Source organism: Magallana gigas, chromosome 2 (genome assembly GCF_963853765.1).
Source record: "Magallana gigas chromosome 2, xbMagGiga1.1, whole genome shotgun sequence".
Lineage (NCBI taxonomy): Eukaryota > Metazoa > Mollusca > Bivalvia > Ostreida > Ostreidae > Magallana > Magallana gigas.
This window is the reverse complement of record NC_088854.1, coordinates 24,138,941-24,260,836: the sequence shown is the minus strand read 5'-3', so window position 1 is coordinate 24,260,836 and position 121,896 is coordinate 24,138,941. Positions and strand designations below refer to the sequence as shown.

Sequence of the window (121,896 nt, the reverse complement as noted above, 5' to 3'; positions counted from 1 at the left end):
AGTAAGTGATGCCTCATACTAGGTGGGGGACTCCGAGACCCAGGACTCGGAGACTCAAATCCTACATCCAGACTCTTTGATTGGCAGTTTTGACGGTTTTGTTACTTTATTTAGGAATAAACTATTAATCTTAATTTTGAACACTAAATGTTCACTCATGATCGTCGTAAATGGGCCGAACTAGTCAGAATTGTCCATCATAAGAAAAAAACCTTATATATACCCATGTAAAATGAGGTTGAACAGATTCCGCTTAGATAGATTCTGAGACTCTTGATTTGGGCTGCTTTTAATTGTTGTAACTATACGATCACGCTTAATAAAACCGCTTGAGAAAGAAATACTGTACTTGTGATCACTAAGTTTGAGCTGACCCTCAATTGGATCCGTAAGACAGAAGGCTTACACAATCCAATTTCTTCGTTGTGCAGCCGAGTAGTAATATTTTGCTACATGGATTACTAAGTAGTTAATTTAAATTTAGACGCACTGTATATCTGCCCAAAATGGATATTCTTGGTTTTGAAACACGTAAAAAATAAGAATACATAAAATCCAGTCGTCGCTAAATTCGTTCAAAGCAACAACAAAAAAACAAATAGATTTTTAAAAAGTATAATTCTCTGTGTAATTATTTGGTATAACAGAAGCTTTTACGTCGATGCTGTTTGGGTTTTTTGTTTGATTTACTTTTGAAGGTATGCTATTTACAGTAACATTAGCGATTGTCTGCACAAAGCCAGGACTTTGCTTTTAGTAAAGCCCTGTAAATAGGGGCGAAATTTAAACGAAGGCAAATAATTCCCTGTACACAGTATGTCTTTAAATTAGGTAAGATATTTCGCGTGACCCGAGGAAGTGGGTGAGTTTGAGGTGTCCGCAGTCCGTGTTCTCTTATGTGCCCTGTTATCAAGAACGTGTTCCATTCAGAAACACGAGCTTTTTCCAAGATCATATAAATGGCACCACGTCATAGGCAACACACACATTCTACAGTCTTATCCATAATGAAGGTCGTCCTTGTCTTGGCTTGTGTTCTTGTGGCAGGTAGAGTTTCTTTTGTTGTTTTAATAGGTTATCATTTGCCTTAGATAACACCATTGTGGAACAATTGGAATCTTTACCGTTTTTCAATTACGTTTTACGTTTAAGATACGTTTTCGAGGAACATCGCTTAGGTTTTGATTTAGCATACTTTTACGGCTTTTTTTCTCTTGTCAATGTAAATTCAAAGGCTATCGGACGAAAAACTGTAAAATAAAAGGTCTTCATTGCTTAGATTGCCAAATTCATTGTACCATTACATATAAAAGATTTTTTTTCCTACATTTTACATCAAATTTAATACAAAAACGAATGAAAGAAAGACAAATTGAACAATTTATAGATGCATTGAACGTCGTCCTCTTCAATTCATGACGTACTATAACAAAAAATTTTAAAGTTTTAAAAATTGATTTAAAATAAATAAAATTATTTTTGATTAAATTCTCTTTTTTTTATCGTACAAAAATTTAAATACATTATATATCTTAGAAGTAAAGTAGTAACAGCAAGACTCAATAAAAATCTGAAGGTTTTGTTCAGGTTGTTGATGTTTTACCCTCAGAAAGATGATGATCGGTAGAGTTTTTTCTTGTAAATGAAATACAAATTTAATTACCAATCTTTACCATTAAAACAAGAAGTGTATCAGAAAAAAGTTTGTACCTTTGTTAACGTTTTCTTTAAATACCATGACAATATGTATAGTTTAAACACAACTTACAAAAACCCTATGTTCCCTTAATTATGAAATAAATTGTTAATTTAAATGTGATAGGTTAATGTTCAATTATTAGATGTTTTTGTTGAGTTTTTGAATGGGAAGTTTCCAATTACATCCTTTCCATCGCAGTATTCATTATACGTGTTTTAAAAGAATTTTATCTAATTCCCATTTTCATATGAACTCGGGTTTCTCTTAGGAAAACCTTTATAAAACATGTAATTCATGTAATTCATGAAAAGGATACATAAAAGATTTTTATAAATATTGTTTTTTTAAATATTTATTTTATTTTCTATTCATATGTGAACATTTTTCTTTTAATATTATCTTGGATAAGTACATCGTTTCGTAATGAATGGCATGATAATTATTCTAGTGTACGCTGAAACCTGCAAAGCTCCAGGTGACTGTTCACAAACTTCCTGCGGCTCAGGAGCCGAACTCCATTGTATCGATGGCCAGTGCACATGTACCACCGCTGCTGGAGGAGATGGTATACAGACTTATCTGCTAACTTTAAAAACGTGTATATAATAAAAATAACAGTAAATGAATATGCCATATCTATTCTTACTTGCAGGAGCATGCGTGAATGCTGATGATTGCCACGGAAGATGCGATCGTTTTGAACGTCATCATTGCATTGATGGACGCTGTCGATGCACACACTTTTTTTAAACATTGTATTCATAATAAATTTACACAAGCTACCTACATTGTAACATTTTTTTTCAATCATTGTTTGTTTATCCCAATTTAACCAATTACATGTATTTGAAAGAACAAAAATAATTGATAAAATGCTTGCAAGTGAATCAGGTATTCCTGGAAGATAAAATCTTATTGTTTCTGATTTTTTAAAATCGTATTTAAAATTGTATTATCTATAATCGCAGATGAAGAGATCTTTTCAATATTGTGCTAGCTAGTAGCATTCAGCAACACGAACTGATGCAAAATCTTTCTTGCCATGTGGATAATGACCAGATAATTGGTAGAGAGCAACATTTACCAGGGCCAAATGAAACCTTCTCTTGATATGTCAAAGTAATGAAAAACATGTGATTTATTATTATTTACGAGTAAATAACTTCTTTTAATTTTTTTAAAAATCAAATTGAGGGATTTTACCATCAACATTCATCATTTAGGCAAATCGCAATACAAATTGTTTTTTGGTTAACAAAGAAAAAAGTTTGAAATCTAGACATAAAAAAGCAGTCTGTGCTTCAATCAATCGGATTCCGTTGCTGATGTTTGTTCCAAACCCCTAAGAACTGCGAACGCTTACGCCCGTTTCCCGCCTAGGTTTTACATCCAAATATTTCGGAATTTCTGTCAGATATTCAAAAACTAAGTTTTCAACTTATTAAAAGTATAATCAAATCCTAATCAATTTATATCAAAATATTTGTAATCAAATTATTTATTTTTAAACAAAAGTTTTGCTAACGCGGGGTCTAAAAAATTTCATTGAAATCGGTCTCTATGAGTGAGGAAAATATTATTTAGCGGCCAATATTTGCATAAAAATTTAATAATAACATATTTACGATAGATATTAAAGTAAAATTTCATTTTAATTCATATCTATTAATTATTTTTTGAAAAATTACAAAGCAAAATTCTTTGTTTGGAATGTATTTCGGTCTGTAGACATATGTCCCCCCCCCCCTCCCCGTGAAACAGCCAACCCTTCGGTAAAAATATGCTAGATAACAATAATTAAAACCCCTCAAGAGGAATTTTTGTTTCACAGGGGGGGGGGAGATTTTTAAAAATATTTCCGTTTTCCATTATTTTCTATTAGAAAATGAGCTATTTTAACCCAAAATACAAAGTTATCTCTCTTTGTTTGACCAAATCATTTATATTTAATGAAAACATACATAAATATTTACATTATTATAAAAAAAATAACTTTAATTAGACAACTTTCAAAAAATGACTTTTAGTTAGGCGGCTAGACAATGCTATCGTTCGCAGTCATTTAAACATATTAAAAAATAATATCGTAGAACATATAACTACTACTACGCCACAATATGACGTAGGGCAAATTATATTAATCAACACGACGTCAAATTTTAGGTAGGAACATTTTCTCTTTATTTTTTTTATTGTAAATGTAGAAAATTTCATTATGAACAATAATTAAAAATTCATATCTAGGCAATACTATTTTAACTTAATTTTGGACCGTTTACGCTTTTTTTTATAAACTTCTTATCGATTTATAAAGCATAAACTCTCCCAAGGTTTGTTATATCATATAACACAGGAATATAATTTAAACTCATTCCTTAAATGAAATTTTTTCTTGTCACAATCCTTTGAAAGTATTAGCAATTTCTCCATTGAATTTTTATCGGACATCAAATTAACAAAAGAAATCGGTATTTACTCCAATGTAGATGCATAAACAGTCCAGAGTTATGACCCTGTCTTTTCAATGAGTAAAAATGAAATAAATTGTCTGCAGTCCGTGTTCTCTTATGTGCTCTGTTATCAAGAACGTGTTCCATTCAGAAACACGAGCTTTTACTAAGATCATATAAATGGCACCACGTCATAGGCAACACACACATTCTACAGTCTTATCCATAATGAAGGTCGTCCTTGTCTTGGCTTGTGTTCTTGTGGCAGGTAGAGTTTCTTTTGTTGTTTTAATAGGTTATCATTTGCCTTAGATAACACCATTGTGGAACAATTGGAATCTTTACCGTTTTTCAATTACGCTTTACGTTTAAGATAAGTTTTCGAGGAACAGCGCTTAGGTTTTGCTTTAGCATCCTTTTACGGCTTTTTTCTCTTGTCAATGTAAATTCAAAGGCTATCGGACGAAAAACTGTAAAATAAAAAGTCTTCATTGCTTAGATTGCCTAATTCATTGTACCATTACATATAAAAGATTTTTTTTCTACATTTTACATCAAATTTAATACAAAAACGAATGAAAGAAAGACAAATTGAACAATTTATAGATGCATTGAACGTCGTCCTCTTCAATTCACGACCTACTTTAACAAAAATTTATAAAGTTTTAAAAATTGATTTAAATAAATAAAATTATTTTTGATTAAATTCTCTTTTTTTTTTGTACTAGAATTTAAATACATTATATATCTTAGAAGTAAAGTAGTAACAGCAAGACTCAATAGAAATATGAAGGTTTTGTTTAGGTTGTTGATGTTTTACCGTCAGAAAGAGGATGATCGGTAGAATTTTTTCTTGTAAATGAAATACAAATTTACTTACCAATCTTTACCATTAAAACAAGAAGTGTATCAGAAAAAAGTTTGTACCTTTGTTAACGTTTTCTTTAAATACCATGACAATATGTATAGTTACATGTAAAACACAACTTACAAAAACCCTATGTTCCTTTAATTATGAAATAAATTGTTAATTAAAATGTGATGGGTTTATGTTCAACTATTAGATGTTTTTGTTGAGTTTTTGAATGGAGAAGTTTCCAATTACATCCTTTCCATCGCATTATTCATTCTACGTGTTTTTAAAGAATTTTATTTAATTCCCATTTTCATATGAACTCGGGTTTCTCTTAGGAAAACCTTTATAAAACATGTAATTCATGAAAAAGATACATAAAAAGTTTTTTATAAATATTGTTTTTTAAATATTTTTTTTTATTTTCTATTCATATGTGAAGATTTTTCTTTTAATACTATCTTGGATAAGTACATTGTTCCGTAATGAATGGCATGATAATTATTCTAGTGTACGCCGAAACCTGCAAAGCTCCAGGTGACTGTTCACAAACTTCCTGCGGCTCAGGAGCCGAACTCCATTGTATCGATGGCCAGTGCACATGTACCACCGCTGCTGGAGGAGATGGTATATAGACTTATCTGCTAACTTTAAAAACGTGTATATAATAAAAAGAACAGTAAATGAATATGCCATATCTATTCTTACTTGCAGGAGCATGCGTGAATGCTAATGATTGCCACGGAAGATGCGATCATTTTTTAAGTCATCATTGCATTGATGGACGCTGTCGATGCACACACTTTTTTTAAACATTGTATTCATAATAAATTTACACAAGCTACCTACATTGTAACATTTTTTTTTCAATCATTGTTTGTTTATCCCAATTTAACCAATTACATATATTTGAAAGAACAAAAATAATTAATAAAATGCTTGCAAGTGAATCAGGTATTCCTGGAAGATAAAATCTTCTTGTTTCTGATTTTTTTAAATCGTATTTAAAATTGTATTATCCATAATCGCAGATGAAGAGATCTTTTAAATATTGTGCTAGCTAGTAGCATTCAGCAACACGAACTGATGCAAACTCTTTCTTGCCATGTGGATAAAGACCAGATAATTGGTAGAGAGCAACATTTACCAGGGCCAAATGAAACCTTCTCTTGATATGTCAAAGTAATGAAAAACATGTGGTTTATTATTATTTACGAGTAAATCACTTCTTTCAATTTTTTTTAAATCAAATCAAGGGATTTTACCATCAACATTCATCATTTAGGCAAATCGCAATACAAATTGTTTTTTGGTTAACAAAGACAAACGTTTGACATCTAGACATCAAAAAAGCAGTCTGTGCTTCAATCAATCGGATTCCGTTGCTGATGTTTGTTCCAAATCCCTTTTAAACATATTAAAAAAATAATATCGTAGAATATATAACTACTACTACGCCACAATATGACATAGGGCAAATCGTATAAATCAACACGACGTCAAATTTTAGTTAGGAACATATTCTCTTTATTTTTTAATTGTAAGTGTAGAAAATTTCATAATGAACAATAATTAGAAAATTATATCTAGGCAATACGAATATAACTTAATTTCGGACCGTTTACGCTTTTTTTTATAAACTTCTTAGCGATTTATAAAGCTTAAAGTCTCCCAAGGTTTGTTATATCATATAACACAGGAATATAATTTAAACTCATTCCTTAAATGAAATTCTTTCTTATCACAATCCCTTGAAAGTATTAGCAATTTCTCCATTGAATTTTTATCGGACATCAAATTAACAAAAGGAATCGGTATTTACTCCATTGTAGACGCATAAACAGTCCAGAGTTATGACCCTTTCTTTTCAATGAGTAAAAATGAAATAAAATGGACAGCTCCTCGTACAATAGAGGATATGTATGATATGAAATTAAGCAAATCGGGCAAGACCCGTTTACGTTTCACATGCGATTGTTCATCGGTATATTCTTATCAGTAAGGGTAAAGATTACAATCAGAAATAACAATCGTTATGGAGGCTCATGGCATTTATAGTCTTGTCGAACTTTCCTGAATGTATGTCACATGAGACGCGTTGCTCAGACAAGTAATATAATGAAAAGTTAACTGAATCCACACCAGGCAAACACAATCATTTTATGATAAGAAAGGCCAACTGGAGTTTTAACACTGTGCCGGTGCAGTACCAGTGCCAGTGTCAAGGTGGCATTTTTCATCCATTCTAGATGCATTTTTGGAAATATCCATATATACCGAATGATAGACCATTGTCTAGAGTGTATACAACCACTTCATAACTACTTTGTTTTTAGCATGTTTCACCTGACAGAAAAGATATTTACCTTTAAAGATTAATATCCCATAAGAAAATGATAATTCTCATAGGAGAAATGATTCTCCGACAGGAAATATTGACAATCCGACAGGATTTTTTTAAAACACCTATAGGAAATTTAATTCCTATAGGAAAATAAGATTTCCTGTAGGAATTTGCTACAGACAGTTAGTTTTCTTACAGGAACTTAAGACTTCCATTGGATTATTTCAAATCCTATCGGAATTGAATATTCCATAGGAAGTTCTTGTATTCTGATAGGAAATTTCAAATAGTACGTGGTTGTAATTATATTCCTGTAGGAATTTAATTTTGAAACGTAATTATATCTCACCTGACAGGAGAAATACAATGATAACAAAGGTGGTTATATACTCTTTAAGCAGTGGTTTATCATATTGCATATTTGATTTTTTATATATATACAGCCTAAACGAGTGCAAAAATACCACGGGAATTGTTATCCAGCTCGGTATTTTAATTTGCGTCTTTAAAACACTAGAGGAAATGCTGGCTAAGTGATATCAGTTTTTGTATGAATATTTATTTCAGTTTAGCAACATTGTGGGTATTCATTATTTTATTGTAGAAAAGAAACTTTTTATGTTATAATAGACACCAGCATCATATGAATAACTCATATGAATTACTACGTCTTTCTTTAGCATTCTTTAGGTTGAATGAAACGATAGTGACCGTGTCCTGATCTTGCTGTAAAAACAAGGTGGTCAAAAATAAATTAAACTGATGCTATCACTTGGTGATATTGTCTGTTCAACTATGTGACAATTTCAAGAATTTCTAAAATACAAGAAGTATGGGTGAGATTCATTCCTTAAGACTTGTTGACATTACGCTAATTAGGAAATATTGAAGCCATCAATAAAACATGCATATTAACGTAATTTCTTCTCGGCAATAGCAATTATTACACCTATTTTACTTTCTTTTAATTGATTATTTAAGAGTAACTAACAGAAAAGTGTGTGTAGATATAAACAAATAAATTCATTCTTTGGCTATTCATGAAATCAGCGACTATTGCAAAAAAAATACATGTACAAAATCAGCTCAACTACGTTTTTTTTGTTTGTTTGGGTTTTTTTTTTTGGGGGGGGGGGGGGTGGGGGGTGTGGGGTGGGTGGTATTGTTTGCAATGATACCTACCTTTTTATGCAAATAGATCCCTCAATGAATTCAGTGTCTTGTGTCTTGTGCATGGTTTATTGTTTATACTAAATGAATCTTACTGAATATTTTGCAATTTTGTAATTCTACACATGTTCAAAATACGTTTAGAACAGGGATTTTAAAATCTTATCTTAGCAAGGGGTACTTAAGTGACATTTTCAAGAATAATGTGGAAGTACCCTGTATTGTTTATGATAATGACGGCTAAAATACATCTTACTGTAAAGTTACTGTAAAGTTTATTCCTTGATTCGACGTTTGTTTATTCAACAATTTATCATATCAATAATTATCTGAAGGCGTTTGTTTTTATAACCATTTAACTTCAATTGTTGACTGACAATTACTTTAAATAAAACAGTACTCTTTTGAGTTGTCTGGAATGAAATGTAGTTCAATTATGTTTAAACATCACAAGAAAAGGCGAGGTTATTTGCTAACTTAATTCAAACCAAATCTATTTATTACATAATTATAAGTTTTAAAATGTTTGAGATACAATTTATGTGACAATAGCATTATTTTATTTGAAAGGGACAAGGTTTCAAAAAAATCAACGATAACTCAACTATTTGTACTCAACTATATCCTTCGATTAATAGACTAGGCATTCCTAGTTAACTATGCATTTCCAATAACAATATCAATTTATTTGATTTATTGCAAAGTAATGTTAAAAGTCATAATTCTAATCCAATGTTTACCTTTATCAAAACACCGAAAAAAATTATAGCATTGAAATTAATGGTGCGCGGGTGGGGATTGTTGTTGTTGTTAGTGGTGTTTGTTTGGTTTATTGGTAGGAGGCGGATCTTAACATTTAAATAATTTCGTACCAACTTTTGATAATGATTTTTCTGCATTTGAATGCCTTCTGTTAGTTCTAATTGTATACCTTCATGACATATCCAAACAATATGTGTTATTTTCTTAATTTTTATACTGAATTGATTGGCAGATTTGTAACACACCGAATATAATATATGTGACTAGCACAGTCTTTAACTTGTTATAGAGCAATGAAAACATAGACAAAGTTTGTTAAAATTTTGTAATACATGTACCATTACCTGTATCTCAAAATATTATTAACTCGTAATTTAATTTTCATTTGTTACATTATAAAATTAATAAATACTTTGATGTACATTTATTGATCATTGAAGAAAGGAAACATATGGAACTAAACATGAACTAAATATTAACCACCTAGATAAGTTTCACATTTCAGACTTGTCAGCTTGTCAATTTGCCGGTTTAATATTGTAGGTCAGACGTAATTTCTCACATTTTGCACGAATTCAAGATACAGCCTACTCCGGATATATTGAAATTCAGGGGACCATGCAAATTATTTCAATATATCCGTATTTCAATATAAGCGAAATTGACTGACGTGAAGCCGCCATTTTTGAAAGTTCAATCCCGATGTAAGCATAGAAAACCAAACCCGAACAAATTATTAGATCATCATTTATCTATTACAATAAACAGATTACATAGAACATTAGTCCTTGAAAGTTTGATTAAAATTATATCCGAAAGTTTTGTAAGTTTCGTTTTGTTGCTATTTTAAACCTCATCATAATCTCGGGTCGCATTATTTTACGTTTTAGAAAAACGTTAGAGAAAAATCACCACACTCAAACGCTTCAAATATTGCTGAACGCTGCTTGTATATCATCGTAAGTGTACACGCGATAATCTCAAAATCCTTAGCTATTTCGAATAAGGCTTTGTTCTTTCATGAATAGCCATAACTAGTTTGTATTTAGCGTCCGGAGATAAGGTATTTCTTTTCCGTGGAGTTTCCATATTACGTCTAGCCTCAATACATCCTTATTCGTAAAAACAAAAAATTAAACAGTGTATAAATTTTACTTTTTAATAAAAGTATAAAAACACACATGAAGAGAATTTATCAATTCACACCTTTGTATCTCAACCGGTCAGTCTGGCATAATTACTGTCACCAACCGTGACGACAGCCGCCAGGGAGTACTTCAATATAACCGTTATAAAAACAACTAATTATCACCTTTGGGGACCGATCAGTTGCTTCAATATAAGCGATATTTCAAAATAACCGATTTCATTATATCCGTGAAATCAATGCAAAGAATATGAGAGGCAAAAACTGGGGATTTATTTCTATTTCAAAATAAGCGGAATTTCAAAATAAGCGAGTTCAATATAAGTTGAGTAAGCTGTATTTATAAATGTGAAATCATAGCTACACCTCATGTATTTTTGATTTGGAAACAGTTCATGATGACTGCACTAAGCTTTATTATCTAAATGTCTCCTGAAACTAGCACGTTTCTTTAGATCTTTGACCTTCCCCTAGGATATAAATAAGATCATGCCTGGTAAAAGAAAAGACAACCAATCTATTCTATCATCATGAAGACTTTATTTATCCTCGCCATCGTTATTGTTGCAGGTATTGTTCAATAATTGTGCATAAAATCATTTATTTAAGCGATATATCTATTATCTTGAAAGGTTCGTTTATTTACTTTATTCAATGCTATATCACTTTATTACCAGCCCATTACTTTATCAATTTTTGCGATATTGGCTTCATCTTCATAATAAGTATTTTAAATTATCTGTGAGAATAATATTGCCCCGTATAGCCCGTCCTATTGTACGTGTTACACATACTACAGGAAGTAGATTTGATTGTAAAAAAAATACGAAAGAATACCTATACACAGCTTGTTTTATAGATTTAAAAGTTTCAAAGTAACAATTATAGAACACACTGTATCTAAGAGTTACAATAGATGAATGCACAGTCATGTGAGTTAGTAATGTGTAGAATTGGACTGTTAAATTGTAGTTTAACTGCATAGTTTCATTACCCGAATAAAATGAAAAGCATTCATTATGACACTATTACCTTATATAATTATATATGCCACATCGCATGCCTAAATAATTAAGATGCATGTCAACATAAATAAGTTGCAGGTTGACGTAAACAATTTGATGTCAAATTATTTTTAAATCATGGCAACATAACTCGGCTATATGAAAACATATTTACCTCGATGTCGACAAAAATAAATTGCATGTCGACATATTATTCTCTCATGCCATCATACTTAATTAGTATCTAGCATGTTGGCAGTCACATGTGGTCAGTATTTGGTAAATAATTTCGATCTGATTGTATCGTATTTTGCAGTTACATGTATACAAAATGTTTCACAGTCGTATATTTTTGAATTGCGAACAATTCACGGTAAATGCACTTTTATTATCTAAAGATTATCTAAAACGAGCATGCTTCTAGTTTAGACCCTTGACCCAGCCCCCTAGAATATAAATAAGTTAAAGTCTGGTAGCAGAGAGATTATATCCTACCATCATGAAGACCGTATTCATTCTCGCCGTCGTTCTTGTTGCAGGTATTGTCCATCCGTATGTGTTCTTACAATCCAAGAGTAGCGATATTCAATAGTTTAAATGGTATTTGATCATTAAAAAATGTTCAGAAAAGATTTTTTATTAAAAACTATTCTCAAGGATTGAGGAATAACGAAAGAATAATCTTTGGACTTCATGAAATGTTACTCAAGGTATATGTAGGTTGAACATGCATATTTATGGTAAATGATAGAGCACTGAATAAGATAGTTGAACTGTAAATTGATTGCGTAGTTTCTCTCCCTAAATCTTATGTAAAAAAAAATTATAGTATAGATGTATATAAATTTTTCTAACTATTTTTTTTAAATTTCACCCATTTCATGCCAAACAGAAGTGACAAACTGTACATTTTTTCTTTTTTTTTTCTTTCAGCATAAAAAAAAACTGTTACGCGGGTAATGTGTTCACGAGTGGAATCTTTACATCTTGACTCCATTGTACAAATCAAAACTTAATATACTTTCAGTGTATGCCGAGACGTGCAGCAGGCTTAGTGACTGTACCACCACTACCTGTTCCGGTGGCGCTGAACTCCACTGTGTAGATAGTCAGTGTACCTGTACTACCGCTGCCGGGGGCACAGGTGGGTCTCTTTTCAGTTCTTTCTGTATAATACTTCTCAACAAAAAAGACTAGCTAAAATGATATGTTGATTCTCATTCATCAGGAGGTTGTACCGACAATGGTGATTGCCATGGCAGATGCCATAATGGAGGAAGACATCACTGCATAAATGGACATTGCAGATGCAGCCACTAAATGTCACACTCTCAAATCATTTAACAATAAAATAATTATTAAAATCATTTCTTGAAAATGCATTGTGATGGTCTCGGTAGAACTTCAAAAATACTATTGTTTAGAAAAGAGTTCTAGTTTTCAATTTGCCCATATCAGTAGTCATGTCAATGCAATTACAAACGCAGAAGCGCAAGCTATATGCAGCATAAAGTAGTTTGTCCGTTAAGCATTCTGATGATTGTCCCTGAAGAAAATATCAACGCGCGTTCTACTAATGTTGTCCCAAATATGGGGTATCACGTGAAAAAACAGTACTCACTGCTTTTAATTCAATAGGACGTACCTCTCTTTTGAACATTGACAATGGGGTATTTAAATAGGCTGATATAAGTCCTCATATGCAATATTTTTTAAATGTGAGCATAGAAATTGAAGTTCAGACATAATTGTCCATATAACTTTCATAAATTCTGAAAAATCATTCAAACTTAATTTCCAAAGGACAATTCAAAATATGGTATATATTTTCAATAGGCTTTGTATACACTGAAACTTGTAGTAGCCCACAATGCCTTGCAACTCATTCACCTGATTGGTTTGTCGATAAAAGTAAACAGATGCCTAATTTAGTATGCAAATTTATGCCGACGTCACAAAATATAGTGGTCTCGACCTGTTTATGTGTGTGTGAGAGAGAGAGAGAGAGAGAGTAATGCTCTTTAGCCCCCCCCCCCCCCCCCCCGACGCCACTGCATTCAATTGAAATATACTAATATAAACATTTTCTAAGTTTAGTATTTATAAAAGACATTGTGATTGAATCCAATATGCAGTTTCAGTCTGAGTCCACGTGCTTCACCTGTCAATCAAATCAGCCCGCGAGCTGCACCACGTGCTTCTTCCTTGATAAAGGAAAACAGTTTCGTTCTATTAGTCTTCGGGTAAAGGAAAAAAAGAAGTTTGTCTAACAATAAAGTATTTAACACTGTTTATGATGTTTAATTTAATGCACGACACTGTGTTTGTGAAGTTTAGTTCGTATACAACGTTATTTAAAAAGAAAACTAATTCTCTCTCTCTCTCTTTTCGGGGGAAGAGACATGTTAAACACCTTTTATAGTTTAAGAAGGCAGTAAAACGAAACAATTATTTATTGTTACTGTTAAATAAATTGTTTGATATTCGGGTAAAATTCCTGGCTGTCACTTGTTGCAAGGAATATCCGCCTGCCTCATACCCGTGTATTCTGTGCGCTCAAGCAAAGAGTGATTTCCTGTCAGTGCGATGGTTTCACACCTTTGTGTAAAACAATTGGGACAAATACAGTTAACTTTGACAGTCATCTAATGTTGGAAAGGGGGGTACAAAAAAACGTTATAATTCGCTACAGATACGACATATGTGTAGTAGTTTCATATTCAACACACATAAAATGATATCAATATCTTTTTATATTTTAAGGGTAAAGTAAAATTTTCATATTTTGCCGTTGATCGTATGGTATACGTACACCGCGTAGCGTGTGCTTGTCACGGACTAGGTTAATTGTCTTGAGTATCGACATGCAGTCTCTCTCTCTCTCTCTCTCTCTCTCTCTCTCTCTCTCTCTCTCTCTCTCTCTCTCTTGTTATTACTGTTAGTAAAATTGTTTAAAAACAAATGAAATTCCTGATGGTCACTCGTTACACGGATTATCCACCTGTCTCATATGTACATGTACCAGTGTATTCTGTGCATTCAAGCGTAGAGTGATTTCCCGTCAATGGTTTCACTCCTTTGTGTTAAACAATTGGGACTAAAGTCAAGTACAATTTACATGTACTTTCCCAGTCATTAAAACGTTGAAGAGGTGGAGGGGGCGGTTACGAAAAACGGTTTTCGCAGCTGATACTACATGTACATTTGTGTTGTAGCTTCATATTGAATTCACATAAAATTATGTCAATATAATTAAGTATTTTAAGGGTTGAGTAAAATTTTCATATCATGCCGTTGACCGTAGGTATACGTTCTCCGTGTAGCATGTGCCTGTCACGGACTAGATTAATTGACTTGAGCATCGAGAGAGTGTCGTAAAACGAGCTACATACTGATATGGATTAAAACATTTTTGTAGTCGGAAATGTTTAAAATCATTAAAAAATCGAAAAATAATGTTTTATAGTTCTAACACTCTCCGTCATGTAGATTACATTATAGAAATGACTAAATATTTTTGAAATAATAGGTATATCAACAGTTACATGAAAATTATTACGGGTGCAGATGATTCTTTAATTAAAATATCTCTAAAATAATTGATAAGGAGTTTTGAAAACGTGCATTTAAAATACGTAATCATTTTAATATGTGAAATGAAAACAATACATCAGACATGGCCAGTATATAATGACTCTCAGTGTTAGGTGGCCGTCTTATTGTCTAATAGCATACAGGTAAAAATCTCCGATCACCTTGTACAACGGTAGGTCACACCGCCGCGGTTTAAACATGGCTGCAGCGAGGACCGCGATGAATTAACCGCGATGGTGTAACGCGGAAAGGATTAAATAACCGCGGGGGGAGCGCGGTCAAATACGGGATCCGCGTTGACGGTACTGTATGTATGGAAAAAGCCTGTGAAATTTAATTTAAAAAGTATTTATTCCATTATCACTTATAAGGAAGAATGTCAAGATTTTATTCTGTAATTATCTGCAAATCTTTTGGACGTGCTCTGACCTTAGCTATAGTATGTCGAGTGAGGTTAATATCGTGCATGCATGGATACATGCTCAAAAACAAGCAGTACAACATACGAGAACAATTTCCTAAAGAAATCGTTGAGAAACGAAAGGCTTTAATGCCTATATTGAGAAAAGCATTGGAGGAAAATAGAAGGGCTGTATTGAAATACGACAAACTATTCATTGACGGCAAACTATACATGGGAGAGACAGGAAACACCATTAACACAGAGGCTGGCAGAGACGATCCCGAGGATGACGAGCCTGCGGACATACTTACAGAGGACGCTGGAAACGGCAGAGGTGAAGCTTAGGGGCAATCGGAGGATGATTTCGTGAAGATAATCAGCTGGAACATAAACGGGGGTTTTGCCAGTAAATTCAGTGATAAAAAATTCCAGTGTTACATTCTCTCATATGACATCGTTCTCCTTACGGAATGTTGGATAGAAAATAATTTCTCAATTGACGTGGAAGGATTTCATAGCTTTGTTTTTCCAAGAATGCGCTCAAAATCAAAACAAGGAGGTGGTTGTGTTATTCTAATTCGTGAAAAACTTAAGCATTATGTATCTTTTCTTGAAAATATGTGTGACACTATAATATGGCTTAAGCTTGATAAATGTCTATTAGATAGTTCTGAAGATTTGTATTTAGCATGTGTGTATATACCACCAAGCAGTTCAACTTTTTACCAAGCTTATGATTGTGATATATTTAGTGAGCTAGAAAACCAAATTGTTAAATATTTGACTTTTGGAAAAGTGATGTTGATTGGTGACACTAATGCAAGAACTGCAAATGCAAATGATTTTATAATGTATGATATACTACATGATGATGTTTTGAGAGATTTAAGTGAAGTTTTATTTTATGGTTTAGACACACGTCTTCAAAGTAGAACTAATCCTGACATGGTCATCAATGATTTGGGTAACAAGTTATTATCATTATGTAAAAGTAGTGGATTAAGAATTTTAAATGGGCGTCATAATTTGGGTATGGATAAAGATTATACATTTGTTGGCCCAAGGGGCATGAGCGTTGTGGATTATGTTATAACTACACCTGATGTATTTTCAAAAATTGATCAGTTCATTGTAGCAAATTTTACTATGTACTCTGACCATGCACCTCTTCATGTCAGACTGAAGTCTAAAATAGAAATTATTAGCAATTCAACTGTGCTTAATGAAAGTGAAAACCAATTGTCTTCGAAATTCGTCTGGAACCAGGACATGATTCATCAAGCCCAGTCAGCTTTAATAGAGAATTCTGATGACCTTGTGGCATGTTTCCAGAATACCCTGTGTGATTCCCAGTCTAGTATTGACGAATCGGTCGATTTGTTTACATCACGCCTGAGTGACCTTATGCGACCCTTTTTCGAAATAAACAAAAGGTATCCAAACCCAGTTCAAAACTCAGGTGGAGCGAGACCTCATTCATGTGTGAAGTCACCTGACAAACCTTGGTTTAATGAAGATCTCCGAAAAGAGTACAGGATATATCGATCAGCACTCACTCGTTTTAATAATACAAAAAGCAGAGTTAACCATTTGAACTTAATCGAAGCTAAGAGGAATTACAAACGTTCAGAAGCAAAACTTAAACGCCAGTATTTACGAAAAGAAGGCAACCTTCTTGATCATCTCCGTAAAGACAACCCAAAAATATTCTACAAACATTTCCGGAAAAGAAAACCTAAACATACATCAATTGAACTGGACCTATTCCGAAAACATTTTGAAGATTTATCTACATTTACTACCGATACAGATAACGATCCCCCGGTGGACACTGGAACTACCGTGTTTGAAGAATTAGACACTGAAATTACTGTAAAAGAAATATCAGATGCTATAGACAATCTCAAAAGAGACAAATCACATGGTCTTGATTATATTTTGAATGAATATTTTATAGAATTCAAGGGTATACTTATGCCATGTTTACATAGTATTTTTAATCGTATATTATCATCCGGTTATTTTCCTACACAATGGTCAGATGCAGTTATTGTTCCTGTTTTTAAAAAGGGTGACCCAGATGACCCCAACAATTACCGAGGCATAAGTCTTATCAGCTGCTTTTGTAAATTGTTTACCTCAATATTGAACCGTAGACTTATATTATAGGCATCTTCCAATAGTATTGTCACAGATGCACAGTTTGGTTTTCAACCTATGTTAGGTACTACAGAAGCAATTTTTGCACTTCATTGCCTGGTTTCACAAGCGCTGCAAACTAAAAAACGGTTTTATTGTTGTTTTGTTGATTATAAGAAGGCCTTTGACTCTATCAATAGGGAGAAACTGTACAGAAAATTAAAGTATTATGGTATACAGGGAAAGTTACTTGAAGTAATTCGTTCAATGTATTCCAGAATTAGAACGTGTGTTAAATCTTCTGGTCATATTTCTAATTTCTTTGAAAATCATGTTGGTCTTTTACAAGGAGAAGTGTTGTCTCCCATGTTGTTTGTATTATATGTTAATGATCTTGAAAATGAATTTATAGGAAAAGGGACTGCCCCCACTGACCTGCAATTGCTAAGTCTTTATCTTCTTATGTATGCTGATGATATGGTATTGTTTTCTGAATCAATTGATGAGCTACAGAGCATGTTGAATATTTTACAGTTCTATACAAATGAATGGAACCTTGATGTAAATGTATCTAAAACTAAAGTGGTTATTTTTAGAAATGGTGGGAATTACCGCACCAACGAGAAATGGCTTTATAATGGTGAAAATTTAGAAATTGTGGACCATTTTGTTTATCTAGGTGTTATGTTCAATTATAACGGTAAATTTTTTACCACTCAAAAACAATTAGCGGCACAAGGTCGCAAAGCCATATTTGCTCTCAAATCAACAATTAATCAGCTTTATTTAAACCATTGTACTTTGTTTTCTGTTTTTGATACCTATGTGTGTAGCATTTTAAATTATGGATGTGAAGTTTGGGGTTCCCACAAGGGACAAGATATTGAAAAGGTCCACCTTGAGTTTTTACGCTTTGTGCTTGGTGTCCGGAAAAATACTAATACAACTATGTTATATTTCGAGACTGGGCGTCTACCCTTATATCTTATTCGTATATATCGAATGTTTAAGTTCTGGTTTAAATTATTACAGACAGAAAATTGTATATTAAGAGCTGCTTATGGCTGGTCATATTGTATTTGTGAAAACGAAAAGCAAAATTATCAAAGCTGGGCAAAATTTATTAAGGACCAATTATATAATCTGGGACTTGGCTACATGTGGAATGGTCAAAATAATTTAAACAGTCGTATTTGTTTACCAATTATTCAGAAAAGACTTAAAGACAACTTTATTCAAACGCTGCATGGCAAGATGCAAATAGAAACAAAATGTTTTATTTACAAGCACTTAGTTGATAATTTTTGCTTACAATACTATTTAGAAAAATCAATACCAAGGTTGTATAAAAAATGTATTTCCAAAATGAGGTTGTCCTCACATAATTTGCTTATTGAAACAGGTCGACATAAAAATATACCAAGAGACAAAAGATTTTGTAAAACTTGTATAACAGACATTGAAGACGAATATCATTTTATACTTGTATGTCCAATGTACTTAGCATTACGATCAAAGCTCATAAAAAAGTATTACTGGTGTAAACCATCCATGTACAAATTAATACAGTTATTAAGTGTTAACAATATTAAAGAATTGTGTAATTTAGGAAAATTCATTTACAAAGCCCTCACACTCAGAATGGTTTGACTATATAAAGTGTCATTTGCTGATTTCAATTGTTATTACTATCAATATATATATAATATATGTGTTATTTCATTCTCCAAATACAAATTATTCTATAGATTTGTAAGGACTGACCGTCCATTATTATTATTATTTATTCATGTATTGTTCACATTTATACATGTAAGTGCTATAAGACGTATGTCTTTGCAATAAAGAAATTGAATTGAATTGACTGTTTAGGTCAACTTAATGTCCATCTCATTGTTGTATTAGTATATGCCGCGTCAGTGCGAGTCGCTGGTAGGTCGCAAACTTTTAAACATGTTCAGGAGTGTTGAGCTATAATATCATTGACTTTTTAATAGGACTAGTACATGGTTACTTTAGTTACTAATACATGTGCATGTATCACTGGTGTATAGCTTAGTGATACTGTTGTACATGTACTTTTGTACACTGGCAGTGGAAAAATTGATATTTATTGCCTTTCGGAGTAATTTATTAACAAATAAATTGCTATAAACAACTTAATAAACTTAACATCGTTTCCCCCCTGATTTTACGCATTCTCTGTCTAATTAATAAGTCGCAATTTCGCTTCCTAAAATAGCTGGGGATTTGTGAAAAGATAATGAACTGTGATCTTAAGACTCATGTTTGGGAAGATTTTGGACTTTTGCAGGTGTGTTTCGATGTGTTATCAGTCTTTACTGCAATAAGCACGGATTAAACGACCTTTTATTTCGCGTTCAAATAGGGAATTGCATAAGGATAATAGTTGGATTTTTTGTTTCATTGTCTTCGGTGAAAAAAAAAGATCAAACACTTGCATTCTTTGAACCAACACTATTTACTAGATTTATCAAGCTATTTAAATGCACAAAAAATCCAATTATCCTATGGTATATATAGCAAACACACTCCGGCAATTTTGTCTTACATAATTTACTTTACATACTTTAAAAATCCTAGTAGGTGAAAATCAAATATGTAATTACTTCAAAGATATAAAAATGATGACCTTTGGATGTTGTCTTCTAAACAACAAAGTACATATACCTTTCACTTAAAATTTGCCCCCCCCCCCCCCCCTCCAAACTCTTAGCATTACTATGTCACCATAACCCCAAGGAATAAAACTGTAAATTAAGTCTATTATAAATGCCTACGAGATAGCTTTTTCATATAAGTTTCATAAACAGTCGCTTAATCCTACATCTAGAATGTTCTTTCTTGAATTTGTAATACCTCATCTCCCCAACTGAACCCCCCCCCCCCCCCAAATCCCGTCTGTGACAAAAAACTTAGTTTAAATTATTTTAGCTTACTCTTAAATATGATATTGGTCATCTTCAAAAAAGGAATCTAATGAATGGGACACAATTTGTAGTAGTACAAAGTCTTCAAATTACAAAGAAATACAGATTATACTTATAGAACTTTAACAAAAGTAACATACTGTTGAACTGTTTCATAATTATTCAGACATACATGAATATACAATGGAGGTTGTTCCCATCAATTTCTTTTCTTAAAAGTTAATATATTAATTCGTAAAGCAAATCATGTTATTAAGTCCATACAAAACACTTTAAGAACGCTTTGACATGTCAAATTGTTAAGAATTTTTCCCGTCCACCATTTACTAACTAAAGGCTGTTCCTTCTTGTAACGTGAATGTTATTTCGGCGATTCCTTTGTGCTTTTTGTTTGCAGTTGTCTTGTCTTATGGGAAGATCGGAGTTTAAAGAAGACGTAAATGCTTACTTATCACCCGATATCTACTCATTTTAAAATTCCTTAACTCTTCGCTCAAAGTTTGCCGCATGCATGTCCGTTTGCTTTCCAGGACGTCTCACCATACACACTAAACGTTAGCAAATTCAAAGTACATGTAAAATGAGATCCTTAATTTGTCCAAACATAGAATCTTACATTAAGGTTCATATTTTACTAATGTGTTGTTATTGTTACATTAGGCGAAAGGTCATAACTTTAAAACGGCTGATGTAAAAGTTTAATTATGCTAATAAAGGCAGTTGTCGAGAAGTCGGAAATTCCAAAATACCAATTTCATTATGAAATGATACACAAGTACATAGATATGTTACCTCTTAATGAAGAAGCGATAACAAAAAATTATATAAGCTATCAAATTCATTTTGAAGTTATACTAAATTTGAATTGTTATTTTTTTTGCCACAGTGTCAGAGAAAAAAATGTTCCGCTATTTTCTTAAGAGTAAGTCACACAAGAATCGTAACGTGTCATTTAGTTTGAATGGTGCTATAATTACTTCTCACATTCATTACTGGTGTCACATAGGTTAAAAATTGACTTACACACGCCCGAAAATTATCGAACCAACAAATCAAGATTCGTAAATAACAACGAAAGTGAAATGAAGCGGGGCTTCTTTGTTTCTTTTCAAATGAATGAAGGCTAACTTCAAAACTTTATGAAATGACAATGCTGTTTTGTCATGTAAACCTAACAAAATGGGTTGTTTAGATGGTAAAGGATAGGTTTTACATAAGAAGGATGAATATTTACAAGAATTTCTGTAACTCCATGGAGTCATGCTGAGAATATATCTCTTTCTTCTTCTGTTCATGTCAACGAAGGAAACTGGTCAAGAGATTGGTACGTTCTAAAGAATTTTTCCATTTGAGCCTATACTTTGTGTTAACACATTAGTTAAGGTAACATCTTATGTATTTAGTTTTCACGCGTAACATTCAATGTCTAATTTTCTTTCGACTGCATAAGGTTTCAATTATTATTATTATAGACCTCGCTTTCGCTTTGAATACGCCATCAGTGATGTCAGCTACTGACTTGTCCAATGCCGTTGACTTTATATATTACATCACTGAACGCCTCACCATCGGACCCAGTAACATCTTGGTGACTGCTGTTACATACTCCAAAACCCCAACTCAGCACTTCAACCTTACTGCATATTCATCAAAAGAAGCGGTGCTATCTGCTTTGGCTACAGTGAAATCTGCAAACAGATCGTTTGAAGAGTCAAATTCAAATGAAGTTCTTGATTTTTTTAGAACAACAGGATTTAGGGATTCCCGAACCACTTCATCGAAACTTGTTGTGCTAATAATGGTGAAAGGACCAACTAGCCGAACACTGACTACATGGGCAGCACAAGATTTGTTCACAGCATATAGTAATACAATAATAACAGTGGGACTGGATTCTTTAACTGACAGTGATAAAAATCTTCTTCTATCTATAGCAAAAGATGATTCAAGGACGTTTTACGTTAGTGACTTCAAGTACAGTTGTCATATTGTTCCAAATATCACAAATTTAATAGGTATGTAAAAGAACACTATAACAGCATCATTCCATGTTTCGTTTCGGTATGCTTAATACAATTTGACATGCATGTATCTATCAAAGAACATTTTAAATTTAATTTAATCAGGTGTGACATTGTTTAGTTTATTAAGCTTAGCACCAATCACAGTCTATGACCTTTAGCAGTTTAGCAAAGGCCCTGATCACCTGTTGTTCTTGCTGGCTAGGTAGTCTTACCTTTATCATTCGCTGCTATTTTAAGTAGATCTATTATAAGTGTTCTAGTATGTGATATAGTTCACAATCTACTATTAATCTAATGCAAATCCAATGATTGCCAATTTACACAGCATGCAGATCCTTACAACACTCTATTATTTATCAATTGCTGTAGTATAATACAGTTCTATAGTTTTATTCTTACTTGTCTTGTGTATCCAGAAAAACGACCGTATTCAAAAATGAAGTTATTTATCGTTTTGTATACATCAAAGTCAATTCATCAAATCATTCATCAATGTAAGGACCTTCATTGAGTTCAACTGGTTATATGTATCGTTACTCAACAACGACATTGGTATTGCTAAATTTTAATGTATATAGTGTTTTTCACGATTCTTGGATAACAATTAGTAATCATGTTAAGATAAGTATAAAGGTCTTGACACTCAACAATCAACATGCAGAGTTTCCGATAAATTGATTTTGAGTGGTTTGAAGACGCGTCTTGATATTTTTTTACTCTTTTAGAAGTTTAAAAGATTAAAAGAACGTTTTGTAACCATGTCTGCATGTCTCAGCGGGCAGTTTCTATCTGATCTAACAAAGGTTTTTTTTTTTTTATACTTTTTTTCCTCTCAGATTCGACAGCAGACACAAGCATAATAGAAGACTGCCCCGACCCTTATGCCATTATAGACACCACGACTCCTGTCTATCCCACAAAAGGTAACCACTCCATATTAGTCTAAGAAACACACCACCAGAGATAATCAAATCTTCTGACATGATGCAATTATTCCAATGTGTTGTTTTCAATACATGTATATCGTTGTAGCAAATTTTATCATTAATCGTGTCCTTAACTTCATATCGACCTAACACTGAAATAAAAAAGCCTGTATTGTTATTGTCTTTCTCTTTGTATTTTAAACTATTTCAATTACTGAGTGCATTCTATTTTAATTGTACATGTTATTGCATTTATTCTTATCTTGATTTAATCAGATATATTGCAGTGGAAAGGGTGTTTTGTCTCCATTTGACAAATATAAAAAAAAGTCTTAGAATTTGCCTTTAATTGCTTTCGATTTTGCAATTTCGTCATTACAAAAAAAAAACCTTTAAACATTAACGTTTACAATTTTAATCTCGCAAAACTGTAAGCTTGCATTTCTTTCAACAGTAATATAATTAATACATGTTATGCATTAATTTTTCTGAATAAAACCTGATTTTAACTTGACTATATGATATTCATTCGTTTAAAAATATTCTTCTCTTTAATGACAAGTGAACAGAAGCCACTTTGTATAATAACTTGTAAAAATTCACTCACTTGTGCATAAAATTACTAATCGAAGTGACGCATTTTATTATAGGCATTTCTAAAGTTCAAATGGCGTCATTTATTTCAATTTACAACTTTGAGGATAAAAATCAAAAGGAAAAATTTATCACGTATAACATGATATGAATTAATGAAAAGTAGGTTATGTTCTCAGTATACGTATACTTCGTGCAATTAAGAAGGAGATTGGCGCTTTGCTCCCTTTCCACCTTCTTAAACATTTTAACTTTACATGATATAATTACAAAACGCATTGCTTTTGGTTTTGTGTAAAACGTACATGTACCATAATGTTGAAGAGAACAATTCAGATTTCATTGTTGAGTTGATCATTGTAATTATTTACTAACCATTGTGATATTTTGTTTCTTTTTAATGTCCTTCTAAATGTTTAGTACATTTTAGAAGCTCATAGTATTTATTTCTTAAGTTTACATATTTGTTTATTAAAAACTGAGAGCATGAAGAATCATGCTGGAGATAATTAACATTAATACATCTAAAAATACATTTAATGGTCAAATGCTGTACAATTTTAAAAATTTGTATATTATAGGAGCAATTTTACAAGTGCTGGTCTAATTTAAATAAATAAGGAATAAGGAATCATTCTTTGAGTATTATGAAGTGATAATTTCGGTCGGGGCGTGATCAAATATATAATCAAATAAAGCCCGAAGGGCTTTATGATAGATTTGATCAAGCCCTGACCGAAATTATCGCCTCATAATATTCAAAGAATGATTCCTTATTACTTATATTTATATAATTTTAAACCATTGTACGATTAGATATTTAAATATAAATAAGCAAACCCCGCTGGCGCCCCAATTTGATGTTATGGGTTTTATAATGCAAAATCGATACGTAGTGTTATCACAGGCAAAGACACTGGAAAATGTAAATATAATGAAATATTGTACAATTCAAAAACGCAATAATCTAAATTATGAATTAAATAATCTAAAGGTATTCCATTCCACCTTACCACCACTCAAATAAGGTGTCGTGTTAAATACTTATGTATTAAAAGCTGTTTTCAATCTTTTCAATATAATATTTTCTCATTCTAGTGTTCATATATTGTCAAGTAAAGTACACAACCATCGCTGCTTTCCTTATCGTCCTATCAAGTGAAATGAAATTGGGTCGCTTGTATCAGACAATAGATTACGAAATGAATAGTCGGGATCGGCATTCTGACTGAATCACCAGGTGGTATCAGTCAATTATACTTTTCATATGTATGAACTACATGTTAAATGTCAGCATTTAAGTTTTCAGTATTAAGGTATGAACATTTGAGAATGAATTCTCTTGTGGAACATTAAATATACAAACAACCGAATTTGATTCCGGTTTTTGTCATAAAACTTTTTTTAAACTGTCAAAGATGATGACCGAACAAGTTGTGTCATAATTTGAAAGAAACTAGATATATACAAGTTTGACTGGTCTGCAATCAAATTTTCTTTTTTAAAGTGTACTTTACCTAGATAACATCGAAAACCTTTTCATGCGGAGCCCGTTTGTCTGAATATCAAATTTAAATCCATTCAATTGTCGTGGGGTTTTTAAAAAATGTTATAGCAGTAACAGATAAAAGAACTAATGAAGCAAAAATGCAACTTCGAATTTACATTCCATTTTAATACAAGTCTCAAGTTTGGATAACAAAGGAACCAAAACAATCGTGTCAAATCCAACGATTTCTTTTACAGTAACAAGCATACATAAGTTGACTGTGCCTCTAATTTGAGATGAGTCAGAAGAAATGGACAAGAAACACCAAACATGTTCTTTGAACTTTTATAATGTGTATGACAAAAAAAAACAAATAAAAAAAAACAAAAGCAAAAACAAATCTAAACACAGTTGAAAGAATGAAAAATGTTTCAGATAAAAACCATCAAACCTTAAAAAATCACGAATACAGGCATCGTGATTATGGCTTAGTTAACACATTTTCGATACTTAGTTGAAAATTATTGCATTTTTTAATTGACGTGCAATTATTTTGTTTTTATTACACGAAAAAATACAGAGAACTACGATAAATGTTTTAAGTATACAAAAGAAGTTTAAAAGTAAAATATAGTTTTATTTTAAGGGGTTTTTTAATATAAAAGTACCTTGATCTTATTTTACTTATCTAAAAAAATGTATTTATTTTAGATGATTCTTTTCCGCTGGTCACCATCGCTGCATTGATTGGGTTTCTTTTTCTCCTGGCCTGTATCATCATTGTCTATAAGGTTGTTAAAGGAAATGCTAAAGACGCCGCGGTGCTTAGAGCTATAGAAGTGTATGGAGAGGCTCGTCTAGGAACCTCCAAGGGGTCCTTTTGCCTTGATGAACTGGGAAGGTCCAGTAGAGCTGAAGAAAATAAATCCTCTTACACCCAGAGATTAGCGCTGGCCAGAAATTTTACAAACTTATACCGATGGCATAATTCTCGCTAAATGATAATATAATGTTAATAGGGATAAACTATATCTTCATCATTATTATATGTAGTTCAGTATATGAGAATATGAATAGCAGGTTCATTTGTTTATAAGTCTTTATTTGAAAGTGAAAATATGTATAAAAATGTGAAATGTGAAATTCCTTTCTTTTTCTTTAATATAACATTGCTAAACATATTGTAATGTTTTTATAATGTTTATATAATTTCAATTTTAAAACTGTGAAATCCCTTCCCGTTCCTTTCGCAGAACAATGCTAAACAGATCGTAATGTTTTAAATAATGATTATATAATTTTAAATTTACAAATGTGAAATTCCTTCTTTTTCCTTTAACATAACAATGCAAAACATGTCATAATGTATTAAATAATGATTAAATGATTTTTTTTTTTAAAATTGATTTTATATAATGATTTATTATGAAAGAAGTTGAAGAAGAAATTTAATTAGTCTCATTATACTGTTTTGTCATATTCTGTTGTGTTCAAATTTATTATGAATATGTCAAACTGAATATATATTGCTTTTTGGGAGGATTACAATTATTGTGCACCATTTTCTTTCATTCTTCTGAAGATTATAAAGTGACATGCAAATAGAAATGCAGATACACGTAGACTTTGGCTAAGTAATGTCGTAAAACTTATTGTGTGTTTAATGTTGAATGCACAATGTATTCTTGTCCATTAAAAGTTCAATCAGCTCTCAGTTTTCTCATTATCTTATGGTTTTATTTTCTACAAGGAATGGATTTCATTTCATTGCGCCAAAAAAAGATATTATTTCACCGATATATAATATAAATTTTGTGTGCTTTTTCTAATCATACAAGAATTGACTTTGATTGGTCCTAACTTACTTGTTTTATTTAATGGAAGAAACCCAAATTATCCTCTCGAAGAGGACACAAACAAAAGTTACCTTTATACCAAACTGATTTTGGGAGTTGATTTTAATCAACTCTCCTATGCAGTTACTCTGGCAAACCGAAAGTGAAACAGAGTTTGGAACTAAGCACAAATCATCACCGCTGACAAATTTTGTTCTTGAAAATAATACAAAAATTCGATGTAATGTATGGTGAAGAATTGTTTTTCAAGGAAACTTATCTATAAACACTTTGAAAATAGTCAGATTTTATATAATACTAACAATTTAGCTATTTTTGAAGTATCATGTATTCCTACGCCAGAGTTTAATATAGTCTCGTTCAACCAAACGCTCGGCTGTCTCCGTATATCTCCGACAAACAGAGAGGCTCTGCTGCTTGTCGGAGATTAACGGAGACACCTGAGTGTCTGGTTGAACGAGACTAGAATTTGATATCAATAGTGCTTAGTCCATACAAGAGTCCATACAATTTTAAGAATTGTTTTGATTACTAATACATAGTTTGAAATCTATCTTTAAATATTACACAACATGATTTATATGGGGTTTCTCTAATTTCTTGTCGGAAAAGTTTAATAAAATTTCATATTATAAAAAAAGTGCGTAATTTAAATACAGACTAGAAACTAATTGCCACGCAAGATAAGTTGATTTAAGAATACATGATAATTGATAAAATCAACTCCCATCAGTACTTCAGTACTTTGATTTCAATTGTTAACACTTGAAGACAAAACAATTATCTTCCATTTTTTCATTTATACTTTTTCTATTATTTGTCATTTAAATAAAGGTCATGACATGTTCTATGTAACAACGGTTACATTTACCGGGAGAAGTGTTGTTTCAGGCAGATATAAACCACAGACAAGTTCTTCATGATAAAATAAATAAATAAACACTATCTAGCGATCTAGTGTTTGTTTCATTAAAAGTTTGTTTTAATCTTGGTATTTCATATCAAAAGTTCAATGTGTAAACTAAAACATGACCGGTCTTGTTTACATACATGTAACACAGAATTGGAAGTTCCGTATCGCACTTAATTATCCACGACTGACACTCAAATACATGTATTAAAAGTGCATTGAAAATGCATTCTGTAAACATTGTAAACATCTAAAAAAAAATTGTAAATGTTTTCACTGTTAAGCTCAAATAGTAACCATGCCCCTTTAAAAATTCTAGATTTTGTTTCAAAACAGATGAATCATTGCATGTGGTGAAAATTATTCTACTCTTTATTGCCCTTGTAAATCTTTCTTGTTATATCAATGATATATAGTGTTAAGTTTTGTTTTTTTGTTGTTTTAATTTTGTTGACGGCTCTCTTTGATATTTTTCGAGTGGACTTCAGAATTGAAAAATCGACCTCACAATAATTAATTTCTGAAATTAGTCTGCGCTTTTACAATAACATTTTTATTTCACAACTAAATCTATTCGAATCAAGAATCTTGCTGATTATATAAAGAGTAAAAGCAACTGCATTGTATCTAAGTTCAAACAAATGTAATTACAAAAGGAAAATACAAAGTCTACAGTAAATTAGCCAGACAATTTGGTAAAATATCCATACAACGGTCGGCTATTGTTCAGAATTCTTTGAGAGAATTTCTGTCAAACATCTAAATATCGATCGATTTTAAAGATCCTTTCCCTCTTATGAAGGTGTGAAATAAAACTAGAGCTGCATTTAAAGAAAACGGTTAATGACACAATCATATGGAATATATTTTATTCTGAACCAAAATAAGTATTCTGGATTTGCACTCGATATAAAGGTAATAAAATCATATTTTAATTTTTTCATGTTTGTTGACGTCATAATTCAGTATCATGTTTTGTCGTATATAAGTCAGTCATGAACAAAGAAAAATTTCGACCGACAATCAATACTTCATGAGTAAAATTAATGATTGGCACGTGATCATTCTGTACTTAAAATTTTCGTTTGTATTAATTCTTTTTCAATTTCAATTTCAATTTTACAATTTCTGCGAAAAAAAACCCTGGAATTGATTTATTATAAACACAGTTGATATTTTATCTAATTATAAAATATTTATGATTGTTTACTCGTATACTTAATACGTTAATCAACCTAGTTTGATACATACAGTGTATGTATTAGTACACTATTACTTTACGTATTGAAAAAAAAAACCTTGATGAATTTGTAAACTTTGACAATTTGTAAGTGATGAGTAAATCTGTTTTTCATTGAAGCATTTCATTTAAAAATCTTTGACGAATTCTTTTTTTAGTTTTTTTTTCTTCAGTTTTTAGAATGCTAATTTCACAAATTCGTTCAGAATATCTAACTTTTGTGTCTAGAACACCAATATAAAAAGACAGAATGTACGTCTTTATTCAAAGGCAAAGTTTAAAAACAAATCTTTAATAAACTGTGAGCTTATGTAGAAAATTTTAATGCAAAATGATATTCTTTGTAAAAAAATTCTCAAAGTGTATTTTTTTTTCATTTTCATGCTACATTTTATGTATTCGGTCTATGTAAAAATGAGTGTTGCCAATTGATTTATAATTACTTAATTTTGATATTACCATTTATATATGTGAAATGATTCTTTTTCAATGTATTCCTTAAAAAAATTCTTAATAAGTGTAGCCTTCAGAAAAAACCAACCAAGTGCTAGGTATATTAAAAACTTTCAAAAGGATATAGATGCATATAATGTGTTAATTAAATCTAGATCTTTTTCATTTACACTTTTTTTTCCCTGTTCTTTCAAAAGTCAAGACTCTAAGTGCTTTAAGATTTCTTGTATTTAAAGTTTTTGACACATCTGATAAACTCGAAATCAAGGCCAACCAGTATTAAAGAAACTAGTTCGATTTTATAAAAGAATTCTTATCATTTTAATCGATTTGTACCAATTTCCATGTTCTGACGTTAAACTGTGTATACCCCTCTGGCTTCTGCAATGAGCTACAAAGCATATGTGCTAATATTTGAAGTCCAAGTATCTCCTTCATGTGGAAAAATAAACACTACGCAGGTCAGAATAGGGGAACAAAGCTCTTACTTCGTTTTGATGAAATAGAGCGCTTGGGGATGATTTAACACCTTCTCTTCCAAGCTAAGAAAAGTGTTTAATTTTCAATATCGGTGTTATTGTAGCAAGAAGGAGGGGATTCTAATGGGTGTTTAAATTATAAGGTACAGGTTTCGGGTATTAGCCTCGATTATTACCAAACTTGTAACGCTGTCACGGATATTCAACATATCAATGTTTATCTTACTGTCCAATACATATATATTAGTTTGTGCGATTTACCTCTGTGTTGAATGACTTGTTAAAGTATTGTTTACCTGATAGGAAATATTTCTTCTGTATAAAAGGTGTTATTATATTGACAAGCAAACAGTCCGCAATCAAGAACTCAATTACCATAACAGTATATCGGATCCATTGTTCCGAAGCCATTGCCGGTCAAAAATCGCGGTAACCTAACACTTTCGTACTGAAAGCTTATTCTTTAAATTCAAAAATTCAGAAACTTTTCTGACAGGAAAACAAAAGCACCCCAAGAGTTGTTGATTCTTCGGGCTTGATCGAGGTTCCAGGAGAAATTGGTTCAGCAAGAACGGTAAACTCAAATCAGAGCTGGGTCGGAAAATACAACCGTAAGCTGGGTCGGAGCCTTCCTAGCCATGGCAAGGATCCTGTGGGTGATAGCGGCTCTGTCCCTGATGTCACTCACCCACAGTATAACGAACGGTCAGTCACAAGACCTATGTTACGTTATATTTAAATGATTTATTAATTTTGTTTTAAATATATTAGATTATTTATTATTTATATTATTAAATGTTATTAATATAACTAATAATAAAGTTATATTTTAAATTTAATATATATTAAATATAGAAAAATTCTTTAAAATTCTGGTCACTATTTTTTTTAACAAATCGAAATATTTTTAATTGTAAAATTAATTTTTATGTATATTTTGATATGCCAGTTTCATTTCTACGTGCGGCTGTTATATTCATCTTTGTTCTTTTGATAAAGAATTGAATTATATGTTAAAATCGATTAAAGGTACTTTTAAAAGAAGCGATGATTGCATAAAAATATAATTGTAGTTTATGGTTTTCCAGTAGAGACGTATCTGATTCTGAAATGTACCATACGTATCAAGCCTAATTAATTATATGAGAGTCAATTCGTTTAATCACTCACACCTTTTATATACGATGGTACACGAGCTACAAAATGATACGCTTGCGTTTTAAAATAGTATTGACGTCAAGGGTCTAGTTATACAAAAAATTATGATACAGTCAAGTAATCAAAGCAAAATGTTATGAGAAAAAGAACCTTACATTTTTAAAGAAAACTAAATAAAAGAAACTCTCAGATTCATTAAAGGAGCATGGTCACTACTTTGGTCAAATCATATTTTTCTATTTTCGGTGTTTCTTATGCTCTAGAAATGCATGTCTTGATATCAACCAAATTTGAGTGTCAGTCGTAGAGTTATCATAATAAGCAAGGTACAGAGCTCACAATTCAAGTAAATGTAAACAAGGTTCGTGCCCTGTTTTTGTTTACATTGGTCTAATACCCTGTAAAAGTTCTTTTTCATGCTGATTTCTCACTCCTCTAATTCATTTAAGTATAAAGAAATACATGTAGTTCCTAGCGTTTATCACATAAATATGTATCAATAGTCAATGGTTGAAACTATGACAGTAGACATAATACAGAAAATTAATATAATAATAGATATCAGTAAGTGCAAAACTGACCGGATTTCTTCAAGAATAACACATTCCTTGTGTAATCAGAAATAAAGTCATTTGAATATGAATTGTTTTTGAAATTGCAGGTTTAGATCTAATATATTAGATCTAAACCTGCAATTTCAAAAACATGACGTAAGCTTTGTTTACATGACAAATACTGTGAGCTCTGTATCACGCTTATAACACGACAACTCACACTAAGATTTTGGTTGATCATTAGGTATGCCTTACTAATGCCTTACTAAAACCGGGGAGAAAATTAGACCAAAATCGTGACCATGCACCTTTAAAAATCTTACAATGTTCTTTTGCTTTCCCTCCATAGTTATTTTTCAAAAATTTTGTAGAAAATTGAATGCGTCAATACTACTGGATATAACACAGACATCATTAAAAAATCATTTTAAAAAGAACAATTTACGTTATTTTTGCTTGACCTTTAAACAATCAAGGGTCGTAATTATCTGTCTTCTTCTATTTAACCAGCTTAAAAATTGTTGCAATTTATTTTTAAATCTAAGAATTAGAAAATCAAATTTCTATTACTTATTTAAGATAACGTGGGGAAGATTCAGAGATTTTTTAATTGTTTCTCAATAGTCTACATATTTAACACTACTTCGGCTGTTTTTCATTTTTGTTGGTTCTATGAGGCATGGCAACGATTTTGGCTAAGGCATTTTCAATTTGAATTTTTCTATTTTTAATGATCAAAATGTTTTAGTAATGCATGATGAAGGTCATCTGAAATTGAATATCGGTTGTTGATTTTCAAGCGAGATACAGAGCTCAAAACTTTTTGTAATGTTTGTAAAGTTTGTGCCATGTTTTTGTTTACCTATGTTTTGTTGTTTTTTTTAAACATATTTGATTAGTTCAATATGATTTTTGACAGACTTCAGAAACTATGTAATTGTGCACAAGAACATCTTGCAAGAAGTAAAACAAAATTATCAAGCAAAAACATGGCATAAGCTTCATTAAAATAGAATCGTGAGCGACCCCCCCCCCCCCCCTTCCCTTTCCCTTGCGTCAAAGACAGATTTCCGAATGTCAGTCTCGCAAATTAATTTGTAATGTAAAAATGATATTAAAAATCCTTTCAAACGTGTGTTTTTAAAGAATCATTCCATTTGGATTTCCTAAATATATGTAACTGTTATACTATAAATCAAATATGCCAAGACTTCGTGTATTTCCTACATGTCGGTACGTTCTTGGGCATTTAAGTCATTCTCTAAGCAAAAATAAATTGTATAAATTCATTGGGATATGTTTGTTGAAATGTGTTGTATAAAATCTACCGACACAGGTCACGTGACCAACCAACCTTATCCCAGAAAAGTTTTTTTTATATTAATTTACAAAACTTCTCAATTTGATGAGTCATTTTTTTTTATTACAAATGCAAGCATACATAAAGAGTGAAACAGGGTAGTAAGCTTACATCGAAACTAAACATTATTCTGTTTGTGTCTGATGTTACAGATTAGTTTTTTGCTTACACGAGATTTGTTTCTTGCAGACGTGGTTTACATTATTGACACCTCTGGAAGTCTTAATCAGACCGACCTGGAGTACTCAGTAGATTTTTTAATTGACGTCACAAATTATCTGACGATTGGATCGAGCGACATCAAAATATCTATAGTGACATTCTCTAATGTCTCTATTGTACAACACAATTTTAACAGCTTATCCGATAAGGCTGCGGTGTTGACAGCGCTCCAAAATCAGAAATCCATAACGACAGCAGGCGGCACCAAAACATATGAAGCACTTAATGACGCAAACACCCTTTTCACGTCAGCATCAAGCGGCAGACGTACTGGAGTAAACCAGACGGTGGTGGTTCTGACTGACGGGAAGTCTGACAACCTGCTCAATACAAGGTCAGCAGCGGAGACTTTGCATATACAAGGAATAGAGGTCTTTTCTGTGGGAGTGGGTAGCGAAGTTGTTGATGACAAAACGGAGCTGTACGCCATTGCCAGTGATCCGGACTCCTACTACCAGCATGACATTGAGAACTTTATCCATCTCTGTAACGTTGTCCCGACACTGGCCCTCAAGTTAGGTAAGCTGATAGCAACGCAGTTATAGATTTACATAATATGATTGATGGTTTCCTACTCTATAGAGCACAGTATTGCAAAATTAGATATACAAGTATTTTTCCATTATTTCATGAGAAACATAGCCAGAAACAATATAAGTAAAATTTTGAATGGGTGATATGATATTTTTATGTGCTAATTGTGTACTTAGATCCAAGCATCGGTACTATAACACTACCACCTGACTGTGTGACCACCACCACAACGACTGCTGCTCCAAAAAAGAAAGCCCCGGCCGCCACTACCACTAGTGCTGCCACTACCACTGTTTTAACTACCACCACTAGTGCTACCACTACCACTGTTCCAACAACTACCACTAGTGCTGCCACTACCACTGTTCCGACAACTACCACTAGTGCTGACACTACCACTGTTACAACCACTACCCCTAGTGCTGACACTTCAACCACTGCATCTGCAGGCACCACTACTACAGCTGCAAATCCACAAAGCCAGCAATCTGCAGCAACAGACGACTCCTGTACGTTTTCAAATTGTTCATATTACACCTTCAGAAGGAAATTGTGATTGAAATTGTAATCATTTTTTTATTTGTTTTAGCGTCTTCTACTCCAATAATCGCTGTTGGGGCTGCAGCCTCTCTTCTCCTTTTGTCTTCAATCCCTGGTGGATACTTCATGTACAAAGCGGCGCTTAGGAGAAAAATTCGACAAGAAGAGAAGGAAGAAGAAGTCCAAGACGCCATTCAACCATATGAAAATTCGGCACCAAAGCATTTAGGCCCGGGAAAACCCGCTTGGCAAGCGTAGAAATTCTTATTTACATGAACATTTGTAATTAAAAGAACTTGGTGCTATCTAAAGAGCAAATTCTTTATTTTAGAAAATGTAAATAAAATATAATTTTTTTTATATAAACCTATAGTAGTGCTGTCTGAATATTAACAAGCTAAAGCTGTTTACCTACATACATTGTACACTCAGTAACAAACAATATATATAAGAAATGTACCTTCATGAATTGAAACGTAAAGGAAATCATATTTTGTTTAACGGTGAATTGCACTATTATAATAAACTAAGTTTTGTGTTGTTGATATAATACGTGTAAATGGTAAACACATGTACATACTGTGAATAGTTCTAAGGGGACCACATCACTCATTTTTTTTTTTCAGAAATGGAATAAAACTCTGCATACAGTGATAAACAGTATTACATACTTCTAAGACTTGTTAGATTTTTTTCTTTGTTGGCTTTCTCTGTTTGTAAATAAACTTGTAAAACAGTACCTTATTATGTTGTTTTAGTTTAATTGTGGTTTTCTTTGAGGATAAGGCGTTTTCCATGGCAAGTACCAGTTACTTGGAAGTATTCTAAGTAGACTCTATCGTCTATTAGAGTATTATTTTAAGTTTTTAGCATCTAATTATTCAAAGGTTTACTACATTACCATTTCTTTTCTTCACATGTAAGAAGAAATGGTTTATTATAATCCCTTCCTTTATCTTCTGGCCAAATTAATTATATAATGAATTCTACACGGTTTAGCGATTTAAAGTTTGTTTTCAGTATGTTGCGATCTTTTAACTGGGGAATGAGGGTATCTCCATAGTTCACGTCAATCTTCGCAGTCTCTTATTGTACCTACCAAAAACAAACGCTTTGGATATAGCCAGAATTTCGTAAACATTTTTTTTTAAGATTATCTAATTCTGTGTCATAAAAACAATAATAAGACGCATAGAGAGGGCTTAAATCGATTTTGCACTTGTGATTAATTCATTGTGCATATCCTACATTAATCGCTGCAAGATTTACGTTATCCTCTTCCTGCTACTAAGGTTTATAGATAATCCCCCAAAGAAAGGGGTCATTGTTTCATCGTTAAACTTGCTAATTTTTAATCCGGCATGATTAGTCCTAAATACAAGGTACCCTGAACCTGCCAAACCTCTATTGCTAGCAACAATTACATAGTATACCTGTGTATATACTTTTAATTTCTCGACATGGTGTGAAAATCTGATCATGAGAAAAAACTTCTATCTCTCCGTTTTGTTATTGATGCCATGTGTACTTGTTGGAGTTGTAGCCATATACAAAGGTAAGATTCATCTCTTTCCTTTCTCTTAATATGTATCTTCACCCCTATCAGTCCGTCTTATGTGCGTCTCTCTCTCTCTCTCTCTCCCTCTCTCTCTCTCTCTCTCTCTGTGATAAAATGTAAATTGAAAAGAACAATCTTACGGAAACCTTTCCCATATTAACTCGCAGATATAATTATCACTCAAAGAAAGAGACAGAGAGGATGGTGATCAATTTCAACCAATTTTACAGTTCATTAGTATTTTTTTTTATTTTTTTTCCTTTATTTACTAGTATTTGAATATCACCTGGTTTCAACAAATTGAGTCTTCATTCTGTTTTGTTTAGACATTGTTCTAGCCATTGATACATCGGACAGTGTCGATGCTTCAGATCTTAAGGATGCCATAGACTTTATTTACAACGTCACAAAATGGATAACAATAGGCCCGCAAGATATCCAAGTGGCTGTAGTGACGTATGCTAGCGACGTCACGGAGCACTTTGACCTTGATGATTACCTCACTAACAATACTTTGTTAAGTGCAATGGAAGCTCTGAAGTCAAAACTTACACCAGGTGGCGGCACGTATACTTTTGACGCCCTGACATACGTCAAAACTACGTCATTTTTGCCCATGCGCGGCTCCCGGAATAACTCGATGAAGGCGGTATTAGTGATGACGGATGGCCAATCTACGAACTATCCGCTGACAGTCAAAACGGCAAATGAGCTACGAACCGAGCTGGGAGCCGAGGTTTTTGCCATTGGGGTTGGACAAGACTCAAAGAAGAATGTGGAGATTCAAGGAATAGCGAGCGATCCTGACTCTTACTACGTGTACTATGTGGATTCCTTTGATTACCTTTGCAGCGTGGTGCCGTCCCTCGTCCCAAAACTTGGTAAGACTTCATAAAATTAAGTATAGTAAGATCTAAACCTTTCGCCATGAATTGTAGTACATTAAGTTATGTTAGTCTGCAAATGATTTCAGATCCAGACGCCTTTGCTCAGGGTGTGTCGTCTTGTCCCACAGTAGCGCCAGTTGAACAAGGTAGTCACTTGATCGTGCTGACAATTGCAATTTCTCTTTGCTTTTTTTATAAGCAAAGGGTGTGTATTCACCATTCAGTGTTTTAAAATAAATATTAATAATAATTTCTTTCTTTTCAGATGAGGTTGCTACGTCTAGTTCCAACTCCAGCGTCATCATTGCCACAGTGGTCTTGGTTGCGGTTGTCCTGCTTTCCGCCACCATTACGACGGCTGTCATTATTGAGAGATCCACGTACGTACATAGGTGTAAAACGTATGATGCCGCATCCTCCATAGTGCAAATGGGCGGGAATATAATGTCCAAAGGGTTAACATTCATTCTTGACAAAAAACAGAGCAGAAGCGATATGGCAAAACATGGATACAGTGAACTTATTTGTTGCATAATCATCTACATTATCATGTACGGCAATTTTAAGCTTAAACGGTTTATTTAGCCCCAGCTCCAAATTATTGCCAGGGACCTTAATACCGGTATATCAAACGAATCAGAAAGAAAATGCTTACAAACTTGAAATGTCAAAATACATATAAATAAATGATAATCACATAGGTGGTGATGCATCGGTATTTCTGCACAAGCCTAAATTTGTATTTAGTAATGGATTTCCATTTCTTAAAAAAACCCACTGATAACAATTACAGTTAAAAAACACAAAAAATACATAAAATTATAACTGCATTAAAAATAGGTTCCATTTTTTATTCGTATAGGCGCGTTCCCTCCTTCACATCCATGGAAAGCCAGATATCCAGCATCGTAAACCAGTACGGAAACGCCCCTCTGGGGGAATCCCCAGCCAACTTCGATGCTTCCCAGTTAGATCACGTCCCTGAACTAGGACCCCGCGAGATCAACCTGGATATCGTATCGCCCTCGCAGTTCCAGCCTCGCCTTGATCCAATCCCAATCCGGAACCTGGAATTGCTCTGAAAAATAGTCATTCCTCGGTGTGCTCGATTGATGCAGAACGATGAAATAACACCTGAAGAAGTTTTAGCTTCAGCTGTTATGGACATGTATGTTACTATCCGTTTGGTGCAACAAGTTTATGTAGATTGTTATTATTAAACTTATATGAGCGGTTATGTTTAACAGAAATAAATAAATATATCAATAATTGTATCTAAACCGTCCATTGTTTTCCTGGTTTATATTCTTTATAACATTCATACCATAATACCAAATGTAGCAATAGAAACTGTGTATAATGCATGATTGTTGACAATTATACCTATTTGTATTTGCATTGAAAATACAGAACGTTTAGTATAAAGTTCATAATTCTCAGAAAATATTTAATCTTTTATTTTTGCTTTGATAACACATTCTCATCATGAAATATACATGGATTAGTAGGATGTAGGATATTAGAATATGACGCCAAATAATAAAAAATGAACAATAAATAAAGTTTCACAGTTAGTAATGAGGCGTGATAACGCTTTTTTTTTAGATCACCTGAGCCAAAGGCTCAAGTGATCTTTTCTGATCACAATTTGTCCGTTGTCTGTCGTTGTTGGTGTCGTCGTCGTCGTTGTTGTAAACTTTTCACATTTTCATCTTCTCAAGAACTACTGGGCCAATTTCAACCAAACTTGCCATAAAGTATCCTTAGGTGAAGGGGATTCAGGTTTGTACAAATGAAGAGCCACGCCCTCTTTCAAGGGGAGATAATTAGGAATTAGTGAAAAAGTAATGGTGTGTTTTAAAAATCTTCTTCTCTAGAACCAATTGGCCAGAAAAGTTGTAACTTGCGTGGTAGAATCCTCAGGTAGTGTAGATTCAAGTTGATTCAAATCATGATCCCCGGGGGTACGGTGAGGCCACAATTGGGGGTCGAATTTTTACATAGGAATGTATAGAGAAATATCTTTAAAAATCTTCTTCTCTAGAACCAATTGGCCAGAAAAGCTGTAACTTGCGTGGAAGCATCCTCAGGTAGTGTAGATTCAAGATGGTTCAAATCATGATCCCCCGGGGTACAATGGGGTCACAATTGGGGGTCGAATTTTTACATAGGAATATATAGAAAAATATCTTTAAAAATTTTCTTCTCAAGAACTGGCCAGAAAAGCTGTAACTTGCATGGAAGTATCCTCAGGTAGTGTAGATTCAAGATTGTTCAAATCATGATCCCCGGGTGTACAATGGGGCCACAATTGGGGGGTCAAGTTTTTACATAGGAATGTAAAGAGAAATATCTTAGTTTTGAAAATCAATTGAGCAGAAAAGTTGTTACTTGAGTGAAAGCGTTCTCAGGTAGTGTTATATGTATAGAGAAAAATCTTTAAAAATCAAATAAAAAAGGATGAAACTATAAAGGGGGTGGTCAAATTTTTACATTGGAAATAAATTTGATCATTCTCAAAAATATTTAGTATATAGTATTATTAATATGCAATCATATTGACATTTGTTGATTCACAGTTGTTTAGACTGTGGACCTGGTGTTCCTCAGGTGAGCGATGTGGCCCATGGGCCTCTTGTTTAGCGTTAAAACCTTTTTGTAAATGCGTTATACATAAATCATGTCATTCGGCGCACCTCGGCCGATTCCGGTATCCTACATCCTACCTAGATGAGGTACGAATCAGCCGAGGTGTGCCGAATGAAATCATGTCTTTGTATTATTACGCACAGCCTCGTAAGAAAAGGCACTATTGTGCCTTTTTAGCTCACCTGAGCTGAAAGCTGAAGTGAGCTTTTCTGATCAAAATTTGTCCGTTGTCTGTCGTCGGCGTTGGCGTTGGCGGCGTTTTCGTTGTAAACTTTTCACATTTTCTTCTTCTTCTCCAGAACCACTGCGCAGATTTCAACCAAATTTGGCATAAAGCATCACTGGGTGAAGGGGATGCAAGTTTGTTCAAATGAAGGGCCACGCTCTCTTTAAAGGGGAGGTAATTGAGAATTATTGAAAATTTGTTGGTATTTTTCAAAAATCTTCTTCTCAAAAACTATTTGGCCAGAAAAGATTAAGTTTTGTGTAGGCATCCTCAGGTAGTGTAGATTCAAGTTTGTTAAAATCATGGTCCCCGGGGGTAGGGTGGGGCCACAACAGGGGGATCAAGTTTTACATAGGAATATTTAGAGAAAATCTTTAAAAATCTTCTTCTCAAAAACTATTTGGCCAGATACGCTCAAATTAAAATGAAAGCATCCTCAGGTAGTGTAGATTCAAGTTTGTTCAAATCATAGTCCCTGGGGGGTAGGGTGGGGCCGCAATGGGGAAATGGATTTATACATAGGAATATATAGAGAAAATCTTTAAAAATCTTCTTCTCAAAAACTATTTGGCCAGAAAAGCTCAAATTAAAATGAAAGCATCCTGAGGTAATGTAGATTCAAGTTTGTTCAAATCATAGTCCCTGGGGGTATGGCGGGGCCACAATGGGGGAATAGATTTTTACATAGGAATATATAGAGAAAATCTTTAAAAATCTTTATCTCAAAAACTATTAGGCCAGAAAAGCTCAAATTTGACTGGAAGCATCCTCAGATAGTGTACATTCAAATTTTTTTCAAATCATGGTCCCCGGGGGTAGGGTGGGGCCACAATTGGGGTATGAATTTTTATACAGGAATATATATAGAGAAAATCTTTAAAAAAAATTGTTTAACTATTAGGCCAGGAAAGCTCAAATTGGCGTGTAAGCATACTTAGATAGTGTAGATTCAAGTTTGTTCAAATCATGGTCCCTGGGGGTAGGGCGGGGCCACAATGGGGGATAAATTTTTATAAAGAGAGAAAATCTTTAAAAAACTTCTTTTGAAAACTATTAGGCCAGGAAAGCCCAAATTTGAGTGGAAGTTTGTTTAAATCATAGTCCCGGGGTACAGTGAGGCCACAATTGGGGATGAATTTTTACATAGGAATATATAGAGAAAATCTTTAAAAATCTTCTTTTTAAAAACTATTTGGCCAGAAAAGCTTGGCGTGTAAGCATCCGTAGATAGTGTAGATTCAAGTTTGTTCCAATCATAGTCCCTGGGGGTAGGGCAGGGCCACAATGGGGGATAAATTTTTATGTATAGAAAAAATCTTTACAAATCTTCTGAAAACTATTAGGCCAGGAAAGCCCAAATTTGAGTGGAAGCATCCCCAGATTGTATAGATTCAAGTTTGTTTAAATCATTGTCCCAGGGTACGGTGAGGCCACAATGGGGGATGAATTTTTACATAGGAATATATAGAGAAAATCTTTTAAAATCTTCTTTTTAAAAACTATTTGGCCAGAAAAGCTAGCTTAAACTTGTGTAGATATCACAATGATATATTTTTTATATCTGTTGAGCTGATCGAGCCCCCCCCCCCCCCGGTCCAAACGGTTAACCCCCACCCCATTGAAGATTCATATTGACGGGAAAATCGGGTTCGGGAATCCATGAACAAACTTGAGGGCAGGAAGGCGTGCCAGTTTCACTTTGAAGTTTGTTGTTTATTTTTGTGTCACATGAGACAACGCTTTCGGCAAAGAAATAAAATGTGATCTGTCTAAGGGTATGTACGGAATGTTGTTTAGATTTTCGATTTTTATGCTCCCCATCTTTTTTAGTAAATTGAATCAGTAGCGAGGATTAATCTAATGCGAAGACATAAATAACATTAATCCGAGATTCCTCTGACTCTAACCCCCGCTTTTATATTGTGACTTGCGGGGGAGAGTCAGAGCGGAGGCCATATTAAAAAGTGGGAATTCAGCGACACCAGCTGGTGTCGCGACTTTGCCTACCTTTTACAACTTTATTTCGCAGATCTAACTTCCAAGGCGCGAGCGGTCGGTTAAAAAATGATTCTTCTATACCTAATTCACACCTAATACGATGCATTCGCCGATTAAACGGCCCTAACACCAACATTTGATGCATCAGTTCAAATTAGGTCGCCCCCGCAAGTCACGTACAATATAAAAGCGGGGGTTAGAGTCAGAGGAATCTTGGATTAAAATAACATATACTGTGGTTTCATTAATATTCAAGGGTATCAACTTTAGTGGATTAAATGAAAATCAAAGTTTTAAGGATAGGTAAATTCGTGGCCAATGACCCTATCAATACAAAATGTTAATAGAAATTGCACTTCGATGAACATTTAATTTCATGGATCAACTAAAGAATGAAATCCACGAATATTGGTATTCAACGAATATTGATGAAACCACAGTATGTTATTTATGTCTCTGTCTAATGTTATGATGTTTTATCTTGTTTATCAGTCTTTGTTAAAATCAAGTTTGTAGATATTCTTATTTTTCTGAATTTATATGGTTCGATCATCAAAGACCCCAATATTTTTGGGGGGAAAGAATGAAGGAATTTTTTTTTTCTTAAATAATATTTATGTCTGTCCCAAGATATTTTTGCTGCACATTTGGACGATTTTTAATAAAAAATACACATACCTGTGAAAGAATTAAGTGCAATTGAAATCGATGAAAGGGAAAATTCCCATGATAACTGCATTCACATATTATCATTTTTCCCTTTTCCAAAAATTCACAGGAACGAAAATAGATTTCCTACAGAGATTTACAATTGGGAATGTTGACATCTTTTCTCCATTCGGAAGTACTTGGGACACCGCGCGCAATTTTTCGCGTCTTCATCACCTTGGCAATGGATAATCCCCGTAGACTTTTTATTTTTAGCCGTGTATTGATACCCGACAAGCTTAAAGGGGGCATTTCAAAAGGGAAATCTTGGGATTTTTTCATACTATTGAATGAACAATGTCTGAACCCAAAGGTATTTATAAATATCGAATAATTTAAGAAAATGTGCAGCAAAAATATTTTGGGACAGACTATATAGTCATCCCTTCACTTTACCACATACCGGTATTTTTTTTTATCAAGGCCCCATTCATTCCCAAGTTGGCGCTTCATTTGTCATTTTTTAATTATAAGTTATTTCTTAAAAGAGATATTAATACATAAATATATACTGGTAGATACATGTACATAGGCTTTGGAACCAGTGGGGGGGGGGGGGGGGTTAAAAATTTTTTGCCATGTTGGTAGAAATTCCATGTACTAAATATTTCTTGTTGTTTTACACATTTTATTATTATTATAAAATGATTATATATGTAATTGATAAGTCTAGCCCCCCCCCCCCCCCTTTCAATTTGCTTCTGACACCAATGAGATATGTGTCTCTGTTTCTTAATTTTTTATCACAGACCAAATTTTTGAAACATTGTTCCCATAGTCTATACACAAATTGATTATCTTCTTACAGAGCATTACTGATAAAAAAAAAATTGTTTCTACTTTATACAATCTAAGGCTTTGATTATGAAATTGAAAATAATCATACATATTTCTTTCCTATCTAAAATTTATATCACACCAATTTAAAAGTTGCATGTCGACACAGAGGCCTAAAAACCTATGGGCCTATGAATTGAGTATAGAAATTAACTTCTTTTTTTTTCTGTTGGAGAGTATGTTTATGTGTTTATTTACAGTTTGAAATACAAAATTAAGAGCTTTTTAATCTTGTAATGAAATTAAATATGTTTACCTCACAAACTCAAATTCCTTCTACTGATCTTTCAAGATAACCCTGTGTGATAGTTATTGACTGCAAAAAAGGGAGACATGGTGGATAGAGTGGGAGAGAAATAAAAGTTTATTTATTAGAAAAATAACCTTGTTTAAGAATTCATTCAAAAAAGTTATGTGTTCATATCAGTACATATGTTTTGAATGAATCTCATATTTATTTTTATTGCATTTTAACTTAAGCTATATTAAAGTACATGTATGTGAAGAAAATGATGTCAATGGATGTCATTCTACAAGTCTTCACCTTTTTTTTATAGAGGTAACTCAGTTTTGCCTGCACCTTATCAAATATTCTTCTATAACACATTAAAAGTTTTTTATACCCATACATTTAACTTTAATCAGCCTCACTTTTAGGCTTATTACTGATTTTTCATGACAATTGGATATTACCGGTACTAGGATTAAGTTAATCCAGAATGGCAAGAGGATTATTTATAGGCTGCTATATGTACTTGAACACTAAGATAATTTTCTTCCAATTTTGCTTGATTTTGAAAAAAAACCCACTGAATAATGCAGGTTATAAGTAACACAATTTCTTAAAGTCTGAAGACACTAATTGTTTTGTTTCAATTTTAGCATGGCAGGTATCGATCATGTATGTATGTATGATAGAAAATATTGTGGTAAAGTTGTGAATATTAAAAAAAATACTTTTTCAATTAAGATAAATTAATCACAAATCAGCAACAGTTACTCTAAATAATCAATTTAAATCTATGGAGGCATGTGTAAAATATTTGAAACGGATTCAATGAAGTCACTATTAGGTTAGAAAAATGAATAGAAATCTATTCTTTATAAATGTGTGATTCTGCCAGTATACAGAGATCTATACATATCTTTTTCCATGTTACACCCTGTATCAGCCCAAGACACCAACATCAGTCAGAGGACCAAAGGTACATACTGGTACTTAGAGTAATAACGGATATAAGGCATTTTTATGCCTAAATTCAATGAATTACTTCAGACATTGTTTTGAAATGTTTGAAGCGTTGCCTTAAGTTTCTACCTAATTTTGAAGTGGAAAAAATCAAAGTTCCAAGGATCCCTATCAGCCCTGCAGAATCTGTATCAGCCCTTGAGACTGATATGGGTATAATAAAGTTAGCTGTATTGCATATGCAAAAACCCTGTATATATATTATATTACATGTACATGTACGTAGTTGTAATACATTTTTATTTTTATTTTGGATGAATTTTCCGTTCTATTACATGTATTTCCTAATCAAATATAGATTTTTAAACACTTCAAATTATGGATAAAGTGACGTAATTAAAGGATGTTAGCACTTTCCAAGTTCAGCCTGCCAGAAAGGCATTATATTTATGCGGATATTGAGAAAAACGTACGTAAACTAAATTTCAAGTAGGTTTTGTGATAAGAGCTAGCTGACAAGGATCATCACCGATAAAGATAATATTTCCCAGAGTTGTTTACACTTGTATGAATACACAGAGTTGTACAATCTTCATTATGACATCTATAAGCAGGTCATACTGATATCGGAAATTCCAAAGTGGACCCACTGCTAGGAGTAGTTATTTTCCTCAATGATATTCAGCTGTTCATATTTTCAGATGGAACTTCAAAAGGACTTGGTTTTACTTGTATAGGAGGAAAAGGTTGTAACTCTCACCATGGCTGGGGGACCTGCAGGGTCGGACATCTTATGTCTACAAAACAGCTTTGCAGACCTCATGCTGGTAGTGGGTCTGGATGAGAATACTGGACTTATCCCAGAGCTATCCGGGGTAAGTTATTAGACTGAACAGTCAGGGTTAAGTTAAAACCAGGTGTAAGGTACTAACAGATTAATATAGGGTATGACATGATAAATACACAAGAATTACAAAAAATCATCAAACATCAACGGGTACTGTACAAATAGAAAGATTAACGTTATAGATAAGGTTTAAAAAGAATGATAATGAGTAAGGTACTTATACATGTAAATAGAATAGGGGTAAGGAATAAACATGTACAACACTTACATAGGATAATCAGGGATAAGATGAGTAAACAGAAAAAATCAGGGTAAAAAAATAATTTTTTATCACCAATCTTTTGATCAGATTGAGTAAACATTTTTGGATTTTTACAGTTTTGATTTTACTGTTTTAAGACTTTTTAAATGATTCAAGGAAGGAAAAGTCTACAGCCTGGAAGTGAAAAACATCACAATTGTCATACATGTATTAAAATGTCATCTATCGTGACTTAATTTATTCATTTAATGATGTGTTCTTCAAATGTTTATTATTAATAGATAGAAGGTGAGGGAATGATGAAAAATCTATTCTATGGGAAGTTTGAACCCCAAGTGCTGTGTGCAATATCCTCCAATAATATGATGCATTTCTTCCCTCATCCGCGACAAGACTTTGAATATCCTTTGCAACAGGTGAGGACCATACTGACCTTTATGAATTGAATTAGACTTTGACATGAGTAGATAGTAGGATTACAACAAATGAAGCACCACTCTGACATTTATTTATTGAAACAGATTGGTACCAGGAACTTCATTTAAATTTCTGTAGTATATTTGTAATTACATGTATCTGTCTCTATAAACAAAAACTTGAGGAATAAAAGAATAAATTGAGTCGTCTTACGGTCACTGTTCTGCCATTTTGGCAGGACACCAAGCGTAAAAAACTTAAGAATTAGATCAAGGCAAGTAACAAATTATGTTCTGTCATTTCAGCTGGAAACCAAGCAAAATCTCTTTCTGAAGTCAGCAAGTGCCTACAATACACTGGACTGTATTCCAAAGAGCAAGTTTAATCGAGCCACCCACCAGTCGCGCCTGTCCATCAGGAGTACCTCAGTCACCCCGGGCGCCATCAGCAGACACATGTCTATGCGGCGGCCATATGCCAGTCTGAAGAAGACCACCTATGTCCAGAATCTGGCAAGCAGCCAACAGTTTCCTGTTCCTGATGAGGTCATCAAGTCCATTCAGTACTTCTGTTTTCCAGGTTAGCTGTTTAAGCCATAGCACTTAAAAGTGTCAAGTGCCTGTGGTTATGTCATTCTTTACATATACGGCTTCCCTATTTATGTAAAATCTTAAGGGAAGGATTGCTTTTAACTGAAAGACATGATGTAAATGTATAAACACTTAGATTTTCTGAAATTTTTAGGACAACTTACTGTTTTCAGAAAGCAGTTTCCTGAAAACTATTCAAATGAATTTAGATAAATAGGATGTTTTATAAATTTTCTGTAATTTTAACTTTGCAAAAAGAGATTTAAGAGGAAGGAAATTGATGAACATTTAACCCGTTTGTTGACAGATGACCTGCAAATTACAGAACAGAAGGCTGATACCTCAGTGCACTTTCTGGTTCTGACCGATATCCACGGCAACAAGACATATGCCACATGTATTACTTTCTACCGTCCTTATATCATAGAAAAGGTGGGACTTTCATCATCTCAACATTTAGTTGAAGTAATTTTAACGAAGTTTGGAGACTTATTGTTTTTGTACGGTTTCTTCTTTTTCTTCTCTCTTGCCTCTGTACTTGTCCATCACGTTTCTCAGAAATGACTGAACAGAATTGTACAAAACTCCAGTATATCGATGATGAGCCTACATATATCTAGTTGTACACCCCATTTTAATTTCTTTCATTTTGGGTTGGTCAACTATATTTTTGAGGGGTTGAATGGGGGTGGGGTCTAACATTGAATCCTATGGGAAAAATATTACATTGTATTGTGAATGGTTGTAACTTGAAAACCGTGAAAGATATTGACATGGGGTCTTCAGATGCATATATTGAATGTTATGAGCAATATATATGGTACATTAGGTATGGTCTCTGGGGTCATCCCCTACCCCCAGGTGTGGGAAATTACTTAATATCTCAGAAACTGTTGACATCCCCACCCCTAAACCATACATATTCTTGTTTCTTGTGTAATAGGACATCATATGGTATATAGGTTATGGCTATATGGGGTGGTTCCGTCCCCCCTGAAACAGGAAGTGCCCTAATATCTCAAAATCTGTTGAGATCCCCACCCCCACACTACATATACATATATTGTTGTTCTTTGTGTAAAGGGCCTCAAATGGTATATAGGTCATTAAGCTTACACTTCAAAATCGAATGTAGAGTAAAAATTGACAAACTTTCATGGGTATTTGATTTATATATATACTTTTTGTGTCATTTGATTTGATTGATTTAGGGTATTTATTATCGATAACAATATATGTCTTGCATTTTGATTGGTTGTAGGAGTATGATGGGTCCCTGATTCCTCACCTTGATCTGTCCGGGGACAACTCCGCTGTTGCCCCAGACAGAACCCGCTGTTACATTCCTGTGTGTTGTACCCTCATCTCTAAATATGCCTACTTTGAGACCATGAAGGAGTCCTTATCATAGTAAGATGTATTATTAATAATCTTTTATTGGCTACTTCTTTATTTGAAGAATTACCGGTGTCCTAGACAATAAAAAAAAACTGGTTCACAAAAATATCAATTCTTGTGTCAGTTCAAGAATTGTGCATTTATATTCATATGAAGGGGTTCAGAACAATAGATATGGGCAACCAAAAGGTACTAACTATAACCTAGAAAAAGCAAGCTTTTGTATTTATAAGACATGGAATACATTTTCCTTATACATGTATGGTTATTCACTGTGTTCATGACTAGCTGTTTTTTGCCAGTATGGTGCATCTAATAGAGACAGAGTCGGAGGACATGTACACATACATCAAACTGTTTGCCCACAGGCTGACCATGACCCCCACACCACCCCCTGGGAGAGTGGCAATTGTAAGTACCCATAGCTATCACCTCACACTGAGGAAGACACATAGCAAACTCCCCTCAACACTCTTATGGAGAGTGGCAATTCTATGCACAGTAAAGTACCCAAAGCAACCCCCAACACCATCCCCAGGAAGAATGGCAATTGTATGTACTAACAGCAAACACCCCCCCCCCCCCCCCCAAATACTCCACCATGGAGTGGCAAGTGCAAGTACCAATGGCAACACATCACCCCCACCCCATAAACACTCCCAGCAGGGAGAGAGGCATTGATAGGTATCCATAGCAACCACCAACACTCCCAGGGAGAGTGGCAATAGCAATGTACCGATAGTAAGGAATACCCAATGTCAAACTTCGAAGCTTTAGTGACTATTTTCATAGAACAAAAATGTTTTTAACTGCAGTTGCTCTGCTGGCATACTTCTATTTACCAAAATGTGGTTGAATGCTTTATGGTACAGTGTAAATATAAAGTATATTATGCCATGAATGAAGAAAGGCACATGCCACTTAACTGTGGTTACATTTTTGTACTTTTGTACTTTTAATGGCAGCAATGCATACATATAGTGCACATGGTGGTGCAGTATGCACCATTATTTCACTTTTGGAAAAAGATAAAGAATTCAAACATCAATTACTAATGTGTATTTTGTATATTAATTTTTAATCAAGAAATTGATACATGTAGGTTTTCTTTTCTTTGTAGGAATTCTGCATTCATGACATGTCATTTACCATAAGCCCCTCCCAGGAGGCAGAGAAACAAGTGATTGACATTCCATTGTACCTCCCCTTCTTAATTTTTCCACCAGATGAAATACTCAGAATCCTATCTGCCATCATGGTGGAGAATCGTATCGTGTTCATTGCCTCAAACTATGCCTTATTGACTGTGATCATGGAGGTATATTTAAAATAATTATTTATTTGTTTATGCATTGATTTACTACTAAATTATTCATTATTAACATTCATTATTCATTATTCAGTAATTGTGCACGCTTCCCTTCATCATTCATTTACTATTTGCTCATAAATTGTTCATCAATATGGAGTGTGTAAGTTGGAAAGTACAACATTGTAAGGACTGTACTGGAAACATGTTGTGTTTTTTTAATCAGTCACATGTCATAAAAGATACATTTCATCTGATACATTACAGAGTTTCCTTAACTTTATCCTGCCATTTGAATGGAAGTACACCTATGTCCCCATTCTGTCCAGTAAATCTCTGGAGCTGCTCGAGGCCCCAGGGACCTTCATGATGGGCTGTCACTCCAAGTACAAGGAGGAGGTCAATCAGGTCAGAGGGCATAGGTCATCAGGGCCTAAGTACAGTACAACATGATTACAGCAAACATGTTTATAGCAAATAAACACATATAGTAAATCAATTATAACAATTTAATACAGATAAAATTAATAAAAATCCTTCATTCTTAGTGCTTTGATATAACTATGTGTCCTGTTAGAAGTCTACTGATGCTGCCTTTGTGAAAGAGTGTGAATTTCAATGAAAGCATATGCAGGATAAAATATTGACTATGCTTTGTATGCTGCGATTCTATCATATAATTCATGATGTTTAAATAACTAAAAAATAGTTTGATATCCCAAAAATTCCAGATATTAAAAAAATGCTATTCACAAGAATAAGCTGTCCGGATTTAAATGTTTGAGACATTAAATTGCACTTCATGTAATACAGAAGTAATTTATGATTTTGTAAATAAGGTATTTCTTCTGATCAGGTTGGGGGCTTGGTGGTGGTTGATATCGATGAGGGGTCACTGAGCATCAATCCAGAGATTGCTGACGATTCACGCTCAGTACGGTCAGGGGACAGCGATAGTATTGAGGATCTTCTTGATATCCCTGAAATCCCAGAGGAAGCAGCCAAGCTATTTCTTAATGTCTGTCGTAAAGCCAGATTCCAGTTTGATCTTGTTGATACAAAGAGGTAACTGGAAATTCATATTTTGATTTAAAAATAACAATTAATGGACTGCATGCTTTTTACATTGTTTCATACATATCATAAAATAGTTGTGATCATTTTAAAAAAAAACTAAATTAGCTGTTGACTTCGGTTTAGTAGCTATAAACTTTATGTACTTTTCTTCAATATGAGAAACATTTCCTAACCTATCTGAACAGTAGAGAAAGCATGATATAAACTGAAATTATATATAAACAGAAACACAAATTGCAATTAGTTTTCTGTTAAAAATATGCAAAGATCCAACAATCACATCATCAACATATTGAAGTCAGTTTACTGAAAATGGAAGCTATATAATCAAGAAAATATGAGTTTAGTAAAATTGCATTAAAGATGTACACTTACTGTAAAAACATATATTTTCATTGGGTCAAAATTTCGTTGTTTTTAAACCAAATAAGATTTCGTTGGCATTTAATTTCGTCATATCGTAATCTCTTTGCATTCATAAATACTTAGGTTAAAAATTCGTCATGGATTTAATTTCGTTGAATTATATGGCCAACGAAAATAACGAAATTAAATCCACAACGAATATTTCTGCTTCTACAGTATTTGTTTCCAATGGTTTTCAGACCCAGTCATTTTAACCTGAATGCAGAACGTTCATACCGAAGAAGGAAGATCCAAGCTCTGAATGACTTGATTGTGTCAGGTTGTCTGGAGCTGATGGTGAACCTGTTCAGGTGAGTCTGACTGAGTCACCCCAGGTACATGCATATTTATCTCTAGGTGTGTATCTTTCTATGACCTTGCTATTACATGAACAAGTAATTGAGGCATATGTAATATTTATCATATGCTTACATAGGTCCATAATAGTACTTAGTGTTCTAAGTATTTTAGCATAATAAGATATATTTATTTAAGGAATGAATTCAATATTTATTTGACAATATGTTTTATACGATATAAAATGGTTTGAGGCAGTTTACGCTTTATAAACCGCGAAGCGGTTTATAAAAAAGCGTAAACTGTTTCAAACCATTTTATATCGTATAAAACTAATAAATATTTAATTCATTGCTTATAATTTAATTTTTTTTTCTCTTCATTGTAGATAAATACAGTCATTTGACCTTTAAAATGACGTAAAATTATACAAAATTCAAACGTAACGTCAGGCGTATTGATACGTTTTTGACGTTAGTCTTACTATGACGTAGGCAACATTCTTTATACGATATAAAATAATTTTTTAGCCAATCAGAAAGCGCGTTACACCCAGAATTAAATTATAGATAATTCAATTGCATAAGCTCTGTTATAAGGAAGTTTAAACCACTCTGATATTTGCTGCTCACTTACTAACAATGTAACCAAGACTTTTAGAACATGTTTCGGCAATAAATTATTTTTTAAACCATGCATTTAGTTAACAGTGAATGTGATACATGTATAATGTTCAAATAACTTTATTCACATTTTTATTTTTATCTTGAATTAATCATCTAGAATGTTTTTGAATGGTTGCTAAATGTTTGAATCATCTATGATACAAGCAAGCTGTCATGGTACATGTATATGGTAGATGTATGGAGTATATTTATTTCTTCTAAACTCAAATTTGGTTTTTAGGAGTGTGGTGACAGAAACTCGAGTAGAATACAAAAGATTTAACAAACAGGCTTTTCTGGACTCGAAATCAGGCTCAGAGAAGAGCTTCTATGAGAAAGTGATGAAGACCAGCATGTTCAAAAAGTTTTTGAAAGATCGCATTAATGATAAAACAGACTATTGGGTCAAACTTGAGGTCAAAACTAGGCCACAGGCCAAATCAACAGAGAGTGGACCATCAGTTCCTAACAGGTAATGAACTTTTGATTGAGAAATGTGAATCTTTTTAATTCATGCATACAATTTCAGAGATAGCTTTAGTTGAAATTTGAGTCAGATGAACTCGGTACTCAATATACATGTTTTAATAATTCAAGCAAGACATAATGATAATAATTACTGTATAACAACTTTTATTTAGTTATAAAAGTACAATATTCTCTACATTTGAGCATATTACCTCTCCACCTTTAATACAACCACTTATTAAAATAAACACATAACTTTATGTATATAATGAACCTTTAGTTTAAAAAAATGTTTAGCAAACCATTTTAAAATCAGGTATTGATGAAAATAAGAAGTCACCCTGTCCTTGAATTTCTGTTTGAATAGACGACCACAGTTAAGGAAGCAGTCCTCTGTTGCTGTCATTGCTCTAAATACTGGTCAGTTCCATAACTCCCCAGTGTTCAGGATGCCTGCCCTTGGAGATAAGGTCATCGTTTACTTGAAGGAGACCATCAGACTGCTGTCTGTTGCTGTACAGGTATGAATATGTATGACTGGATATTGACTCAGATGGAGTGTAGTAAGTGCATATTTTAGTGATAGATTTTTTAGGTCAAAGTTTCTGATTTTATCAGCCTGTGTACTAATACCTGTCTTATGTATTGCAGGTTAGGGATGTTATTTTTTTAATGGTAATGATTAAAAAGCCAAGTTAATTCCCTTGTTATTATTAAGCTTTGTAGGTTATTTATATTCATGTATAGAGTTTGAGTGACCCATTTGTGCTTTCCCTACCCCCAATGTTTGCTCCACTTAGTTCGGAAAACTTAATTACCCAAATCATGAATATATCTTGTTATAAAAGATATATCTTCAGCTTGCTTTAACAGTACATCAATGAACAATGAAAGATCTGTCATACATTACTGAGTGTACATGTATAATACATATGCATACTTGAACCTGCAGAAGAGCCAGCATTTCCAGGAGAGGGCCTCCTACATCTACCTGCTGGGCATGTTTTACCTGGCCTGTAACAAGCTGACCCTGGCCCTCGAGAACTTTATCTCCCTGGCCTCAATCGATGTCCAGATCCTACCCAAACTGTAAGTTACTGCACAAAGATATGATATATTTGTGTTCATAATCAGCCTTCTCTATGTACTTCATTATTATAGAATAAAAAAATAGATTTATCTGCTGTTTTGATTGCTAAAGGCACACCTTTAAACCTAAGTATGTACCGGTACATGTAGGAGCAGTAGTTGATATTATTTTTTATCAAATAATGCTGGCTAACAACCTTTGTAATATACACAAGGTTTACATTTATTTTAATGTAGAGTGGTTACAAAGATCTGTCAACAGATGAAAGAGTCAGAGTTACAGGACCTGATTTCCCGACCTGGTTTCCAGGCCCTCTCCGACTTAATGGGAGCTCCAGTGTCCGAGTCCATCCACAGGAAGTTAGAGGAGTCCGTCAATATCCCAGAGAAAGATCTCTGTAAGAGTTTGCTGCTTTAAATGTATACCTCAATCATAATGAACCCTTGTTTTAAGGAGGCTTTTTAATCTTGGGCATTATAAAGTATTTTTCTACATCTGGACAAAGAAGAGCCAGGTTCATTTAAAATGAATTATACTATGATCAAATAAAACTTGTTTTTGCAGTGTAAAAGTGTCAAATGAATGGTGATTAGTTCAGTAAATATAGTGTTTAACTTTGAACTTTATATGGACATTTGCCTCCTTGGAAAAGATTTATTATCTAGTTTTAAACTTTAAAAACCTGACATTTGGCTTGATTTCAGATTATGATGAGTTTGTGGAGTGTGTCTCTGTGATGGAGATGACCAGTGACACAGATACTATAGGTCGCCTGTTCCGAGCCCTGATACCATCACAGATCCACCAAAACTGTAAGCTTGGGTCATTTGTAATATGGCAAATACTGTATACAGGGTTCTTTTCACCCCCATGTAATTTTCAACCTTCTACACTTGCAAACAGTGTGGATCTGCCTTGAATTCGCGAAGACACAGTTGTATTTAAAGAGAGATAATTTGAGACATTGAAATTCACAAAGTCTTAATTTTGCTCATGGACAATGAGGACAAAAGACAACAAAAGGGGCAAAAATAAAATAGGGGCATATATTTCCCTGTATATTGAATGAGTACAAGAGGTTCAGAAAATGTTCGCATGGCTGTTTACTGAATGGATTTCCTCATTTCCAAAGAAAGACATTTGTTCGATTGTTGAAAATCAAATGTCATTAACATCTAGTTGATATGATTTTAGTTGTCATTGATATTTGCTTTGGTTTGTGTTTTCAGTCATTGACCAGGAAACATTTGCTGCATTTACACATTGCTGGAAAGAAAACAACAAACAATGTCTGAATCTGGGCATCAGTGACAAAGATCTCCTCGAGTCAGAATGTGTCCTCAGAGTGTCTTCACTGTGTAAAACAGACTATGGCACTGGGAGAGTGGCCCTCACAGACAGGCGGTAGGTGTTCATTAGGTGTTCTCAATGTTCTAAACAGAATACAATTCTATAGTGTAGCCTCTAAGGATAGGGATTTTTTTTATATAAACAGTGTAAAATTTTATTCAAAACTTAGCTTTAAATTACAAGTTGTGACCTGAAGGTTATGTCCTCAGAACACGGAGGAACCTTTACAGACAGAAGTTTGATCTCACTGTTAAGTCCTCAATGTTCTTAAACAGACTAAGACAATGATTAAAGGTCTTTAATCTGTGTTCTACAGTGTGTTAATTTCTATGTATGAAAACAAATAATTTTACTCGGAGGGTAAACCTGACCAGGGATAAGTTCTTGCAAATACTTGTATTAGACTATTGAGATGGCCTAAGAAAATAAGAATGATTAAGAGAGAGCATCTACTCTAAAAGAAACATAATAGAGACGAGCTTTGCATTCTGTGATTATGATATGTACATATGTACTGACAATATTTTCTATTATAATGTGTCTTTTTCATGATTGTATTTTCAGCCTATGTTTTGTGAAAGATATATCCAGTGAGACGAGAGAAATCACAAGGTTGAGTAAAATATTGGAACTGGAAAAGAAAACGATGTTCTCCTTCCTGAAACAGGTCAAGGTTTTACGGATTAAAAACACAGGTGAATGTTATATATTTTATCTATAAATTAATATTGAATTTAGTGTCTGATTTAGGGTTTTGATTTATGATACACCTGTATTCTTAATGTCGAGAAGAATAGTTGCATTTAATATAATTATTAAAATTCACATCAAATTTGCCTTACTGTATTTATTTTTGTTAATCAGGCATTTATAGAGTGCCCTCTAGAAAATTTTTCCTAGGATTATTTCTTTTTTCACTGGGAGACAGGGCCAATTAGTCTTAGTTCAGTTCAGTTTATTTCACTCAATACCATATAATGGTACAAGAGGTACATAAGAAGAACAAACATATTTACATATATACAATATAGTTGTAAAGTTCAAGAAAGTAAGTGGGGTGAACAAACAGTATGATTAATTTTTGAAATAAAAAAACACAATTTTCTTAATGTGATATAATCGACTGAAGACATGATTTCATCTTCATCTTACAACCCATGTTGTTTAATTATAATTGACAGTAATACTATTTTAGCTCTAGACTGACAATACCTGTATGTATAAGAATGCCTGTTTAATTGTATTGTGTTAAGGTGGCTCAAGATTCACAGCCTGGCTCAAAGAAGAGAGGGATGACTTTTGTTTGTTGATTGAGGAAATGTGGGCAGGGAAAGTAGTGTCTGACTCTACTAAAGACATCCACGCCATCCAAAAGGCAGCACAGAATGTACTGCTGGTAGATGCTCTCTTACAGAGGTATGCTCACAGTTCAAGTTAAACATCAACCTTTAACAATTTCCTATTTATGATAGTCTTTGATCTTAAGGCTACATGAGACGTTCCTCAATTTTATATAATTTTCCTTGATATTTTATTCCTTATTTATTAACATTTAAACCTGTTAATTCCCAAAAATTCAGGACACATTACCAGGCTCTTTTTGGAGCTAGAATATTTTGAATTTTTCTTTAAAAAGCATGTGAAATGCATTTGAATGCATATAAATAAAGCCATACTATACATTTTCAATTTAACACTTTTTATCTAAATAAAGAAAGATTCTAAATAAAGAAATAATCATATTACATAAAAATATAATTATGAAATTACTAAGTGGAAATCTTCACATTGTGGAGATAGGAAAAAAAAGATAAAAATGGAAGATAGGTAGTGTCTGACCTTAATTGTTACAATTATAACTCTGTTGATGGAACTATTCGAAAAACTAAAAAATAAACAAAATTAATTTGACATACTTAAAAAAAATGTTGGGTATAATTAAATAAAAACCTTTAAAATGTGATTTTGAGTTGAAAGAAACTGCATAAAACTCACACTTTCATGAAAATTGATTTCATTATTATCATACATTGAAATACTTGTATGCGATAGAAGTTTGTATAAAAAAAGGCCACAATAAGTTTTACTTTTGAATAAATACTGACCACATTATAATTGGAATGTTCACCAATTGGATTGCTCGATATATTCCTTCAGTGGGCTAGATGCAGAGACGGCTCACCATGGCAACAGAGAGGAGGCGGCCAGACAGCTGTGTTATTACAGGAAGTACCGAGAGGAAGGTCACCATAATGTCCCTGCGGAGACCAAGGAAGTTCTACAGAACCGCATCGACCCCAACTATGGAGAGCGGGAGCGCAAGACTGTGCACGCTCTTCTGTATACCCCAGGGGGTGAGTAGGGGAAGAAATTAACTGACAGTATGAGTGAATGAATGATATACTATATCATTAGTTTAGGATGTTGATTCTAGACATTTTCATTTATTTACAAAGTATAATGTACTGTACATAAAAAATCATTTTTTACCAAACAGGAGTAACTTAATAAAAAAATTAAGTCTAAACATGAAAAAAAATGTAAATATTAACCTTTAATCATTAAAGATTTCACATGGATTTTCGTCATGGATGTATTTTTGATACCTTATTGTGATTTTTGCAGAATTAATTTATTAATAAAGATAATTATCAGTTTAAACAGAGAAAAGTAACTCAATGTTAACTGTTCATTGAATTTGATTTCAGTCCCTGAGCATTCAGTCTCCCCTCGCCTGTGGGTGGGGCTAGGGGATGGGAAGATAAAGGTGTACAACGCCTCCCACTGGCTTCTGGAGTCGGAGTTTGTCCAGACCAAACAGAGTGTGGTGAGTTCTCTTCCTTCGTTCGAGTCACACCTCAGATACATTTAACTTTTAGCTCTAAATATCTCAGATCACAGTTCACATATTTATGTAGGCATGCAAAGAGGGATCACTGTATAAGTAAATATTATTTCCTAAATACTGTAAAGATGCTGATAACAGTTGGACCATTTGGAATCAGTTTTAAACAGATTAAACTTGCCTGTTCACGTTGAATTCTAGCTTATGTATATTTTTCATGTCAAACAATATTTATCATAAGTACAAGTGTTATAAGGAATTTGAATATTGTTACATGTTCCAGATATTGAGCGGTAGCAAGAAATACATTGTAGGTGAAGATACTTCAGTGCAACATTAATTGTTCTTATCTTTTTAATCATTTAACAAAATACAAATATACTCAATAGCTAACAGAACCTGCTTTTCTAACTGCAAAGAAATTTACAATCTTTAGATAAAAACCTTTGAAAAATATGTAATTAGCCATGCACTGCTCAACAATTGCATTTTTTTTTTAAATTTACAATAGGTAGCTGCAGATCTGTAACTCTCTGGTTCAAAAAATTCTGGTTTGGCTATCCAAATTTTTTCAACTAGAGAGCTACAGAAATGCAAATATACATTATGAATATTTGCTGATTATATTTTAGTACATGTAATTAAAATCAAAGCCATTCATCAAAAGCAACAATTTCATGCTTTTACTAAACAGCTCCATGCATATATTTCACTTCCATGCTCTGGAGATGCCGTTATCAAATCACTTTTTCCCTGATGGTCAAATTTTCAAAGATGAAGCCTATTATATCTGACACATGTAACAATACAATGTGATTGCTGTATTAATTCACACTGTCATACCATTACAGTATATGTACATATGTAATATGTAAGTAAGCTATTCATTTCGTTCTATGTATTCTACAGCTTGATTTGGTATGGCTTTTTATATTATAAAGTTTATAGCTTCTGTATTTTCCTCCAATATTTTTATGACATGAAATGAGGGAGAGGATCCAACAATTTAACCCAGGGCCACTAGTCAGCTTGTCTGCACAAAGTCAGCAAAATAGATACTTTTGGTCATTTAAAAGTCTTTGACATAAACAAGACTATAAGGGGTCAATGTCATAATTGTAAGTTGCTCAAAAAGTGACGGAGGATTCCCTTAGAAACAAATGATTACCGTAACTAAGGTCATGGTGCAAGGAATGCCTCTGCCAAAATGAACCATCAATTTAAGCGAACTTTTATGTGCCTGGTATACATATATTAACATTTGCAGATATCTTTTGCAGATATCTTTTGTTATGTATAAGCCTAATCAAAAGCAAAAAAATTACGGTAACTTCTTTATAAACTTTATCAATGGATCAAGAGGTCATATTCATGATATTACAATGGTCAATAAAGAAGCATATACTGGTATGTAGTTTATCTCAGCACTTCAAAAATTATGTAAGAGTGAATTGTTGTAGTTCATACCCTCATTAATCTGCAAAAATGAAATTCATTCGTAAATTCACAATTTAATATGTGCATGGCTATACAGTCAGTGCCAAGGCTTTTTTTTCCATTTGATATGGGGTTGGAAGTTTGATGTAGTTGATTTTTCGCAATAATTTTACATCTCATCCACTTCAAGCTTTGCATCAGACACAAAACGTACCGCTTTTGGACATTGACGCATGGTTTGAAAAGTTAAGAGAGACATATCTTTGTGTTTTGAACATTTATAGATTACCAAATATTTTCCCCAATTTTCAGCAATTCAGCAGAAAAAAGTATGAGACCCATGGCTGTGTAAGTTGGACAGGATATGATAAATCTTTGGTGAATTTGATAATCTACTAACAGATTACCAATACTGGTTTAGTGTGAATTGTGGTTTGCATACAAATTTTGATCAGTTTTGCAAAATTTAATGCAAGATGTTACCATGAAATCCTTTTTCATTTATTAAAATTCCAAAATTGTCATAACTTCCCCCAACTATAGTTATTAACACTCAACTTATTGTGCATGTAATTACATTTCCAAAGCATCTTGATACTTTTGATCAAAAGAACAGATATAGAACATTGAATTAAAGACAGAAAATGTGTCAATTTTTTAGGTTGTGTTTGCATGCATTATCAGAAATTTACAATATTTCTAAGAAGCTTTTTTTTTCTCATTTCAATTTTCTGTTAAATATAATTTTTGTGCCAAATCTCAAACACATTCAATCTTACAAAAATCATGAATATTTATAAAATGTTAGGATTCAATTCAGCTCTTTGACCAGTCTGAAATTTTTTTAGGCTGCCCAAACTTAATTCTTTATTTAATGTAACTTCAAAATACCAAACCTACAAGGTAGGGCAATAAAACTAAAACAAATGATTTTTATCCATTTACAAAAATACAAATACAACAATGATTCAAGCTATATGTAGGCTACCTCTTTAATAATGATCTTTCTTGAGAGTACAATGGAGTATATGGTATATATTGTCCATAACATTTTTAATTTTTACAGATTGCAGTATTTAAGTAAAAAATGAAACTGGAAAAAAAAGGGGGGGGGGGGGGAATGTATTTATCTAAAACACGATTTCTTTTGAACCTATGTGCATGGGTTACATTAAACAAAGAATTAATTTTAGACAGCCTTATATGAAATGTGGATAAAATTTTTATATTAACTTTGTACTAGCTGTGTTTATCAATTTTATGAGGAGTTGAATAATGATGTTTTTATACTACTTGTATTGCTTAGACATATACATCTGTAGTTTTACATTCTTGTAGTAATTTATTCATATATCAGAGTTATAAATGTATTGTGGGTATTTGTAATACATGTAATGTACCTGTATTTAGATTGTAGAGTGCATATTGCATGTAATACCTGTAAATGGATTACATGTTCTAGCGTTAGAGTGCATGTTTATGTTCATCAGTGAAATATGAACTAACAGATAAACAATTAATTCTTTATCAATTTAAACCATGTAATTTTTTTGGCCTTTTTTAATTTATTGTGTTTTACCTCTGAAAAAAGTAAATTAAATATACATGTGACATCATTCCTTTTTAGCTCACCTGAGGTAATAGAATAAGTGTGGGAGCTTCTTTTTTACCCCCTATGCCCACATTTTCCACATTGCCTAGTGTCTGGCATTGTTGCCGGCACCTACTGCTTTCATTGTCCCTAATTAATTTTTCATTAGTTTAACCAAATTTGGCATAATCCCTTTATAAATAGACTTATCAAGATTATACAACTTGAGGACCATGCTTCCTCTAAAGGAAACATTTAGATTATGAACATCATTCAAGTTAGAAAATTTTCCTTTTGAATTATCTAAAACTAATACTCCCCTCCCTCTCTCTCTCTCTCTCTCTGAAAACTGTCTTGAAACTAATGATCTCAATTGATTAATATATGATTGTGTATCATATTCATATAAATACATTGAAGCCCCTTAAATCTCAAAGAAACAGTTGACGTTTCAGTTTGTATTGTAGACCTGTCTGGTAGCTGTTGACAAAAAGCATGTTTGGGCTGGTTCATACGGGATATTCATCATTGACATCGAGACAATCCGTAGCAACAAGACACTAATGGACCACCAAGAAATTGTTGTGGACATTGTCTCGATAGACGATGGAAGGTAAACAATCTGTTTTATCTGTACCGTTCTGTTATGAACAATTACCGGATATTGTAGTATTTACATTTTCAAGTGTATTTGTTAGTAATAACACTACAAATTGATTTTGTAATGTATACTAGTTGTCCAATATATTTCATTTATAATTATTTTGATATTTAATCATACAACTGCTGAAAATTATAGAAGTAATGAAGAATATCATTCTTTGAATATTATGAGGTGATCAAATTTTGCTTTCTTGCAATCTGATTAAAATCAGATCCTCGATGCTCCCGTTTTGATTGGCTTTCTTGGAACTTGGTTAGCTTTATTGGATTTGATCACCCCCAACCATATTTGATCACCTCATAATGCTCAAAGAATGATTTCTTATTCCTTACTTGGATTCTGCACTTACAGTAAAAGCATGACCTAATGACTTAAAGAGAAATTGCACACCTACATAATCATGTGACTTACATTTTTCCCAAAGAAGCAATAAAATTAACCCTGATATTATTTCTTTAATTATAATTTTAATGTTGTGACAGCCAATTCCAAGTATTTGGTGGTTTGGTTTGTAGATACGCTTTCACTGCCAGCATCAATGGGATTATCATGAAGTGGGACGTCCAGAAGCTGACCCAGGCCCAGCCACCCATCCACCTAGAAAATGTACGCGACCTACGCAGCATCAAATACCACCAGGAGCACATCTGGTGTGGTAAATATCCAGTTCTGATTTCATGGTCCCTGTGGTCTTTGTTTAGCAAAATAAAATGCATTTTGATTGGTCAGTATAAAATTTTTTTTTTTAATTATTCCGGTATGTTTATCTTGTTTTTGTTGTTATTTTTTCCTGCCTACATACTTAAGGTACGTAATATCTATAAATGATTTAATCAAAAGAAATTCAAAAAGATATGAATGGTAAATTTTGGTGATAGGGACCTGGCAGAAGATTTTGAAGCTGAGTGGGAGTGGCCAGATCCTGCAAGAGCTACAGTTCACTGTGTCAGAGCCCAAGTTCCAGCCGGCAGAGATGGATTGTTTCATCATTCTAAAGGCTGAGGGAGAAAATACGAAGGACGAGGTGAGCAGAAAAATCTGTTTCAAACTGAAATGGACGGTCACCATACTTGTACCAAAGTCTGTTTTTTCTGTGTAGTGGTATTTCTCTTTTCAAAATAGTTCATTAAATAAGAAATTCATAATGTGGGCTGTATTACCCTTTAGTGGAAAATGCATCATTTACAAGTGATAATAAGTGAAATTGAATATGCAGTAGAGTTATATTCTCCACCAAAAAGATTTCTATAAATTTTCAATTTAATATGTTCAGATTTGGGCTGGCTGTAGGAGAGAAGGGGAGATCTTGGTTTGGGACATTGATGGAACGGAACCATCTCACAGAATCCAGCTGGACTGCCGGGGGATAAGTGACATGGTGGTCCAGGAAAGGAGGGTAAGGATGAAGCATAGTACTGTAGACTCTCTACCTGGTACTTTACACAATGGTAATTTACACCATGGTAATTTACACCATGGTAATTTATACCAGTACTTAATTTGGTGATTCAACTGTTTAGCAACAAATAGTGAGCATGTAAAACTATAAATGCCAATTTGAAACTTTTCTTATAATTTCAAATAGTTTTCAACTGTCATAAAATAAAGTTGAGATCTTATAATATGCAATTTTATGCAGTTTACAATTCCTCGCATGCAGTTGGGACAGTTCTCTGATTAGCAAATGGGTAACCAAAATGTTGGCCAAATTAAGAGAATTGATTTTATCGAATTGTATGTCCCAACATGGATACTAAAATGTAAATTGTTTCATATAAATTGGTCGGTAAATGTAAATGTTAATGTTAATCAGTCAGTTACAATGAATTTCTTTCTCTACACAGATTTGGGCAGGATCCAAAGATGGTCGAATATACATAATCAACTCAGATTCCAAGAAAGCCTTTAGAACACTTCTGGCGCATGATGATGCTGTTCGCTCCCTTTGTAATGCTGAAAATCGGTACATACTCAGTGGATCAGGAAGCAGTGACGGGAAGATTGCAATATGGACGCCAAACGACACTCGCACCGAGTCGGGAACTTACATTGGAATTTAAAATTCACCGATAATTGCTGAGGTTTTTTTTGGCAAGCACTTATTCAATGAACCAAAGGGCGTTGATTTGTAACCAAATTTTTGTACAAATTTTATATTTTTATATTCTTAACCAGAGATAAATATAGGTCTAAATAGAAGGACAAATGTTTAGCATCAAATTGAAGAGCATTTCTAAAGAAGGGATTTTAAGGAAAGTCTTATTGTGTTTCTATACTGAGTTTATTAACAGATGAAGTTTCTTGCCAATTACATTCATCTATCAATACCAGTCTCATAAAATCAAAATTATTTTTTTAAAATAGAATTATTTCAGTACATGTGTATTGATATTTCACATATCATTATGGGTAGTGTGTGTATAAAAGTTGCATTGAATTTTATTTTTTTAAATGAATGTAGATATTTTTGTAGAAGTTTACAAATTATAAAATCAATGTTTTGCATAGAAAATTGTTTTATTAAGTCTAGTCTTCCATTCAAATGTAAGCTGATATCAAACATTTATTTTTTCATATAGCATGATCTTTAATTCCATTTTGTTGAAGATGAAAGGTTGAAGAAGATGTAGAAAACTCTGTAGCAATATTTTTTCTCACAAAAACCAATTATAAAGTTATTTTTTTTATCCAGATTATCCACAAAATATACTCAGTATAACAATATATGTATATATCCAGAAATCCAGATTGTATATTTTTTGAATGATTTTTAAAATGATTTAGTTGAAAGCATTCCGTGGTTTACCAGTAAGCAGACTTACAGGTAAACAAACTTTTTGGGTTTTTTTTATTTGAATGATTGACATGCTATTTGATGGAAAATTGCAGTATTTAGTATGAAGTACATGGATGATAGTGTGTTTGTGTGTGTCTGACTAAAGTAAATAGCAAAGCTTTATAGATTTCTTATAGTTTATAAAGCTCAAATTAATCCATTTTTTTTTACTCTCCAATTTAAGAATAGGTAGCTATTTAATAACATCAATGAATTTAAAATCTTAAATTCATCATTATACCACATGTAAGTCTGAGAAACAATGGCTTTATTCATTATAATTCTACATTTGTAAACTTATTTCTTTTTTTTTGCAATTATACAATTGTTATTTTTCTAGTGATGTTAATATTTTGTTGGATTGGCATACCATTTTAGACCTGTTTACCGGTACTCACATTATTGCTTATTTTTTTTTTCTGTCAGAAAGGTTTTTGTTTCAACTAAGGAATCGAAACCAAAGGACAAGTTTTCATATCATGAAAGTTATTAATGATTTAGTTATGTATAGAAAAGTGATAATTTTGGGGGTATATGAAATCCACATTTATTTAGAATTCCACTCTCATTTAGATTTATAATTTTTTTTTATGTTAAGTTTAGATAAAACTTAGATTCATATTTAGAAATAAATAGCAGGTTAAAAAGTTCACCGGGATATGAACTTGGTTGGTCGCGTGATCAAATCCTGTGAAGCCCTTCAGGCTTCTCAGAAGACTTGATCATGTACCAACCAAGTTCATATCCAGGTGAACATTTCAACTTTTATACATTTCACCTTTTCTGTTTATTTACATTTGAGAATGGTAAGTCATTCAAAATAATCAACATAACCATGTTTTGTATGTTTTCAATGATCCAACGGTCAAATGTTAAGAGTGTGTGGTAATCATTGTGACATCATGAAAAAAAGAATAGAAAAAGTTCATACAGAATTGAACATTTTAGCTATTCTGTAGGTTCATATATGGAAACATGTTTGCAAATGTAGATATACAAGCAGAAACAGTATAATTATAAACATTATTTACTTGTTACTGAAACCAATGAAAGATTTGGTATCTGCATATAAATTTAATAGGCCTACTTTCCTTTTTTTCATACATCATTGTGAATTATAATTTCAGTCTATCAGTTTTTGTTACAAATATTCTTTGCCTCTTGCCATTTTTTTTTACTTATGGTACATGTAATATGTAACTTTAATCCTTTATCATTTTTGTCATATCTAATATTATATATTTATATAAATGACACCCTAGTTGATATAGAAAAGTGTATGTTATATTTTATTATTTCAATGAAATATAAAAAAAGAAAAACACTTTAATAAAATTAAGTATGTCTTTGAATCTATAGTAACAGATCCTGTCACAGCTAGGGGACATAACCATGTAATGAATACTATTGATATACATGTGTACATGTATATATTACATTGTTTCTGAATTATATAGCTGGGGCTGGAGTTTACTTTACACTTTTATTTCTTTTTAAAGATAATTTTGATATTTACATGCATTATATTTATTTCTATTTGTTATTTTTATTCTGTCTGTAGATAAAAACGTAGTTATCTTTGTTTAAATGTACATTATTTGTTTATCTATACATTCAATGTTGAAATCCTATAGACAGTCTTGCATATGCTTACTATATGTAAGTTAACTTAATAAACTTGTCCTGTTTAACGCATTTCACAAATCAGATGAAAAACTTTCGAGTTTTTGGAGACATAATTAAAAATCAGTTGATTAAAGATGCATTGACACGATTTGACAGAAAAATTTGAAAGAAGCAATCTGAATGGTACAGAAATTATTTTTGATAATGAGATAAATTAAGCGAGTCAGCATATGATTAGTAAGGTTATGCGAGACTGGCTTATGATGTATGTCCAAAACTCAAGTAATTTAGTTGCCTTTTTCATGTTTCAGTTTCCTTTTTCCAATTAAGTCTAGCTAATGATTCAATCAAGCAATGATTAAGAGTTTTATGACTCATTTTATATATGATCTGTGATATTAAGTTATTAAATAAAATTGATTGAAATATCATTTAATATTATTTACGTCATTTATGTGTTTTTTAAAGCAAGTTTATCGAATCAACCATGGGACGGAGATGCACCCACTTGCCAGAGAAAAATGAGCCAAAGAATTCTGTAGTTTGCACTTGTATAAAAACTATTCCTTCATTTACAAAATTGCAATGGCCATCACCTTCGTTTCACTAGGTACACAGACTTGCTCAAGTCTCTTTGTTGTAGTTTTCTTTTTAGTCAGATTTTTCTTCGCGTTTTAAAATGCAAAAATTTCGCGATATAACGCGAAAATTTAATAAAAATATTGTCATTTCATACAAGAACCATTATGAAGAACAATGATTGAAAACTCATTTTAGTTTTAAATAAATACTTATTATTCATTATTATAATTTTATCTGTTGACAATATTTATATTAAATTTTCGCTATTATTAATCTCGTTTTCTTTTTGTACCTACGAAAATGAGCTTAATGGGCTTACTTAGAAATGACTCTTTTTGTGTCATGACAAGTTTTTATCAATTATCATTCGTAATTGAAAGGATATAATTGTTCAATAACGTTTTATATGTGATATCGCCGCGACATTGATAGGGTCTAGGGTGGCGTTTTTATTTCAGAGAATTAAGAATTTGAAAAAAGTTTCAATCCACATATTTTTTCCTAGGTATTGTTCATATTTAGAGTTTTGTTCTCTAAATGCATGAAATATAAGTATGATATAAGTAAAATATATCTTTTAAATATAAGTAACAACGGTGTGAACATTTCCCATTCTTGAATTATATAATAAGTAAACTACAAATGTAAAGTGCTACACCTAATTAAGTTTTTGATGGCTCTTGTTTGAAATAACAATGTTGACATGAAAATTAATGTTGCGCGCGTTCATTTGCGAAAGTTTAGCGTTTATTCGCGAGAGTTTCGCTCTTATTCGTCAAGCCAAATAAAAAGGTTCAACACTTCATGCATAAATTTATTTCTATTACATTAAAAGAATTTAAATATCATAATCACAGGTCCTTGAGACAGGACCAACACCCCCCCCCTTTCATCCCCTCACCCCCAAGTATCTAGACGCCCGGAACTTTGAAAGATTGAAATTAATAATTGTCATGCATATTCGGTATCAAGCAGAATTCCGGGATATTTTTGTGACATGATATGACGAGGAGTTCGATTTGGAACTCGAGTTTGTCCGAGATCCTTGGAATGCAGCCGTATAGAGACGTTTTACTCGCGAGTTGCAAGAGAAGGCTATCATCAGGTACAGACCCTGGGAACCAGTCAACACGATAAATAGGTACGAAAGCACCTTAATACCTAACCATTCGTACAAAAACCCAAACACCCAAGAGACCCCAGTGATGCTGGTCAGTTTGACAAAGATGACAAAGTCCTGGCGATTACGGTCCTTGCTTTGCTGTAAATTCGGTCTTCTTTGGAGAGATATGACAACACCTAGAAACATCAGAACATTGAAAATGACTACCAATCCCAGCGGTAGTGCAAAAACATACCTCACCATTTCTGTACGCGATATCCAGCAAAAGATGTCTCCATAGCCAATGCCGTTACCTTGTATTTCACTGACAACAATATTGATGCCGACAAACGAAACAGAACAAAAGAAAACATACAGAGTGTAACAGAAAAACCTGGAATTTGTGTGTGATGCGAGAGGCATCGTTCGAGTAAAAACGTTCACCATGTGGAAACAGGATATGTTCATCCAAAAAATGACCCAAAGCCAGGAGAAATGGATCATTATCCCAAGAACAGTGCATATCGTAGGGTTTTCCGTTTGGAATAAACCAAACTGGTATAGGAGATGTGCAATGATAAGACTGAGAGAGAGGACAAGAATTAGCTTCCCCGGAAACGTCCTAAGTGACTTAAACAAAGCGAATGTCACCGCCACATACAACAGACTGGCAACAGAAATACATGTACAGACCAAAGACATGACGCCTTCTACGCCGTCATAGCTTGACAACATGCGTGGTGTGGACAATTTCTCCATACTTTTCATAAATTTTTCCAAACAAACTAAGTATGAATCATTTGCCTTAAGAAACTCTGATTCTTGAAAACAAACGTCGATTTCGATAACACACAAATCGTATTTTGTTTTGCTTAAGAAGGTGGTATAGTTCTCTAAGGTTATAAATGGGCATATAAGTAACTTTGAAAAACGTTTTATATTTACGTTATAATTGAACTTCGAAGGACTGAGAGTGAACGCGCTAATTTTTTGTTGAAGAGGTCTCCCATCATAAGGGAAATGATAAGAACTCAGATTATCGAAATCTTCGTAGAATCGATCTGTTAGGATGTCAACATCATTGACCATTCCGAACATACTTGTAATGTAATCGACTATTTTCAAGACATACTCAATTCTACTCATTGAGTCGTAGTCATAATAAATCAGGTGGTAGATGGCATGGATAGGGGACGAAATATTTACAATGGACACTTCGTAAACCTGATTCCAAAGAATCTCCCATACAGAACTTCCATGCCGTAGATAGTCTTTTATATAAGGAAGTAAGAATTCGGGCTTGCTGTTGGCGTCCATTGTAACATGTAAACTCAGTTCGTACATGTTCTTTATGTCTAAAAATACTTTGGAACACGTCTTCTTGTTTTTGTCAAAGGAGAATGGACTCGAACATTTCACCGACAAACATTGGTTCTGTAAGTAATAAATATAACTATGTGTTATGAACAGAATTACAGAAACAAACTGATATTTAAAAACAAAGTTTATCACGTCATTGTTGTCCTAAGATTTTTTTCTCCGATCGTTACGTTAAGGTCCTTTTCATAGCTTCAAAAAAGCCGCCCTAATTGCGCTCTTTTTATTTCATCTACTTTAAAAAATTTGTTGGAATATTTATCTTTTCGTTGACAGCTTAAATTCTACAAATGACAAGTTACCTGAAAATAATCCATAATTTCGTCTGTTTTGCAACGACTCGCATCATCTGAGTCAACTACTGTTTTGTCTATTCGATCTGAAAATCTCAACATAGCTGTGAATGCCCCCATCACAAAACCGCCCGAGGTGGTAATGTCGTCATAACTACATTTCATAAATGGGTCAATCTCATTGTTACATATATAACAGAATACGTTTCTATAGATTCCACGATATATATGTGTGTAAGATTTGCATGCCCTTTCTATGTCAGGATCATGTTGGCGCCATTTTCCGGTTTCGTTGCATTCTCGTACGAAACCGACATTACATCTTGATTTGAAAACGATATTGTCCAATGTGTTTTGGGGGAAGTGGAATAGGATATTACATCGTCGTTCGTTTACTAGTTGTTCTAAAAGGTCAGATATTGTGTTAGCGTATACCCCCATTCCATCGGGGCAGACGAGCTGCCCCGCAAATGATTGAATGTCACTCTCGGACGCGCCATTACAAAGGGCGCAAAACCGGTTCCGGTAAACGGTATCGTTGGCAATGACAGGAAGTGACGTATCCAAGGAACTAAGCATCTCTCCTGGTTCTTCACACAACTCTCTTTCTTTAAGCCCTGTGTACTCAGATTTACACTTCACCACTGATATTATTTGATTTAGGTGACGATTCACTTCAGATTTACCATACGGAAGATACTGGGGCAAAATACAGTCGACATTGGAACTAGTCTCCGTGACGTCAGTGTCGGCGTCAGCACAACAGGTGCGAGAAACGTGACAGTCTCTGGCACAGCTACAGGTGCCACAGCAAGACCGGTACGGAATGATGTCAGGATACCGAAGCCGGGGACTCAGTAGACACGTCGTAGACATAGGGCAGTATAGGTGGTCAATTTGAAGAGTTCTGTACAGAATATCACTTGTCAGATTCAAATTATCCAAAACCATTTTTGTCTGATTTCGATCGTCTGCTGTAGGAAATTTCATCGTGCTGTTCGAATCATATCCTGTCGGATCTGGATTTATTTGTCTTGTTCCCAATGATCTTGTCTTCCGAGAAACAGTTTTTCCATACAGTGGAACCATTTCTGACTTTGAGTCTTCATGTTGTATGGCCGAGTAAGACGAATTCATTTCTTCAAGAACGTTTTCTTCATCAATTACCAACAACAGTTTCTCATCCAGAAATGCGTGTATTTTGCAATCCAAGAAAAATAAAATCATAAAGCGCAGAATACAATGCTGATGTTTCTTCATCTCTCCAACTTCACCCTATTTCCCCGCTCTCGTGACCCGATATAATTACTACTATGACGACCTCAGGTTTTTATACTTCATCATTAATATTATGATCTATTTACACGTGCTCGTTAATGCGCCCATTACTTTAAATCCTCTAAAATGAATTGGTTTTGATTGAAATGGTTGACATGTTATGGAAAGATTGGAAAATCACACATCGATCAGAAATGGGAACCTTCGTTCATCGTCGTCCCTTATGAATTACAGAATAATTTCATTGTTTAAACGACCGAATGTTAATGTTAATATCTGTAGTGAATGCCAAAAGTTCTTCAGGACAGATTTTATACTTGCCTTTAATCAAGAAATCGACATCCATCGCTAGTTGATCAGTCAGTCCAAGTTTTAATTTATTATATGTACTATGATAAGAAAAAGTGATGTCAAGAACTTTTCACGTGGAGACCAAGAACAATGGTCCAAAACTAATGATAAAATTAAATGATGCCATGATTCATTCAAATAATTCTTATTTTATTTTTATATTTTGAGCACAAAATATGTGTTATAAAATATAAAATGAGACCCAGCTATCATAATAACCTGAAATACATTACACTTTTAACAAATACATGTACATGTACATGTTCATCAGCAGATTTGATTATGTATACCCTTATGTGTACCCTAAAATTATACAAAACCATACAAAACGATTCGCATTTTGGAAATGTGTGTTTAGAGAGTAAAAGGAAAATAGAGCGAAATATGAGAAGAAAGTAAAGCAACAGCTTTAGTGATAAAGAAACTCTGGAAAACATGATTCATGTAAGAACCTTCCAAACGGATGGTAACAGAGATAAAACAACAAGCTATACATGTCTGAATGTAAAATATTCTTCAAACTGAGAGCAGTGTACCAATTATACAGCAGTGAAGACCTATTTATCTTACCTATATTGAAGTGACGGAAACATGTTAACCACCAAACGCGTTTCGATGAGTAAACTATGAATTAAGAAGGATGCATATATATTAAAAGGAGACTATACCACTTTTGTTTTCGCCTTGTTGTTGACTAGTGACAAAACTAATGTCAAAGAACAAAACAAAACACGAAAAACATAAACTGTAGAATTTAATTGTTTCTTTCTGTCTAAAACTTCATGGAATTCTTTGGCGTGAATATTCACTCGGGTCCTTTCTCACCCGTTTCATAAGAGATCATAGCCTAGTACCCGAGGCCTTCCGAGTGCAAGCACGAAGCCCCTTCGTGCTTGCACTCGGAAGGCCTCGGGTACTAGGCTAAAGAGATCATTGCAGATTACCATTACATGTATTGGTCGATATATTAAATTTTCATAAATAAATTTTCGTAAGTAGGACAAAATGAGACAAGCTTTAAATAATGAATCTATGATTCATAGCCCCCTAGATTTACACCGAATACCGGTATTTTAAGCAACTTGATGTTCATTGGAAACCACATAAGGAAATGCGGCACATGATTTGGACCTCCAGTGTACACTTTTGAGCTCAAAACATGTCAATTATTACTTTATGTTGTATTCAGTAGATTGAACCATTTTAAAAACTGTGTGGATAATTTTCGCAAATCTCGACTTATGGCCGTTACTGATATAGTTTATTGGCTAACATCATGATTCTGATTGAATTAAAAAATAGATCGTTTTCCAATCATAACGGAACTTTGAATCTCTAAATAATAGAAATCGAAATTAAGAATAAAATTAATAGCTTCGATTTTTAATGTTTATTCAAAACTAATGAATATAAAGTCCATTAGAAAAAATTCCATGCGACTGAGCATCAAAATATTGGACTTTTTATCTATCAAATTGGATCTATAAAATGGTTACCTAGAACGTGCACCAATGAAACAGAAAATAAAGCAATCAGTAATTACTAGTATAATAGCTTGGTTGTAAGGTATAATAAAGTTTGTATATTAAGTGAAGTCTCAGAGAATGAAAGAGGCATAGACAGACATACAGACAGAAGAAAATTTAAACATAAGCTGCAAAAATAAATCTTGAACTATATTGTCATCTTAATCGATCATAAAAGGTCGGGTTTTGATTTTCAAAGTAATGGGTACTATCATACTTTTTTTTGTTACGAAAATTGATGTCTAAATGTGCTTAAATGTTACTGGATTCGTGAAACGATAAGCCCATATTTGTTTTGAAACAGCTGAATGGCGATGCAATCAGAATGCCTGGGTCTGTTTTACACTGAATCACGTAGATGACACTAAACTTGTTAACACCAATCACAGGTTTTTCGGCACGATAATGAAAATCCCATTAAAATGCAATACTTTTAGCTCAAAGCAAACATTAGGTACTTTTTGCATTTTTTCCCTACAATTGTCTGTGTCTCTTTGTTTGTTTTCATTAATGGAGTTGATAACGTCGAATATAATTGATTGCTAGAGATGCTGCAATCAACCCGTTACATCCTTCATCATTGGAAACAATAGAGTGTCTACTACTGCACGTAAATTACAGGTGTGATATCAGAAGTCGGACAACATGCTTTACATCAGGTATCTTCTTATCGTAGATTTCATCTTTCTATGTATGAAAGGAAGTTTCGGGGGTGACGGCACTACTTCCGAAAATGTAACGTCATTGAGAAAAGCCCTGCTGAAAGACTATGATCCGTACCTGCGTCCGAGAAGGCTGCAGGAAGACCCTGTCATTATCAATGCCAGTTTTGGCGTCAGTCGCTTACACGACCTCAATGAAAAAGAACGGAAGATTTCTATCCTGGGATATTTTAGATTTAGTTGGATCGATGAGTTCCTAGTATGGGACAAGGACAAACACCAAAACATCAGTGACATCGTGGTTAAAACGGATGATATATGGTGGCCCACCATAGGACATGGAAATCCAATCGCTGACTTTGAGACAATGAAAAACACTTACGGCATTTTCCAGGTTTCGTTTTCTGGAGTGATTACATGGTCTCCGGGGGCTCTGTTTTCAGTGATGTGTGATATGAAATTACAGAAGTTCCCTTTTGATACGCAGACGTGTGATTTTGTATTCGTAGTACTTGGTTATACCAAAAAGGACATCGTTATAAACGCAAACCCAGATATTCTAAATGTCCAGGGAACCACAGAGTGGGACATTTTGGAAACCAAAATCCTCGAACTTCCTGGTGGGAGTAATGGACTGAATATTCGCTTCACGCTTCAGAGGAAGCCGTATTTTGTTCTTTTAACGGTGACTATGCCCCTGACATTGCTTTCAATTTTGAACATATTTGTCTTTTTAATACCGGTGGAGTCGGGCGAAAAAACCTCGTACGCCATCTCCACATTCTTGGCTTACTCTATTTACCTGTCTGTCATGGGGTCCTCCCTGCCTGATGACGCCGAGTCCATCGTTTATATGACGTTGTACATTGAGATAATGATGTTCCTAAGTGTACTTATTATGGCGCTGGTCATTATACAGATACGGTTGGTATTTTATCATGGTGACGACCCATTGCCTTGTTGTCCAGAAAACAGCGTGACGAACGAAGAAGACACTGACGTCATTAGTATAGACCTTAATGATAAATCGATACGTAAAGAAAATGAGCCCAGTAAATCTAAGAAAAGAACTTGGTCCAATAGTATGGCTATGATAGACAGAATATTGTTTGCATTTTTCTTTTTGGCACTTTGTACTTTTAATATCCTTTTCTTTACTTTAATGTTAAGATGATTTCATGACTTTGAAAAATGTTTATACTTAATGAGAGATTATTACACTTTGTACCAGTACATGAGAGCTAGATGACTACCGGTATACATTTTATACCAGTGAATGAGAGATGATTACATTTTATACCAGTGTATGAGAGATGATTACATTTTATACCAGTGTGTGAGAGATTATTACATTTGATACCAGTGTATGAGAGATAATTACATTTGATACCAGTGTATGAGAGATGATTACATTTTATACGAGTGTATGAGAGATGAATACATTTTATACCAGTACATGAAAGATGGTTACATTTTATACCAGTACATGAGAGATGATTATCGGTATACATTTTCTACCAGCACATGAGAGGTGATTACATGCCGAATTCTAAAGGCTAAAGATAGCATGTTTTTTAAAGAGAGTGTTATATTCGAATTAGCGAAAAAAAAAAGACATTCAGTAGAGAGGGATATCATTGGTGACCAATACAGTGTATACTTGATTTTGACTATCTCTTTGAAAAACGGGATGCGGTTTTTGCATTATATTTACATTTACAAAGTATGATTCCCTCTACGTCTTTTGGAAACTATTAGTTAATTCATAGCTCTTTAGAAAGAGCAAGACTGAAATCTACACGCCAAGTTTATCGATTGGTCGAAATCTACAGAGGCTAAATCTGACAGGACTGAAATCGACATGCCCTGTTTATCGATTGGTCGTAACCTACAGCGACCTAAGAAATAGCACGGACTGCACGAAATAATCATGATGTCAGACTCAAAGTCTCACAGGAGACGATTTGGCTGTTTCTTTTATAGCTAACGTACTTATGTATAATAACAGTAATTTAGTGAATTTTTCTTACTTTTTATAATCAATTTATTAATTAGTTAAAAGAAAGATATAAATATAAACAATAACATGATTTCTTTGATGATTCATGCGGATTATGAAGGTAGCGATCATTGCAGAAAAAATTTACATAATCCGCTAATAAACGCGGATTATGTATTTTTTTTTTATTGCAATATCGCAACCTTCACATCCCGAATGAATAACAAAAGAAAGCATTTTATTGTTTAAATATTAGTCCATGGGCTATTGTTCATGATGTTGTCCGATCGATGTTAATTTAATCCGAAGTTCTAAAATGTAATTTTTCTTATGCTATTTCAAAAGCAAATAATTTATTGATTTAATAGTCATTGGACATAACGAAGAAGAGGATTACATATATATACATAATAATCATATGCTTGTATTTGGAAACGTTAGATTTTAACTTTATACATTGTATATTTACACTCAACAAAACTTCAAAGTGTTCAATCTGATAAATAGAACGCGGGTTATGGTATTTTTGTTGTTATTTTTTATTTGTTTTTTTGCAATGTCGCTACCTTCATATCCCGAATGAATCACCAAAGAAAGCATTTTATTGTTTAAATAATCACATATTTACGATAGATATTAAAGTAAATTTTCATTTTAACTCATATTTTCTAATTATTTTTTTGAAACTTTCACAAAGCAAAATGCTGGTTTTTTTGGAAAGTATTTTGGTCTGTAGACATATGCAACAACCCCACCCCCCTTGAAACAACAAACCCTTTTGGAATGATTATGCTAAATGACAATATATTAAAAAACCCAAACGGAAGTTTTGTTCACAGGGGTAAAGATTTTTTTTTTTAAATGCCCGTTTCCCGTTAGTTTTTATCATGAAACAAGCATTCTGAGAGTATTGCATAAGCAATACACGTCCCCTACCGGTTTGTATTATTCTATGAAAGCTTCCAAGCACACAACTATTTCAGAGCTATTGTAAAATGTAAACGAGATATCATGCTTTAATCAGAGAAAAAAGAACAGAGGAAATTAAAACTATATGGTTGATATAGAAATTAAATACAAAATAGGTGAAGTAATACTCTTTATTTCATCTCCTGTAATTTCGCCAAGTCTATTCTGAATTCGCTGGTAAAAATTTGTAAAAACAATGCACTGTTATGCACAATATCATTTCTTACCGTCTTCTGTACCCCGAATCAAACCAAACAGTTAAACAGCCCAACCCGACAACGAACCCGATTGTAATAATTCCAAAAAAAACCTGCCGATTAAATTTACAACACAATGTTTAACACTATTTTACAGAATTTATTTTTTTGTTAGATATGATAAAAGGAATGGTACAAGTAACGCACGATATTATTACTGACTACATACTGGCCTCGTTTATTCAATACACTCCGAACCCGATAACGAACCCGAACATTAAAAAATTGGAATATAAAAAATTAATTTTCTCGAAAATATGTCAATCAGACGCTACAAAAGTGTAAACTTGATCTGTAGTTTGACATTTTGAAGCTGTTCAGCAAGTTTCATATTATTCCTCAAATGCATAAAGAAAAAAAGTGTGGAAAACTGAAGTGGGACAGACAGACGGACTGACGGACGGACAGACGGACGGACGGACGGACGGACGGACAGACGGACTGACGGACGCAGAGGAAAGCTATAGTCCCCTCCGGTGAAACCGGTAGGGGACTAATAATGCTACCGTTCACAGTTCTTTGTGCGTTGTGGGCAGATTTTAGAGTTACTTCCCTTAGCATATTGAATGTGAAGACAGGAAATTTCAAGACTTTTTTATAAGGGTTTGTAGCCCACGCCGTTGATTTGACCCAAGAGAACTGATTTATGTTTCAAGCTCCAAATATTTAACTATCAATTCAGGAAGTTGCGCAGTTTCGTAAATTATTACCCATCAATGTGATGTATTTTATCAAACAGTACAAATATTTGATATCAAACATGCTATCGCGACGTAGTTCGTCCATCCAGTAAACACTATTATTGAAATATATTAATACATCCAATAAGTATTGTTGTGACAATCCTTGTAAAATAATCCTACCCACACACTATTTTTTTCTTACGGGATGTATTCCATTTCACAACTCGTAATACTTTGAAAAAAAAAAAAAGAAGAAAAATTGTGTAATGCGCACATTATTTGATAATTTACATGAATTTATTTTAACATGTACATAAAATGATCTAATGAATTTTTAATGTCAACTGCCTTTAAAATAAATGTTATACTCTTCATTTACAACAAAATACGTTCCTAACACAGTGATTTTTTAACGCTAACGGGATCTTTAGTTTATGTTTCAAAAATATCACATCTGCATGAATAAACTCAGAAATGATAATACAAATACGGGTAAATTTTCATTGGACTTTTGCTATTATATTCTGTTCATATATATTAATGATTTCTTATGAGAGAAAGTATAAAATAATTAATATACATTTCAATTAAGTACTTACTTTTGTCTTCGTAATGACAAAAAATATTTTTCAGTTTTACAAAGAAAATACGTGTACATTGGTGAAAAGGTGTTGGATATTTCCATTCTATGGATAAATATGTTTAGTTTAATGGTATTTGCAGTCTCAAAAAGGTTTGCTGTGATGAATTTGAGTTTTATATTCAAGGCAACTTCATTGACTTTCTCCAAAATCGTTCCGGAGCGATTCTGCAATTTTCTGCTACATTAGGGGTATAAGGGAGGCATTCTAACTGTGGTGAGGGCCTTTCCCGAGACACAGATTATTCAAACTAAGGAAAGTGTAGTGAAATTAATAACATTATTGTAGCTTATAGCTTTGTTAAGTAAATGTCAATAATAAGGTGTGTCTATGTACCTATTTCGTAAATGTCCGATATGCAATGTCAACTACACGCACTGGTTAAAGTCTAGCAGTGATCAAACTTTTCAGCATGAATTTTCTCCCAGCTACAGCCATCAGAATACTGTGGAATCATTAAAATTCGTGGCGATCTATTTTCGTGGATTGCTTAAATTTTGCAGATTCATGGTGACGTAATTTCGTGTGTTCTATTACACCTACAAAGCGAGTTACAACTTTATAACCCTTAATTATTTCTTCGTGGAAGATGTTAATTCGTGGATGAGAGTTACCCACCAGAATTGGGCCTCCGTGAAGTCAAATGATTCCACAGTAAAAGGCCGTTCAGTTGTTTGTATTTTTCATTTCTCTCACTTCAAATGAAGTTTTTCACATATTACATGGTGGTTATATGTGTGTGTATATATACATATATAATACACACACACACACACACACACACAGTTTTAGTCCGATTCCGCACAAGTGATCTGTCGTTTTAATTGCCTACTCAACTATAGATACAATACAAGATTGCAGTTAAAAAACTTTTATTTGATCTTTTTTTGTTTGTTTCCAGAATGCAGTTACAAAACGTTTTTAAAAACAGCTGTTCTTACTCATAGCCAAGGTGTCAAATAGCTTATCTCGAGATTTCTTTCCATGGAATATTAAAAAACTTGTGTCAGATGGTAAACAAGTTAACATTTGTAATTACACACTCTTGATAAAAACATATTAAACGCATTGACAATGTTATTGAAATACAATACAAAAGAAAATAATAAAGTTACAATATTGGACTGCACTGTTTGATGACGGATTTCTGTTGTTAGATCAAACGAGCTTCAGGCTTTTGGGTGTATGTGCCTTTTAGATGGTATTAAGGCACATACCCTATCGCTAGATCATGTTTTCTTTGAAGTTGCCCAAGAAGTGATTCACGTCATACTCTTCTGTGCTTAGATGGAACAAAGTGCAGAAGTTGAGGAGTTTCTCTTTGGCTTGGGCCACGTTACCGGCGTGGACTGCAATGTTACACATTGGCTCTTCGGTCTCAAAATCCACGTCTTCGATTTCGTCTTCGATGGCATTGTAGCGGATGTGGCCCATAGTGTGTAGATTTTTGATGAGATCGTATGTCTGAGAGTTCTTGAAGATTGGCGCATGAACGGATGGCACGCACATGACTCCCATCATCTGGTAGCGTGGCTTGGGTTTGTTGATCAGAGGTTTGATTCCACAAGCGGTCATGAAGACACAGCGGAGCAGATCAACACCGTAGATCTCCTTGATCCAGTCTCTGAGATAGAATCCTCCCATACGGGCATTGATTTCGATCAACTTTGGTCCCGCGGGGGTCATTTTCATCTCCACGTTGAAGGCGCCACTGACTAGGCCGATTTCGACACAGCACTGGTAGGCTGCTGTGACAATCTGTCCAACCTTGTCCTTTGGCAGACAAGATGGCATGCAGGCGGCGGTTTCTGTGAAGAAGCCCTTCTTTGTTGGTCCATTATCAGAGACAAAAGCGGCCACTAGTTTTCTGTTGTATAGAACGACATCAATGTCGTGTTCTGTGCCCTCCAGATATTTCATCATCAACATGCTGTTGCCATATCCAAGGCCAATCCCTGGGTGGTCCTCCTCACATGTTAGTTTTTCTTGTAGGCTACTCAGGTGTTCCTTAGCCTCTCCCATGTCATGTACAAGTTTAACCCCAACGGCACTGGATCCGTATTCCAGTTTCATTATGGCGGGAAATTCGACGCTTTTCTCAGCATTTTCCAAATCGCACTCGTTTTCAATGTGGTGGCATCTCTCAGCGTACAGATACGTTCTGGGGAAGTGGGGGATATCTGCAGTACGGTCACACAGCGTGTTCTGTGTGGATGACTTCTTCTTGGCGATCATGGCTCCTTTTAGGCCGATGCCATCAAGGTCCAGCATGTCGCAGATGCGAGCAGCAAGAGGCACGCAGTCCTCCCAAAAGGTGCAGCAGCCGTCTAGTTCAGCTCCATGTTTCAGCAGCATCTGGACGATGGTCTTAGCATGGGTCTCATCCTGGGTGTGGTCGGTAAAGTCGTACTCCAGATACCTGGCCACATCGGGAATTTCATGGTTGGGCAAGCAGTCAACCAGGACGACCTGTAAAGCGTGAAAAACAAGAATTTCAATTTGCGGCATTTTATTCAATCATAGAACAAACAATTGAAAGCTCGAACATTACTTTTAAAAAGTCAAAAATATTGAAACTTACGCGGATGTTTTCTTTCTTGGCGGCTGGCCAAATGAATTTCTTGCTGCTTCCTCCGGCTCCAACGACGACGACGACTTTGCCGGACATGGCGTACCTCTGAGATCTTTCACACATTGTTTGGATGAGTGGACCGACGGAAAGGCCGGCGAGGTCTGGGTTCATGAATTCGTACAGCTGACAGTTGATGGTACAGTCATGGCTGTTCACCTCGATGCCAATGGGGGCATATACGCCATTTCTCTTGCTCAAGATGTAATCGATACCTGCAAATCAATCATAGAAAAGTTATCATCTATTCACAAGCCTATTATCGGTATACAACTGCTTAATCAAAATATACTTCAAAACGCGCATGAACTTCTAACGAGTATCCCTCACCAATTACGTCGGTCTGAGCGCCGACATTTCCCTTCTCTTCATCATCGAGTCTGTTCTCGTGTTCGATGATTCTGCGCAGTAGGGTTTCTGAGCCCTCCTTAAGAGTTTTCTTAAGATTCTCGGTCTCGTTCTCGAGACCCCACTGTCTCATTGTGGTCTCCAGCGACTGCGGTTTGGTATTGTCGCCGTTGATAGGACTATTCTTCTGTCCAACTCCACAAATGTAGCTGGTGGCTTCTGGGTTATCACCGAGGCCTCGGCAAACGTTCACCCGTAATCTAAATGAAAGGCCCTCGGTGCCAGCCCCTAGTTAAAATAAAATGAAGAGAAAACCGGTGAACTTGATATTCCCAAAACCAATTCTAATTTTGCATACTGTACATATAAATAGATATATTTTTTTGATATACAAGAAAATTCAATTTTAATAAATTTACGATATATGTATATGTATTGACTGACCAGTGGGTGGAGCATGGAAGTCCTCCACCAGGACACAGTCCTGGGGTTCTATCTGAGAGAGCAGGTCCAGGACTGTGCGAGAGATTCCTTCTGTGTCCTCCTTGTTATGGAAGGTCACGCCTTGACTACCGTGCCACATCACTCCAGATGGCTTAACAACAACCTGAAATATTTAAAGTAAATTTTAAAAATATTTTTTCAAGAAAAATATCATGAGCACTCGTCTATTGATTTTTTTAATTTTTTTTTTTAAATATAATTAAGTGAAAACTTACCCTTTCACATTCATCACTTAACCTGGCAAGGAAGCAGACGACTTCGTCCACTACCAAGTTTTCAACCCCGACTTTCTGGTTCAGCTTGTGCACCTTAATAGCTGCACCCTCGGGTGCCTCGTACTCGTAGGGCACCCTGTAGCAGAAAGCAAGCGTGTCGGGGTATCCAACTCCAGCTTCGGCCATCTGGATTCTGGTCAAAACCTTGTCGTCAGTTCTTCTGACGAGGTTGAGTGAGCTTGATGTTGGGCAGTCAAGGTCCTTCTCCAATTCCTCACCGTCATTCCTCTGTCCATCTGTAATCCCGCGTGTAAAGAAGTCCATGAAGTAAGTTACTCTTCTTGGTGGGCTGAACACATCTAGGTAGGTCCTTCCGCCTCGGTCGAATGTGATGGCCTTGTGTACGTACATGGTCCTGAGGTTTTTGCCACGGTCGCTGTCCTCGGTAGTCAACCAAGTGGTGGACATAACCAGCATCATGTCACCTGGACAGGTGCGACCGCCTTCCAGCAGGATGGCCATACATTCGACGGGGGAGGAGAGCACTACGATGGTGGCCCCAGACTCTGGTGGGTCAGATCTTGGGGTGTGTGTTCTGTCTTCAGTTTCTGGGTAGTTGGTCTCGTAGAGAGTGTACTGAAGAGCATCGTAGTAACTGTAGATGTGTTCATCTTCTTTTGGGACGGGTACAGAGTTATGGACTGGTCCGAGTTCCACGTTGCGGTCCCACTCGCAGTAAGAGCCGCATGTTGTTGTGTACTTGTCGGCATTTAGTGTCTTGAAGACTCTTGGTTTGTTCTTCTTTTTCTGTAATAAAACAAAATTTCTGAATTCTCTGAGTTAGAATTAATTGATTTAATCTGATTTTTTTTTTTCGATTTTTTTCACTACCGGTAACTTTGTTTTTTAAATTGTACTTCTCTTGAATTATATCGCTATCAATTCAATTTTTCATATAATTTTTTTAAATTATTGGGTTTTAATATCTACCGAGATGCAACCAGAAATTTTACACAACAATCCCCCAAAACACTTTGTTGTGGCCATTCTGTACAAGTCTTGTGCACGTACACTGCAAAGCGCAGAGTTCAATATGAGACAAGAGAAACTTCCAGTCAACTCGATTTTCTGTCATGTTGGTTGAATATTATTATTGTTGCAGAAGACTAGAGGAGCGATGAGAGCTTCCAGTCTGCTCCAGTCAAGCCCCACGAGAAAAAAAACGTCGGGCCATCGCGGAAGAGGGCGGGGCCTTCAAGTTTCTAGGAAGTGCAGTAATTGATCGCATGTTAAACCAATAACATTGCAGTATTTGGCAAATTCGCCAATGAAGTTCGAAGAGCTTTGGGTTATATTCAAATTAATTAAATACCGGTCGTATAACGCAGACCAGCTGTAGAGGATCTTTAATGAACAAAGTTCACGTGAATATTCATTACAGTTTTTTTCTCATTTTAGAAAAATAGCCATCGTTCATGCGCGATGTCGATGAATCCGAAACGTGATAACAATTTTTCAAATGGAAAAACCCCAAGAACCAGTCATACAAGTACAAACATCACGTAATCTAAAAAACAAGATATATTTACTTAAAGAAGCGGGGTTTTTTTTTTTATACCTAATATCGTTTGTAACTTTTGATATTTACCTAGCTTCTCCCCTTCTTAGCAAATTTATGAAATAAAAGCTCTAACGTTAGGCCTACACCGTACCCACAACGGAATACGTGATGGATCTAAAATATGTTAAACTCAGAAGCCTCACAAAGAAAATTACGAGATATATGCACATTTGTTAAGCACTTGCCATAATATGTTAAGTAGGCATATTTTGCACAAGATTTTTTATCAAGACAAGATTTTTACCAATATTTTTTTTAATTTGAGCTATCAATAATCTTCTATTCTTAATGGGGCACCAAAGCTAGATAACATCAGCTTCAAATCCTTAGAGGATAAGTAACATCCATCATTTTATTTATAAATAGAATCAAAACATAAACAAAAATAAAATTAAAATAATAATGTAAACAAACACTTACTGATATAAAGTCCTCTACGGTGAGGCTTTCAATTCTCTCCACACAGTCCATGACCTGCAAGGGTTAGACCTGCAAGATCCTTAATAATGTACTTTGCTTAATAGTGTTTTGTTGCTCTCTGAAGCGTCGGCGTCGATCCACCTCTATTTATACCTTTCGCCAGCTGAGCGAGTTGCCCCGGCTCGAATCGGATGAAACCGGCTCACGCTGAAATTAAGGTCGATAGCATGTAGCGTCTAGTGATTCCGGTTTAAACTGAACACAAGCTTATACATAACAAAAACATTGTCTGTTAGGAATTCGAAGTAAATTCACTAAAAATCGCCGTGCATTAAACCTGTGTGTTTATGTGCTTAATCTCATATTTTTATCTCTGATGATTGGAATGTTTCTATTCTCTACATTAGATTATAATTATTGATTGTTGTGTACACTTTGTATATTAAGCAGGTAAAACCTTTTTTTTCTGTTTATGTCCTGTCAGCATTATCTTTTTGATAATATTCCTTACAGCAAGTCAATTCTAAACGATTGTGTAGTTGAAAACCGTTGTATATTTCATTATAGGATCAAACACGATTCGTGATTTTTTTGTTGTATATATCTATTTTTTCTTTCTTTCTTCTTTCTTCCTTTTTTTCTCGTTGTACAAGTAAAGGATATATTTTGTTCTATGAATATTCAGATGTTCAAAGATATTGCGTACTGTCGACTAATGGAAAAGTTTCCGTTCATTTGTTGCCCGAGTGACTTGTGTTTACCAGTAAAGGTCATGCGTAAATCGACGTTCCTGTCCTAAAACAAGAACAAAATATATATATTTAAAATTTCTGATTATTTTCCAAATTTTAAATATTTTGTTTATATACGGGAAACCCTGTTTCATCTAAATACGAATAGATCAATCTAACCCCCTCACACAAAAAAGAATTGTTATTCATTTATTTTCCTCCCCTTTTGACAAATACTCGAAAACTATTGTATTACTTCTGACCCCCCCCCCCCCTCTCTCCCCCCCCCCCCCCCCCCCCCCCTCTAAAAAGGTAAAATGATCGTTATCAAAATAATAACTTTTGGTACTATGCAATTATAATAAATGACTATAAACATATGTGATTAATTCAACAACCCTAAAAAATATTAAACTCGGGTCAAAATCATATCGGGTGTTCACGTCCATGTTTGGACGAGCACAGTTCTAAAATTTCAAAGTAGTCTAACATCGCAATTTCTTTCCAATGTCCTGGAAGTGGATCAGGAAAAATCAATACCCGTCAGGAAACACCCCCCCCCCCCATCGAGCTCATTTCACAAAACGAAAATGATTCACCCATCTAAGATAGGAATCGTTTAAAAAAATCACTTATCAATAGTCATAGTCGAATACAATAATGAACCACATATCCAGCATTGTTTTGGGTTTCTTTCAGATTGATGGGGGGAGGGGGGGGGCATGTTTTAATATTGTTATTGATATCGTAATTTGATATCGGAACCGATTCTTTTTTTTATTGTTTTGTTGCTTCCGTCCTTTTGTTTCTTGTGGGTTCTTTCTTATTACTGTTTGTTTGTGTAGACGGGGGGGGGGGGGGGGGGGGGGGTCGTCTATGTTACAATATGGCGACTTTTTTTGAGTCATGCTTTTGAATCTAAACAGTGTGATTTGTTCGTGTGAAACAAAATGGAGGCAATCAGTGCAATCCCATTACTGAAACAAACGTTTCTTACACATATAATAAAACAAATTCACGCCTAGCTAAATTGTCACCTGCCAAAACATATATCATGCAAATATTGTTAAAATCCGACAATTCAATATTAATTTACAATATATGTGTATATTGGTTAGCTGCCTTTTGTTTCAGGATGTTGAATTTACAATTTAAAAAAACCTACGGAAAGTCTCTGACGTAGCTCTAATTTTAGCCAATGATGAATACCATGATAATAATAGAGAATGATTCTATTAATTCCATTTATTTTGAAATTTCTAAATGGCGAATTCAGAATGGTGCTTTTCCAATATATGATAAAAATCGTTTGGTTTTTTTTTCACTGTTGCCCTCTAAACTTGATCTATTTATACGTACTAATTAAGGCCAATTCATTTTAGATATTAACCCAAAAGACCAACAATTTGTTGAGTTGTTTTTATTTTCCTTTAATTTTTTTATTTAATTTATTTAATATTAAAAATAACGATTGGGCAGCTGAGAAAAACAAAAGAAAAATAAATGGAATCAAAAGTTTGGTACCGGATATTAATTATGTAATAAACGATAAATATTTGTAATAAAACAGTACAATTATTTGAATGACACTGTGAAGAATATATATTAAAACTTAAATCTTTTGGTAAATTTAGCTTTAATATGTAGAAGTTAAACGATGAAATCTGAGCAAAAATATAACACTGTGCCGGATAATTATGCCAGTGCCAAGGTGGCATTTTTGCACCCGCTTAAGCTGCATATTTCGAAAAATTCAAATATGCCATATGATAGACCATGTCTTAAAGAGTTAACAACCACCTTTGTTATCATTGTATCTCACCTGTCAGGTGAGATATTTACCTTTCAAAAATAAATTCCTATAGGAAAATAATTTTTCCCATAGGAAAAACAATATTCCTATAAGTAATTTGAAATCTCCTATCGGAATACAAGAACTTCCTATAGGAATTTCAATTCCGATAGGATTTGATAAAATCTGATAGGAAAACTTAATATCCTGTAGGAAAACTATGTGTCTGAATCAATTTCCTACAGAAAATACAATTCTCCTATAGGAAATATAATTCCTATAGGACTTTTTAAAAATCCTATAGGATTGTCCATATTTCCTATAGGAGAATCAAATCTCCTATGGGAATTATCATTTTCCGATGGGATATTAATTTTTAAAGGTAAATATCTCACCTGTCAGGTGAAACACACTAAAAACAAAAGTGGTTATATACTCTCTAGACAACGGTCTATCATTTGGTATACATGGATTTTTCCGAAACTGCATCTTAAGCGGGTCCAAAAATGCCGCCTTGGCACTGGCATAATTATTCGGCACAGTGTTATATATTAATGCATTTAGTAAAATATCCAGTATAAAATTCGAACACTCTCTTAGCCGAGAAAGAGTCTTAAGCCCGAGCTCTTCTAAACTAGCTGAACTACGAAAAAAAACACAACAATGAAACGAGAAACTTGAGTTTAAAAAATACAAAAAACATTTTTACCCCATTATGGTCCATTATAAAAAAAAGAAAAGAAAAGAAAAAGGTTTGATAACGTGTTTTTGGAATAAATTTTGCGATGAAGCATTAGCTGTAAGCCATGCATATGACTCGTGTTTCATGCTTAATTTTGATATAGCTCCACGTATCATGTTCAAAAATACGGAAGGACAGGATTGATTTCCATAATGAAATTTCAATCATAAACAATGTATACCAGCTTAAAAAGCATTTAGAAATGTTTCGTCTTTATTGTCCTCAAGATGGGGGATTTTTAACCCTTTATATGGTTTGTGAAAATTCCTATAATCACAAAAAAACATATTTTCAGAAGAAAAACGCAGGGAAGGTATATGAACAGAATAAAAATGTAAACAAAGCATTCTCTAGCGAGGTACTGGGTCAATATATAAACCCATATATCTTGCCCGATCCTACCCTTCACTTTTGATGTAAGATTCAATAAAAATACTTGTAATGGATCCTGGGTGAACGGCCGATCGGTCGAGGTGAAGGACGGGAATGTCGGCAGCCGTTTGTTTATATAAAGGCAAACTAACTATCATATCACCTCTCGCATATTCCTGTCACTAAAATATACATTAATTTGACTGAGTTTATGTTCATCTATATTATTTTTGCTTTACATCCTTTAAGATTTTAAAGCTGGAAAATAGTTTATTGAGTGTTTCAATGACTGAGTTACATTGAAATCATGAGTATTTATATATATATATATATATATATATATATATATATATATATATATATATATATATATATATATATATATATATATATATATATATCCAATTTTGCGCATAATGCATTGATAATACGAGATTGCTTAGAGATCATACGTGAAATCGTATAATCAAATTTTCATTAAAACTTAATTTTTTTTCTTAAAAAAAACCCAAAAGTTTTGGATTGCGTATTTATATGTTTATCAAAATGTGCTATAAATAAAACCTTACTATAAATAATTATTTTGAATCTGTATGTATGACATTTCATTAGCATGTAAACAATTTGTATGCCTTTTATTGTTATGCATAGGGAAAAGCTACATCAATTTTAGGACTTGAGCACATTACACTAGAAAAAGTTCAAACCAAGCCAAAAAATTACATTGTACATTTCTTGTGATTACAAATCTCAGACAAACGCCGGGCTTCAATCATTTTAATTGTTTGTGAGAATAAATCTTGTCGGACAGGTGTCAAATTAGCCCCAAATTAAACCAGCTCAAAGTTGAAACCATGCCAAGCTGTTCTTTTGTTTTGATGTCGGAAAATGTGCTATCAATCTTTATTACACATGAATTTGAGGGTTTTTTTAGTTTATTTGAGTAAGTTCACTTTTTATTCACTCCTAACCTTTGAATGGTAACGTTACAAGAAGCGCGATCAACTATATATATACAGTAATAATTAAACATATTATTTAGAAAACCAAACAAACTTTATGACTTTGGAAACATAAAAGAAAATACTATACATTTTCAGTAAAGAAATAATGAAAGCAATTTAAATACTGACCTATTTAGCTTTTTTGCTTGAAAATTCCATTTATGATACATGTATGTGTGGCTGTGTATCTGAAAATGTTCATCATTATTTATTATGATTTACGGAGGCAAGTTTTCAAACAGTCAATAAGCAACTTGAAATTAAGTATCCCAGTTTCCTTGGACTTAATGTTCTGAGGGGACTGTAGTTTGTCCTAAAACTAAAATGTTGCTATAATCAAGACTCTATATGGTTACATATAAATAAGCTACCAAAAGATTTCAGTTTGAATAAATATTCTTCACATTGTTATTTAAATAACTGAACTGTTTCACTACAACAATTTATCGTTTTGTAAATGAATAATATCCGATACCAAACTTTTGATTCTATTTTCTTCCCCCCCCCCTTTATATTTTGTTGTTACAATCACTGTCAAATCGACTGTTTGTTAACATATTGTGATGTGCAAGGGGCGGGGGGGGGGGGGTATAAAACAAATATGGGAGAAAAAGTTAGCATGGAATGTGTCTGTATTGCTTCGTCAGAAAGAAATATAATATGATGCAAAGATACACCCTTAAAGCTTTCTTCATTGGGCATTTGTCATTCCAAGATATTGTTTGCGAAAAATTTTACAGGACCTCACGCCCATCATCCTCGTCATCATCATCATCATCATCATCATCATCATCTCCATTGTTGTATTATCTCAGAAATTCACAATCGGGCCCGCTACACACAGTTAAAAAGCAAAATAGTTCTGTTTATAGAATGATGGTGTGTACACCATGAAAGGAGATATATTCTTCTTTATCTGTGGACCACGATGAGTGTATCTGTCATATCAGAGCCCTCCATATCCATCTAATTTATCTAATGCATGAATCTGCACAAGTATCCATCTTGGCAAGTTAATAAGCCCGCCTAACATATTACGATAATTGCATGTCATACGAATAAAATACATGTCTTCAGTGTTGTGAGCCTTCGTGCGCATAGCAATAACTGCAATTTAGGGGGCATAAGGCAAAATTTCCACACTTGATAAATTACGTACATACTGTAACAGGAAGAGCGATTACATTATATATCATTCATTCTTTATTCACGTTAGGCTTTACAGCCCATCCGTATTCATGTTATTACAATAAATATATCATATAAATATGCAAGTGGTACAGAAAATAGACAATATACTTAAATTATAATAACAAATCATTTCGTAATTATAAACTATTATTTATATTCTTTCCAAGATTATTCATAATTTTGACATTTTCTGAGCTTAAAAGTTCTCAAGTTTGAAAATTGAAGGTCTCCTCTCAATATAAAGTTAAATATATTTTTTACGAAAAATATCATACAAAGGACATACCAATATCAAATGAAATTCATCTTCCACACAATCAGTATTACAATATATACATTTTCTCTTATTTCTGGTGGTTCTATTAAAATCGACCAGTTTCAACAAGAAGACAATCTAATTTAAGAAATGCATTTTTGACACTTAGCAGGTATGTGTTTTGTGAGGTAGTATTGTAAGCAGTGTTGTGAAATACGGTATCGATAAAATGAACATATACTGGAATTTTCAATACATACAAAAATTCTTTTTTTGCTTGGTCAATTTTTTCTTCAAAAAGAACGTAGCTTTTCTGGCTTGCACAGCTAGTTGCTTTTAAATTTTCGGAAATTTATTATTGAAATTGCATATTTTTCTAATAATAGTTAGGGGGTATATTTTATTATTAGAAATATTTATATTGAAAAATAATTGTTTTCTTTTCCCCAATGGACTAGAATTCAGAATTGGGTCTATGTGCGATTTCTGCATTGTTAGCTATTGCCTATAAAGATAGAAAATTTATGTTATAACCCCTTATTCGTTATTGCGCGTATACCTGCTCTGTGACAAGTCTATATTTTGCTACATATAGGAGGCTGCAACGTTAGTGGTTTGAAGAAGTTAGTACTTTCTGAACATGACTAATTCTCGTGCACCGTTCAAACACGGGCTTGTATACTAGTATATACGCATATACTAGTACATACGTCCCTAGTGCAAAATGCAAACATGGTCACGAATAATCATACGAGTTTAGGATGTTAAGACAACAAACAGACCAAGGTATTGACATCGATCGACCTTCATTCGATGCGTGCGGAATTTTTTTTTGGGGGGGGGGGAGGGGGGATAGAATTTTTCATTTCAATGATTTGTAATTTAAGTAAATGAGATATATCTGCATTATTCATTTCATAACATAATATGTACTCAATCGACAGTTAGATTTACCATAATAATCACACACAGTAAGCCATATCACGTGATTTTGATCACGTTCCTCCCAGCTCAGATCACGTGATAAACAGCTGATTCAGTTTAGCGCCGCTGCAAATCATTTACAAACACGGCCCGTCTCAATCCAGTTTAGGCCGGGATTTTTCCGCCCGTGGGGGAGTCTTTGTGTTGTGACACACGGGACCTTTATAGGTCAAACAAGAATAATATAAAGCAAGCAAATACATAACGTTATATAAGTAACTCGGATTTGATCTGTTAAAGGGTGAATGTTTGGACAGCGTTTGACCCCATAGACCGGTAACCGCACAGAAAAGGCACGTTCACATTCAAATGCTTTTTACTACTTTTTAAACTGTGTAAAAGAGCCCATGCTACAACTTAAACGTAGGCTATTAAATTGCCATCAAAGTACTAGCTCATGCAATGTTAATCCATATTTTGGTTTTTGAACATTCCCATTATCACAAAACAACATATTTTGAGAAGAAAAACACAGGGAAGGTATACACATGTATGTAAACAGAATGAAAATGTAAACAAAGCATTCTCGAGCGAGGTACTAGGTCAATATATAAACCCATCTTGCCCGATCGGACGTTTCACATTTGAAGTAAGATTCAATAAGAATACTTGTAATGGATCCTAGGTGAACGACCGATCGGTGGAGGAGAAGGACGGGAATGTTTATAAACAAAAAATATGCTGTACATAGTTACGTGTATATATAAACTATATTACATCATCTCTTGCATATACCTGACACTGAAATATACATTCATTTGAGTTTATGTTTATCGATATTGTTTTGCTTTAAATCAGCTGAAAAATAGTTTATTGAGTGTTTCAATGATTGAGTTACATTGAAATCATGAATTTTGGACAAAATCTCAATCTATATATATCAAATTGTGCGTATAATGCATACGAGATTGCAATACAGATCTTCGATCGTCAGCCATCTTTTTAAAACTTCTCTATTGAGAACAGGTAGTCATAGTTATCGTTGCTACAATGTATATACATATAATGTAAATATAATTTCTATGATTCAACAGGTACAGTACTAAAAAGATTATTCGCGAAAGTTTCTTGTTTATTCGTGAAGGTATCTTATTTATTCGCGAAAGTTACGCGTTATATCGCGAAAGTTTTTTGTTTAATCGCGAAAGTTATGCGCTTATTCGCGAAAATAACGCATTTATTCGAAAATTAAGTTTTGCGTGTGTTCGCTGAAATTTCGCGTTCATTCTAGATAGTTTTGCGCTTATTTGCGAAACTAACGCGATAATTCGCGAAAAAAAAATTAACTTGCGAAAATGAGCTTGATGTGGTTTTTATACATTTTTGACATTTTGAAGGTCAAACTGGAATGATGAATTTCTTAAATACAGTTCTCGCATTTCCATGGCTATTAAAATGTTTCTATTTTTGAATCATATTATGGGTCACCTTGATATGTTGATGTCTTATTTTGATTTATTACATATCCTGCCCTTAAAACTAATTTATCCGAAAGTTTTGACAGTATTCACGCACCGAACCATTTAGTGATTTACTCCTTAATTAACTGAACAAGAAGATATAAAACCAATCTTACGACTCCAACTGTATTTAATAACATGTATAGGATAAGTAAATATACCATCACAATGTTATCTAGCTAAAGTCAATAAATTCTATACATTGACTTTTTTTCTCGGTATGAAGTTCAAATTGCCACAAAAGACCTGATGTTTTTAAACCATTAAAAATTTATATATACTATAGTAACTTTCAAATGATCTGTTGACCTTCCATGTTGTGTAAACATTATTTGTACTGTATCATATGCTTGTATTGGGAGAGGGAGGTCTAAGTTCTTGAACTTGTGCCCAATCCCAGTTGTAATTTTGTACAATGAAAATGTGTTCAAATCAATCAAATCAAAAAAGACAACATTATTCATTAGTATTATTTACATATTAAGGTCACCTGAGTAACCCAGGTGAATTATTGGTGCATTGATCGTAAACTTTTCAACATTTCCGGCGTTGTGAAGTGTTATTTATTATAGAAGGTTTCTGTGTACAAAAAAAGTACTGAAAAACTTTATTAAAGCATATTTTCTGACTGTAATACGCATGTCACGTTTTGAGTTGCACGGTTTCAAGTACCTCACTGCTTCATAGTTGAGTTTATGACATCTTCGCTAGCAAAGGGTTACTGATCCGCGCTGCTTCACCTTGGATATTGTACAATATTATTGAGATGACCAACTACAATAATACCAACTAGTGCGTACACTTACACAATAAAATGCTTTCTTTGGTGATTCATGCAGGATACGAAGGTGGCGACATTGCAGAAAAAATACAGTACCCGCTGTAAGTTTCCGTAAGAAATAGCGGGAATCATACTCGGTAGATGTAAATATAATGTTATTCAAAATATAACACATTCAAAAAGAGTAATGACGGCTATCTGATATATGACTGAGTCAGTGTAAGAAAGTGTAACATTGTGTGTGAATTCAAAGTGGAATATTATTGTAACTATAGGAGGAACAGTTTCTGTGAAGGAAAAACTCCAAGTATTCCCTTCAAGTATACTTTGGAGATGTTAGTACCAGTTTGATAGAAGTGGTTCCTCATACGCCATTTATTGAAGATGTGAAATGAAAATTACATTACTATTCAAGAGAGAGAGAGAGAGAGAGAGAGAGAGAGAGAGAGAGAGAGAGAGAGAGAGAGAGAGAGAGAAAGAGAGAGAGAGAGAGAGAGATATTGTCCTCTTAATCTTCCATAAAATGAAGACACAACGAATATATGAAGCATGTAGATGTACCGTAATAAATCGCAACTTCAACGTTTCAAAAGACTGTTTTCGTGGTACATTATGGGGATGCATTTGGCTTAATTAAACTAACAACAACTTACCAAGTATTTTATCATTGTATTATTATTTATCATTTCATATTAACACTGTTTGGTTTAAAATAATGTTTAAACGCGCTAAATACTTGAGAAGCGCTATCGGATCCCAGACTGTTACATGAACTGACGTTATATATTTTTCTCATCACAAAAATAAATACCCTATATCTAATAACACACATTGTGTATCATTAAATATAAACCTATTTATTTTTATTATGAGAAAAATACATAACGTCAGGTGCCTATGCATGAATCTTCTCTGTTTTCATGCAGTTTCGTCTGTACAATCATGTATTTTGATATTCATCTAATGACTAAATACTGCAAAAGCAATGCTTCGCAGCTACGCAAATCCAATAAAAAACACTTCCTAATCTCCCACTTATCAGCTAAAATTGCTACTGGTTTACTCGACTTGCCCGAGACAGAAATAACCAAGGATGGCATGAAAGAGATTACATAAACACTACTACACGTTAATTCTGCAGTTACCTTATATAAGGATATCCATGGGCTGATTTATCTCCCCTTATTCTGTATCATTTATAGGCCTTCAGAGAATTTAGATAAAAAGTCACTACTCTTTACAGAAAATGAAGAAACCCCCACGGTTCAAAATAGCAAAAGTTATATCTAAAAATAAAACACATCAAATATAAATTAAAAAAATACTTTATATAAATACATGTATATAAATGCTTCAAATAAACAGTGCTGGCCTGGCATACATACATATAATATACCTGTCAATATTCAATATACAAAATATAGATATGTTCAATACAAGTACAGTACAATAAATGATTCATGTTCTGGTATATATAAAAAGATGATCTAAAACTACTTATAATGTACAAATATTAAGGATTGTACAGTAATCCTTCACAACCTCACAACAAATAAAAAGGCATTGTGTGAATATTCTGTAGCCATTCTAGATACCGGTAACTGTCTGCATTGGAAAGAGCCATTATACCCTGCCATACATGTACCTTACCCCCCCCCCCCCCCCCCCCCCCCCGAAATAAATACAGTATGGTAGGTGTCAAATAAACACTTCTATTTTGATTTTACTTCATGTATATTTCTTTCATTAATAGAAAAGATTAAAAAGCATGAAATTTTAACAATATATTTCTTTGCGTGTGTGTTTCAAAACAAAAATCCCTTCACTTTTTGAATTCATTTCCAATTTTAACAAATTCACCTTAACAATTTCATTTTCACAGAATGATGTGAACATGTAAATGTGTGTGAAAGAATGTAAACGACAATATTCATGTATACCAACAGGTATTCGTGTCATGGCTTGTCCACTCGGTACAAAATGGTTTTTACATGTACCGATATCTCACATTTCCTGACAGTTCAATGTACTGATTGTAATGATATACTCAAAAACAAATGATGTTGCTGCAAGTCATCCCTGTGACTAATTTTGTCACATGATCATGCATGAAACTGTTTGCTGATTGGATGATGTAGCCACATGACCCACCAGTTACCTCTCTGCTTGCTGATTGGATGCCAAAAATTTGCACTTGTCGTATGTTCTGTCATAACCTTGAGAACAAAAATATCATAATAAACAACTTGTTGATAACTCAGTATTACAAACTTAATATGGAAAACTTGAAGGATCTAAAAGAAAATAATTTACATTATAAACTGAATCTTCATTTTCATACCGGTATAAGTTTATTCTGTGTTTTTTGTTATTTCAGTTCCAATTTCTTTATGTAACTTTATATTTACATGTAGTTATTTGATAATATAAATTAAGGTGTTAATACATTCTTTGTTAATTAAATAAATGCATTTGTTATAACTTTTAAATTATTTTAAATTAATATCCTTTAAAACTCAGATTTTAATACCATAAAAAGAATTTCCCCATAAACTTTAAATGTCAACCATTCGTGTACATATAGAACATTTCCTGATTCATTAACATGATTCTTGGCTGATCTGATCAGTAATATTCAATTTTCAATAATTTACAGGAAATCCGCACAAAAAACAAGGATAGTGTTTTATCTGCAGTGCATGTACAACTATTTTAAAATTACACTAGGACTAATTTCAGATGGTTCTTTATTAGTGGCAGATCCCAAGCTCGAACTTCTATGAAATTAGTTTTGACAGAAAAGTAAAGCTACATGTATACTGTTCTTATATGCAAACAAAGAAACTGTTAAAAAATCTTTTTAGGCAAGTAAAGAGATAAATTCAGCAGTAAAATATCCATGGAATTATTTGGTATCAAATACATCCACAGTATTTGTTACTCAATAAGGTAATCTAGTCCAAAACTATGACAAGTATTGGGGTATTTGTGCACCATAAAGAAAAAAAGCTTTTTGTATATAGGTTTTTAGTTCTATAGCCTGTCAACTCAAGATTTCGGATAGTGATACAGATCTACCTGGTACATTTACTTCTTTATTCTTTACTTAAACCAAAATCTAATAACAAAGGCTGCAAAGCCCCGCTTTTAACCCTGATAACAAACATGCATAGAGGAATGCCTTTCATGCATTGCATTTCAGTGCCCTTAAAAATACATGTATTGAAGTATATCCAGATTTATAAAACATACCATACGGGAAAAATCGAACAGTCATGACGATCCTTGTGTTCATTTTTAGCACTTTAACAGCCTGAAATACAAACATGGCAGCTGAAGTCACAAAATATCAGTTGGAACAAAGCAATGTTTTAAACTCTGCACAACAGTCAGGAAACATCTTTTAAGCAATACATACAGTTTACATTCATATACATGTATTTTTAAGAAGATATATGAATAGTTCTGAAGTTCAAGAATTGTGTGATTGTCAGTCATGCCATTAAATACTAAACATAGAAGAAAATAGCTACGTTGAGTGTATAGTAGCACTGTCTTTAAATATTAGTAAACAAAGAAAGACAACTCAAGAAATTTTTTACACATGTACCTCTGCGTGATCTATATTCTCAAAGTCTCTGTTATTCACCATTAAAATCTAGTGAGGAAAAAATCAAGAAAAATTAACAAAGTTCCGGTAACAAGCTGATGATACACAAGGTGATGTCTTTTATTAAAATGGTAAACTTCTAATAACCGATTGCATTTTTTAAATCTTAATTAATGTCTGAAAAACATGTCTCTTTACATATCAAACAAAGAAAAAAAAAATTAGCATACTAAATAACAAAAGTATTTCTATATCATATAAAAGATAAGATTTAGTTTCATTTACCTGGTCCCCTTCCCTCAAGCCTAGTTTATCTGCCTCGCTGTTTACCATCACCTGAAATATAGAATTTTTCAGTATTGTAATACCAGTACATATTGAGTATAAATATGCACAGCTTCATGTGTAATTTAATGACCTTATGATGTAATAAGACACCATCAGATATTAACATGGATGGAAGCAACACATATTTAATGTTTAATTAGTGTTTAAGCATTCAAAATTTACATTATTTTGCTATAAAATACATTTAAAAAATTCTTTTACAAATATATTTAGTAAAAACCCAACCTGGTCTTTAACTCATGGTGTTTTAATCACTAGCCAACACTTTAATCAACTTTACATCACAGATATCCCAACAATATTCAACAATATTATTGAAGATAAATACTATACAGTAAGGATTAATTACAATAAATTTCTATCATTTATAACTGTCTGAAAACTTATGAGTTTGAAATGGACATTTTGTTAACAATTTTTTAATCAGTCAGAAAGCTTTGTAAGTTTTCATCTAAGAAACGACACTGACCTTTGATACAAAGATTCCACAGTGATGTTCTTGGCCACCCCGAATATTAAATCCCAGCTGCAATAAAAATTACATATGTACATGTACGTAATTATAGATCCAAATAATACTTCATTTCACACATGTTGAGTATTCATGAGAGATAGAACAGATAAACCAGTAAACAATCTTATTAAAATAAGTCCCTTAATTGATCTGTTCCAGTAGATCACTACACACTGATTTATCGATAATAGACTAATCCACATTGGTGTGTGTGTTTGTTTGTGTAAGGATCTAATAAACAAGTGATCTATTGGGTTTACATAGAGCTAAATGATCTAAGATGGATGGAGATCAGTTTCAATAAAATCTAAAACATTTTGTCTCCGTTTAATACATAAGCTGCAGATTTGCTAGTTTTTAATGGAAATCACTGATTTTTATTAAAGGGAGAGTAATCTTAAAACATTGTTTAGACTCTATATAGAAATCTACTTGTTCTGAGGCCCTCATTCTCTGTAGAATAAGCTCTCTAGGGAGGAACTCTCTGATGTCATTGTTGTAGTCAGGATGGAACTCTCTCTGCAAGATAAAACCAGAAATGTTGATGGCGTGAACCATTTAAATATATATATTTTTAAAAAGTCTGATGATTTCATGAAGAAAATTAAGTCAGGAAACCTTCAAAAGGAAAACAGGTAACTTATTTTCAAACATGCTGAAATTTATATAACAGAGGACAAAAACACTGTTCCCATAACTTATTTCTTAAGTGTACTGTGAATATCACTACCATGAATAATCATCAATTACTTTACATGTATTTTTATGCTAACACCAAGTTAGTGAGACAAAAGTTGAATTATCAACCCATTTATATTCAAAAAGTTAAAACACACCCGCCACTTTTATAAAATACAGTGTTTAAATAGCATATTTTTCAATGCTGTCACCTTTCATATTCAATCAGATTTTCAAAGAAACATGTTTTTATTTTTTTGCAGTTCTTAAGCTGCAAAACTGAAGCATAAGACTCAGGGCAAGACACACCATTATCCTGATTATAATGCAACAAATGAACGAAATTGGGGCAGAAACTCCAGCCTTGAATTATTAAGGACTGTCCCAGGATTTCATATACTGTATACTGTAGTGCTGCGTTCTTGCCAGTTAATGTTCCGCAGTCTTAAAAGTTGCACTCAGGTGCAGCAATAATTTTCAACTTTGAACTGATCTGAAAACAATTCATAAAAAAATCACTCTTAAAAATGTTGCTCTTTTTGCGCAAATGCATTCAAAGTTCTAAAAGTTTTGGGGCTATGTATAACTGTTTATGTGTTACCAAACAGCTACTTCTTAAATGGAATAACAAAGAAGAACAGTTCTGGTTAACATGATGATTGATAATAATTCAGCACAATGTGAAGTAGTGATACTTATCCATGCCTCATCACACACAAGGTGTCATACAGCTATTCAAACAAAAGAAATGCATGTTTTCCTTAAAACTGCTCAAAAGCAGCGATGTTTTGACTATTTTTGCTCTGAGTTCCTTTAATAATACAACATTGTACAAATAAAGGTTGACAGTTCCTTGCGGATTTTTGTCTGTTTTACATAAAATGCAAAACTGCATAAAGGTAGCTGAATGGTAATAATTCAGCACAATGTGAAGTAGTGATACTTATCCATGCCTCATCACACACAAGGTGTCATACAGCTATTCAAACAAAAGAAATGCATGTTTTCCTTAAAACTGCTCAAAAGCAGCGATGTTTTGACTATTTTTGCTCTGAGTTCCTTTAATAATACAACATTGTACAAATATAGGTTGACAGTTCCTTGCGACTTTTTGTCTGTTTTACATAAAATGCAAAACTGCATAAAGGTAGCTAAAGAAACCTAATTCAGGTAGGTAAATAAAGCTATGTAGGTAAATCAAGCTACGTAGCTAAATTTAGTGATTGCACCGGACCTGTTGAAATGTAAACATACTTCATTGCGAATATGATACAGTGTGACCCCAATTAATGACAGTTATTGAGCAAACCCAAGAAAAGAATATGCAAACAACCTGCTGAGGTGGAACCCATGGAGGTGGGTGCTCGTATGGAGGTAGCCTTGCTCGAACAAGCTCTACGCGATGGTCCTGGTTCATTTTTCATAAACTATTCAATGTTTAAACGTATCTTGTTTTATTCACACAAAACCTTAATAATGTAAAACGTTTTTATGATGCATTTACCCACAATTCAGTATCAAAACAAAGACAACTCTTGTACTTCCTCTTCCGCCTCGAACGTGAAAATGGCAGTAGGAAAAAATAAGAGGCTAACTAAAGGGGGCAAGAAAAGCTCCAAAAAGAAAGTGTACGTTTATTTAGGCTCAATATTATCAAAGAACTATATCTTGTCATTCAATTAAAGTTATGCTTTGGTGATGATGTTATATAGATAAAGGGATTTTGTTGGATTGAAATTTCGATATATTGAAAGTCATGTGTTGTTCAGTTTATTTGTATACACTAAAACTATGTTAATACACTATGTAGAAGATGAAAACGTTACTTATGTTACAGTTTGTAATTGTAAGGTGGAGTTTGACTTAAATTCGTAAAATTGTTCGTGTTGTTAAGGTGCACAACACAGTTGCAGTGTCAAATCTTGGCAAATTCGATTTCACCTGTATTGATCTGTTTCATTTCTTAAAGTGTTGATCCCTTCACTAAGAAAGACTGGTACGATGTTAAGGCACCAAGTATGTTTGTTGTGCGACAGATTGGGAAGACCTTGGTCACCAGAACTCAAGGAACCAGTAAGTCATGTTTATTTGCTAGAGAAATGTTGATACTTTGTGATATTCGGCAGAGATATTGCTAATCTGCAGTGAACTGGTGTTCCATCCAGGGGAAGCACTGGTCTTGTGTGTCCTCATGGTTCAGAGAAGGATTTAACTTTCAAACTTCATTATGATATTGAGTGACTGGTGTTGTTCAAAACTTACGAACCAAGAAGTAACAGTCACAGCAGTTACACCTTATTTTTTTTTCCACAGAATTTGTGTAAAAATAAAATAATATAGTCCAAAACTACCACAACTTTTTGCATGCATAAATTGCAACTTTTTAACATGAACAGAACTAGCTGCCAGGTCATCCATCCAAAAATATTCAGACAAGGACCTAAAGACCTGCAGCTAGTACACCCAGACTTGAAAGAAATTAAAAAAAGAATGCTATGGCAATATTACAACTTCTATGTGGTCTGATATTAAAAATCAGCTTTAAACAATGTGATAATTAGACCACACTGTCCCTACCATTTTGAATTTACTGAATGTAGTTTTCGACACAAATCCTTAATTGCATGAATTCAGACAACCTCAGATTTGATAGTAAGTCTGTCCCTATAGTTACCCCTTTTCTGTATTTAAAAATGCACACAGCATGCCATCTATTTATATTTTGGCAGATAAAATCTTACAATTTTAAATTTGTTTATTTGTGTTTTACAGGGATTGCTTCTGATGGTCTGAAGGGGCGAGTGTTTGAGGTCTCCCTGGCTGATCTTCAGAATGATGAAGTATCCTTCAGGAAGTTCAAACTGATGGCTGAAGAAGTTCAGGGACGCAATGTTCTAACCAACTTCCACGGCATGGATCTGACCCGTGACAAACTCTGCTCTATGGTCAAGAAATGGCAGACCATGATCCAGGCTCATGTTGATGTCAAGACCACTGATGGTTACCTTCTTAGGATGTTCTGTATTGGTTTCACCAAGAAGAAGCAGTTTCAAGTGAAGAAAACTTGTTACGCCCAAACCACACAGGTAAGAAGACGATCATGTTTGAATGATAGGTATGAATAGGTGTGAAGTATTATTAGGCACTATTTATTTTATTATACTGAATGTCTTAATTTTAGAGAATTTTTTACTGCTTTTATATAGAAATGACGTGAATTCTACGGCGAACCGTTTAATAATTTACGCGCATGCAACAATTTGTTGTGTTACCCGTTGCTAGGTGTGTTGCTAACGCTGAGGGTAATAGAACGGATTATCAACTGCGTCTAAACCAATCAGATTTCAGTATTTAACATGAAAGTATGATAATATTATAAATATTTAAATATTTTATTTTACAAGCATTAAACTGTAATCTCTCTCAAAATGAACTTTCCACATTTGAAAACCAGTAAGCTTGCATTACAAATAAATAAGTTTGAATGAGAGTAATTTGGTTTACTACAGTAATGGAGCTACCAGTGATGATATTTACTTGATACATAATTCTGTTGATGATCAGAAGTTTCAGCTTTGTCTGAGTGCAGCTCCCGTTATTGGTAGATTTCTTCTGAAAATAGACGCTAAAATGTATTAATGAAACCAGTCATATAAGGTTTTGTTAATTATGAGTATTTCTTTGAAAAACAATTGTGACTGGAAAAAAAGTTATAATGAAGTCAATTATTACAGGTTTTGTTTTTTTTCCATGTGTATGAATAATGTTGAGATAGTGAAGGAATGCAACATGAATAGCTCAATGTTATTGTTTACTTGACAGATCAAAACCATCAGAAGAAAGATGGTTGATATCATCACTAAGGAAGTGACATCAAATGACATGAAAGAAGTTGTCAACAAACTGTAAGTTAAAAATGTCGCACTATTGGCGATTGTTTGCATAGAAGTTGTGTTTCTAAAAACTTGTATGCTAATTTCTGTACAATTTATTGAGTGAAATATTGAAGGTAGTCAATGTGCTCATTACATCATCACATTTTAAAGAAACAAGTTTGTTTTTTAAAGGAAAAAAATAGCTAATGATTATTTAAACTATTACTCATGAGAACAGGGAGGTTTCATATGAAGAATCCAACTTTTTACATAGGAATCTTTATAAAGGGAAAAAATTTAAAAGAAACTTAAAGGTTGAAAATGTTCTGAATCAGCTACAGCTTCTCAAACATCCCATGCAATGCAAAACAAAAAAAGATGACAGGTTGCTGTTACAAGATGCTTATATCATGATTTAAGAAGTTGCAGAAGTAATAGGTGAATCAGAACATTTAATATGTATAGGATTGGGACTAAACATAATACTTGGTCAACTTGAGATTAAACACTTGTTGTTATTGTTGTTGCTGTCTGTTGCATACTAGTATTGTTGCTGAAATAAGCAGACATATGACTCATTTATTTAACTAATTATACATTATATAGAATTTTAAATGTATTACTATGTAGTAAAACAGTAAATGTTAAAGAGAATGATAATAAAACCTACAAAAATTCCTTGCTGTATAGTGTTTTTTTTTCTTTCTTTCTTTTTTTGCAAAAACTTGAAGTTACTTGTTAACCACTGATTGGCTAAGTGTTTGCATTTGTTACATATTTATGTACATGTTCTACTAGACATTGCGGTGATGATTTTCTTCTCTTTAACAGAATCCCAGACAGCATTGGCAAGGATATTGAGAAAGCCTGCCAAGGAATTTATCCCCTTCATGATGTTTTCATCCGTAAGGTCAAAGTGCTGAAAAAACCTAAGTTCGACATTGGTAAATTAATGGAAATGCACGGAGAAGGCGGCAGCAAGACCGTCATCACAGACTCCGGCGAAACTGTGGCGCGGCCCGAGGGATACGAACCTCCAGTCCAACAATCTGTATAAACTGCCATGGTGAAACTGTAATAAATATGTACAGTTAAATCTTGGGTCCTGTTCTGTATTACAAGGAGATGTGTTTCAAAGATTTGGATACCTAAATCAAACCTGAATTACCGCTACATTTTTTGCAGATGTAATTTGATACAAGTAAAATAAGATACACATTGATGAACATCAATTTTTAGGACCAGCATGATATGCAGGTGCTCTGTAAATTAATCGAAATCATTAGCCCTTCTATCTTTTGACACCTAAAAAGTTGAAACCTGATAGGCTAGCTGCCGGTCTGCTCCCCGTTTGAACAAATTCTGATGGACATCCTGTGAGCCACAGTGCTCCCATAGCTAAATGCAATTTACGATGCACAGAAAATTGCTCAAAAGAGTTTTTGTTACCCTTTCATATTCATGCAGAAGTGCACAAAATTAATCATCAGAGAAAAGACACACAGATTTCTTTTTATTCATGTCCGCTATACTTTAATTGTGCTTCGACTGGTTAACTGAAATATAGATCATTTTTGTGCTCAGACGATATCATAGGCAAAAAATGAATCCGTCAATTTGAAACTAGAACTTAATACCATTTTAGAACCATTTTAACAAGACCTTGGACTTTTAGTAGGGCGTAGCTATCTTTTCCTTTGGTCAAAACAAATTAAAAATGACGCGGTTTCAAGCGAAATATGCATTGATTGCGTCTTGGCTCAAAAGCCATACAATTCTTGTTGATTTCAGAGCCATGGCCGAGTGGCTAGCAATGAAATAGACAGGCCTACGTCACATTGCTGTTTGACACAACTAAAAGTCCAAGCTCTTGTTAAAATGGTTCTAACGTACATCAGTCTATCTTATTGTAGGCTACTCGCCATGGCTCTTTGAAATCAACAGGATTTGTCTGGCTTTCAAGCGAAGACTACGCAATCGTTGTATATTTTTGTTTTAAACCAGCGTCATTTTTAACTTGTAGTGACGTCCTACTGAAAGTCCAAAGCCTTGTTAAAATAGTGCTATTAAGATATAAGTCATCAGTTGAAAATTTTGCCATTTTCAAAACAGTAAAATGCAATCTAATTAAAATTAGATCCTTCACGCTATCGTATTTGATATGTCAATGTGAGCCTCACAACGACATATCAAATACAAGAGCGTGAAGGATCTAATTTTAATTAGATTGAGTAAAATGCTTTCTCTCCGACTCTGGTGATTCATGCAAGATATGAAGGTGACGACATTGCAAAAAAAATACATAATTATCGTGTTAGCGGATTCTGTAAAGAGGTATAACGCACTTGTTATACGATTTCGCCTAAAATATAGCACTTTTGCGAACATCAGACATTTTCAATATTATACAATATTTTGTAAGAAACGCGAATAATACAATGACCATGCTGAACGAGTTTTAATTAAAATACACTACATCACTGAAATATTCAGGTTTTGTTAGGGATATATAGGAAAATAGTATACGATAAAAAAAAAAAGGATATTTGACGACTATCTGAACCACTCTAAACCAAAGGCATCCGATTAAAATTATGTTCTGCGCTACAGGTATTGTAGCACACGTTCACATCGACTTAATCTTGGTTTAACGTGGTCTTCATACTGAAATTAGACAAATATTCCAATTAGTGTATTTTCTAATACAATCATGTGTATAGCCATATACATTGAGAAGATATCATCTGAAAGTGTTAGATGCGTGACGTAGTGGTAACGCGGACATCATTTGGATTTTGATGTCGCTTGATCGAATCCACTATAAGTATTAAATATTTTTTTCCCTCACTGAATTGAAACATGAAAAGGATAAAGAGATTAAGTTACATGTATCTAATATCTTATCTTCTGGGTTTTTAAGATTATCTTGTTTAATTCAGTCTTTAAAATCCTAAAGGGGGGGGGGGGGCTGGCGTAGTGTATCTATAACTTCAATTTCACTCTTCATTTTCATATTTTCATTACATACTCGCAAAAAAGAGGGGGGGGGACTCCAAGTTAATTCAATGTTTTATATGTAAATATAAGAAAATTTGTTGCTGTGAGAAAAAGGGGGTGGGGCTGAATTGTTAAATACGCACCGCATGAGGCAGCGGCTGAGACTTTTTATGGGAAGAGAGGAGGGGGTAAGTATATCCTATTGCCGTTTTTAACCAATTTTACATTTTTAACTTCATCAGTTCGTCAAGAAAGCTACATGGTTAATTGTCATTTGTCCATATTGATTTACATATGTTCTATTTATATCATATTGCAGAGGAACATTTAGGGGGGCTAGTATGCTTCTGAATCTAACCTCTCAATCTTTCAAGGTAAATTTAGGAACAATAGTCTTTCCTGCGAGAAAAAGTGTGGGGGGGGGGGGCTGAACCCTCTATCATGCTATGTTTCTAATGGTTAGGTATAACTTTGCAAAAAAAGTGGGGGGGGGGGGGGGGGGGCTAAGCCCCCAGCCCCCCGGTTCCGACGCCTATGAGAAACATTGGAAGTTCATACTCCACACCAAGATTGACCCGAGGGTGTGTCACGATTTTAAGTCATGTTCATTTTGTTATGCGGGTTATGTATTTTTTCTATAATTTCGCCACCTTCATAAATAAATACATTCTATATATAGATTCTCTCCCTTTATCTTGTCAATCACGGTGAATAACGTCAACTTTAAATTTTGATTTTTAAATCCTGAGTTTGAAATCAATCGTGTATTTTACGATTTTTATGGGTAAACATACATGTATTTAGAAATCTTAACCGGCGATGAGATGAAACCTTCTCATTTTCATTCGTTTGTTTAATTTATTGCTATTTCGAAATGTAAAAATCATGCACTCGGAGCTAACTCTCAATATGAACAAATTTCATAACCGTCTGATGAAACTACAATGTTAAAAAAGAAGAAGAAAAACAAGCCAATATTTTTATTTACATTTTAACACATTTTCGATCACTACAATGCATAATGATATGATAGTTTAAACTAAACTAGCCTACCGGCATTATGTGTAACATTACTCTACCCCTCTGCCCCTTTCAAACTGTGAACATTTAAAAATCAATAACTTAAACGTCCCGTGTACATACTACATTGAAAAATTCGTAAACATTAAATGGCTGCCGGTAATACCGAAACTCTTGCACAACTCGTTCGCAATATTCTGTCAATTCCTTTAAACGGCCTCGAACATGGCGAGAGGAAAATCTCAGAATATGGGAATACGAAAATCTCAGCCGCTACCATCAATGAAAATGATGAAGAGGTTAAAAAAGAAGAAACTGTATGTTAATTTTACCTTATCGTCTTACAGTTAATAGTTAAGTACTGTAATAGAACCATTTAACAAGAGCTTGGACTTTGGGTAGTTGTGTCAAACAGCAATGTGACGTAGGCGTGTCTATTTCATTGCTAGCCACTCGGCTATGGCTCTTTGAAATCAACAAGAATTGTATGGCTTTTGAGTTAAAGACTACGCAATCGATGCATATTTCGCTTGAAACCGCGTCATTTTTATTTGTTTTGACCCAAGGAAAAGATAACTACGCCCTACTAAAAGTCCAAGGTCTTGTTAAAATGGTTCTATGTTTAAACAGGTCGAGACCACTATATTTTGTGACGTCGGCATAAATTTGCATACTAAATTAGGCACCTGTTTACTTTTATCGACAAACCAATCAAGTGAATGAGTTGCAAGGCATTGTGGGCTACTACAAGTTTCAGTGTATACAAATCGTATGGAAAATATATACTATTTTGAATTGTCCTTTGGAAACTCATTTTGAATGATTTTTCAGAATTTATGAAAGTAATATGGACAATTATGTCTGAACTTCAATTTCTATGCTCAGATTTAAAAAATATTGCATATGAGGACTTATATCAACCTATTTAAATACCCCATTGTCAATGTTCAAAAGAGAGGTACGTCCTATTGAATTAAAAGCAGTGAGTACTGTTTTTTTCACGTGATACCCCATATTTGGGACAATATTAGTAGAACCACGCGTTGATATTTTCTTCAGGGACATTCATCAGAATGCTTAACGGACAAAATACTTTATGCTGCATATAGCTTGTGCTTCCGCGTTTGTATATTTGGGCATTTCTACTACCGTGGCTACTAGTATTCACGTATGTTAAAAAATGTACAGTTACCGTATTTATTTCTAGTGCACAGTAATAAAGTCACCAATACACAAATGTGATGTTTTTTTCTTATCAAAATATGTTTGTACTTGTATGCGTATGTTTGTCAGTCGTTTGATACTGATCATTTTTGAAGCAACAATTAGTCAACTAAAACAACAGTATTTTTTAATGTGAGCATGGAACAAAGTTAATGGTACGTAATCTTTAATTTTTTACCTTCTAAAGTAAAAATCAAGACGTACAAACATTCCGGCAAGCAATTAAATATTGTGTATAAAACAGACAAATACCACGTGCGTTTGTTGAATCGTAAACACGTTATAGACCGTCATGCATTGCAACTCATTCACTGGATTGGAGAATCTGTTTGCCAAAAATACTGTCACGTGTTAAATAATGCTATCCATATAAGGTAGTGTACCCGACCTGTTAAATGATCATGAGGTTGTCCGCTGTATTGTTTTACTTAGAGAGGAAACTCTAATTTATTTCCTTTCCTTAACGGGGTGAAATATTTGATACTGAAAGTAGAAAACCGATTGTGCCGATTGTTGACATATTTCAGAGTGTAAAATCGGTAAGCAATCCGTTCGAGAAGTAAATCTATTATCTAGAAGCTTGGATAATTCTATGAAGTTTTTTACTATTTTCCCATACCATAAACATCTAAGGTGAGAGTAAGGTCACAATGACAAAGAGGGCGGGGAGACAGCACAATATAGATTTGTTTTTAATTTTAGTTTAAGGGGGATGTCCGGCCATCTTTTATGTTTGAGAAGAAAACTGTAAACATTTCTTGACCTGGCTTGTTTCTGTCCAAAACTTACTAAAACTGTTGTCAAAAGATAAACAAAAGCAATAAATATGACGTTCAACATGTCATTTTGTTTGAAAAGTATGCATACAAGAACAAGACAATGCATTTTTAATCGCACAGAACAGCTGTCGAACTGCGCAGCTACAGACTTATCTGGAAGATTTAAAAATCTGAAAAAATATGAAGGGTGTTCATTGGTGGATGCACCGTGAGAAGCAGTGCGGACCAGAAACCCTTGGCTGGAAAAGATGGTTCGAATAATGGTACTATGTTATCCCCCCCCCCCCCCCCCGAAAAAAACCCATACACTTGCTCATGTAAGCAATGGGGCTCGTGGGCCTCTTGTTTTAAATAGTGTATGCATAATAGGGTTTGTGAAAAGATCGGATTTTCGGTTGTTTTTCACCATATAGGAACATTGATCATCTCGAACTACATGTATCAAGCTTATCTGGAAAACTGTATATGAGGTCATTAAAACCATTCAGACCAGCAGTAAAGTAGCATCAGGGGACTGGGTTCTCCCCTTCTATACCACCCTTTTTTAATCGAAGCAAACATTTTTTAACTTACTTTATATACATGTAAAGTCATTAAAATTATTTGTTTTTCTTTTGTTAATTTTAATTTTTATGGTATTAATTTCTAATTTGTATATGATAGTGTTGTAATATTTATATAAATTTACATTTTAACAGTTAAATGTATGATAGTTATTTGAAGGAAAACGCTTCATAATACAAACATACAATTTATACATTATCGGTAACTTTTTGGGGTTTCAGATCAATATATACAACTTACAAAAGCTAAAATATTATAAAAATATTTAATATTGATAAATAATTCGCGAATTTTGACAGATTATCTCAGTTTGTATATGTTTGCTCATATTTCAGTCATTGATCTTTGACCTTTAATTACTAGTATTTTAGAATTTGACCATGGCGAAAATTATTACTTACTATAATATCTTTCCAAAAAAGTACAAATTAGCCGTGGGGTAGGGTGGTACATTAAAATAAACTTTTTGATGGTATTGTCACTCCACTATAGTATTAGTATAGATCAAATGCCTGAACATGCTTTTTATTGTGTTTCTTCTTTTCTTTTTTTTTGGTTGTTTCACATCCTTTAGAATTGATCCCTTCACTAAGAAAGACTGGTACGATGTTAAGGCACCAAGCATGTTTGTTGTGCGACAGATTGGGAAGACCTTGGTCACCAGAACTCAAGGAACCAGTAAGTGTGATGTCGTGAGATATTCTGTCATCTTTGGGATTTGTTTTATTTGTCGTCATTACTTTAAGAATGGCACGACAATAGCGCACCCCTTTTGCAGTTGAGACTACATGTATAATCATCATGCCGTAGAAAAAAACCACATGTATTAGGGAGAATAGATCTAGAAAAAAGCAATAGAATATCCTCGAGGACAAACATAAACTAAAAATTAAAAAGTAAATTTCAAAAAAGATCTTTAAGAATTAAATGCTTTCTTATGGGCATTCAGAAGTTGGAGTCATATTCGCTTTTCACTATTCGAATAGCGGATAGAATTCTGTGGTCGGTTCGCTACTCAAATTACCGTAAATATGCTAATAAACGTAAAATCAAAATTCAATATAAACTTCCTTTTTTGATCGAAAGAAACAGTTATAAAATAAAAATTATTACTTGCTGACCTGATCTGAACATTGACATAATTAGCTAGTCTGGCAAGAAGGTAAGAAAATCATCATGTATCTTTCAAGGGGATGGCTAACACAGGGTATCCCATATTTGGGATTTCATGTTTGGTGAGGATGGGGCCCTGGGAAAGCCCAGTCGACCCTCAAAAGGAATTGGGTTTACACAACCATTAACAGGCTTGGCTAGCCAAGCAAAAATAGGAAATTCGTATAATTATTATAGCTTATTTGTAGCTTATTTTTATATTGTGTTAATTACAGGGATTGCTTCTGATGGCCTGAAGGGGCGAGTGTTTGAGGTCTCCCTGGCTGATCTTCAGAATGATGAAGTATCCTTCAGGAAGTTCAAACTGATGGCTGAAGAAGTTCAGGGGCGCAATGTTCTGACCAACTTCCACGGCATGGATCTGACCCGTGACAAACTCTGCTCTATGGTCAAGAAATGGCAAACCATGATCCAGGCTCATGTTGATGTCAAGACCACTGATGGTTACCTTCTTAGGATGTTCTGTATTGGTTTCACCAAGAAGAGGGTGTATCAATTGAAGAAAACTTGTTATGCTCAAAATACACAGGTTGGAATGAAATTTTAATGCACTGAAATAAACTTGCAAGAAGCTAGCACAATTTCATACAAAGTTTTATAAAAGTTGTAGGCATACTTATTTGATGTATTTGCATATTTTTTCAAAATACTGTATAAAGAACATTCTTTTGCTTAAAATTGTAGAGCTTGCTGTAATGCAATATTTTTCTACTGAAATCATGTTTTCACATTATTTGTGACTTCTTCTACAGATCAAAACCATCAGAAGAAAGATGGTTGATATCATCACTAAGGAAGTGACATCAAATGACATGAAAGAAGTGGTCAACAAATTGTAAGTAGAAGATGCCAATTGCTCTCAGATTAAAAAATAGGTCTCATTAATATTTACATGCTGTTAATTGCACAGTGACTAATTAAGGAAGGAGTCTTGTCTGGTTTTCGACTTGTCAAACGTAAATTTGATTAACTGTTCATTAAATCAAGATGAAAGGAAATTAAAATAGTATATTTTTCTTTCTTTTTTACTATCATACAACTTGGCATAGAAAAATGTAATCAATATTTAGAATGGAACAAGGACTATATTTTTGGCGTAGGAAAATATCACATGTTGCGCAATTCAGAATTGCTGCAAATTATATATATATAATGAGTCTGTTTTATCATTTTAAAAACAATAACAATAATGTTGGATTTTTTTTTTACAAATGTGAACTAATAATATGATACTTGGGTTTCAGAATATGTTTTTAAAATATGATTTGCCTATCAAATAACATTTTTATAAGCTTTTTAAAGCGCCCATTCTAAACATTGATTTTTGTGAAAAAATCACTAAAATCAGTTTTTCTCTCTTATGAAACGGTCAATATATTAGCTTTTCTGTCAATTTATATCTTTATATAAAGTCTTCATAATACATAAAAATTAGAAATATTTTATTATTGGAAGCATAAAAAAATAATCAAAATTTCTTCAAAATTTAAGAAAATTAGAGGAAATGCGGGCTAAGCAATTTCAATTTTAGTATAAACATTTATTCCAATTTAGTAGTATAAGCTGATAGACACTCTCATGGTCTATGATTTCATTGAAGATTTGAATCTTCAAATCTTAAACAAATGTCTACAGAACTATAAAGAGCTACACTTATTCTTATCACTCTTTACGTTGAGGAAAAAGGTAGTGACCTTGACCTGACCTTTATCCGAAAACAAAAAGGTCAAATTTAATTAAACTGATAGAATCATTAAGTAATATGATCCGTTTGACTGTGTCAAAATTTCATGCATTTCTTATTATAAGAAGTATGTTTGATAATAAAAAGACTCCTTCCTTAAATGACATTTACAATATGTAGTTATCTTTTTTTGTTAGCATTTTAGAATTTCAGCTTCTCCTGACAGAAATTATGGCGTATGTCAATTGCCAAATTTTACCTGTATTACCTGTAGGGGAACATTCAATCACCTCTAAGTTAATGAAGTCTGTAACAAGATGCTAGAGGCCCTTTAAAGTCACCTCATGTACAAATTCAGGTGTAGAGTCAAGCAGCCTACCCTACCCTCTCCCCCCCCCCCCCCCCCCTTAAAAAAGTTTAAATATTCCTTCATTAGGAACTTGGTATATACATGTATTTGCTAAAACTTGGTTACTTAATAACCATGGATGAGCTTGGTGAATGCATTTGATGATTTTGAATGTTTTGTTACCATTACACATACATGTAGCGGCTGATTCTCCGAACGCCTACTGCCAAATTATCATTATTCAATTATACAGGGCAATTATGGGGCCTTCTAAAGGGACACAGGTAAACTTTACCTGTGTTTCCTTGAATGAAAAATAATATAACAGTTTGTAATTTTTGTTAAATTTTTAATGTCTTTATAATTAAAATTGTTGCATAAATAAAATGAAAACATTGAATCAATTTTAATATATTTATTTAATTTTTTAGCACTACATATAATTTAAAACAATAAAATAATGTTTTAAAATTGCATAACATTTTATATACAGTTTTCTTTTTATTTTTACACATAGCACTATTTTATAACAAACTCATAAATACATGGTTGTCTAAAACATAAATAACAATTCAAAATGACATTAAGTTTTAAAAAGTATAATTCATACCAGTATATATATACAATATTTACACATATACTAGTATGGGCACGGAGTCTGTCATAATGTCCTTTCTCTTTCACTGTCACTATGTCAATGTCCTAAATAAAGAAGTTCCGAAGCTGAATCTGCGTAGGTCATAAGGTCGATGATCCCGTCTTGGTATCGCTCCTTCAGGGTCTGCAGTCTCCTCTTGATGTTCGCGTACTTCTTTGTTTCTGGATCTGTAGAATTTCTTTGCCGTTCTGGATGTCCTTGAAGATCTTGATGACAGTGTAGATGTTTGTGTGCGCGTGTAGGGCCATCCTCTTCAGCTTCCCGTGCCATGCTTTTAAGTTGTTATTGGTCCGTGGTCCATTGGTTCCGAAGTGATTCCAAATAAGTCTGTCACCATTCACCCACTATTCTGTCACATATAGTCTGTAAAGGTCTCTCTCACTTCCGTAAGGTCGGCTTCATCGCGGTCTTCCAGGACCACACGTCTTCGATGCTGTCTAGATCAGGAACTAGGGGTAGGACGGCTGCTCTTCTTATCAGTTTCCCCACGTTCATTTATTTATTCACAGCTTGGACAAACTTGTTGAAGAAAGTGATTTTTTATCATAATTTTAACTCAGTCATACTTTAGATAATCATCATTTAAAATCTCTTCTTAATTTATACCTTAAGAAATAATGTTTTATTCTTATTTTGTTAAGATGTAAGTTTAAAACTGAAGAAAGATATTTAATTTTAATTTTTTTTATTTAATGATTATTTTATTTCAGTGAAACATTTAGGTTATTAAAAAAATATGGTATTTTTAATATAATGTCAGGTACATGCAGCCATTAGCACTATTTATTGCATCTTTTTTTAAATTAAAAATAAGACAAAGTCTACCTGTGTCACAAAGTATATTCAGGTAAAGTATTTACCTGTGTCCCAAAGTATATACAGGTAAAGTCTACCTGTGTCCCAAAGTATATACAGGTAAAGTCTACCTGTGTCCCAAAGTGTATACAGGTAAAGTCTACCTGTGAACGAAAGTATATACAGGTAAAGTCTACCTGTGTCCCAAAGTATATACAGGTAAAGTCTACCTGTGTCCCCTTAGAGGGCCCCATAATTGCCTTGACCAATTATTATTTTTAATTGAGGAGTAGGCGTTCGGAGAACACACCCATGTAGCAGTGATGATTATTCTTCTCGTTTGAACAGAATCCCAGACAGCATTGGCAAGGAAATTGAAAAAGCCTGCGAAGGAATTTATCCACTACATAATGTCTTCATCTGTAAAGTGAAAGTGCTGAAAAAACCCAAATTTGACTTCAGAAAATTAATGGAAATCCATGGAGAGGGGTATAGTGAAACCAAGAACACTGTCACCGACTTTGGTGAAGCTGTAGCGCGGCCCATGGGGTACGAACCTCCTGTCCAACAATCTGTATAAACTGACATTTTGGTGAAAATTTGATACATATAGATATGTAATACCGGTAGTTGAATCTCAGGTCATATATTCTGTATTACGATAATTAAGATTGGTGGTGTTTCCATGGATATGGAATCTGAAAAATATTTAGTACATTCTAAATGAAAACAAATTTGTTGAACTGGAAATTAGGCTACATTGGACTTTCTTTGTGTAAAAAATATTTTTGAATTATCCCAAGGAAAAATTTTAAAGGATACAAATGAAATAGAGATAAATTAACCTACTTGTCCTGTCTCATGGGATACATGTACTGATATCTAAGTTTTTTTTTATGAATTAAACCATATAATATTTTGTTTTGTAAAATGTATCTTGTCTGGCCATCTATCCATGGAATCTCCTGGTCTTGAATCTTCAGACTATACTGTGTTTCCTCTTAAGGTGTGGTTTGCAGCTACAGGGAGATAACTCAGATTTTCATTGTGACTGCATTCACGATATCATTTACTGGGGTTTCATCAATATTCGTTGAATACCAATTTTCGTGGATTTCGTTTTTCAGTTGATCCACGAAATTAAGTGTTCATTGAAGTGCAATTTCTAATAACATTTTGTATTGATAAGGCCACTGGCCATGAATTCACGTTTCCTTGAAACTGTGATTTTCATTTTATCCACGAAAATTGATACCCTTGAATATTAATAAAACCACAGTATCCTTCAATATTCAGATATATCAAGATTAATATGACATAAACATGCCTTGAGTTTATTTTTGGTTTTGTTTTTTCTCTTTCCTTTTTTGTAGGCGTTGTAGTTTACTATAAAAAAGGAACATGACATAAGCTTTTTATTTATTTTCACACCAACTGTTTAAAATAAAAACTCATACTTAATGATGTTTAGTCTGTATGCAATAGTCCATCAACCTTAACTTTCATGTTCCTGCTAAAGCAATAGTTCTGCAGCTACCAAAGGACCTTGATTGGTATACAAACACAACAACAATTGTGAATTAATATCATTTTATTGTTCAGAATTTTCTGAACTTAAAATGTACAAAAATACAATAGATTATATGAATATCAAAAGAATTCCCTGATACAAAATAATTTAGCGGCATCAATGGCTAGGATGCTAATAGTGGTACATAATTTATATAAATGCATTGCAACTACCCATTCATAACTGGGACTCTTGATAACAAATTAACGAGGACGAAAAAAAGTCATATTACCAGGTAGATACTTTTATTACGTTTTTATCTGAGATGACATAATTCCTGATTTACCATACAGAGTGCTAAAACTGCGTATGATTTTTGCAAACATTCAAAACATTAAAGAGAGACATTAAAAGACTTTTTTGTCATGAGAGATATTATATTGTAAACATTGATCTCACCAACCTTGGAAAATCTCACCCTGATCAAGTTGAATTACAGTACATGTATTACCTTGATTGATTACAAAATATGATTGACAACTGAAAAGTCTGAAATGTTTAAAGGGCAATAACTCTTGATACATTAGTACATCAATACTTGCTCTTCATAACCACTACATTGTACATCTAATAAATCTACACAACAAGACCCCATATATTTGTTTAGTCTGTAAATAGATTGAGAGATAAACTGAAAGACTAAACGAAAAATTATCACCAGAAATTAAAAAAAAAAAATCACCCACTTTAAAACAGGTGAAACTTCCCACATTCCAAAAATGAATATCAACAACAAACATATGCTTAAAAGCAACAACAGAAAAAAAAAATAAACAGCTTGCATAAAGAGTTACTACACTAAAAACTCTACAAATACATGTATGTGTACACCCAACACACTGAGATTATAACAAAAATACTGGTACATCACAACAAAAATGTTTTGACAATCAGATATTAATTAAAAATGCTTTCATCAAGGCATATTCTGGTACAGTGATTTTTGTTTAATAATACTGAATGTAGCTGTTTATAAATAAAAAAATATATTAACTCATCCAAAATTTATCTTAGGTATTAAAAAATGAAGACTTCTTAATTCCTCTAATAGATTTTCCATATTCCACAATAATGGTAGCTAAAGGTAAGCTCTCAAATTCATGAGTTAAATGCTAATGTAATCAGTTACATAGAATCAAATGATCAAATGCTAAATCAAATTCCAAATTAGAAATGCAGGATTAAATTCACATCAGACCCTACTCTTATTTCCCAAGACGACACACAATTTACAGATAGTACAGGATTATAACAAATAAGACATATTAGATGGGCACTGGCTTCAAAATCAGAGCCATGACCTTAGAATCAGTGGAGTTATCCACATTGATAGTCATAGCCAAATTGTTGCCACGGGAACACGTATAGGTGTTAGCTTGATCCACTTGTATGACATTTTCTTCTTCATCAAATATAATCACCGCCGCCTGAATTCTTGCCTCCCCGTTCACGGTTGCGGAATCGTGGCAAAAAATCTGTAACGTCCAGTGATCCCCATTTTTGCGGTATGTGATTTTCCATTCTCCCTCGCGTTTATCTGTAGGAACAGGACCTGCGTACGTCCTAACATCCACCTGAATGCCAAATCGCAGAGTATTCTGCATTCTGACTGTGTCCACAGCTAGATCAGTGTAATTTCTCGGCAAGTAAAATGGATCATTGAAGGAAATACTGAGCTCCACCTGAGAGGGACACAGAGAACGATATCTGTAGGCTTTTCCCACCAAGGCCAGAATCAGCTCTTTACACTCCTCATTCTCAGCAATCACAGATTTCTCAATCTCGAACAACTGATTTACCATCATCTGGGGAAACCGAATCAAGGGAAGCAATTTTTCTGCATTTTCTTTTAGTTGCGGGAAATGTGACTCCTGGTTTAACCATGTGAGTACAGAATTAAACAGAAGGTACTCATTAGGAATAACAAGATCAGAATTCTTCAAAATGTCATACACAAAGTCGAAATCCATAGATTTCCACTCTTCTAGTTTTAGCAGATTGTCAGAGTTCCAAGCAATAGTCTTAGCACATTGATCAATCAGGTCAGTCAGTCCCAAGGCTTTAGACCATGGGTACCATTGCACTGCATTCTTGATTTTCGGAGATCGCGAGTTTTCCACCATGTAGTTCATACACAACTGTTTTAAGGATGTGACGTTATATTTGTCAGCTAGGCACAAAATTCCAACAGCAGTTTCTCCTGTCACTGCTACCTCTGCTGTGTAGAGAAATCGCAAAAAACTTTCAAACACCGGTTGACATTCTGGCGTCTCACTGAGTTCAATTTCTTCCATGTTTTCTTGAGACCACCGTCTCTCATACAGCATGGTGCGAAATACATCACTGGACTTGGCCAGGACAAACTTATGAGCAAAGAATACGTCATCGCCGACTTTCAATTTCACATCACTGAGTGCCTCCTGGTTAAAAAACTGCGATACATTGTGAATGAAGTTGACCTCGTCTCGCAAGATGTGACTGTCATTTTCTGGAGGGTGGACATCTTCCTCCATTTTCTGCAAGCACAAGAGTGAAAAATAATTGCAGTCTGTAGATATTACGTGAGAAAAACCTTACTTGTGCATTCAAAAACTTTACACAATAGCTACATTTGTATTCCGTCTAGACTCCATATGCTGTATATTTGAGCCATTTGGGTGATATGATATGGTAACTCAAAAATTCCATTAACAATTCTGCACTGTTTCTAAAAGCTATGAATATATGGTCCATGTAAAAAGACCCCTAATGATTACATATCAAGAATTTAATTGAGCTTGATTTCTATTTTGATATAATAATCAATATTTATTGTACAAATTGAATCATTATTCCCACAAGGTATTCTAGCTACTGGAGAAAGTTGAACATTGTGTAGTTGTCATTATTCATGGCCACTCAACAGGTTGATAACCTATTGAAAATCATTCACCTTTTGTCAATAATGTAACTACCTGCTTAGATCTTGAACATCTAAACAGATTTACCAAATATGCTCTTTACCTGTGATCACTTGGCAATTTAAACATGCAAATTTCCCACACACACAATGATAATGTACATTTAATTAACATGGGCTTAGAAATTAGGAGTTTTTTATCTACCCATCATCTAAACAAAATAGCATGTACAAGAAGGAACAAAACTTTGGAGCCAAAATTACCTGTGGTTACTGGGTTTCCTCTACCTTTATGTTGGTCGTTAAGCAAATATTTGTAGCGTAAATCTTCTTTGTCCTTTTTTCTTAAATATATAATTCTTATTTATCAAAATCCACCATTATGTGGCAAACTTTCACAGTTCCTTTTATGCTATATTCTCTGACAAAACATTCTACCTTTCTATATGTCTCCTTAGAATAATGATTTCCGTCCCAATATATTTGTGACCGCGGTCACTGCCGAGATCTCTCCAGTCATCAGAGAGTTTACTGGTCACCTGTGTATTGATTAACCTATTTCCCTGACTCATTACTTCTCCTGATTCTCTTTTTGGAAGCTTATAATGCCCATGTTACCTTTTTTTCACCTGATCATTGGTTGACCACTTCACTAGACAGACGACTTACCTGAGTTTCTCACCTGTTAATTGTCCACTGTTCACCTAGAATATTATTGTACAAAAAAAGCTGATACATAAATCCACCCAAGACAAAAAGTACGTACTAAACTGACCCGCTCCTCTACCTCCAGTGGTTCTTCCACTTCAAGAGGATCAGGATAAACAAAGGGTGGATTATCCCCCATTATATCATCTCCCACAAGGCCAATACACTCAGCAGCCCAACTGTCGGTCAGTGTTCACAGATCAATAAAAAGTGGACTAATCCCTTCAGACCTTCAGCTGGTATATGTACAATAAAACTGTTTCCACTTCCACCTGCAGGGTGTTTTGTCCAGTAAACAAACTCCGTAAATAAACAGATACACGTGAGGGATTAATGGTCCGAGATTTCCCTCTGACAGTCAGTTAATTAGTGTAATTAATTCAGCAGTTTGATGTACTGTCACAGTGAACTTGGATAGAACTGGATCATAATACAGCACAGAGCATGTCTGTACATAAAATTTCACACCTTATTAAATCAAAGTCCACCTACTCACAAAAACCAAAAAATAAAGGGACCACAGTCAGGACCTCACATAATGACAATGGAAAATGTTAAATGGCGTCATGGATGACTGACTCCTATCATCTGTCAGTGTAAGCGTGTTTTATATATCTATATAATATACAGGGGACTATATAAAACAAGTTGTCATATATTACATTCTTTTGGGTTCATTGCCCTTAAAAAGCACTTTTCTGAATGACATAATCATTTACAAATGATAATTAACCCAAATGCTCTTCGAGACAGAAAAAGGTGTCTGAAATTCCTGAAAGTCTGAGTTATAATGAGCGTGCAGCACCACCCAAACCTTTAAGTGGAAGTTTAATCTTAAAACCGGTAATCAGGGTATTTTAAAATACCTGTCCATACCAGCTCAGCAAGTTGGATTTATTACAATTCAAATGAACATCGCTGGCAGTTCTAACTATGATTCAAAGTGTCAATTTCTATTTTGCATATCCGTGATATAATCTGGGAGATAATGAAATTTAATACCGGTACCTTAATTCTTTAAATTTGGTTAAAAGTTGATATAGGATTACCCCACAATGACGCAAGAAGCATTACATGTACATTCATAAACACAGCATATTGCTGCACTTTGATCTTGGCAAATTCAACAGGTACCTAAAGTTTAGATAAACTTTGTATATAATCTTTGTCAAATTTGGCACATGTCTTTGGCAGCATACAGTCATGATCACTCCCCTCACCAACATTAACACCCCCTTACTTCTTAGACACATTGGAATTCCGTTGTAATATGTGTTCTTCAATTGAAAGAATATCACTAAATCTTTTAAAAATTGTCTTTTGAATTTAAAGAGTGGTGGGGCTATTCTTGATCTAAACCAACACAATGTTAATCTCTCTTAAAAGATTTATCGATAATAAAAGTAATTTGTTTAAAACAATAACAATATATACCAGTTAAGTGAAAATATTCTATTTCTACATATATATACTTACCGCATTTGTGTAGAATAAATTCACAAAATTCAATTGCAGAGAAAACTTTGAAACTAGAATGCATGTATATACCAGTATATATAGACTCAGAAATACTGTAGGAGGACTATATTAACTTCTCTTACCTTAATCTATTATTGATTATGTCAATCATGAACAATCATATATATGTCTTTTGAGAGCTAAGCCAACAGTGTATCTGGTGGACAATAGCTGCACCTCGTTCTTTTGTCTTTGGTTGTATTATTATCTAGCTGTATATGACACAAACTGCATATCACACGGTCAGCACAACATCTGCCTCTGGGTTTCACTCAGACAAAGAGTAACTACAACAGCTGCCTGGTCATGTGATCGACTGTGGACAAAACCCAGTCAAATCTGCCACATTTCCATTCTCTTTGTCTGGTCCATCCTGTTTAAAAGTATTGAAGATCGACGAATGTGTCAGTCATTTTGTGAACAATACAAAAATGTTTTCCATTTAAATTGACAGTTTACTGAAATACCAAACTAAAAAGACAATCTGTGAAAATTTTCAATTTAAATAAATTGGCCTGCACCTACAAGAGTTCTACAAAAGAAGAATGATTAAAACCATTGAAACCTTGGGGAGTTTCAAACTGCCTTTAAAATGCTTACAAACATAATTTTTAATATTTGTACAACAAAAATACTATGGTAGTTTGTAATTAGATCTTGTAACTTATCATTTGGTACTTACTAACAGTACGAAGGTGATATTTACAAGAATTTACTTAATAGTTGACGTGAAATGTATCTTGCTGTAAGGGGTATTTTTTTTTTATTTGCATGAAAACAGAAGTTACTTGTAATGGCTAAAAATGATAGTCTTGAATGTAATATAAATGAATTGGAGCATTACTTACGTTGAATTAATGCCATATTTTTTTTATTTTGATGAAATAAATATTTTAGTTATTGGAATTAAATTTTCATCTTTAATCTGTTATCAATTATCGCATAGCCCCCTAACTCCGTCACTACCCTAACTCCGTCACTTTCGGGAAACTCCTCGCCGTTTGAAATCAAGTACGATTATGACGTCATTTTTTGCATGTCAAAAATCTTCAATCAAATGTCAACAATTTGCAACGGTTAAATTTAAGAATGTGTCAAAAATAACAGAACTAAACCTTGTTCATTTTATGCACCATTAATAGCGTGAAATCAGCTAAAACTTTTTCACGGGTGCACTAAAATATCGATATTTCTGACATGCGGGCCCATTTGATCATTTACGGTGGTCAGTCATTTCAAGAGAGGTCAAGATGAAACATTTCACTTGTAATACATCTTGGATTAAGGTAATTAATACATTTTTTTCAGTCCGCAATAGCCTTTATGCACTACTCTTGATGATAACGTCAAATCGCTCATGCCGATACTTTTGCCTTATACAGGGTTACAGATATATCCGGTATATCTCTATTTAGAATATGCTACATTTCTAAAAATGTAATAAATAAATAATGTGATAAGTAATATATATATATATATATAATTAATGATATAAAATATTTGAAATATGTAAGGACATAAATCAAACGGCATCCATACATTCTGAAAAGACCATTGTGATTGTTGTTACATGGACCCAATTTTTATCCTGGCGATCATTTCATTTCGATGAAATTAAATACAATTTATATTGTAAGTACCATTTTTACTTATTATAACTTGGCCTAGATACAAATGGAGTTTTAGCTAAATTGTTAATGTGTCTTCATTCCCTGCCATATCATAGAGCATGTGGGTGACGGAGTTAGGTTCATAAGATATAATAAGCACGCGTGATAAACGTCGTATTCAGAGGGCTTATTTGAATAAAAATAAAAATATTTTTGTTAATTATTTTATAAATTATATTGTTTCAGATTATATTAAGTGATTGCAAATGATAAAAACCACAAAAAATAATTTACAGAGAAACATGGGAGGTTTTCTGCTTATGGTGACGGAGTTTGGGTACTCGGGGATACTTAGTAAACTATATGTACTTAACTTACACTTTTTGTTTAATACCTAACATAATTTGGTTCAGTTTTGGTTTGGTATTAAAATTGGTATTTGGAAGTACAATTGCATAAAAATTAATATATA

General features: G+C 33.6%; 11 protein-coding genes and 2 non-coding genes across 30 annotated transcripts in view; 9 read left to right on the top strand and 4 right to left on the bottom strand.

Annotated features, from left to right (window-relative positions):
• Positions 1–901: 901 nt before the first annotated feature.
• LOC105321246 (uncharacterized) lies at positions 902–2,487 on the top strand. Its single transcript, XR_898907.4, has 3 exons — positions 902–1,047; positions 2,148–2,264; positions 2,352–2,487. It is a non-coding gene; the product is annotated as an uncharacterized protein (transcript).
• Positions 2,488–10,892: 8,405 nt separating this feature from the next.
• Positions 10,893–12,796, top strand: LOC117680973 (uncharacterized). 2 transcript variants are annotated; one of them, XR_010710180.1, is made up of 3 exons: positions 10,893–10,995; positions 12,457–12,573; positions 12,658–12,796. It is a non-coding gene; the product is annotated as an uncharacterized protein (transcript). The 2 variants fall into 2 exon arrangements; XR_010710176.1 differs by lacking the exon at positions 10,893–10,995 and adding an exon at positions 11,844–11,968.
• Positions 12,797–21,628: 8,832 nt separating this feature from the next.
• Positions 21,629–27,263, top strand: LOC105321250 (collagen alpha-3(VI) chain). Its single transcript, XM_034443673.2, has 4 exons — positions 21,629–21,840; positions 21,989–22,531; positions 23,377–23,463; positions 26,261–27,263. Exons 1-4 carry the CDS (start codon positions 21,777–21,779, stop codon positions 26,545–26,547), a joined length of 981 nt encoding a protein of 326 aa, XP_034299564.2. The 5' UTR covers positions 21,629–21,776; the 3' UTR covers positions 26,548–27,263.
• Positions 27,264–29,074: 1,811 nt separating this feature from the next.
• On the top strand, positions 29,075–35,594 carry LOC105321251 (uncharacterized). The gene is made up of 5 exons (XM_011419514.4): positions 29,075–29,230; positions 30,984–31,192; positions 33,749–34,300; positions 34,492–34,824; positions 34,905–35,594. Exons 2-5 carry the CDS (start codon positions 31,126–31,128, stop codon positions 35,111–35,113), a joined length of 1,161 nt encoding a protein of 386 aa, XP_011417816.3. The 5' UTR covers positions 29,075–29,230; positions 30,984–31,125; the 3' UTR covers positions 35,114–35,594.
• A 627-nt stretch (positions 35,595–36,221) lies between these two features.
• LOC105321252 (collagen alpha-1(XII) chain) lies at positions 36,222–38,677 on the top strand. The gene is made up of 5 exons (XM_011419515.4): positions 36,222–36,410; positions 36,740–37,294; positions 37,387–37,446; positions 37,566–37,680; positions 38,163–38,677. Exons 1-5 carry the CDS (start codon positions 36,335–36,337, stop codon positions 38,380–38,382), a joined length of 1,026 nt encoding a protein of 341 aa, XP_011417817.2. The 5' UTR covers positions 36,222–36,334; the 3' UTR covers positions 38,383–38,677.
• A 3,157-nt stretch (positions 38,678–41,834) lies between these two features.
• On the top strand, positions 41,835–66,512 carry LOC105344168 (DENN domain-containing protein 3). Of its 9 annotated transcripts, XM_066075773.1 has the most exons (28): positions 41,835–41,950; positions 45,609–45,782; positions 46,298–46,432; positions 46,739–47,012; positions 47,331–47,455; positions 48,285–48,433; positions 48,724–48,832; positions 49,542–49,739; positions 49,998–50,138; positions 50,587–50,795; positions 51,413–51,523; positions 52,416–52,646; positions 53,010–53,163; positions 53,595–53,731; positions 53,969–54,129; positions 54,437–54,544; positions 54,962–55,136; positions 55,647–55,777; positions 56,336–56,498; positions 57,240–57,436; positions 57,791–57,909; positions 58,211–58,237; positions 59,677–59,712; positions 61,423–61,568; positions 62,135–62,274; positions 62,498–62,643; positions 62,893–63,015; positions 63,464–66,512. In XM_066075773.1, exons 2-28 carry the CDS (start codon positions 45,669–45,671, stop codon positions 63,677–63,679), a joined length of 3,975 nt encoding a protein of 1,324 aa, XP_065931845.1. In that variant the 5' UTR covers positions 41,835–41,950; positions 45,609–45,668; the 3' UTR covers positions 63,680–66,512. The 9 variants fall into 9 exon arrangements, with proteins under 9 accessions (XP_065931845.1, XP_065931847.1, XP_065931848.1 ...); XM_066075775.1 differs by lacking the exon at positions 58,211–58,237; XM_066075776.1 differs by lacking the exon at positions 59,677–59,712.
• Positions 66,513–67,630: 1,118 nt separating this feature from the next.
• Positions 67,631–70,631, bottom strand: LOC117680972 (uncharacterized). The gene is made up of 3 exons (XM_034443661.2): positions 69,445–70,631; positions 68,797–69,199; positions 67,631–67,962 (listed from the first exon to the last, which is right to left on the bottom strand). Exons 1-3 carry the CDS (start codon positions 70,570–70,572, stop codon positions 67,631–67,633), a joined length of 1,863 nt encoding a protein of 620 aa, XP_034299552.2. The 5' UTR covers positions 70,573–70,631.
• A 2,652-nt stretch (positions 70,632–73,283) lies between these two features.
• On the top strand, positions 73,284–74,780 carry LOC117681193 (acetylcholine receptor subunit beta-like). Its single transcript, XM_066071323.1, has 2 exons — positions 73,284–74,141; positions 74,646–74,780. Exons 1-2 carry the CDS (start codon positions 73,284–73,286, stop codon positions 74,778–74,780), a joined length of 993 nt encoding a protein of 330 aa, XP_065927395.1.
• Positions 74,781–78,656: 3,876 nt separating this feature from the next.
• On the bottom strand, positions 78,657–83,697 carry LOC105324334 (carnosine synthase 1). Its single transcript, XM_011423401.4, has 6 exons — positions 83,539–83,697; positions 81,498–82,304; positions 81,223–81,385; positions 80,761–81,066; positions 80,383–80,645; positions 78,657–80,270 (listed from the first exon to the last, which is right to left on the bottom strand). The coding sequence occupies exons 1-6, from the start codon at positions 83,587–83,589 to the stop codon at positions 79,026–79,028; spliced, it is 2,835 nt and encodes a 944-aa protein (XP_011421703.3). The 5' UTR covers positions 83,590–83,697; the 3' UTR covers positions 78,657–79,025.
• An 11,158-nt stretch (positions 83,698–94,855) lies between these two features.
• On the bottom strand, positions 94,856–99,493 carry LOC105324344 (PDZ domain-containing protein 11). Its single transcript, XM_066075771.1, has 7 exons — positions 99,335–99,493; positions 97,756–97,842; positions 97,279–97,335; positions 96,747–96,797; positions 96,462–96,509; positions 96,104–96,164; positions 94,856–95,067 (listed from the first exon to the last, which is right to left on the bottom strand). The coding sequence occupies exons 1-7, from the start codon at positions 99,416–99,418 to the stop codon at positions 95,006–95,008; spliced, it is 450 nt and encodes a 149-aa protein (XP_065931843.1). The 5' UTR covers positions 99,419–99,493; the 3' UTR covers positions 94,856–95,005.
• Positions 99,493–102,972, top strand: LOC105324356 (small ribosomal subunit protein eS1). Its single transcript, XM_011423421.4, has 5 exons — positions 99,493–99,629; positions 99,971–100,074; positions 100,774–101,087; positions 101,824–101,906; positions 102,708–102,972. Exons 1-5 carry the CDS (start codon positions 99,493–99,495, stop codon positions 102,931–102,933), a joined length of 864 nt encoding a protein of 287 aa, XP_011421723.2. The 3' UTR covers positions 102,934–102,972.
• A 3,131-nt stretch (positions 102,973–106,103) lies between these two features.
• LOC105324366 (small ribosomal subunit protein eS1) lies at positions 106,104–114,584 on the top strand. Its single transcript, XM_020065439.3, has 5 exons — positions 106,104–106,210; positions 109,035–109,138; positions 109,849–110,162; positions 110,386–110,468; positions 113,468–114,584. The coding sequence occupies exons 1-5, from the start codon at positions 106,119–106,121 to the stop codon at positions 113,697–113,699; spliced, it is 825 nt and encodes a 274-aa protein (XP_019920998.3). The 5' UTR covers positions 106,104–106,118; the 3' UTR covers positions 113,700–114,584.
• Positions 114,585–114,714: 130 nt separating this feature from the next.
• The window catches only part of LOC105324388 (BTB/POZ domain-containing protein 17), a 7,995-nt gene continuing 813 nt past the window's right edge, over positions 114,715–121,896 (bottom strand). For 2 of the 9 annotated variants that reach the window (XM_034461443.2, XM_066075766.1), the window contains exons 2-4: positions 119,898–120,187; positions 118,355–118,911; positions 114,715–117,205 (exon numbers count right to left, since the gene is read on the bottom strand). In XM_034461443.2, the coding sequence (XP_034317334.2) occupies positions 115,955–117,205; positions 118,355–118,435 (1,332 nt within the window). In that variant the 5' untranslated portion in view covers positions 118,436–118,911; positions 119,898–120,187 and the 3' untranslated portion in view covers positions 114,715–115,954. The other 7 variants (XM_066075767.1, XM_066075765.1, XM_011423458.4 and 4 more) reach the window with 7 other exon arrangements.

Coding starts and splice junctions, on each gene's coding strand:
- LOC117681193 (XM_066071323.1), top strand. CDS start 73,284: ATGAAAGGAAGTTTCGGGGGTGACGGCACTACTTCCGAAAATGTAACG. Junction 74,142..74,645: donor AGATAATGATGTTCCTAAGT/GTACTTATTATG, acceptor ATTTGATACCAG/TGTATGAGAGATGATTACAT.
- LOC105324366 (XM_020065439.3), top strand. CDS start 106,119: ATGGCGAGAGGAAAATCTCAGAATATGGGAATACGAAAATCTCAGCCG. Junction 110,163..110,385: donor GTTATGCTCAAAATACACAG/GTTGGAATGAAA, acceptor CTTCTTCTACAG/ATCAAAACCATCAGAAGAAA. Junction 110,469..113,467: donor AAAGAAGTGGTCAACAAATT/GTAAGTAGAAGA, acceptor TCGTTTGAACAG/AATCCCAGACAGCATTGGCA.
- LOC105324344 (XM_066075771.1), bottom strand. CDS start 99,418: ATGAACCAGGACCATCGCGTAGAGCTTGTTCGAGCAAGGCTACCTCCA. Junction 96,798..97,278: donor GTGGAATCTTTGTATCAAAG/GTCAGTGTCGTT, acceptor TCTATATTTCAG/GTGATGGTAAACAGCGAGGC. Junction 95,068..96,103: donor TGTTCGATTTTTCCCGTATG/GTATGTTTTATA, acceptor TTTGTTCTCAAG/GTTATGACAGAACATACGAC.
- LOC105344168 (XM_066075773.1), top strand. CDS start 45,669: ATGGCTGGGGGACCTGCAGGGTCGGACATCTTATGTCTACAAAACAGC. Junction 55,778..56,335: donor TTTACGGATTAAAAACACAG/GTGAATGTTATA, acceptor TATTGTGTTAAG/GTGGCTCAAGATTCACAGCC. Junction 57,910..58,210: donor TCCAGACCAAACAGAGTGTG/GTGAGTTCTCTT, acceptor TACATGTTCCAG/ATATTGAGCGGTAGCAAGAA.
- LOC105324334 (XM_011423401.4), bottom strand. CDS start 83,589: ATGGACTGTGTGGAGAGAATTGAAAGCCTCACCGTAGAGGACTTTATA. Junction 81,386..81,497: donor TAAGTGATGAATGTGAAAGG/GTAAGTTTTCAC, acceptor TAAATATTTCAG/GTTGTTGTTAAGCCATCTGG. Junction 80,271..80,382: donor CCAAGAAAGAAAACATCCGC/GTAAGTTTCAAT, acceptor CACGCTTTACAG/GTCGTCCTGGTTGACTGCTT.
- LOC105321250 (XM_034443673.2), top strand. CDS start 21,777: ATGCTGAGAATATATCTCTTTCTTCTTCTGTTCATGTCAACGAAGGAA. Junction 21,841..21,988: donor GGAAACTGGTCAAGAGATTG/GTACGTTCTAAA, acceptor TTATTATTATAG/ACCTCGCTTTCGCTTTGAAT. Junction 22,532..23,376: donor AAATATCACAAATTTAATAG/GTATGTAAAAGA, acceptor TTTTCCTCTCAG/ATTCGACAGCAGACACAAGC.
- LOC105321252 (XM_011419515.4), top strand. CDS start 36,335: ATGAGAAAAAACTTCTATCTCTCCGTTTTGTTATTGATGCCATGTGTA. Junction 36,411..36,739: donor AGTTGTAGCCATATACAAAG/GTAAGATTCATC, acceptor TGTTTTGTTTAG/ACATTGTTCTAGCCATTGAT. Junction 37,295..37,386: donor GTCCCTCGTCCCAAAACTTG/GTAAGACTTCAT, acceptor AAATGATTTCAG/ATCCAGACGCCTTTGCTCAG.
- LOC105321251 (XM_011419514.4), top strand. CDS start 31,126: ATGGCAAGGATCCTGTGGGTGATAGCGGCTCTGTCCCTGATGTCACTC. Junction 31,193..33,748: donor CACCCACAGTATAACGAACG/GTCAGTCACAAG, acceptor TGTTTCTTGCAG/ACGTGGTTTACATTATTGAC. Junction 34,825..34,904: donor TGCAGCAACAGACGACTCCT/GTACGTTTTCAA, acceptor TATTTGTTTTAG/CGTCTTCTACTCCAATAATC.
- LOC117680972 (XM_034443661.2), bottom strand. CDS start 70,572: ATGAATTCGTCTTACTCGGCCATACAACATGAAGACTCAAAGTCAGAA. Junction 69,200..69,444: donor AAATTATGGATTATTTTCAG/GTAACTTGTCAT, acceptor TATTACTTACAG/AACCAATGTTTGTCGGTGAA. Junction 67,963..68,796: donor CGAAGATTTCGATAATCTGA/GTTCTTATCATT, acceptor TGATGTTTCTAG/GTGTTGTCATATCTCTCCAA.
- LOC105324356 (XM_011423421.4), top strand. CDS start 99,493: ATGATGCATTTACCCACAATTCAGTATCAAAACAAAGACAACTCTTGT. Junction 99,630..99,970: donor AAAAGCTCCAAAAAGAAAGT/GTACGTTTATTT, acceptor CATTTCTTAAAG/TGTTGATCCCTTCACTAAGA. Junction 101,907..102,707: donor AAAGAAGTTGTCAACAAACT/GTAAGTTAAAAA, acceptor TCTCTTTAACAG/AATCCCAGACAGCATTGGCA.